Source organism: Lynx canadensis, chromosome A2, assembly GCF_007474595.2.
Source record: "Lynx canadensis isolate LIC74 chromosome A2, mLynCan4.pri.v2, whole genome shotgun sequence".
Lineage (NCBI taxonomy): Eukaryota > Metazoa > Chordata > Mammalia > Carnivora > Felidae > Lynx > Lynx canadensis.
In genome coordinates, this window is record NC_044304.2 from 121,954,243 (window position 1) to 122,098,054 (window position 143,812).

Sequence of the window (143,812 nt, forward strand, 5' to 3'; positions counted from 1 at the left end):
ACAGAGCTAGCCCTGGCACAGTGAGGACTGGAGCAAGCAGCCTGACCCCAGACCAGTGTCATTTTAAGTTGCTGTAATCCCCCCGTCCCCCCTCCCCCAACCTGTCTCTAGCCTTAGAGCTGCTCTCCAGGGGGTCACATTTGAGGACATCCAGGCTGGTCAAAGCTAGCTGAACTTACTAGGCCCAGGCTGTGGGGGGCAAAGAGTAACCAGAACAGAGTCTGGACTTGCCTGGTAAGGAAGGCTTCCCGGAGGAGGAGGAAGTACAGGCTCAGCCAGATGGACAGGGACTCCTGAGGACCTGGAAGGGAGAAGTTTGAAAAGGGCTTTCTCCCTCTAGGTATCTTGGGGAAGGTAGAAAGGAGGGCAGTGAGCCCCAGCGAAGCCCAACCCTGAGCTGTGGAAGGCCGGTGACAGAGGGGGAGGGGAGGTCATCGCCTCAGCATATTCGCTCGCTCCGGGGTCTCCAGCCGCAGCTCTTGCTAGTGTCTGTCGCGAGGCCCGGCAAACCCGGCGGGCGGGGTCCCGCTCTCCAGCGCAGCCCCGGCCTAACCCCTCCCCCGGTCGCCCATTGGTCTGCACGCCCCTCTCCAAGCCTGCGAAGCGCGCGGCGGAGGCGGTGGTCGGTCGCCTCCCTCCGGCCCCGGGCCTGGCTTCGCGGCGGAGGCGGCGCCTCTCCCGCAGGCACAGCCGGCTGGGCGGTGCGCGGCGCTAGCCGAGCGGGTGCAGACGGGGGGCGCCGCGCTCCGGTCCCGGGCGGTGACTGACGGCGGCGGCGGCGGCGGCGGCGGCTCCTCTAGGCGAGCGCGGTCCCCGCGTGCGCGTACGCACACGCCGCCGCGCAGGGACCACGGACACCCGCCGCCGGCCGACACACGGACGCAGAGACCTGGGCTCGGCGCGCGCTTCTCGGCGCACACGCTCCCCATCCCCAGGCGGCGCGGGGCGCGGACTCGCCGCTGTGCGTCTTCCCCGTGGAGTCTGCCCCGGGCCGGCCCGCCGCCCGCAGCCCCGCAGGGAGGCCAGGCTGTGAGCAGGTAAGGGCCGCCCAGGCGCCCCTGCCCCTCCACAGCGCGCCCGCCCTCCCCTGATCGGGAACCTTTGCCCCCCGGGGACCGCGGACTCCTTCTTCCAGCTCCGTGATTCCCCCCCAAGCCGCGTCCTCCACCGACGGAGAGCGGGCCAGGGCCAACGCCGGCCAGACTCCCGATTCCAAAACGAAGCCCCCTCCTACTGCTGCTCCTTTCGTGCGCGACAATCTGACAGCCTCTCCCCGCTCCCCCTCCCCCCAATATCTGGGATAGTACTTGGGGCGAGCGATCCCTGCATCCCCAGGGGGCCACCTCCCTCCCCTCCCCGTGCCAGAGGGAGGACCAGGGGCTGGGAAAGCACTGCGGCCGGAGGGACCCAGAGGGGACCTGTCTCCCTACTTCCAAGGCAGACGGACGCGCCTACGCGGATCGGGAAGGTGACGCTGGAGGGTCTCTGGGAGCTGGCTACCGCAGTCCTCACGGGGCTTTAGGGGTGGGCTGGCGATGTGCTGGATGCGTGGGGGAAGGGCCCGCCTAGAATGTCCCCCTATAGTGACACATTTGGGATTGCTCATAAGAGCATCCTCTCTCGGTTTCCCGCGGCGCAGAGGGGCTGGGGTCTTGATGCCTGGGCTTCATTGGTCTCGAAGAAAACGTCCTAAGGGGGCTGTTGGGAGAAAAGCACCGGCCTTCCTGGGCTGCCTTGGGCCAGTCCAAGACCCCTGCCGACTGTCTTAAAGGCACAGGCTCCCGCTGCAGCTGCAGGAGGCGGGGGGGGGGGGGCCACATCCTGGGCGGGACATTGGCGGTTTGAGGGGGCCAGAACGGGCGGGCGGTGGATGAAGCTAGCCACTCTGGAGGGAACCCGGGCCAGAAGCTGATTGCATTTCACACGGAACTGGGGAGTGGAGCCTCACTACTGGAAGGAGTTCAGGCCCCCTTCCGGAAACTGCAGGGGGAGGAGAGGGGTGGTGGACCCCTTGGAATTCTCCAGACCATTTCTATACTTTTAGCGCAGTTAGTCTCCCTGACTTTACCCAGGCCATACGGTGTCCCACAAAACACCTCCCTCCAAAAAAAAAAAAAAAAAAAAAAAAGACAGACACAGCATTTAGCTTTTCTAGTGAACAGCCCTGGGGGGGGGGTGGATGGTGGCTGGGGCATGGGATGGGGCTACACTAGTCTATGGAGGGCCACTTGCCTTGGGACTGCTGTTGGGTGGAAGCAGACAAGCATCAGGTCAGGCTAGAGGCTTTGGAATGGATGTGAGCTAATGGAGGGGATGAAAAATTGTGAGTTTGGGGGCTGGGCAACAGCAGCACCCAGATTTTTCTCAGGAGGTCCCAGTCTCAGTTTGGTGCTGGCTGCAGGTGGGGTTGGTGGAGCCCCCAGTTCCCAGCTGAATCTGGGGCTCCTGCTCCCCACTGGCTGACCTTGGGGAGGGCAATGAGAGGTGCCAATCTGGACACAAGCTGGAATTGGAACAAATGATTAGAGACAGAACACATGGGGGTGGGCCCTTGGTCAAACCTTCTAACCAAATCCATCAACAGGTGTGCGGGCTGACAGAGGATGCAGACCTGGCCCCTTCTTCTCCAGATGGTTCATTGGTGGGTCTGTATCTGGGCCAAGCTACCTCTAGTCTGTTTGTCCCTGTGTGCAATGAGGACAGGAATCTGTGGGGAGCCTCTCAAGGGACCCTTCTCTACATTCTGAGGACTAATCAGGCTAGAGCGTCCATTAAAGTTCTCTTTTGTGTAAAGTTCAGGCCGTCAGGGGATTGATTGGAGAAATACTTTGGGACACTTTTTTTTTTTTTTTTTTTTCATGTGACCACCCCTCCCTGCCAGGCTCCTACTTTGGGACGCTCCCTCAATTTTTGTAAAATAAACAAACACATAAAATAGGTATTTACAGATCAGTATATGCAACTAAGAGCCTAAGAAAGATAAGAGCTAAGGCCACAAGGTGGCTTTCTTCCTGGGGATGTGGCCTCAGATTTAATGTCCCAGGTCTCTAGCCTCGCAGGGACGAAGACTTCATTGACCAAGGGCTGGCTGGCCCCGATTAAGTGGAGAACACTTTGTGCTGGCTGCCAGAGGGCAGAACCAAGGTGTGCCAGGCACAGAGCAGGGGCTCAGCTCAGTGCCAGGAAGGCCTCGCTTCCCTGAGAGCCACCCAGCATGGAGCCAACACCTGGGGTGACAGTGGGTTTCCCGTCTGGGGAGGTATGTGAGCAGAGGTCTGATGCCCCAAACAGGGCTGCCTGGGGGGCTCTCCACACTGGTAGGGCTAGAGGCCCTGGAAACCTTGTCCACTCCTGAACAGAGCAATCTGAGTGCAGAGACCGAACGTGCCTGCCTAGTGGTCCAGCTGCCTGGCAACATACAGGCTTGGAAACTCCTCAGCTGCGACATTTGTACTGAGCCCTGGATGCCGTCAAGAGGCACATGGTGACAGCCACCCCCACAGTGACACACATAGAGGGAGTGACACACTGCCTGGGAGGCATGTAGGTTTCCAAAGACACCTGCCAGAGAGGTGGGGCAGAACATGCAACAGCAGAAAGACATATGGACATTGGGACACACCGTCTCACACAGATCTGGGCACACAGATACCTGGGGACTCAGACATTTGCTCGAGGGAGATCACAAAAACCTTCCTTAATGAAAGTCCAGGTGCACGTGGAATGGAGTGGAGAAAAGTGCATGTGTTGAATGAGACTACATTGAGGGTTGGCAAGCTTTTTATGTGAAGGGCTAGATAGTAAATATTTTAGGCTTCGCTGGCCATACACCCTGTTGTAGCTGCTTAATTCGTCTGTTGTAGCATAAAGGCAACTAGAGATGATGCGTAAACAAAACAAACGGGCATGGCTGTGTTCTGATAAACTCCGTTTACGAATGCTGAAATTTTTGAATTTCATACAATTTTTATGTGTCATGAAATATGAGTCTTGTAATTTTTTTCTGACCATTTAAAAAAATGGAAAAACCATTCTTGGCTCACTGGCTGTACAAAAATAGGTGACAGGCTGGCTCTGACCTCCTGGAAGTGTTTGCCAACCTCTTGGCTCTAAGGTTAGAGGAGAAAAGTGGTTTAAAAGATTGAAGAAGGAAAGGCTTAGTCCTGGGAGCCCGAGCTGCCCTAGGTGGCCTTGGATGCTTCCCTCCACCCTGGCTGGAGCTCCGAGTGCCCATCTGCTTAATGGGTGAGTGCCAGGAGAGGCTCCCTGCCTAACCTCAGCACCCCTGCTCCAGACAGGCCTCCGCTGTGTCCATGTGATAAATCTCCTATGCTGAGGACACCTGGAGACAACATTCATGAAAATGAAATGACATCATGTCACTTCAGCTCACCAGACAGGTCCTGGACCCCCTTACCCATTCACCCTGTGTGTCCAGGTCCATGCCACCTCCACCAGGAGGGAGATGTGAGAGTGCCTGGACATGCCTCATGTTTCCAACGGAACTTGAAACTCACAGGGAGCAGAATGAGACTTGAAACGGCCCAGGCGGGAGGGAGGGTCTCCTTATCTCGGGCCGGTGGTTCTCAGACAAGGGTGAGATCAGCCCAGGCAGATACAGCCAGGGTGGTGGTGGGAGGTGGGTTTGACCTTGAGGAGTAGCTGGGTACTCTCATTTCAGTGCTGTGGTGCCTTACCTGTCCTCAACATCCCCCCCCCCCCCCGACAAATGGGCACTGCCGAGGCTTGACCGAGAAAAAAAATAAATAAATCGCTCCTTTGTAGGCTCCTTCAGATTTCCCAGCTTCTGATTTAAGGCTATGTAGTGACCCAGGTCTTGCCTTTGGTTTCTTCTCCTCCCTCTTGTTCCCTTCTGACATTTCCTGCCTGCCATTTTCCCCTGAAGTGGGCCAGGGAGGCTTTCGTCTCCTGTTTTTCCCGTGTCTCTGGATCCTGCCCAGGCCCCCATCACCTCTACCCTGAATCCAGAAAATGGCCTCAGTGTGGGTTTTTCCCCTTCTGCTCAGCTTGCCAGCTTTCTGAGGAGTATTGCTTCACCAGGAAGCTTCTCACTGCACTCCCCTGCTTACGGTTCTTCTGTGCTCCCACCCTATCCCAGGGACCAAGGCGGCAGGGTCTCCAGCACCTGCAGACTGGCACCAACCTCCCACCCTCTTGTCCACCCCCACCTCCTGACACCTTGCTGAGCCCCTCGGCACCCCCAGGTCGCCTTCCCAAGCCCACTCACCAGGCACTCGTCAGAGTTCTCTGGGTCCCCACCCTGTATGGGGGCACATGCCGATCAGAGCCGGCCCTCCCTTCCAGGGGCTCATACCCACTCAGGAGGGACTGCTGGTTGACAAGCGTCAGACAGATGGTGAGACGCTCTCAGTCCCTCCGTGCCTGGGAGGGGCTCACTAGACTGTCAACAAACAGGGCTCTACTCCTGGCTTCCCTTCCCCTCCCTTTCCAGCCTCTCCCTCCATACCTCCCACCGCCTTCCAGGATGCCCTTCCTGATGTACACACTCTTTCCCCTTCTTCTGTCTTCTGCTTCCTCCTCCCCCTCTCCTCCTCTCGCTGTTGTTTGGTGGAGGGGGGCGGGGCTCTCCCTGGCAGAGAACTCCCAGGACCCCCCTCCAAGTCAGGAGATGTGCCTGGACCAGTCAGTGTGGAAAGGCTTTGCAACATGACCTTGGGAGAGTCTCCTGGTTTCTTAGGGCCTCAAACCCTCACAAGTGAAATGCGATAACATTACCAAGGTGCACATGTGTTCCAGCCTAGCCCTTCCCTGCCCTGAGCCCAGGTTTCTCACGTGTAAAATGAAGGGTGTGGGTGGCACCATGGGGGCCCTTCTAGGGACCTGCGTTCCGTCACCTACTGTGCACAGGACCCCAGTGGCCAGGTTCTGAAAGGGGAAGGTTTGAATACCCAGAGGAGCATCAGCATTAACGATTTATCCTGCGATTGCCAGGCTGCCCCTTACCCAGGCATTGGGTTCTGTTCTTCATCGGCTCTGCCCCTACCGAGGAGGAAGAGGTTCTAGAGTTTCCCTGTTCCTTCCCAGAAGCAAGTGTAGTTCCCTCCCTTTGAGGGGTGAGCTTGGCAGGGGTTGGGGGGGTAATGTTTATCTTTCAGTCTTCCCTCCCTGGTTTCCTGCACTGGGAGGGAGAGAAGGAACTAGGGGGGGCAGGTTCATTAATAAAGGGAGTATGTGGCGAGCAAGGCTCTCGTGGATCATCTGTCTTAGGTCAGGCTTGGCACTGCAGGGTGACAGGGAGGGATGCTGAGTGGCCAGAGGAGTTCAATCAGGGATAGCCCAGATGGCCCCAGTCCCATGAGGGCAGGAGGACCTAGATCTGTGTGGCCTAATGGAAGGTGAGGTGCTGCCCTCCCACTGTGGGAGCATCCGTAAGGCAAAGCTGGCCCAGAAGAACAGGGTGGAAAGACCTCAGAGCTTTCCCCTGAAGGCCCTGGACCAGTCGCTGGAGAGAGGTGAGCACCCCATCCCGGGGGCTGGGCCGTCCTCAGCCGGAGGGCAGCAGAAAGCATCCTGTAGGTATGGGGCAGGGAGGGATGGCTAGAGGGTCTCTGAGTCCCCTCCCACTCCATGCAGAAAGTTGGGAGCCTGGTGAGTCACCGCTGGCTCCGGTGTGCTGACTGATGACGCTGTCTTCCTGTGTGCTTGGCGCAGTGGCTCACCGGAGGACACGGCTGCTCTTGTCTGTTCCCGCTGCCATCAGTCACTGGGCTGATGGGGCCTGAGGAGGGCCTCCCCAGTATGGACGGGGGAGTGGACTCCCCGCTAGACCAGGTATCTGTCACACACCCATTCTTGTCAGACAGGACTCCAGTACTCTCTGCTGTGCGAACTTGGGAAGTATCTCCCCCTCTCTGGCCTCAGTCTCCCCACAGGTAACTCAGTAGTAATAATGGAAGGTGGCCTTTAAAGCCCATATCAGGTGTGAAATGCTGTGTCTATAATTCACTCTTCCTAAGGAAGGTGTTTCAGATACAGAAATATGGGCAAGGGGTAGCAGAAGTTCTGATAAGTCCCCAAAGGTGTCAGAGGGATCACTAGTAACATACAGATGAGTTCTGAGCTGATCTTTCTCTTGCCAAAGACAAAAAATAGCAGGAGTGTAGGGAAGGCGTGCCCAAGCTATGGGGCCAGGTTGCTTGGGTTCCCTTCCCAGCTCTACCACCTATTTGCTGTGTGACCTTGGAGAAGTTACTTAGCCTCTCTGTGCCTTAGTCATCTCAGCTATAGAATGAGGATAATGCTAGTGACTACCTCAGAGGTTTGAGCAGGTGAAAGGAGTTAATGCAAATGTATCACTTGGAAGAGTGCCTGGCACATACTGAGTGTTTAATAAATGTTAATCATTAGCAAATAAAGGTGCAGCAGTCTGGCCATTCCCGTTTGGAATGTCACACAGGGCTATGGGGATAGAGGTGATACCAAGAGGTGCAAAAACTTGGACACAGGTAGTAAGAAATTTAATAATGGTTAACGCAGGTATAGCCCTCACTGGAACCAGGCTATGCTATATACTCTGTGGTTTACTTACATGAATCTGGTGGTATCGCAGAGTAATAGCTCTGAGGTAGGTATTATGATTATTTCTATTTTACAGTCAAACTGAGGCACAGCAAAACTGGCTCGCTTGAAGTCCTAAGGCTAAAACCTCTAGCAAAATGGTCCCCAAGTCCACCACAATAAATGCCAGGGAGTAGAGTTGAATTGTTCTCAGATCAGTTGTAAAAGCCAGTGGCCCCAGCAGAGCCCGGACCCAGGAAAGCGAACCTGGGAATATCAGTGACCAGGTCATCCTGAGTCCACCGTGTGGCTGGGCCAAAAGAGCCCAGTGTCCGTGCTCAGGGAGGGGAGAGTCCAATCCCAGACCACAGTGGCCCGGCCTGACCTTGTCCTGTGTGAAGGTCACTGGCAGGTTGGAGGAGTGCAGAGGAGGGAGGCAGCCGGGACGAGGGGGAAGAGGAGCAGCTGACAGGGCTGCAGGTGGCAGACCCAAGGGACGCGTGTCAGAGGGCAGGGGAACCGTGCATGTGGCCCACAAGAGGGGCGGGTTTGGGGCAGGTGGCCAACAGCTGGAGACTCTGAGCGCCGTCCAGCGAGGGTGGTGCAGGTGGGTGTCAGGGTATGGATGGGGGGAGGGCAGGAGTGCCAGGAGGGGCTGAGGAGACCTTCGTCTTGCAAAGGCTGGAGGAGGTGATCCCTGAGGTCTCCAGCTGAGGTGAGGGAATGGGAAGATCAAGGCCTGGGAGCTCCCACCCTCTCTCTCACTGGTGAGTCCAGTTGGGCAGGGGGCGGACTGTAGTGGGTCGGAGGGGGAGGGAGAGTGAATAAGAGAGTGGATCTTAGGAATTCTTGTCACAAGAAAAATAAATGTTGTAACTGTGTGGTGACGATGATAACTAGACTTATTGTGGTGATCATTTCATAATACATGCAAATCTCGAATTGTTATGTTGTGCACCTGGAATCACTATAACGTTATATGCCAGTTATGTATCTCAATAAAAAAAAGAGGGCAACAGTGGGAATCGGGAAGACTGGTCGAGTCCCAGATGAGGCCTTGTGTTTGAGAAGACCCCAGCCCCTCCACCCTGCGTCACTGGGCTGCTTCACATCATCGCCTAAGCAGCCTGGTGACAAAGCAGAGCTGGGGGATGGTTGGGCTGGGGCCTCTGCTCCAGCTTGTTTTTAATTCAGCGCAGCTGTGGCCGAGGAAGGAGCTGGCCTGCGGAGAGCAGGCGTGAGCATCCTGCAAGTCTGGCGTCCCCGGGCGAGCGCGTGAGCGTGTGCATGTTTGTGCGTGTGTGCCCGTGCCTGAATCCAGACATTTCTGACTGCCTCTGTACGTCTGGATGCCTTTGCAGAATCAGTGTGTGTATTGGGGCACAGATCAAGAATCTGATAAACACGCGTGAATCTCTGCGATGCTGTGTGGTCGCATCTGTGCGTACCTTTGTTCTGCATTCTGAATGTGCCTCTGCATTTCTGTGAAGGAGTGTGTGAATGCGTGTGGAGTTGTCTGGCAGTCCCTGAAGGAGCTTCCACCTTTGTGTATTCCACACGTGGCGGTGTACTGATGCCTCCAGTGGGTACCCTGGGGATAAACATCTCTCTTTGTCTCTGTGGGGTTGACAGGTGTTTATGCTCTTCTCCGTGAACCTGTGTGTGTGTGTGTGTGTGTGTGTGTGTGTGTGTGTATGAGAGAGAGAGAGAGAGAGAGAGAGAGAGAGAGGAGATAATCAGAAATCAGCCTGCTCTCAAACATGAACTCATTCTCTGCTTGCCTGCTACCACCCACTTGCCCCTAGAGCAAGCAGAGCCGTGGAAGCTGTCTGCTCTTCCGGACCAGCTCTCTTCGTTCTAATAAAGGTCAAAACAGGGCCTTTAAAATCCTACTCTACGTGAGAGTTACCTGGACAGCTGTAAACAACATTGATGTCAGAGCTCCGGCCCTGGAGAGACTGACTCAGTTGGGTCGGGAGTATTTTTTTTTTTAAGTTTATTTATTTATTTTGAAGGAGACAGAGACAGCACGGGCAGGGGAGGGGCAGAGAGAGAGGGAGAGGGAGAGAATCCCAAGCAGGCTCCGCACTGCCAGCACAGAGCCTGACGCAGGGCTCGATCCCATGAACTGTGAGATCATGACCTGAGCCAAAACCAAAACTCAGATGCTCAACCGACTGAGCCACCTAGGCGCCCCAGGCCAGGGCTAGTTTTAAATGCTCCTCAGTGGTCCTGATGGGCATCCCGGTTGAGTGTGAGCATACCTGCGGACCAGGGTCGGGGATCGGGGAGCAGGAAGCAAGTGTCCGCCTGTGGGAGCCCCATCCTGAAGGAAGGAAGCTGGTGGTGCCTTTGCCGTCTCAGGGTGTCGCTGACAGCAGGGAGCTCTCTGCTTTCACTTCTGAGTGCTCTTGCCCGCTGTCTTCCTCCAGGAACGTCGCTCTGTGCCCCAGGGCAGAGGCCTCCCCCAAGAGGGCTGAAGCAGCAGCTAGCTCATGTTTGTGGTGGCGCCTTGCTGGGAGTATAGGAGAGGTGGCCCCTGAGGAAGGAGCACTACGTCCACTTGGCGACACGGGCTGTATATTCACTTCCCTTCTCTGGCTCTTGTCTGGGCCCTGCTGGCCATGAGGGAGCTGAGGTGAGGAGTCACCTTCCTCTTGGCTAAGAAAGCTGAGACCCGCAGAAGCACGTGGTCTAGATGATGGCTGGCTGCTGGAGGCTGAGGCTGCTGGCCCCCCACCAGAAGGGCTGATGCAGGTGCCGGGGCTACCTGGCATTGCCCGGGGTGGAGGCCCACCTGCCTTCACATCTCACCAGCCTTCCAGCCTGTCTGACACTGTCGTAGGTGCGGAAGAGGCAGCTCAGATCTCAGAGGCTTTCTGCCTTACGGTGGCTTCTCTGAGCCCTCCGCTGGCCGAGAGAGGGACAGCCTGCAGCATGTGCTGAGGGGCCTGGGGCCAGGCATCCCTCTGTTCCAGCCAGGCGGGCAGGAGTGTCGGCTCCTGTTTCAGCAGACAGGGCTGTAGGCTCCCACGGATGGTGCAGGTGCCTGAGCCCTCTGGGGACCACCAGTGCCAGGTCATTGCCAGAAGCAGCCCGTGATCACCAGAGGTGTGGAGGGCCCTGGGAGTGGGTGCAGAAATTAAAGCCTGCGAGTCCAGAACAGCTGGTGCCCCGGGACGCCTGGGGATGATGGGATCAGCGCTTCCCCAGCCTGCCCAGTCCTTCCTGGCCCGCGAGGGAGAGCCTGCACCAGCACCTTCAGGGCCCCCAGGGCCTCTCAGAGAATATCTTGGGGATACCCAAGGCCTCCCTCAACATCTCTGAGTGGGCCCTGAGTAGGTCGAGCAAGAGGCGGGCAAGACAGGGCCGCCTTTTGTTGCACATTCCTGTGGCTCATTTTCTTTCTCCTTTGTGGGTACTTGCTTGTCACCAGATTGCGCTTGGAGAGGCCAGCAGAGGAGGATGCGTGGGTGCGCAGAGGGCCAGGGGCACAAAGGAAGTGGGGTAACGGCAGCTCTGCCCACTGTGGGGGGGTGTATGCAGTGACTAAGGACGCAGCCCCCATGGGTCTCTGAACCAGGCACCTATGGGTTAGTGGTGGCCCTGACACAGGCCTATGGAATTGTTTTATTAATAATTTAATAGTAATAAAAATAACAATGTTTAAATTACTGTGTAGTATTCCATTGCATGGCTACTGGGACCTATTAACAGTGCCTGCTTGATGAATGCTTTGTTGCTTCGTTTTTTGCTGTTGATGCTATTTTAAGCCATGCTGCAGTGAATACTGTTGCATGTGCTTTTTTTTTTTTTTTTTTTTTTGGGCAAGTGTAAATATTTCTCAACAGATACCCAGATGCGGAATTGCAAGGGTGAAAGGAATATGCGTTTACGATTGATTTGAGAAGCAGACCAGGCTCTTCCCCTGGGAATGTGCCAGGGCTCCCATGCCCTCTGTACTCGACTCCCTGTACCCTGTCTGGTGCCCACCAGCAGCCCCAGTCCTCTAGAGCCCCCCCCCCCCCCCCCGTTGGAGCATGCTTTTCAGCACTCACTTGGTTTTGTATGTCGCGGTGGCAGAGGCTTTATCCTGGAGGTCAGGTGGGCTGAGGCAGGGTGAAAGGAGGTTCTGTTTGCTAGCGGGCCAGGCTTGGCAGCTGGAACACAGTGACCCTCTGTGGCGAGAAGTTCTTTCTCACGTAGCAGTCCGGCGCTAGGTAGGCCTTCCAGGCTTGTAGGGTCCAGCACCGGGAAAGGGTGAAGGCACAGAAGCGGAGAGCTCGTGCTGCATTATGGACAGGTGGTACAGAGGTGACACGTGGCCCTGCCAGCTGTATTCCATAGGTGGGAGCTTCACCGCATGCCTGCACCTGAGAGCAAGAGGGACCAAGAAATGTCCCTGCTGGGTGGGCACACATGTGCCAGCTAAAACTCTGTCTCAGTGGAGGGAGATAGGGGGAGACAGTCGTCCCCTGAAGAGGGGAAAGCCATCCAGACCATTCTGGTAGTCTGATGGGGGCCTGAGCCGGTATGTTCCCACTGCATCCCCAGAGCCTAGCACTGAGTAGGAGCCCAGCAGGTGTTTGTTTGATAGAAGAATAAAGAATGCATGGACAAAGGCGGGGGGTGGGTTACCCTTGGAGACTGAGAGCCTTGCTACAGGTAAGGGGGGGGGTGTCAAGAAGAAGGGCTGTCCCTGCCCCTCCTCTGCCACTGGACCCACGGGACTCATGCCTTCCTTTCTCTCTAGCCTGTAGACACCTTGGGGCTGCCCAGCGCTGCTCTGAGTGGGAGGCGAGCAGTGCTGGCCTGAGCCTCCTTCCAGATTGAGAAGCGTCATGGCCAGCATCTTGCAGGCCTCTCTGGCTGCCTTCCTCCTGCTGCCTGTGGTAAGAGCCCAGGACCCTCCCCTCTGTGATCATTTGGAGCCCCAGGCTCATCTGAACCCTCATCCCAGAGAAGAAGCTGCATCTTTTGTATGCCCTTAGCCAAGCTCAGTTCACCTGGCTGGTATCTCTGCCTGAACCCCCACTGGGCCATTCAGTGCCTTTGTGTGAATTACAAAGGGTGCCCCTTCCTCAAGACCCTGTACTCATTTGGCCAGAAATTGTGACATAATTTATAAATCTATTATGTTGGTGACATGTGTGGCACCCTTTAGAGTTGTGCAGTATACAACCTGCTTGACTGTATGCAGGGGCCCTAGTCACAGCGGCAGAAAGTATTTTGATCCCAGTCCCCAGCCCATGAGTCTCTGCTAGGTTAGAGCTCAGAAGCCTGCTCTTTGCTCATGCCTCTTCCTGAACACGGGAAGGGTCAGGGAGGAGGGTTCCTAGGCATTGGCTTCTGCCTCTCAACCTGGGAATTTAGACCAGCAGTGGATGCGCTGTTTTCGGAGCCCTGGATGCCAATCCTGCCTCTTTCCTGCCTTACTGCGTGACCACGGAGAAGCTTGCCCCTCTCCCCGGAAGCCAAAACATCTGTGAATAGTCAAGACTAGACTGGATCCTTCAACATGCCTCGTGCCTGCCTCCGTATTTGCAGACATCCCTTTGAAGAACCATCCCTGCCCCAGAGTTTTAAGTTAAAGTGATAGCATTAGAACACAGCTGTCATGATAGTAATGCATGGGCTTTGAAGTTACTTGGTCCTATGCTTAAATGTAGTACCTGCCGCTAGCTGGCTGTATGACCTTGGGCAGGAACTTTTTAATATTCTGAGTCTTGGTTTCTGCTTTTGTAAAATGTGGGCAGGACTAAATGAGAGCAGCTAGTAGGTCCCGCTGAATGCAACCACTGCTCCCTTGCCTGCCGCCCCTGGGAGTGCACCTCCTTTCTGAGTCCCCAGAGGAGAGAGAGGATGCGCTTTCTTAGCTCCTTCTCTCTCCCACCCCCTACTTGCTTCCCTAAGGCACACCAATAGCCTCAGTGGTCTCGGGAGCCAGACTGCTCTAGGTTCAGATCCTTGCTGTATGGTCTACTAAGTTGTGTGACTTCGAGAAAGTTACTTAATGTCTCTGTGCTTAGATTCACATCTGTCAAATGGAGAATGATGAAAATAGTACCTACTCTGTAGTGTTCTTGAGGTGTACATGCATATGACAGAATAACGCATGTGCATAATGTAATGTTATGTGTTTGTTAATATTATTATAACACATGGAAACTGAGACCCAGGGTGGGGTGGAGTCCACTGAAGGCCACACATTGAATTGGTGAAGAAGAGCCTCAGGGAATCTGTGGTAAAGTGGAGTCCAGGGCCCCTGCTGGCCTGGAAATCTCTTTGGCACTATTCCTGCTTCTGCTCCCCATCCCTCACACACTGCCCCTGGGGCTTAGGTAAAAGGGCTTGTACATGAACCTCCCGGCTCGCTCCTACCGTCCATCCCATGTGTCCCTTGCAGGTCACTGCCATGCACTCTGACTGCATCTTCAAGAAGGAGCAAGCCATGTGCCTAGAGAAGATCCAGAGGGTGAACGACCTGATGGGCTTGAATGACTCCTTCCCAGGTGAGTAGGGTGGTGAGGAAGGCTTGGCGTCCCCAGCGTATCCAGCCCAACCTTTGGAAACTGGAGTCCCAGCCTCTGGCCATTTTGTAGAGAATTGTGGAAGGTTCAGGCACCTGGGTCCTTCTGAAAACCCTTCGGGGCGAGGAGTCCTGGATCTGCTCTGGGCAGGACCCTCAGGTTTCCCTCCTCGGGGACAGCCTGCCCTGGATGTCTCATTCTGGAGGAGGCTGTTCTGGGTGGCTGGCTGTGGCCACTTCTTTCCCATGGGGGCTGGTGTCTGAGCTGGGAAGCTGCCGTTAGAGAGCTCATTAGCAAGCAGCCCAGGCCTGGTGGCAGCAGGGACACAGCTGTTGCCAGTGGCTGAGCCAGAGAGCACCTGGGCAGCCCAGGGCAGGCAATGTGGGGTCATTTCCCTCTTCCTCTGCTCACTCCATCAGAAGCCAGAGAACAAGGCTGCAGGAGGAGCCCCACTGCTGGCTGCAGTCCTTCTCCTGGGGCTGCCGTTAGCATTGTGGCGGGGTGGGGGTGGGGGTGGGGGTGGGGGGGGCGGGTACTGCTTTCTGGTGCTGGATGGGGCTGTGCGCTGCGGGACGCTTAGCAGCCAGAGCTCTCTCCGTTAGATGCCAGTGACAACCCAAAATCCCTTGCACCTTTTCCAAGTGTCCTGAGGGCGTGGCATGACCCCCGGCTGAGAACCAGGGGTCTGTGTAACCCTCCCTTCCCAGCTCCCCATTGCAGATGGGACACTGAGGCCCATGGGGCCGAGGCACCCTCAGCTTCCTGAGTCCCAGTGGGGCCAGGAAGAGGGTCTGTGTGGGAGCTTGGGGATTTGGGGGTGGGGGCATCCCTGGAGGTCTTGCCGGCCTCACTTGCACCTCAGTTGCTGGAGGCTGGGCTCTCTGCCCAGACTAGAGGGCTCCACTTTTCCCTCTGGATCCTCCCCATTTATGAGGAGCTCTTCTGAGCACCATCTGTTTAAATACTTGATTAATCGGCAGCCCAGTTAAATGTAACGGTCCCTCTGGGCTGAGCTCCCTGTACAGTCAGTGAACATTAACTGGTAATGAAGCTGCTCCTGGCCATGCTGGCCTTTCCCTCCGGGCCGGGCTCTGGCTTAGCCCTAACCAAGGCTGAAAGTGTATTCTAGGCCCCGCCATCCAGGGAGGCTGAAGCAGGGGGCCCAGATGGGCACAACAGTGGCAGGAAACCAAATGAATATCTGGTCCAAGCCTTTAGTCCAGGAGATGGGAGGCGGGGAGCCCTGGGGACAGGGACTCTTTAGACCACACAGGGGTGGGAGTGGGTATCAGGCTGAGGTGCCCTGCTTCCCAGCCCAGGGCAGGTCTCAGATACACTTGGGGTTGAACAATGAGAAGCATCCAGGAGGGAAGAGTAGAGGTGGAGGTGGGGTGGGGTGCAGGTTAATTGTACAGCAATTTGGGGAGCCCTGGGTTAGGAAAGGACATGAAGGCCTACCCACAGGGGTGTTCTTGAAGAAGAAGCATGAGTGAGACAGATGTAGCGATGGACTCCCTCCCCAGGGGAGTGGGGGGAGGGGGTCTCACTGTCCCCCACACAGTGATGCTCAGAAGAGGGGGAAAGGAGTTCTCTGTGGGGAAGGTAGGGAAGGATTTATGGAAAAGGGGGTATTTAAACCAGATTCTTGGTTCTCAAACCTTGCTGCACATCAGAATCACCAGGAGCTTTTAGAAAAATGTACCCAAGCCACAATCCAAACCAATTAAATCAGAACCACAGCTCATTATAGTCATGATTTTTAAAGGCTCCTCAGGTGATTCCTGAGGTTGAAACCTGTAAGCTAGGCTTAGGGAGGAGCAGACACGTGATGGCAGGTGAAAGCCCAGGGATGGATGAGTGGCAAGAACATTCTAGGCTGAGGGGACCCCAGCAGCAAGAGGAGGGGGAGGGGAATTGGTAACTTCCTGTATCTGGAACCCTGAATTGGAGGGGTGGGCTACAGAGAGGGGGTGGCTGGGGGTGGGCTACAGAGAGGGTCTGGCTGAGAGTCCTAGGGGCCCTGTGAGTCAGGACCCACCACAGGTCACCCTCAAAACTGGACTTGGGTGAGGGACCCCAGGTCTGTGGAAGAAATTCACTCATCCACCCACACACTCATTCGTTGACTCATTCATTCATTCCTTCACTTGCTCATTCGTTTATTCATTCATTCATTCATTCATTCACTCATTCATTCACTCACCCATTCTCTTATTCAGGCAGTTACTCATTTGCTCACTTACTTGCTTACTCACTCATTCATTCACTCACTCATTCATTCACTCACTCATTCATTCACTCACTCATTCATTCACTCACTAATTCACTCACTCGTTCACTCTCAGTCACTCTCGTTTATTTCGTTCACCCACTCATTCACTCACTCATTCTTTCAACTCACATGATAAGCTGAAACCTTATTAAGCAAAGTCAAAAGGCAGCCAACAGGTGGAAAAGAAAAGGAGGCTGAGGGCCCAGCTGGACCACCATCTCTGTGGCCCTTTCTTTCTCTGTGGCTTAGAACATTCTCTATTAAAACGTGGGGGTGGGATGGATCATGTTAATAGTCAATACTTATATAGACTTACCCTGTGTTGGTCACTGTGCTAGTGCTTTTCTTCTCCCTCTGCAGCAGCCGAGGAGGTAGGGCCTATTATTACCCCTATTTTATAGATGAGAAAACTGAGGCACAAGGAGGTTTTATACCTTGCTTAGAGACAGTTCAATAAGATGCAGAAGTGAAACTTATATCCAGGCATTCTGTGCCCTCAACCACTGGGATACACTGCCTCGGAAGAAGGATAGGATACCCTGAGGCCTTAGCCCCCATCACCAGCCAAGTGACCTTGTGAAGGGCACTTAACACCTTCATTTTTCGGTCTGCAAAATGGAGGAGAAAATAATACCTATCAAATAAGATTATTGCATTTAGTGCCAATCGTGGAAAGTGCTAAGGGTGACATGTGACATTTGCTGAGTACTCGGCAGAGATGTATGTTATAGTTACTTAGAGTTGTCATCTTACAGTGTGGACTGCCTCTAGGGTGTCCCTCCCATCTTCTGCTAGATCTGAGTTCTGGGGAAGTGTGGAAGTCTCTGCAGCAAACAGGGCAGTGCATTTTGGAACAATCTGGAAAGGTTTTCTGGAAGACCAGAGGAGGGGCTGGGAACCAGATCCAGGCTGCAGAAGGCCGATGGAGAAGCATGGGAAGGGGAGAGAGACCTCCAGGTGGGGGATGACCCGATAAAGGTAGGAAGGGAACAGTGAGTAGGGTGGGTGGGGACCGTAACAGCTGGCACTTAAATACCAGGGGCAGCTTCTGAATCTTCCCTCGCACATCGTTGCATGGTGTAGCTCACGTAACCTCAGCCACCCATGGGCTGGGCAGAGTTTTCCCTCCCATTTTACAGCTGAGGCTCCACAGACTCACAGAAGTGAGCTTGTTAGCCCATTACCTGGTAAGTCCCGCAGCCAGGGAAGGAGGGGCCAGCGTGTGCCTTTGGTAGTTCTGGAGTCCTTGCTCTTAACCTCTACATTGTTCTGTGGCTCAGAAGAGGTGCGGAACCACACCCTGCCTTGTGCAGTGAAATATCACTTGGCAAGAGGAAGTTGCAATGAGGCTGGAGAGAGAGGTAGGTGAGGAGGGCCTTCAACGTGCCCCCAGAGGCCTGTACTTCACTTGGCTACAAAAAGGCTAAAGGGCATTTGTGTTTCTAGGGGCCAGGATAGCATGAGGCCTCAGCTTCCAGTGACCCGCTTGGCCGGGTTGCCCAGGCCCCAGCGCCAGTGCCGTGGAAGGAGAGACCCAGGAGTGTCCAGCCCGGTTCACTGCAGGCCCGTGGTCAGCAGGGGTTTTCCCCTACAAGCTGAGGTTGGGAGAACCCCTCCTCAGGGGGCTTCAGAGCATGTGGCCTCTGGGCATCTTTCTAGTGTCGAAGTTCTGGGAGAGCACCGGTCTTGCTGTCAGCAGACAGGGGAGAGTTTGCTAGCCCCTTCATTTCCCCAGCGTGTTCCATTTGAGCCTCGGGTCCTTGCGGCATCCTTGTTGTTGTGCAGCCGAGCCAGGCTGCTGGACCTTCCGATTCAGCCTGCTTGTGAAATACAGGCAGCAGTTTGTCTCTGTGCTGTGTGCAGTGCGTTAGAAACCCCGGGGGGCACTTAAAGATGCTGATATCCAGGCCCTTCCCGGGCCCATGTGATCAGCATTTGGGGACAGGGCAGGGGAGGGAGGTTATCAAAAGTATGTGTTAAAAGCCTTCAGATGATTCTACAGGATATCCAAGTTTGAGAACCATTGGTGTGGGCAGAGGATAGCATCCACGGGGTGCCCATGTCTTCTTGGATGAGGGAACAGGTCCCAGAGCACAAGCAAGCCAGGCTGGGAGCTCATTCTTAGCCAAGAGTCAGATGTAACAGAGAATTGGCAGTTGGCATGGGGTTGCCAGTCCGTGCTTGGGTGAACTGAGAGAGGCCAGCCCTCTCGCTGCACTCCTTCTTTGCCCCTCCCCTGCCCCTTCTGTCCCTAAGCGCACGATGCACTTGCAAATGGAAAAAGGAGATCTGTCGGCTTGTTCCAGTAACTGTGAGTTGTGAACTCACAGTAATGCACTGACCTGTTTTAGAAATATATTTATATGTATTTCGTATGTTTCCCCATCATCTTGTAAATCCAGTGAAGTGAGTGCATTGGAAGGAAGACACTGGTCTGCTGGAGGTGAGGTTGTTCCATGCTACCGTGCGTGTGTGGTTGGGGCTGTGGGCAGCTCCCACGAAGGCAGCTGTTTCTGGTCAAATCCTTGTCTGTCCCTGGGACACCCCAAAGAGGACATGGTAATGCACAGAGTGGCCTTCGGAGTAGAAGCCAAGGGACAGAGAGATGTAGGGGTGGGATTAGGGTAGCGGGGAAAGGTACCAGAGCTCAGCAGACAGCTGAAGAGGGTAGAAAATACAGGTCAGGCCACGGACCACTACGTGGTTTTGTTCACAGTGTCCTTGGTGTGTTTTAAAGATGTTTATTGAGACTGTTATTGAGGAGCTATATTTAATGGTTTTGTACCTCATCCTAAGCCCTGAAAGCTCAATGGGGCTTGAGACAGCACTGAGTCCAGCTCTGTCACGTGACCCAGGGAGAGGTCGAGGCTGGAGGTGGCAGTCACTGGCTGAGTCACACAGAAGGCTGGAGCCAGCTCTGGGACAGGACCCAGGTCTGCCCTTCTAGCCGGGGGGTGCCCTTTGTGCCGCAGTGCTCTTGTGCCCAGAGAGAAGGAGAAAGGACTCCTGTGCGTGGGAACGGTGTCTCCACTCTTGACAGTCCCCGGGACCCACACAGGTCACAGGCGCAGCCTGCTGGGTTGGTGGCTTTGTTCTCCTTGCTCAGCCCAAGTGTCCTGCCTGTGCAGGGTGAGTCCAGCCAGCACCTCCCCTTTGCAGGGCTGTGGGCTTCCACAGCCTGGAGGCCCTCTCTGCATTTCCGTGGGCTTTTTGGGTGTGGTCCTCCTTGGGGGTCCCCCCTACTCTGGAAAAGACGGAAGAGGCCTACGGTGGCCATGGCTGGGGCAGGAGGGAGGAGGCTTGGAGGGAAGATGAGAAAGCCTGCTTGTTGCTATTCTGATCCAGTCCCTGAGGCCTGTCCTGGGTGCAAAGTGTTGCGTCCCAGCCCCCACCTCCACTCTCACCAGAAGAGGAGAGGCCCGGAGGAAGGGGGGCCACTTCAGGGCTGGGCCCAGGCTCCTCACCCCAGGAGCACGATCAGCTTCTTGACTGCACCTCCCTGCTGCTCTGAGACTGAACGGGCCCCCAGCATGAGAAGTGGGGTCTACAGGGACCCTCACCCGGAGGAAATTACTGCCCCTGTCTGACAAAGGGTTCCGTTTCTGTCCAAACTGGTTTTTCTTTAGTCTTGTAGTTCTCACACTTGAGCCTGCATCAGAACTTCCTGGAAGGCTGTTAAAACACAGAATTACTGGACCCAGCCCCAGAATTTCTGACTCAGTGGGGCCGGGTGGGGCCTGAACATCTGTATTTCTGGCAAGTTCTCTATGGTGTTCCTGGTCTGGGGTCCCTACTTCGAGAACCACTGACTTCCAGAGGGGAGGGCTGCATCTTCAGTCTCCAACCCCCGATGCCCCTTGCACTGAGATCACAGCTGGTCCCCATTTTACGGATCAGAAATATTGGCTGTAAAGTAAATTGCAGTAAATTGAATCATTTTTTACCCTTGAATTGTGTGCTAAAATGAGGGGCTTGTTCTAACAATACCCAAGCATCCTCAAAGGGAGGACGGCGTCTTTGTCTGAGTCCCTTTGGTGCCCCTGGTCTCATGGGTTTTGAGCACTGTGGGGAACTGGACGAAATCATCACCATGACAACCTGCGATTAGCTCCTTATTTTGTTCCAGTTGAGGCTAATGGCCCTGTGTTCTCTCTCTGTTCAGTGTGCCCAAGTGGTCTTTTCCCCTCCTGCTGTTGCAAGGCACTTCCTCTCGTTGGCTGCTTTGTGTAGTGTCTTAGTGGGAGCAGCTCCCCAAGAGTGCACAGGGCTATCCCCTGGAGCAGGAAACTTGAGGTGTCTGAATTCCTCTGACGTGGTGCCATAGAGACTTTGAGTTGGGGCGGGGGGTGGGGGCGGGCAGACTGAGCCAGGAGGGCACAGGTGGACTTTGTAGAATTGGGGAACCAGAGGAAAGGTGAAGCGGGAGGCTTGGGGGCGTCAAAGCAAAGAACTCTCGCAGGGGATAGGAGCCATTCTGATTTTTGACTTCTTCTGCACGGGGGAGGAGGGGAGGGAAGCAGTGTATGATGTACTTGACCGTGTCCTCCTTGGAGCCTGCTTTCCTGGTTGCTATGTCACTAACGTCTGGTTTTCCCTATGTTTCTGGCCACCCCTCCTCCATCTTCTTTGCCAGCCCCTCCTCTGAATGCTGGCATGCCTTCTTCTGTTGAGGCCAGGCCCTATTGTCTTCCCTTTTCTTCTCTAATGCACACCGCCTCACGGGACCTGTCATCCAGGTCCGTGGCCCTACCACGCACCCCTGTGCCAACCGCTCCCTGTTCCCTGCTTCCAGTTCCGACTTCCCCTCTGCACTCTGGACTTTTATCTAACCGCCTATTTGAAATCTACCTCCACTTGGCTCTTGGCACCACCTCAAACTGAACGCGCTCCAAACGGGACTCCTGAGCCGCAGCCCAATACCCTCCACCGTTTGCTTCTCACTCGGTTCTCTCCCCTGTGGGGAATGGCGAACCTTTCTAGCCACGCAGACCCTCAAGCCAGAAATCCACGTAGCATCCTTGGTACCTCCTTCTCTTTCACTGCATTAGTCAAGGTAGCCTAGACTTCTTGCTGCAGTAACAAAAACCAAAAACCAACCAACTGAAAAAAAAAAAACCTGAAAGTTGCAGAGACTCAGCACACCAGTCTCGATTGCTTGCACACGTCATAGGCCGGTGTGATTGGCAGAGGTGGGAGGTGGGGCTTGACTCTGCACAGTCGTTCAGAGATCTGGGTTCCTTCCATCTCAGGACACTGCCACCCTCAACGTGTGGCCTCCAAGGATGCTACAGAGAAGGGAGAGGGAGAGAAAGGGCGTGGACTATGTGAGGGGAGCCTTTGAGAGCAGTTCGTCACCTCCACATACTGTTGGTGAGAACTCAGCCGCATAATGTGGATGAGTGCACTTGCCAGCCGTGTCTGGCCTGTCTGTCACCAAGCCCATCCGTTCTGCCTCCCAGCTCACCTACACAGAATGCCTTTCCATCTCCGCTGTCCTGGCTCCACATCAAGTCCCTCCGCCATCCCCTGGACTTCTGCCATATCCTAACAGACATGTCTCCATGTTTGATTTGCTGCTCTTGAAATGTATTACCTTCCCACGCAGCTGAATCAGACCATGTGACTCCTTGTCTTAAAACGCATCTGTGGGAGGCAAAACAATGCCCCCACCAACGATGTCCACGTCGTGATCCCCAAAGCCTGTGAATGTATTACCTTACATGGCAAAAGGAACTTGGCAGGTGTAATTAAGTTAGGGATCTTAAGATGGGGAGAGTTACCTGGATTATTCAGGTGGATCCAATATAATCACAAGGTCCTTATAAGGGAAGGAAGGAGGCGGGAGGGTCAGAGAAGGAGAGATTTGAGGATGCTTTGCTACTGGCTTTGAAGATGGTGAAAGGGGCCACAGGGCAAAGAATGTCTTGAATGTGGAATGACAAGGAGATGGACTCACCCTAGAGCCTCCAGAAGAAACGCAGCCCTGCAGACATCTCCATTGCAGTCCAGTGACGCCTATATTGGACTTTCTGACCTCCGGAACTGTAAGAAGTTGGGGCAGTTAGGTCACCGAGTCTGCTTTGTTGCAGTAGCATAGGAAGGTAATTCATCATCTGAACCTTCTTCTTAGCATTTAGCATAAAATGCAAAATGTTTGTCATGACCCCCAGACTATAAGCTCTGTGCAGGCAGAGACTAGGGCTGTTTTATTCACTCCTGTATTGCTCTGCAGCGTCTGACTCTTAACAGACACAGAGTTTCTTGAATAAACGAGAGAATAAAAGGGAGGGTAAGGGGAGAATGCCAAGAAAAAAAAAGGGTAAAAGGAGGAGGGAGAAGAGAAGGAGAAAAGGTGTTTCGGTATCCCGAACAGATGGGGGTAGAGAAGCTGGATATATTCTGTGGGGGTGGGAGGAAAACGAGTTGCTGTCCTTACTTAGAGAAACTCAAGGCTCTTTCCAGAGCCCAGATCCTATCATCCTCATCTCCCCAGAAAGGGTTTCTGGGGGGGATTCAGAGCAGGCCCCATCAGAGCCCACACCACCTCCCTCAGGGACGGGCTGAGAGGGGGAGCTGTAGAAGTGTGCATGGGCATTCTGGGAAGCCTTGATGTGGCCACTGGAGTTTCCTCCTGCCCCCAGTGGGCAGAGGTCTGTGAGCTCCCGATGGGGTCAGAGACATTCTCCCCTAAAGGAGAACTGTGTCTCTATTCAGAGCATTTCTGACATTGAATATGTGAGTTTTCCTTCTCCAGTTTTCTGTGGGCCCCAGGTAGTCTCCCTACAATTTAATTCACTTCTGATATTAACTACCTGGAGTTAGCACGGACCCTACTGGTTAAGGGTCTTAGTCTCAAGACTGCCCCCCCACCCCACCCCTGCCACTTCACACACCAATTTTGCAAATCATGAGTCCCCATGTTACACACTCTTCTGTATGACTTGACTACAAATTGGGGGTTCCCATGACCCCCTTGTCAGGTTCAATAATTTGTGGTAATGGCTCACAGAACTCAGGGAAACATGTTTACCAGTTTACTGTAAGGGATATAAATGAACAGCCAGACTAAGGGGTTCACAGAGCAAAGTCCAGAAGGATCCCAGGTGCAGGAGCTTCTGTCCCTGTGCAGTTTGGGGTGCACCACCTTCCTAGTATGTGGATGTGTTCACCAACCCAGAAACTCTTGGAACCCCATTGTTTAGGGTTTTTATGGAAGTTCTGTAATGTAGGTATGATTGACTACACCCTTGGCCATTGGTGATTAGCCCCTCCTCCTCTGAGGTTGGTGGGCGCGGCTGAAATCACGTGGTTGGTTCCCCTGGCAACCAGCCACAGCAGCCAAGAGTCACCTCATTAGCATAAACTCAGGAGTTGTTGAAAGGGGCTTATGAATAACAAAAGACAGTCTCATCCTCTTGAGGAAATTCCAAGGACTTAGGAGCTCTGCCTGGGACCTGGGACGAAGACCAAACATATAGTTCTTATTATATCATGATATTACAGTCTTCTAAGTCCAGGTACTGGGATTGGGCCCAGTTTGTGGAGCGTGTCTGGCTCTGTCACTAAAATCGAGTTACGGATTTTAGTTCTAGTCTTTCCATCTGCCCTGACGCTGTAGGAATTGCTCCTAGGACCCTTAGTCCCTGGAGGGGAACCATGCTGGGAGCCTAAGGAGGCACGAGGAGGGCTTTGATAGTGTGGCAGGCCACAGGGAAGGGTTGCACACCTTGGCAGATACCCCTTGGTAGATGTTTGTCGGGGCAATGGGGCCAGGGAGGGCAGTCCCGGACTGAGAATGCATTTCCCACCATGCCTGTGCACCTCTGGCCTCCAACCTGGGGGTCCCCTTCTCCCCTCCTGGCACCTCTGCCTGAGCCCTGTATCCTTCCCTGCCCTTCAGCCCTCAGGACTATGCTCCCTCTATTGAAAGTGGCTTGAGGGGCGCATGGGTGGCTCCGTCAGTTAGGCATTCAACTCTCGATTTTGGCTGAGGTCATGATCTCTCGGGTTCGTGAGTTTGAGCCCTTCATTGGGCTCCTCGCCCTGACAGTGCAGAGCCTGCTTGGAATTCTCTCTCTCTCTCTGCCCCTCCTGCACATGCTTGCTCTCTATCAAAATAAATAAATAAACACACACACACAAAACAAAAAGAGAAATTAGAGTGGTCTGAGACCTTGGGAATGTCAGCTGGCAGTAGCAGCTGGCACTACCAGGGCCTAATGTTCCACATTAAGGGAACATCTGTTGGCTGGGGCTTCTAGGGCATGGGCCAGACACAGCCACACTCCACAGCCATTCCACCATCAGCATGGACCGTGGCAGCCAAAGATGTGCTGTTGGGTCTCTTTCAAGGACATGATGTCATAAGCAGCCACATGCCGGCTGGATGTCCTGCTGTGAAGGGTGGACAGGAATCGGCGATCACTGGATATTATCGGTGGTCCCAGTGAGGCCTGGGACCCTGCTCCCCTCTGGCCCCAGTGTCCTTGTCTTCTTGGTTTATTACCTTTCAGAGTTTTCTATGGTGCTTCCAGCTCCCAAGCTTGGTCATTCCAGGAGCAGGAGACTATATGCCAACGTGACTGGGTGTGAATTCCAAAATAGTCAGATCTGAATTCTGAGAGACTGGGTTTTCTGCACTTGGAAGCTTTGGGTGCCTTCTTGTCCAAACGCCTCCCATAAGTCTGTCATGGGCCCCAACAGAGAGGCTGGGAGCACATGAGGCCAGTCCTAGAACCCTTGTCCCGGATAGTGCCTGCCCAGGCATCCTCTGTGACCTGTTGGTGGCACCCCACTGGCATTTCTCCTCACCTTGCAGGGCTCTGCTGCTTCTCCCTGCCTGGGCCTGTCTCAGGGGACTGATTCTCAGGGACACCTAATTGAAATAATGATATTAATGACAGTAACAACGGTGAACATGCATTGAGTGAGCCTGGAGTTCTAAGAGCTTTACATGTATGAACTCATGAGTCGTCACAACAGCTCTGTGGGGTGGGACACTGTGGGTCATCCACTGGCTGTCTCTTATCTGGTAGAGAAGCCCTCTCCAAAGCCCTTATTTATAGACCCCTCAGCAGGATGTGGGTCTCTTCCTGAAACTGTATTCTGTCAGACCCCCCCCCCCCCCCCGCCATGCAGCCACCTCTCTCCTCCACCTTTGTCCCCTCTTAGTAATTACATCACCACATGTACCTCTACTGCCCACCTGGTAAATGTGGGATTCCCTGGGGCTCCCTCCTCCATGCCCTTCTCACTTCATGCCTCTTCCCTGGGTGAACTGCCAGGGGAAAAGCGAGGGGAAAGGGAGGGCCGGGCCTTGGGGGCCCTATTAAGGACTTGAGGTGGGGTGGGCTGTATGACCAGGCTGGATCTTCCTTTTGGAAAGATCACTGTCACAGCTGTGTGGGGTGGAGGAGACTATGGTCCCAATGAAAGGTAGGTTGCCCCTTAACTAGGAGGGGGTAGGGGGATGGAGAATAGGGCATGGATTCCACAAATATTTGGAAGTCAAACCAACAGGATACGGTGTTCAGTTAGACCTGGAACAAGAAGGAGAAGGAGACACAGCAAGGGTGGTCTGTTACCGAAACCCAACTTCAGCTACCCTCTGCTCAAAAAGCCAATGGTCGAGAGATGAATTTTGATTGGAAAGGAATATAGGCTTTGTTCAGGAAGCTGGCCACTGGGGAGAAGGCAGCCTTGTCCAAAGGCCACTGGGGTGAAGGCAGCCTTGTCCAAAGGCCAACTCTGAGGTTTCTGCCTGGCCCAGAGATTTTTTTTTATTTTTTAAATTAATTAATTTTAATGGTTATTCATTTTTGAGAGAGAGAAAATGAGTGGGGAGGGGCTGAGAGAGGGACGGAGGATCTGAGGTGGGCTCTGCACTGACAGCAGAGAGCCCGATGTGGGGCTCGAACTCGCGGAACTGTGAGATCATGACCCGAGCCGAGGTCACACACTCAACCAGCTGAGCCTCCGAGGCAACCCCCCCCCACCCCCACCACCAACAGGGATTTGTTTAAATGGGTATAGGGCAGTTAATCAGTTAAGGGAGTGCACTGGTCTGTTACATTTCTTGATTACATGCCCACTGGATGGTGCCAGCTATAAAGACAACATTATGGTGCTCGGAGGTTGGCCAGGTTGGTGACATGCAGAAGGGCTCTGTTCTTTTCTAAGAAAGAATGCGTGATCTACAGATTTACAAAGAGAGATTTAGCTAATTATGCGGGCTAAGGGTGCTTGCTAAAGTTTGAAGACGACTAGGTTAGCCAGAGGGTCAACCGAGGCGACATCAAGTCTAGGTGTCTAGCTGGGGCTGAGACAGGAGATCAGGCTTTAGTAGGAGATGCTGAGTTGAGTCTTGGACATGCTGGGTTTGGATTGCCCCGGACCCTTTATGCTGGGGATATCCAGCCACGGGAGGCTGCTTTCAGGGAGTGCAGGACTCGGGATGGGGAGGTTGTCTGTGTGTAGCTCTGTCCTTAAGTCCATGAACCAGTGGTCTTGTCCAGGGTGAGAGGGGAGAGGCCAGGGCCAGGGTGGCCGCCAGCACCTGCATTCACACAGGGTCAGCAGGGCAAGCCCTGCCAGGGTGACGAGGTGGGCTGTGGGCGGCTGGTGGCCCAGGCCAGAGACATTTCAGTGGAGAGGGAGGTAGAGTCAGGAAAGGGTGGGGCATGAAGGGAGGTGAGAAAGCGGCCACAGGGAGTGCGGGAGCTGGAAGGAGAGAGAGGATGCGTGGTGGGCAGAGGGGCAGGAGGGTCTGCTGAGCCCCCAAATAATATCTGGTCGTCAAGTTCGTCATCTTTCTCTTGCTCCCAGCAGTGCATGTCTAGTGAGACCCAAATCTGGATGATTCCCAGACACCCCTCAGCCTGTCCTTGCTCCCTCCTCCCTTTCCAGCTCTCAGTATTTGCCTGAACTGGGCCTGTGTCCCCCCTGCCCCCACACTGCGTCCCTTCACAGTCCCGGGCCGTGGCCACGCAGGCCTCTGCCTGGATGCCTCTGCCCTCCTCCTTCAGGTGTCAGAGCCTTGCCATCTGGAAGGCAGGTGCGGCCCTGGAGCAGCACCCTCAGGCCAGCCAGTTCCCAGCCCTCCCCTTAGGGGCAGGGAAGGCCCACCAAGGAGGCTGAGCTGAAGCTGGCCCCCAGAGTGATAGTGGAGGCCTGGAGGACTGGGGGGAGCTGGTGCGGGATGATGGGAGGTTGCTGTAAAGACCCCCGGCCTCTCATGCTTACTGATCCCGCCCTGTCCTGTTGCTGCTCTGTTTCTCTCTTCCCTGCAGTCCTGCCAGCACCGTGGGGCTGTGGGAGATGCAAAGTCAGATGAGAGCTCCCTCCCCACCCCAGGAACTCCTAAATGTCCCAGCTCCTCTTTGAGGGGTGTTCAGGGATGAGGCTGAGCCCTGCCTCACACAGTAAGCCTCACCTTCCCTCCAGGAAACTCTTCCCTCCCACTGCAAGGGCCTGGCTCACGAGGGTGTATGTGTGCACATGTGAACCCCTGCACGTGTGCGTGTGTGTGGTGCATGTGCATGTGTGGGGCTGGGCCCCCCTCACCACGGCTCTCTTCCGCACAGGCTGCCCCGGGATGTGGGACAACCTCACGTGTTGGAAGCCTGCCCGTGTAGGGGAGATGGTCCTCGTCAGCTGCCCTGAACTCTTCCGAATCTTCAACCCAGACCAAGGTGAGTTTTCCCCTGGGACCTCTTTAGGCCTCGATTGGTCTAGTCTGCTCCCCACACTTGGGCCCCTGACCTACCTGGGACACCCTGAAGGCCGATATTCCCCACTCCAGAGCTCCCATACTGGTGGGAGGGTGAAACCACAGACCCTGGTCCACACGGGGCCACGGAGGCACCTGCAGACCGGGCCCCCAGGTCGACGTGGAGATGTGCCGTATGCGTGAGGCAATGTGCTCTCAGATGTGGGCTCCATCACTTACCCAAGTGGCGCCTGGAGCAAGGCAATTCACCCCTCTGTCCCTAGGCTGTCAAATGGGAATGTGGCATAGTGACTGGTGAATCAGTGGAGGAACGCATGTGGTAGTCACTCAGTCCAGGCCTTGACACATTTTTTTTTTTTATATATGAAATTTATTGACAAATTGGTTTCCATACAACACCCAGTGCTCATCCCAAAAGGTGCCCTCCTCAATACCCATCACCCACCCTCCCCTCCCTCCCACCCCCCATCAACCCTCAGTTTGTTCTCAGTTTTTAACAGTCTCTTATGCTTTGGCTCTCTCCCACTCTAACCTCTTTTTTTTTTTTTTTCCTTCCCCTCCCCCATGGGTTCCTGTTAAGTTTCTCAGGATCCACATAAGAGTGAAACCATATGGTATCTGTCTTTCTCTGTATGGCTTATTTCACTTAGCATTACACTCTCCAGTTTAATGGTCAATAATGTTAGTTGGTGTTACTATCAATATACTTCATGCACAGATGCTCAGAGGCTCAGAGAGACACCCAGATATGGACACACAACAAGACACCCTTAGGCAGCTGGATGTAAGACTCTCGCCCATGTCCACACTCACATACCCACTTAGATACTGGGTATGTTGTCACAAAGAGCTCAGTTTGGGACATGTCTGTGTTTCAGGTCTTGGGGGGCCATTGATATGCTATGGAGATACTCAGGGGCCCCAGACCAATTTGAGAGTCCTAGGGGTGGGCAGTGGCTGAGTTGTATGACTCAAGACATAGGGATAGGAGGGGTGCCTGGGTGGCTCAGTCGGTTAAGCATCCAACTCTTGATTTTGGCTCAGGTCATGATCTCACAGTTTGTGAATTTGAGCCCCACGTCGGGCTCTGCGCTGATAATGTGGAGGCTGCTTGGGGTTTCTCTCTCTCTCTCTCTCTCTCTCTCTCTCTCTCTCTCCTCCCTCCCTGCCCCTCCTCTGCTCACGCTGTCTCTGTCTCTCTCAAAATAAATAAACTTAAAAAAAAAAAGATGTAAGGACAGGAGGCAGAGGGGAGGGGGCAGTGCTCTGCCTAAAGGCACAAGGCCTTAATGACTACATCTCCAAGGGCAGGGGTCTGAGGAAAAGGGGATCGTGCAGATCTCTTCTTTGGGGGTGAGTCTGCTGGGCTTTCCAGGCCAGTTCCCACCTTTCAGCTGGGACCTTGTAGCTCCTAAGAAAGGCTGCTGTCCAGCCAGTCCACACTGAGTCTGGGAGGGGCCTATAGCCGGACCTTGGTCCTCACCCTACTCCTTGTGGCCATCAAGGGAAGCAGGGCACCAAGGTAGTAGGGGCAGGGAGAAGAAGCAGGGCTGGACTCTAGGCAGGTGATATCCTGAGAACTGGCCCACTGACTGCTGAGCCCTGGGTTGGAACCTTGTTTAGAGGAGGATGGAGGGATTAGAGGGATCTGAGTCACTTGTGTGGTCATGCACAGGACCTTGCCACCTGGCCCTCAGCTTCCTGTTTCACCTGCCTAAGGCTTAGGCCAACGTCCTTCTAGAACTGGAGAGTTCCAAGTTCCAGTCCACTAGGGAGTCTTGCCTACCTCCGTCCCCCACCCTGTCTGTGAGAGGCAGAGGCATATTTTCTTTTACTCTTGGGACTTTTACTCTACAACACCCCTGACCCTGCCCAGAGGGGAAGGGGCTTGCAGAAGGTGGCAGTATGTTGGGGTGCAAGGCCCCATGCAAAGACCACGGAAGCAGGGTTTAGCTACAATGCCCCACCTCCCCCCTGCCCCACTTCCCCTTGTGGAGCTTTCAGCCACACCTCCCACCTCCAGACCTGCCAGCCCAGGGGGAGGGTGGCAGTTGGGCTGTCTCATCCTGAAAACTGGGGGACTGGGCGTGACCCAGAGCAGGACAGGAAATGAATTTGAAAGAGGAGACAAACTCAGGAAGCGCTGGGGTGAGGGGTACCATGTGCATGGCGGGGCATCAGGTGTGGTGACCGCAGGTGACTCAGCCGCATCTCTGATGCATTCCTATGGAAACCACCTTCATCACTTCCTCCGTGCACGTATTCCTCTCATTCATCATTTACTTGAAGTTTCTAACACATCCACTTTGAGTCAGGTACCATGGCAAGACTGCTGCTTTTCAACAACAAAAAAGGCAACATGAATCAGCAGTAAATTAAGATTTTAAGATTTAAGACCTTCGCACTATATCCCTCCCTCTGGCAATTGCACGATGAATGTGTTATTTACACCTGATTCTTAATGGCTCATTAAGGCAGGGCCTTTTAGCATCTCTGTTCACAAAGCTGGATCAGTGAGATTTGCCTTAAATACTTAGAAAGTTGAGAATGGCATTTCTCCTTTTGTTTTGCGGTTTCCAAGGCTGAATCTGTTCGCTGTAGTAGTTGTTGCTTTGCAGGTTATTGAAGATACAAGAGCACTGATCTCTCTCCTCCTCTCATTTTTCCTTAACTGGGTCCCGTGTCTGGCCCACCCCCAGCCTGTAGTCCTTGGGCCTTGGGTCCCCAGCAGAGTCTGGGAGTAGGGAGCGGGAGAGGGAGGAAATCGACAGGACCCAGTGAGAGCAGACTCACCATTAGCCCCCTTGTTCACCTCTGTGTTGTCTCTCTTTCTCTGTTTCAGTGTGGGAGATGGAAACCATTGGTAAGAGGAACCTTGGAGAAGACAGGCTGCTGATCATCTATCTGTCCATCTGTCCATCCAGCAAGAGCCCAGTTCTGACTGCTGGGAATGGGTGGGGGCGGAAGCAGAGGCTTATCAGAGACCAGGTTCTCCCCACACCAGCCACCTTTGGCCATCCGGGAGGTGGGGGACACAGGCAGATGGAAGGCACAGGTGCCTTGGTGTTGGGTGCTCATGGGCTGATTTGGGAGTATGAGACACACTCATGGAGGGGTTGGAAAATGAGCCTACCCGTGTGCCCAAGCATACATACAGGCCTGAATGTGTGTGTGAGCCCACGTAGATACTGACATCCTCGGTGGCTGTGAAGTTGAAATGTAGGGCAGGCTTGAGAGCATGGGAGACCTCGCTATGCAGCATGCAGGTGGGATAATGAGTAGGTCCGGAGAGGCTTCCTGGAGAGGGTGGCATGTCAGCTACGTGTTAAAAGCAGGACTTTGAGAAGTGGAAAGGAAACGAGGGTTCATTGCCAGCAGGGGATTCTTGATAAGAAAGGATGGAGGTGAGAATAAAGAGTCAGGAGAAAGAAAAAAAATGTCTGAGGATGAAGTCCTGGGCTCATCTAGGATGAGATAGGTTTGGGGCTGAGATGGAGGCTTGCAGACCAAAGAAGAGACCCAAGGCCGGGACCCATGTTGCTGCTCCTTGCCTTTTTCTGGAAAAGGGCCGGTCATCCTTTTCCATTCCCCTCCCAGTCCAGAGGCCCTCCCACCTTCCTGACAATATCCCGTTTCCACTTCCTGTTGCCCAGTGGGGAGAACTGAGTCATGGGCCATCATTAGCATCACGGAAATACAAAGCAAATGAGATTGATGCTAGAAGGCATGGTGTGTCAGAGCGGTGTGTGGCTGCCATGTGCGCTGAGGCCTTTTGGCCAAGACCCCACCTCTGTCGTCTGGACCAGGGATGGCCTTGGGCTACCAGGGTGGAGAGTGTACCATGCATGGCTCCACACGTGGATGGCTGTGTGTGCTGACTCATGCCCACTTTTGTGCTTTGCAGGAGAGTTCGATTTCCCTGACAGTAACTCCTTGGATCTCTCAGGTGAGGTTATGGGTAAGCTGGGGCCAACCAGGGGCTGGCTGGAGGGAGGGCACCTGCTGACACGTGAGCTTGGGGGCCCCTATTCCAGGGCAGTCAGTGCCTTTCTGTGGCTGTGTGATCTTTGACAGGTCGCTCTCCTTCTCTGAAAAAGCTGTGGATTTTCTCCAGGGAAACTTGCACTCGTGTGCTCAGATAGAACATTGTGCATATAATTTCCGAGAGTGCAGATCTCTCGAAGCCTCATTGTGGACTCCCAAGTACAGATCCCCTAGATCAGATGGCCCCTGATAGTTTGGAACTTCCAAAGGTGCGGTGGTGGTTCTCGAACTTTCACTGTGATCTGTCACCTAGTGAGCTTATTAAAACTCAGATTCCTGGACGCCACCCCCAGAGTCTCTGATTTAGTAGGCCTGGGGTGAGGCCTGAGAATGTTCATTTCTAGCCAGTCTCCCAGTTGCTGTTTGATGGGCTGGTCTGGGAAGGGTGCCCACTTTGAGAACTACTGCCCTAAAATTCTGTGCTCCTATGAAATTGCTGGGGCAAAATAGCCTAGTGAAGTAGGCACAGCCACTACAAGTTTTTGACATTCTGGAGAGTACTCCATCTTCTGGAGATTTCCATCAGAACAATAGAGTGGCAAATTCGTGGAATAGTTCTGAACAAAATGGTTTATACGCTTCTGTGCCCACACTGTCTTATAAAAAGAAACAGAGAAAGAAGGAAAATAAAAGAAAGGAAATGGCTTCTACCTCTAGGACACTTTTACAAAATTGCTTTTCAAAGCAGCTTCCCTTTCCTCTTCCCACCACCCTGATGTGGGCAAAGCAGAGAGGAGATGAGGTCCAGAAATGAGAAGGGACTTGGCCAAGGCCCTGATTCCCCCAGGACATGCAGACTTTCAGTGGGACTTGGAAGGAGGTCGCCAGCCAGTAACAGCCTGACATGGATTTGCTGGAAGAAAGAATTTGGCATCAAAATGTGGGACAGAAGTGACTCCTTCTTTCCCTGGGCCTGGCAGACGTCCTCCTCATCCTGTGTCACAGGACTCCAATAACTCCACAATTACTCCAGTAATCCCCCACTCGGGGCAGAGCTGTCTTCTATGGAAGGGGTCACCCACCCTCTGCTGCTTCCCAGAGTCTCAGGAAGTATGTTTCTGACTCTCTTGGTAAAAAAGAATTGGCCCCAGCTCTTCCAACTCAACTGGCAAGGACATGAGGTTGGAAAAGTGCGGAGGGGTTTCTGGTCTTGGTCTCTGCCCTTTCCTCCTTCCTGAGCTCTCCAGAGGTGGCCTTGGCCACAGCAGGGGGATCCTTCCAGAAACATGGGTTCTGGAGGCCCCTTTTCCATGGATGTTACCTGTTGTACACAATTTTCTGGCCCCTGAATCCTGTAAAAGAAAAAAAACATTCCCATGTGTCCTAATACACCAGGTAAGCTCCCAGAAAGCCAGTCTGGGGACAGGGGACAGCCTGGGGCCACACTCAAGTGCAGGGATGGAGGTGGAGGGGGCTGCTTGCCTTCTCCCCTCCATGGGGTGTCTGTGGTTCACCCTTACAGACAGTCAGGAGAGGGGAGGATGAAATGAGCAATCATTAAAGGCTAAAAGGCCCCAGGCAGGGCAAAAACCAATCTAGATTCCACTCTGTAGACAGGAAATGACTCCCTCTGCTTTGGTGTCCTACAAAATGGCCTTTAAAGTCTATCAAAAGAAAATTAAAGCGCATTAGTGACAGAAAACAGACCTCTAAACCTGGGAAGACAAAAGTTTGTTTTTTTTTTTTTTAAACTTAAATACATATCTTAATAAGATCTGGCGCTAGGTTAATGGAGGTCTGGTCCTTGTTAATTAAGCAAGCCGTGTGTCCCCTTTGTGCGGATATTGCTGCTGGAAGGCTCGCAGCTCCCCATGTATGACAGGAGCTCCTACATCACAGACACCTGAGGTGGTTACTGGACCAGAATCTGGGGGTTGGAACGCAGCGGGGTTTGCAATGATGACCTCACATCATTCTTTTCTGCCCATTGCAATTTGACAAGTGCTGATGCAGGGCCTAGGCAAGGGGCTCAGGCCTTTCCCGGGTGAGCATTTGCCAGTTCCAGAAGAGGAGGAGGCTGGACTCATCCTGGCTCAGTCCCCTCACCGCTTGTTAAGAGATCTGCAGTGCCTGGTCCTCCCCAGTGTCCTTTGTGTAAAGGCTTAAGGGCACCAGCAATCCCTATTTTCCCTCAGACAGTGGAAGATTTTGTGAACCTTCAGTCACCATGCTTCCCGGATGGGCATATGGGTTTCCAGAAATTCCCACTGAAGAAGTAATTTTCAAGTGAGAATTTCAGGGTCCTTTTAAATCATTTCCATGCCTCACTGAGTTTTTGTTCTACTGCAGACATGAGGGTGGTGAGCCGGAACTGCACTGAGGATGGATGGTCGGAGCCGTTCCCTCATTATGTGGATGCTTGTGGGTTCGATGAATATGAATCAGAGACCGGGGACCAGGTGAGTATCTGTCCCCACCTGGAGGTGGTGGGGGTGGAGCCGAGGAGGCCTGTGGCAGGGTGTTCCCAGCAAAGGCCTTGGCTCCTATTGGGACTCCAGGAAGCTCAGGTCCCCAGGCAGCCCACGAGCACCTGCTGTGTACCCAAGGCAGATACACAGAGGGCAAGACTTTTATTCATTTATTCTGGGCCAAGAAGCATCTGGTTTGCTGTCTGAGTTCCTCCAGCCCCCACCACATGTCCCCTACCTCTCTGGCTACTCTTCTAGGGTGCTCATCCTTCCTGTGGCCCGACAACTGAAAGGTTGATGCTGGGCTCAGCAGGGGGCCTCCTGGACACTTCTCCAGGCTAAGGCTATTCTGATTGGTTGGTGTCCCTCTATTTAGCCAGCGTTTACTGAATGTCAGCAGAATACAGACACTGCAGAGGGGAGTAAAAAACTCATGGGGGATGGGGTGAGGGGCAGAGTAGTAGAGGGAGAGGAGGAGGCAAGAAAGAAAGGAGGAGCTGGGTAGTGGTCCCCGAGGTGGGAAAGCCCTGACCTGAGGGGGCTGGGGGATTGGGGCAAGCCCCGTGTGGAACGCTGAGTGTTTTATGCTTTGCTCCAGGACTATTACTACCTGTCGGTCAAGGCCCTGTACACAGTTGGCTACAGCACATCCCTTGTCACCCTCACCACTGCCATGGTCATCCTGTGTCGTTTCCGGTAAGACCCTCCCCCAGCAGTGTTTGAGCTAGTGCAGCCCACCCTAGCTCAGAGCCCTTTCTCTGTCCCACCCACCCCCCACCCCTGCCCCTGGATATCAGCCCTGGAGGTCCCTTAGAGGGCAAGGACATTTCCTCCACCCCTAGGCTAACAGATGGGAAACTTGACCCCAGCGACAGCCACTGACGTGTTCAAGGCCACCAGCAAGGTAGACCTATGTTCCTCACTTTTATCCTAGATAGACAGAGCTCACAGGAGGGGAAAGTCTGGCCTCTCGGAATAGTGGAGCCAGGCAACAAAGTCTGGCAGCGATGAGGATTTAGAGAGGTGGGAAGGAGGTGGCAAGGTGGGGACCCCCCTGAGACAAAACCGTGGAGTTGGCCCAAAGCAGACCACAGAGTGGAGGTGTGGAATGGGTTCCTTGCTTCAAGGCCTCTTCCTCCCCTGGCTTGCTGGCGTAGGAAGCTGCACTGCACCCGCAATTTCATCCACATGAACCTGTTCGTGTCATTCATGCTGAGGGCCATCTCCGTTTTCATCAAAGACTGGATCCTCTATGCGGAGCAGGACAGCAACCACTGCTTCATCTCCACCGTGAGTGAGCTGGGCCCTGGCAGGAAGGCTTCCTGCCCTCCCAGGACTCCCTTCCCTGCGGCACCCGGTCATCCAGGTGTTTTTCTGCAGGTTAAGGCATTGTCCCCAGTGAATGCGGAAATCCGGGAATGACCGTGAGGTTGCTAGTAGCCAGTGAGATCCCCGTATGATGTCGTTTCCTGTCCCTCTCTCTGTACATGTACTTGGCAGAACAGATGTGGAAGGGAGAGTGGAAATGCCAAGTCCCACTTGCCCAAGAAGGAAACTAGGTTCAGAGAGAGGGCTGGCCTGGCCCCTGGGCATTTAACTAACCCATGACAGAGCCAAGGGGCTGCTTGGCTTGGATTTTCTCCAGACTACCTCCCCAATTGTCATACCTTTTGGAGGTAAGCAGAAAATACAGGCTTTGATGGAATAAGATGGAAAGAACATCCCAGAGCACAGGGTCTTGAGCACAGGAGGGCATACTTGGAGCCGGGGGTGGGGGGGGGCAGTGTCTCTCTGAGATTTCTGGGGGCCAAGAACATTCCCCCTTGATGTCCAAAACCTTTATTTTACCAAGGAGCCTCCTGCAGGGTCCTCTATATCCACCTTACCTGGAGGGGCTGGAGAAGGAGCAGGAAAGACCTGGGCGAATGAGCCTGGGGAGGGGAGAGGGTCCTGTGCTCGCCCCCAGCCCAACTCTTTTCTGGCATGTGTAGAGTTGCCTCCATGGGCAGCTTCGACTCAGAATCATAGGATGCTACATTTTTAACTCTTCGAATCCAGGAATGTTGAGTCTTTCAGCCCCATGGGGTGTTTGAATCCCAGCATGTCAGAACTGTAGGGCCTTCAGGATTCTACCCGGTCCTGTTGGGCTGGATTTCCAGGGCTGGGTGGGGGCCAGCAGTGGGAGCTTCATGCCTCCCTCACCCTCCCTGCCCTCTTTGCAGGTGGAATGCAAGGCCATAATGGTTTTCTTCCACTACTGTGTCGTGTCCAACTACTTCTGGCTATTCATCGAGGGCCTATACCTCTTCACCCTGCTGGTGGAGACCTTCTTCCCTGAGAGGAGATACTTCTACTGGTACACCATTATAGGCTGGGGTAGGTCACTGGCTGTGGCCTGGACAAGCTCAGGCCTCATGGCCAGGTACGTCCTTGGTCCCGCGGTCAGGGTGTATTAGGTCAGAGGAGGGAGGCCCTTCCCTGCCCTGCAGCTGATGGTGTGCTTCTGGTTCTTGGACCCTTTCTTGCTCTTCCTGCCCATAGAAACCCACCATCAGAAAGAGGTGATAGGCTCAGGAGTCCTTCTGAGAAGTGAGATAGCCCAGGGTCTTACGGGTACATGAACCCCCAGGAGGCACTTAGGGTCCCCAAGACTCCAGATCTAAAAGGGAGACCTGCCCCATGGGTCAGAACCCCCTGTCTGAGTGGGGACAGCAGCTTCTGGGAGCCCCAAATCTGAGGGGAACCCAGGGCCCGTGGGTTTTCCTGTTATCACCGAGCTTCTTTTCTTGCTCTCCCAGGGACCCCAACCGTGTGTGTGTCTGTGTGGGCTGTGCTGAGGCTCTACCTCGACAACACAGGGTGAGTACATACCCGAGGGCCAGGGCGAGAGCCCCGACGGGCCTCAGTGGCTGCTCCGACCTAACATTGACTGCCCACCCCCACACCCTGACCCTACCACAGATGGACCACATGGTCACATCTCAGCCAGAACCTAGTGAGAATGTGCAGGGCTTCGGAGTCCCTTTCTACTTTTGGGCCCAGCTCTGAGTGTCTTTTTTCCTTTCAGGGAGAGGAGGAAGAGTGTTGGGGGTGAGATCACCCCTCCACAAGCCCTGGGCCTGAAGGGGGAACAGGGCCCTTGCCCAGGAGCCCATTGGTGACTCCAACTCTTGTGCTCCACTTCCTGCCTTGACAGGGAGCAGAGGGAAGGCCCGGGGTACTAGAAGAACCAGAACTGGGCTCGGGTCTGCAAGCATGCCTGAGCACTTTCTTTCCAGCCAGCCCCTCCTCAGAGAGCTGTAGGGGAAAAGTGCCACAGTGGGGCCAGGGGCATTGTCCTGTGGGCATCCCAGCCCTGAGCTTAATCTCTCTTCTTTCTCTCTTTCAGCTGCTGGGATATGAATGACAACACAGCTCTGTGGTGGGTGATCAAAGGCCCTGTGGTTGGTTCCATAATGGTGAGTATCCTTGAGACAAGGAGGGGGGAAGAGACAGGGCCTGGGCAGAAAACAGGAGAAGAGGAGAAATACAGAGGTTGCTTTACAAACCATCCTCTTTCCTTTTCATGGCTACATTATATTCTGGAACATGGATACACAAGTTATTTAGCTATCCCACTAGTGTTGGACATTTGGATTATCTCATTTTTCCTCATAACAAAATATGCTACTTGGAGCAGTTGTGTGCATAATTTTGAGCATGAGTATTTCTTTAGAATAAATCTATAGAAATGGAATTGCTGGGTCGGAACGAGTACCTCTTATCATTGTCTGCACTTAAAATATCAAACATTTACATTTTTGCATACTCTTCTGGGGAATAATGGTAGCTCATCGTTTTAACGTGAATCTCTCCACATTGCTGGTGCAGTGAAGTATTTTTTTTCCAAGCACTTATTGAAAATTTGTTTTTATTCTGGTCATTACCTGTTTATTTCTTTTGCTCGTTTTTCTTTTGCTTGCTTTGATCACTTGTCTAACTGTTTGAAAGATAGTAATGCTTTGTCGGTTAAACACGTTGTAAGTGTGTTTACAAGACTGCATAATTTTATTACAGTCAAACTATCAGGTTTTGTCTTCATGAATTCTGAAACTTATTTCTTGTTTGTGGAAGTCTTTTCCCATCCTAGGATATAAAAGTATTTTTAACTGTTTTATAACAATTTTATGGGTTGGATTATTATATATATGTCCTTAATTTAGCTAATTTTTTAAAGTTTATTTATTTTGAGAGAGAGAGAGAGAGAGAGAGAGAGAGCGAGCACAAGTGGGGGAGGGGCAGAGAGAGAGAGAGAGAGAGAGAGAGAGAGAGAGAGAGAGAATCCAAGCAGGCTTCATGCTGTCAGCACAGAGCTCGACATTAGCCCATGAAACTGTGAGGTCATGATCTCAGCCATGATCAGGAGTCGGACACTCAACGGACTGAGCCACTGAGGCACCCCAGTCAAGCTAAATTTTTATTTCTTTGTCTAATCTGAAATGATATCTAATCTTCCTTAGTTTTTTTCCCCCAGTTGGATAGACATTCCACCCTTTTAATTTTTTATTAAATAGACCATTATTTCTCTATTATGTTAAAATGTTACTTTATCATGAACATTCAATACATTCTTCTTGTATTTAGTTCCAGACTTTCTATGTTATATTACTAATCTATTAGGCTATTTCCATGGTGAATGCCCTCTTGTGTTTGTTATTATTAACCTGGTAGCAGGTTTTGAGATCTGGTATGTTAATATCCCTTTCTTTATTGTTTTTTCCTTCAAAATTTTCTTGCACACTTACTTTTCAAGTGAACTTTCAAATATCCTTGTCAAATTGCAAAAAAAAAAAAAAAGAGTCTGGTCAAGAGTTTTAGAGAAATTGCATTGAATTTATAAATTAATTTGGAGAAGTGATTTTCTTAAAAATTTGTAATCTTCCTCTCCAAGAACATGGCATGATTCTCCATTTATTCAGCCTTTCTCATAGAGTCATTTGTATAGCTTTTTAGTTGTCTTGTCCAATTTACCTGCAAGGTATTTTCCATTCTGTGCTTGTATTGAATCTGGGACTCATTCTGTCATTGTATGTTCTAGTGGGCTACTAATAGGGAAACTATTAGTTATTGTGTATTTTTGGTTACCTTTTCTCGGTTACCTTTTTAAACTCTCTTATTAGTTCCTGTCCCTTTTCAGTTGGTTTTCATGGGTTTTCTAGGTAGAATATTACATAATCTGTAAATGAAAATAATTTTACTCTTTCTAGTATTTATATCATTTATTCCTAGGTTTTGATGAGGATGGTGTTTGCTGTATAGTTTTGGGAAGTTATTCTTCATTGAGCTAGGAAAGTTCCTATTCCTGGCTTGTTTTAGTGTGTATTTTTTAAAAATCAGGAAATCCAATATGTTTTGGAAACATTTTCTGGAGTGATCCCTTCTCTTCATGATGGACGTTTATAATATTCCAATTTGTCTTCCTAATGAACAATGCTACAATGGATATATTTGTGTGTGTCTTTGAATATGTGTGAATATATCTTTTAGAATTAATCTCTAGGAGTGGAATTTCTGGGACAAAGGGTACGTACATTTAACATTTTCATAGATATCAAATGAACAGAATACAAGAGTGCTCATTTCTCATGTCTTTGTTGATGTTTTGATTACTGAACTATTCACCAATCTTATGGGGGAGAAGGGTAGTTTATTGTTTTAATCTGTTAATGTGACAAATATTAGTAGATTTGTTTTTTTCCCCCTGAACTTCCGGTGTAGAACCTTTATGGACACGATCTGTTTGTTCTTTTAATACACTGCTAAATTCTATTTGTTAACATTTTTTTTTTTTAATTTTTTTTTTCAACGTTTATTTATTTTTGGGACAGAGAGAGACAGAGCATGAACGGGGGAGGGGCAGAGAGAGAGGGAGACACAGAATCGGAAACAGGCTCCAGGCTCTGAGCCATCAGCCCAGAGCCTGACGCGGGGCTCGAACTCCCGGACCGCGAGATCGTGACCTGGCTGAAGTCGGACACTTAACCGACTGCGCCACCCAGGCGCCCCTGTTAACATTTTGTTTGTAGTTTTTGCATTGTTCTTTGTATGTTCTCTAGTGTTAGGTGTGTGGTGTGTGTGTGTGTGTATGTGTGTGTATTTATATGCTTTCTTCATTGTCCGGGATTTGGAGTAGAGTTTTGTTAGCCTAATAAGTAATTTGTGAGGTTTTCTTTTTATTTGCTTTTAAACAAAAGCAAATGAGGTAGTTTGTAAGTTACATCTTCCCTGAAGGTATTAAGAGACTGGTCTGTAAAGTTATCTGCATTTTAATGCCTTTTAGTGCATGCATCTTTGATTAGTTTATTTCAATTTCTCCTAAGGACATTGCTCTACTCAGATTTTCCACATCTTCTTTTAACTTTTTTAAAGTTTATTTATTGAGAGAGAGAGAGCAGAGGAGGGGCAGAGAGAGAGGGAGAAAGAGAATCCCATGCAGGCTCCATGCCACCAGCACAGGGCCCCACACAAGGCTCAAATTCATGAACCACGAGATCATGACCTGAGCAGAAACTTGAATCAGACCCTCAATTGACTGAGCCACTCGAGCACCCTCTATATCTTTTTTTTTTTTAATTTTTTTTTTTAAATTTATTTATTTTTTGAGACAGAGAGAGACAGCATGAATGGGGGAGGAACAGAGAGAGAGGGAGACACAGAATCCGAAACAGGCTCCAGGCTCTGAGCTGTCAGCACAGAGCCTGACACGGGGCTCGAACTCACGGACCGTGAGCTCATGACCTGAGCCGAAGTCGGCCGCTTAACCAACTGAGCCACCCAGGCGCCCCCCTCCATATCTTCTTGATTCGATTTTGTTAATTTCTATTTTCCCATTTTGTTTGATTTTCCCTTGTGATTTAAAATATTCTATACATCTGTTGTCTTGTCCTCCTTCTGATCCCTAAATTTGTTTAGTTGTATTTTCTCCTTTTGGATCGACTAACATTTGCAGTGAGCAGTGTTCTGTGCTGAATTCCAGGTACTGTGTAGACGCTGGGCTTGTAGTGGAGATCATTGAGAGAACCCTGACTTCATAGAGCATGCTTTATCTTTCTAATTGATCTGTGGAAACAAACAAACAAAAAAACAAAGCCCCCAAATAAAGTTTTTATTGATCGTCTACCTTTTTCCTATTTCTTTATAATGCATTTTTATCTTTATTAATTTCCTTCTTGTGTAAGTTAAAACTGTGGCACTTCCCCCTAGCTTTTGATTTGAATGCTTCATTATATTATCGTCGATATTTACTATGTTTTAGTAAGTTAGTGTCAAGTTCTGCATTTTTCTTTTCTCCAGGCACTGCTTTGGCTCCATCCAGATGATGTCACTGTATGGTCCTTTCATTGCACCTTGTTTCTATTAGTTTGCTCCCTGTCCTCCCCTTTCTGTTTAGAGAGATTTTGTCCCTGATCTTCATCTGAAGGTAAATGCTGTCATTGTCATTTCCAGGCAGCTTTTTAATTAATAATACTTATGGTTGTCCTTTCTGGTTCCCCATGTTCAGTTACTCTGAGCTTGGAGTTTCTCCAGAGGACAGCTCTCACCTCGGCAGGAGCCTCTTCTCTGTCTGTTTGGCATTGTTTTCCATCACCCCGATCCGATTTGCTTTCTCTTCTAGAAATTGCCTACTTTTCTGGCTCAGTCATGAGCCAGAAATACTCAGTTTTTCTCAGTGCTCTTATGAAACTCTTTTTCTTCTATCTCCTCTGTCATTTCAGCAATAGTAAATGGGAGGCAAACAAGTGTTCTCACGTTGCCATCTTGGATTCTAAGTCTAGATGGGATTTTGACTGATCAGAGAGGGTCCTCCTGGGGCAGCAACAGTCCATGCAGAGGCGAGAGCTGTGGCAAGTCTTTGCCCAGAATCATTTCTGTCTTTTCTTTGCTCTTCAGGTTAACTTTGTGCTCTTCATTGGCATCATCGTCATCCTCGTGCAGAAACTTCAGTCTCCAGACATGGGAGGCAACGAGTCCAGCATCTACTTGTAAGTACCATTGTGTGAATGCCATAGTCACTTCCAACAGCTATGTGGGCCCTGCACTGAGGTCACAGGAGAAGGCCTAGGTTTTGCTGACAGGGTAAACCAGCAGCGGCATTTGCAAGACTTCTTTCTGATTAAAATGCCTTTAAAATGTAGTTGCCTTGCCTGTCCTTTAGCCAGCCCAGGAGCTAATCCACATGGTGATTACATGGAAGGGAAGAGAGAGAGAGAGGAAGAGATGGTCAGACCCTGTGTCACATGAGGAAAAGCAATATGGAAGACACCAGATTCCTTAGGGTAGTTAGGGTCTTAGTTGTTTCACAGTTGGATTTCCTTTGGGGATCTTGGTTCTGTGGGAAGTTCATGAATGCCACTGGATGCACTGTTGCCTGATGTCCCCACCCCAGCCCAGTGGGGCTGAGCAAGTTGCTCAGCCCCGACTAGCGAACCAGGTGGACATTCTTGCTGGCTATTGGAAGAGGGGATTTTTTCTCTTCTCCACCTTCTTTCAGGGAAGCTCTATCTTCGGGCCTGGTCTTCCTCCTATAACTCCCTCCTCCCTGACCAGAGGGACAGCTGATATGTTTGACATAGCTGGGGTTCCTCAGGCAACACTTACCATTGAGTGTAGGGTTTTCTCCACCTCCATGGCTGTTTGGCTTTGCTTCCTACAAATCTTTTCGCAGTCACGTCCCTAACAGCTTGCCCCACTTGCTCTGCCACCCCTCTCCCAGCCTTCCACTTATTCTGAATCAGACCAGGAAGCTTCCATTTCACCCTTCTTGCCTCATGATCAGGAGAATGACCAGCTGGGTGTGTGGGGTGTGGGGACACTGCTGCTGCCGGGGGGGAAGGTCGAACCCCTGTGGTTGGCTGGTGGAGTCAGATGGGCACAGAAAGTCTGAGGGCATTCTCTGGGGTCTGTCCATGGGCAAGATGGAAGCCATATGTGTTGCCTCTTTAGTTTTTAAAGAAAAGAGCAGATTAGAAGGAGCTGAGGTATTCTCATGGTGTCAGTGGGGGCTTGGTCCTGTTTTCATTGGAGACTCCAACCCAGTGGGGCTCAGAACCTTGATGGCTGCCAGTGGACAAGTAGAGCAGCAGAGAGACCCCACCAGAGGGTTCTCCTCACCGGCCATTCTCCTGGATAGACGGTGTGGCAGGAACTACCCAGAGACCCATCCCAGATCCTTAGGGCTTCCCCAGAGATGCAGAACTTGCCCTGGGTCTGTGTGGTCAGCTTGGGCGCCTGCCTTGTAGAAGTCCTTCCCGTGGGGCTGGGGGATCTGCATAGGGCCTGGCTTGGTCAGCCTTGTTTTCCCTGCATTTAAGGATGATTACATTTCATTGGGAAAGACCCCCTACCTTTTTTTTTTTTTTTTTTTTTTTTGCTGTCCATTTACTGTCTCTTTTTTTTTCATGTTTTTGCAAGTGTTTTTTGTTTTTGTTTTTTTACCAACCCCTGCTTATCTGTATGTGTTTATGTAGTCAAAAATTTGTCATGCATATAAGTCATAAAGTCTCTAAGGCCTTGCACTGGGGGACCAGTGGGACTGGCTCCCTATGACTGACTAACTTCCCTAGAGGGATCATTCCTACCTTAGTCTCTAGCACCCACAAAACAGAGCCCTGCCGCTCCCTTCACCTCCCTGTCTGGCGTCAGCTCTCACGTCCTATGTCTAGCCACACGGTGGACTGCTCTAGGGCCGAATGCCTCCCATGCAGTTGTTTCTGACATCTGAAGCTACTGGCAGCTAAATTGCCCTTTTCTTTCCTTTGAGCTCCAGCCTTGGTCCCCCTACTCTCTGCTTGCTGCTGGGAAGGGTTTCTTCTTCTGGGGTTTCTGGGATCTCTTCTCTGGGAGGCTCCCCCTTCCTTCCCTCCCACAGGGACACACACAGGGATCCAACTGCAACCTAATAAGGACACTCTACTGACCCCAACGCACACTTCACCAGCTTAGACATCTTGTGGTAGGCAGCCGGAAGCTCCCCAGGTCTGGTGGGAGGGAAGTGTGGGGTCAGGGTTTCCGAAATATTCCCAGACTGGGAGCTGTAGGATCCTGTCCGGCCTTCCTAATGCATAGACAACCATTTGTAAGAGTGATTTATACATTTAAGTACATTTAAGAACCAGCTGGTTGGTTTGCTTCTGCTGTGGACAAAAAAATCCCCTTGCAATCTCAGAAAATCCTCTTTGGTGCTAGTCTCAAGCCCCAAAGACAAAAAACTCAGGTGCGGTTGGCAAGCCAGGTGGGAGGGCTAACACAGGATGAGGGGCCCTTGATCCCCTGACATTTAGCAACCTACATGAGTGTTTCCAGGGTCAAGGAGACCCTGTTGGTGGAAAGTGAGGGATAATCAAGGAGACGGTGCTGCTGAGGACTGCAGGCTTTTTGCCAACACTTGCAACTCCGTCCACGCACATTTAGTGCCCACGAACACCCAGTGATCTGGTGGGCTGAGTAAGCATCCCTTTTTACAGCTGAGGGAGCTAGTTGTCAGTGTAGTGCAATGAATCCAGTAGGAGCAAGTGAAGCCATAGCTGTGGTGCCGCCAGCCCTTGGCTCTAAGCTTGACTACACCATCTTTCCTGTCCTCGAGGAAATGACAGATGAGAGATGGTGTTCAATAAGTGTATAAGCAAGGCTTCCTGGAAGAAACGGCCCCAATGGGATCCAGCCTTGTAGAGAACTGCCCCCCTCCCAGAGTGCTTTGGGCTGGGAGGTGTCTGCTGTGGGGGGAGGGGAGACTATCGGGGGGATGGGAAGGGGCAGGACCTGGTGGGAGAGGAGATTTCAGGGCTGTGCCTGAGTCCCCTTGGGCCACCAGAGTTATGTGTGGGGCAGAGAGGCCCCTTCAGATCTGCCCACAACAGCTTTCCGATTTTTTCCTCTGTTTCCAGAACAAATTTAAGCCTGGGAGTCCCCAAGAAAGCCCGAGAGGACCCCCTGCCTGTGCCCTCAGACCAGCATTCACTCCCTTTCCTGTAGGTTGGTTCCAGCTGCTTAGATGATAAGGGTTTGAGATGGCGCTTCTGTTGGAGGCTTGGACCCCCGCAGGGGGTGGTAGCACTGAGCCACCCACACTCTTTCACCTGGTGCTCCTGATGAAATGAGTCGCTGGCACCAGGACTTGGGCAGGGGCCAGGCGTGGAGTGTGGGCCTGGGTCAGGGCTTGGCATGTGCTCTGGCTCATTGTCGTCTGGGGTGGGGGTTAGGGCTCAGCCTGAGGCTGGGATCAGGGTTAGTCTGCTCTTTCCTGCCCTTAGCTCTGCGAGAAGCCGGCTGGCTCAGAAAAGGGAGGGTGAGTTCCCACAGACATGGACTGTGCTGAGACCGTCTCCAGGAGCTGGCTTTACTCCCAGCTGTCTCTCCATTACAGGATGGGCATTGGAAGCTGGGTCTGGGCTCGGGGAGAGAACCCCCATCTGTATTTCCCTCAGGGACCTTGCAGAGCAGGTCTGCACAGCCCCTTGGGTGAAGGAAGGAGATGAGAGCAGATACCATGATGTAGATAGCAGGGCTGTGACATACCCAGCGTCTGAAGGGTGACCTCGACTCCACAGACAGGCTCTGTGGTGGCAGAAATGCAGCCAGGAAGCCATCAGTCCAGGAGCTCAGCCCACAGCCTAAGGCTTCCAGTTCACATGGGGCTCCATTTCCCACTTCCAAAGCACCCCTCCTCTGTCTAGGAGGGCCCCGTCCTCACAACTCCTGTTAGGGATCAGCAGCGGGGGAATGGTTACTCCTGTTTTGCAGATGAAGAAACTGAGGCCCAGAGAAGGAAAGTGACACCACCTGAGACCACCCAGCAAGTCAGTGTCTAGACAAAGCCTTGAGCTCAGGTGCCCTGACCCCCCAGGCTGGGGAGGGGGCACAGAGGGTGAGCTTGTCCTCAGTGGTGGGGGAGGAGGGAGAGGTGGGCAGAGAAGCTCCAAGATCTGCTGAGCTGAGCTGAGCTTCCGGCCAGAGTACCAGCACGGTGTGCAGCGCTTGCCTGGGGGCTGGGCCAGGGTTCTGGGGCTTTACAGCACCTTGCCATCATGAGGGACCCTATGGAGAATGTTCGGTTCAGACTGAGACCTTCTGTAGGCCTGCCAACTATCCCAGTGCTTCAGTGATCACTAGGAACAAGGTGAAATAGACAGGGGTGCTGCCTCAAAGCCGCCCCCACCACCACAGGATGGGGGTCTAACATTCGGTCCGGCATTTCCTGGGGCTACAGCAGCTTTGCACACAAAAGTCACCAAAGCTCCAAAGCTTCCATGGAGTTTAGCCTGTGACCAAAACAGGGGTCGAAGAAACCGTGTGCTGCCTCCCTGGGTTACACACCGAAGTGCTGAGACCTGGAAGTGGCTTTGACCTTCCTGCAGATACACAGCAAAGCCTTGGCAGAACCAGACCCGGGAGCCAGGGCTTCCTGGTTTCCAAATGCAGCCGTGGGCCCTGCACCTGCCATGGGGATCTCCAGCCTTCTGATTCAGTTCCCGCCCAGCACCCTTGTCTGAATGTCTTATCCTCCCTTGGGTCCAAATCAGAACTGAGTTCACCAGCCAGTCTGGGTTTATGTCTTCCTTTTGATTAAATTCCTTTCACTAATTGTAGTGACTTTTTAGAGGTCATGACATCTCTTCCTTTCTCACATCTATATCTGGCTTTTCTGCCCCTCTCTTGTGTCATTTCAGTGGGTCTCTTTGCACAGAGCCATTGAAGGTTTGGGAGAAGTGGAGTATTTGGGAAGAAGGCCACTTACCTCTTTGCCCAGATCCTTCTCCCGAGAGGCCTCCCAGGCATCAGGTCCCCCCACTTTGTTTACCCTTCCCTGTCCGAGACCCACATCTTTTTGAGGGGCCTGATCTCCCAGCTAACTAAGTGCCCTCTAAGGAAATCAGAGGAGTTTGTATTTACTGTGTCCAGGGCCCAGGAATGTCAGGGACAACTTGGGAGCTCAGAGACGGAACAGTCTCAGAAGAGAGCAGCTGAAGCTTTAGAATTCAGGGTGAGGGCTTAAGCCTGGTGGGGACGGGGCGGCATCTGAAGTTTGGGTTCCTGGGCCCTCAGCTAGGCCATGGTTGAGGGATCAGGCCACTGGCTGTAGGAGAAAGTAGCCAGCCATTCAATCTGGACCAGGTAGAGAATAAATTTAGAGGCTACAATGGTTCCCATTCCTGAATACCCAATTAAGTTGTTTTAATTTGTGAGAAAAAGCATACTTATGTGTCCATCTGTCTCTTCGTATGTGTATGAAACAGACCTTTGACATTCACTGAGGACACATGAAAAAACTTCTCAAATATGGGACTTCCTCATGACAGTGTGTTTCGAGCTTCGAGTTGTATGTGGATCACCTAGGGACCTTGTTAAAATGCAGATCCGGAGCCAGCAGGGCTGGGGGTGGCACCTAAGATTCTGCATCTCTAAGAAGCTCTCAGGTGGTACTGATGCCGCTGATCTGGATAGCAGAGCCTCACGCAGGACCTCACATCCCATGTCTGTAAAGTGGGCCAGTAGTGCCCTCACAGAGGGGTGTGAGCTGAGAGGTGCCATTTTTTAAGTGGGAACACCACGCTTGACTGTGGCAAGGGTCCTGGGTGGACCTCTGCTTGCCTCCTCTTTGAAGTGTGTGATTCACATTCGTGCCTCAGCAAAATGACATGTCTCCACATGTCAAGGACCTTCAGACTTCCTCTCAAAGATCGGGAATCACAGATTACAAATCAGTGAATGCCCAAGGTCTGGTCTCTTCATGTGTATTTGTTCTCATGTGTATCAGATCCCTGCAGATAGATCCGTTCACCAGCAGGTGCCAGGAGCTCGGTACCTCATGGTGCCTGAGGAGGGTTCGTGAGGGAGGCTGCTCTTTTGAGGTCTGATGAGAGAACACAGCTCTTCATCCATGTCTTACACGCTTATCAGAGAAGGAGAAGAAGTGTCTGTGGCTTGTCCCCACCCACGCAGAAGCAGGACCGTGATGAGCTAGAACAGATGGAAATTCCGCCTGACCTCTCTGAGGGGGTGGAATTTCTCAGTGCCTCACCCAGGCTAGTAGGGCTAACCCGGGGCTCACCTGTGGATGCCTCGGTGTTTCTGCAGGCAGTGGGGCGGTACCCAAAAGGGGCCCTTCTCAGCCTTCAGCCCCTGCCCTTTGAACTTCAGAAAGTCTAGCCCAGCGCTGTGCTGTAGACCTCTCAGCAGGGACAACAATGCCCTAGCCTGTGCTCTCCAGTATGAGAGCCACTAGCTGCACGTGGCCGTTGAGTCCTGGCAAGGTGGCTAGGGGAATGGAGGAAAGCGGATTTCTAATTTGATTTAATTTTCATTCCAATAGCTGCCGATGGGTAGTGGCTGTCCTATTGGACAGTGCAGATCGAGACCAATTAACAATCTCTTCCAGCCATCCCGCCTCTCCCCCCCCCCCCCCCCCCCCCCCCCCCCCGCCCCGTATGCCCACACTGAACTGCCTGGGGGCTCAGAGAGGACGAGGTGCAGGCAGAAGAGTGAGAGGTGTAGAGGAGAAAGACCAGTGGACACCCAAGCCCAGGACTGGCCTGATTCAGGCTGGGTGGGCCCGGGCTAGGCAGCACGAGGTCCACGGGTTGTGTTTCCAGCTGCCCACCTGGCTGAGTGACCTCCGACAAGGCCGTGCTCTGAGCCTGGACCTGACTCAGCCAATTTCTGGGGCCCCTGCTTGAGACCCAGCCCCGCCCCCACCTTCAGAACACACGTTCCCGCCAGCTCCCCTTACCTGTCTGTGGACCCAGCGAGAGCGCTCGTTGCGTGCACGTGTGTTCGTGCACACACCTGTACACGTATGGGCATGCATTTCTATGTCCAGAGCTGACCATGTCTTGGCCCCTGGCTTCCTCATCCTCTTCCATGTCACTGCCCCAGCCCTGTCTCCATCCCTGGGCTCCTCTGCCCTCCCCTGAGCCTTGGCGCTCCAGGTCCACCTCAGTTTCTTCATTGCCCGATGCCCCCAGCTGACAGAAGTGCTGATCTTGTCACACCCAGCAGCTGCGTGCAGAAATGCTACTGCAAGCCACAGCGGGCTCAGCAGCACCCTTGCAAGATGTCAGAACTGTCCACCATAACTCTGTAAGTGTGCGTGGCGTGGCTGTGGCCGGGAGGCCCGGAGGGGAGGGGGCCGCATGCTGCTGCCGCTGCCCGGAGCTTGCATCCCGCCGGCTGGACGAGAGCGGAGAGCGAGCCTGTGCCTCCAGCCCGGCCCTTTCTGCACTGTTGCATGTTGTTGTCTGTGTGTCTTGTGAGTTCTCTGCAGCCTCGAGGCCCTCGGGGCGGGGTGGGGTGGGGTGGGGTGGGGGGAGGTCGTGGGGATGGAGTGGCAGGGCTGAGGCCTGGAAGCCTCTCCTGCAGCCGCCCCGACGTGTGGTCTTCCCAGAATCCCCCACTTCCCTGGGCTCGTCTTTGCAGCTGCCAAATCAAGTTCTAAGACCCTTAGAGCTTGAATTCTCAGAGACTGTCCCCCTGCACGGGACAGGACCCTCACCCTGAGGAACCTCACTCACGCTTCATGTGCCAAGTGGCTTAATCCCCACACTGACCCTATGAGATGGGTTCTTGTAGAAACACCATTTTACAGATAAGAAAACGGAACGCAGAGAGGTTAAGTACTCACTCAGGGTCACATAGTTGGTGTCTCTAAGTGAAGCTCAGTCTTAACTTGGAAATTGCTTGAAGTGGAGGAACCCACTCTAATTTGGGCAGCTCTGACCAAATTGGAAGGTCTTCTTGGTATTTTTTAGGCTCTCTGCCCATTCATGCCTCTTTCGGGCAGGACAGAGGCTGAGGCCTGTGTCACTGTCTCTGTGGCTTAACCAGATCATAGGGTGATTCTGTGACTGACCTCCAAGGGGTCCCAAGGCTCACACCATATGTCCCTATTCCATGGCCTCTGGTCAGCTCTGAAGTAGAGAGGTCCCAGAAATATGGGCCCTAGTGGCCTCCTCATCTGCCCTCTCTGCCCTGTCTACCAAAGGGGTCACCGAGATGCCCTGGGTCCCTGACAGAAGTCCCCGTCCATTCCAGGGGACGGCTACAGGGCCACCAGGGAGGAAAAGTGTTGCCCTTGCTGCCATTTGCCACATGGCCAGGAAGTTGGAAGGACCTGAGCTCGTGTCTGAAAGGGCCCTGCTTCTCACACGATGGGCCCATCCATCCACTGCCACCATGAAAGCTGGAGAGGCTTGGCCTTTTGGTTTCCAAGACACTTTGGAACTGTAGGGTCAAGTCCCTGCAAACAGGCCCACATATGTAGGGGAGGCAGGGAAGGAGGAGGGCAGGGACAACAGGCACGCCCCAGGGCTGCCTTCCCTCCTGAGTCCCTTCAATTAAGCTTCACTTGTAAAGTAACCCCTTTAGGCAGGGTTGCAGAGTGGTTCCCCAGGCGCCCACATACCTCAGTTCCAGGCCACTTGCCTCTCCTTTTTGGACCTTCATTTTTCAGCCATCACTCCCTGTTGCCTCTGGTGCTAGCCACTGGATGCGCAGAGATGAGTAGGACCCGAGCCCCGGGTCGTGGTCAGGTTTCAGAGCTCTGAGGCTTTCGTATGGTCTGGACGTTCGTTTACCCTTTCACGGGCAGGCAGGTGCCTTCTGAGCGGGAAGCCCCCAGCCTGGCGTGTGCTGGGTGCTGGCCAGGGAAGGTAACTGATAAGCACCATGCCTACCTCCAAGGAGCCACAGTCTGAGAGAGGATAGACCACTCAAGAACCACACCTGGGCTCAGAGTGGGACCTCCTCACATCCTGTTGGCTCCAGCCCTGGTTCTGGGGCACCTGGGTCCTACAGAACGGGCTGCCTGTGAGCAGGGACGGAAGGCATGGGCACTGGCTCTCTGGGGGGCTTCTTCCTTCCAGGGCTGAGTGGTGGTCCACCTGAAGGTCTTCTTAGGCTACCCCTCCTCTTTCCTTTGTGTCGCCTTCTCTGCTTTTCTTTTTTCCCTTCCCCCTCCCTCCTTCCTTCCCTCTCATTTGAAACTGGGAAGCCAAGGGCCTCACTCAGACTCCATGGATTCACCTTCTCCTAAAATCTGGAGCCCCCACATGCAACAGAACATTCTCTCCCACAAAGGCTGGGATGGGGAAGAGGACAGGGTACATATGTAACTGTCCCAACTCAAAGGGCCATCCCACACCCGGCTGTCCATCCCTGTGGACAATAACTGAGAGGGAGGGGAGCCGAACCTCCCACTTATCCCCAACTCCGATGGCCCAGGGGGCAGACTGCACCTGCAGGGCAGGGCTGGCTCTTCCAGAAGATCCAGAGGGAGCCAGTACACTGGGGTGGGTGAAGATGGGGTGCTACTCTTGGAGACTCCCTGGGAGTACCCCTTCTGATAGAAGAGGACCCACAAGGATATGCAATATTTACCTTCCAGATGTCATACCATGGCTCTGTGCCCCCGCCCATCAGAGCAGAGCCCCACCCACTGGGCTTAGCAGCCAATGGCCAGCAGCCTCAGGGGGCACGGAAGTCCCTTTGGTCCTGTCTGTCTTTAACCCACAAGCTCCGAGCAGATAGCCTCCTCTCTCTTGACTGTTTCCCTGGTGGCAGGTTCCTCTGGCTTAGTTGGTGCTTGTTTATTCCCAGTGTCAGTAAGTCCTTCCTAAGATCCCTCCTAGGTCTCACCCACTGTGCACCGCACCTCTCCCCCCGACCCCCCCGCCCCACCCTGGTCTGCACTTCCCCATCACTCTCCATGAGTGTCCTGGCAACCCCAGACTCAGAAAAGCCCACTGCCTCTGTGGCCCCTCAGGGGGTTGTCTTTTTAGGCACATGGAACTTCCTTCCAGAGCAGGAGAGGGTTTGCTTTGCTTGAGGGTCCATGATGTCATTCAAGCCTTCTGAATCCAATCCCTCTATTTGCACTGACTTCACTTTTCCCAGGGGGTTTGCACCTCCCACAAGGGGTGTCTGTCAATCACACACTCCCGTGTGCATTTTTAGTGACTACAGGATACGGACATGGCCTAGAGGGATGGGATGTCCCCCGAGAACCTCCCAGGGAGTTCTGGAAGGCCTGCTCTGTTGGCCACCATTCGTCCCAGGCCCCATTCTTTCTAGGAAAGAATCCCAAGAGGGTCTGTGGACAGCAGCCCCAGCCCTGGGGGAGAGCAGGGAGCTGGGACCGGCGTCTCTGCCCTCCCTGGTTCCAGCATCAAGACTTGGCAGTTCCCCAGAACAATATCTTGTTCTCTCCCGACAGACGGCTAGCCCGGTCCACCCTGCTGCTCATCCCGCTATTTGGAATCCACTACACGGTATTCGCCTTCTCCCCGGAGAACGTCAGCAAGAGGGAGAGGCTTGTGTTTGAGCTGGGGCTGGGCTCCTTCCAGGTAGGTGTGGCAGAAATGGCAGGTGGAACTCGTGGAGAGCCAGGGAGGGCCCTGGCCCCTGACCTGCCAGCGGTTCTGACTTCTTTAACCCAGTCTCAGCCTCGTGTTTCTGTCTCCGAAATGAGTACTAGAAGAGAAGGGAGCTGGGCGAGCCCCTTCTGCCGTATACCCTGTGGGCTCCCGAGAGAACACACACTGATGTCTTGTTGCCGCATCTGGGCGTTCTGAGCAAGGCCTCCCTTGGGTGCCCATCCCTCACCTTCAGCCTGGGACGTGAGCACAGTGCTCTCCAGAGACCTCTGTGTCCACAGCCTGACTGCAGTCTACAGACCATGTCTCTTCTGAGCGCTGGAGCTCGGTCTTACCCCGGTTGGGGTCCCCAGCACAGGACCTGGCCACAGAGAGCAGAATGAGCTGAACAGGTAGATGAGCAAAGAGATGCATAAATGATCCAGGGACTAGCAAGTGGGGAGCCATGAATCCATGCATGGAGGCATAGGTAGGTGGGGTTTTCAGTATGTGAGGGAAGGAGTGAGCGAGTTGGTATGAGGATGCACAGTGACTGCATTAACAGATGGCAGCCCAGGTGGCCAGTGAAAGTAGCAGTGGCAACCTTGGGTCCCCAGGACTGAGCACCTCTCCCTAAGCCAGCTGTTTAACCCAGCTTCTTGATGGTCTAACACAGAAGGTTACTCTGTGTATCTGACTTAATCTCTTCCCCCACCCCGCCCCCATTTTAACCCAAGGCCACTTCACCTGTTAGAGTTCTTAGCCTGGTGAGGCTGGGAGTTGTACAGACACAGCCCCAGCTTGGGAGTCAGAACCCAGGGCTTCTGTCTAAGCACAGAAAATTCTAAATGCAAAGAATAAGCGTAAAGGTAGGAAGAATAGACAGCTGCCTGCTCTGTGCCGGGCATTTACTCGTGTGTGTTGTGTGTGCTGTGTGCAAGAGGATCTGGCCAAGGTGGGGTGGGATGGGGAGGTATCAGGGATAGAGACATAGGTCTGTTCTATCCTGGAGTAGTGCCGTCCTCAGGGTCCTACAAACTGGTTAGGGGGCCCAGAGAACATCCAACAGACATCTAGGACAAGCTTCTTGTAGAAAGTAGGATAGAGCTGGCCCTTGGGAATGGGAAGGATCTGACCTAGGAAATGTGAGATCCAAAGTCGGGGTGTAGCCATTTGGCCTCATGGGGACGGCCATCTTGGTTCAGCAGAACTTTACCCATCTTACTGCAGGTTCCTGGGCAGGTGGCCTCCTATCCAGTTCATTATATTTTTCTGCCTTCTAGGGTCATTCCCCTTTTCCTCCACCTCCTATACTCCCAGTGCACAAGGTCCCTTGCTAGCATTCTCAGGTTATTTTTGCTCTTTCTCCCTAGGGTTTTGTGGTGGCTGTTCTCTACTGTTTTCTGAATGGGGAGGTAAGACTCTGGCCCTCTGACTTCCTAACAATGGAGGTGGGGATTGCCAGGGAGCAGGCAGGTAGGGACATCGCCTGCTGCCTACCAGAGCTGATTCCCTAGACCAGGGCAATGCCAGGCTCCCAGAACCTGGACGAGGGGGAAGGCAGTGGTGCTAGGGTCTCCTGACAGCCTCCACCCCGTGCCAGAATCTCTCCCACTTTGCCTACTGTGCAAGGCATCAGCTGTGCCTGGAAAGGCATTGCCTGCTGAGCACAGCCCTTCCTGGCAGGGCTTGCATAGTAAGACTACCTTAGTAAAGAAAAATGGAAAGTGAGGAAGGGTGAGGTACAGACAATGGGACCTATAGTTTATGAGGCTGTGATGAGCAGGGCTGCTGAGGAGGGACTCTGGGGACTTGGAAGAGACCCCGGGAGAGGCCTAGAACCTTCTTGTATTGTTCCATTCCCAGGATGATGCTTTTGAATAGAGCCCATAACAGAGGTGCTGGGATAGGGATGGGGACTGAATGGGTGGGATGGGTTTAGAGAGTGGGCAGGAATCATCGCATCTGTGCTGGCATCTTGCCTGCATGACCTCAGCAGGCTCCCCCTCTTTTTGCATGGGAGAAACCAGAAGTTAGGGTTCAATGATTGCCAAGACAATCTATGGGAAGGTCAGATGAGGATAGATAAGGAGACAGAGCCCTGCAGGGGGTGGCTGGGGAGACAGGAAGTGGGAGTGTGTGGAGCTTATCAGGAGCCTGTGGGGGAGGTGGGGGCTGGAATTGGAGGGCTGGATGCTGGTACCACTCACTTCTAGTCATGCAGTTCATGCACTAAGCAAATGTGCTGGACTGAGGGGGCATATGGAGGCTGAAACTGGCCATGCCCTGTACTTAACTATGCTAACAGCAACATGGGGGGTGTGTTCAGCCAGAGAGTGCATTATTTAGTGGTCCTCAACCCTGACTGCATATTGGAATCCACTGGGAAGCTTTACAACCTATGGATGCCTTACCGCAGAGATTCTGATGTAATCGTTCTGGGATATGATACGGGCATCTGGACTTTTAAAGCTCTCCAGGTAATTCTAATCTGCGGCCCACTGTTAATGGTGTGAGAGAGTGGGGCTCCTTGCCCTGATCTCCCTGACCCAAGGGCCTGTGAGCTGGTCTCTGACTATGGAGCACCAAGGCCCAGGAACAGAGGCCCACAGAGAACAAGAAGCTACTGGAGGGTCTTGCTCAGTGACTTGGGAAAGGGGCTGAGGTCAGCTCCTCAGAGGCCTTCTTTCCCATTGGTGGCCTTGAGGGCTACAAGTGCCATTTGGGAGTTGCTGGGTACTGCAGGAGGTGGCAGGGCCAGCCTGGGAGGGGTCCCGGGCAGAGCATTCAGGTGGATGAGGCTAGAGAAGGTGTCTGTCTGGAAGTGACTGTCCAAGTTGCTCCCTGCAGGTACAGGCGGAGATCAAGCGTAAGTGGCGGAGCTGGAAGGTGAACCGCTACTTTGCCGTGGACTTCAAACACCGGCACCCATCCCTGGCCAGCAGCGGGGTGAACGGGGGCACCCAGCTCTCCATCCTGAGCAAGAGCAGCTCCCAGATCCGCATGTCCGGCCTCCCAGCTGACAACCTGGCCACCTGAGCCCGCGCTCCCCTCCTCCTCTCCTCCACACGCAGGCTGGGGTTTGTGGGCAGGCGCCGGCCCACGCATGTTGTGCTTCTTCTCTCACTTCGGGCAGGCCTGAGGCTGGAGGCTGGGCTCCCTGAGGTGGGAGAAGGATGCAGGGCGCAGATGGGTTATTTCCTCTCCCTGTTTGGCGCTGGCCCCACCCACCGTGGGCCGCTGGGCCCTGATCCAGACATGTAAATACGCCACAAATTTTGAAAAGTTGTCTCATTCCCTACCCCTTTGCCCACTGTCCCTGCTCACCTCAAGCAAGTCCCCAGCTTTACCCTGCCCTGTTTCCACCAGCCTCAGTGATCTCCTTGACCTGGTCAGTGAGGCCCTGTCAACTGAGGCTGACGACCTTGCTTTGGGGGCTTGGGGTGGGCATGTCCAACAGCCACCCCCCCACCAAGTGTCTGACTTTCAGCGTGGACTCCTTGAATCTCCTTGCCACCTGAGGCCCTTCTCAGACCTGGCCCAGTGTCTGAGGCCTGCCAGAGGTCCAACTTGGGCTCCCAGAGCATCCTTTAGTGCAGGCGAGACCTGAGTCAAGACTCCTTCATACCCTCCCCCAGCATCTTGGTGTCTAGGTGCCCAGCTCCTGGGTACAAGGGCAGTGGGATAGCTCCAGAGTTTTTCCATTCAGAGACTTGATTTTGGGTGTGGGGCTAAGGGTCCCAGAATGTTCTGGTGCTCTTCATTTGGTAGAAGAAAAATTGCCAAGAGCCAGAAATGTGGATGTGATTGGAAAGGAGATGGAAAGAGTTTGGGGCTCCCATGGAAGAAGACCTTCACTGGCTGCATTATTTTACCCCCAACTCAAGGTGAGAGGGGGTTCATCTGGTAGCCTCCCTTCTGCCCCTCCCATCCCCAGGCATCAGCTGCGGACTGTGAGAGATGGATGCCTCAGAGACACTGCTCCCTACCCATGCCTAAGCCTTCCCCCTCCTCATTTCTTCTTAAGTTAAAGCCATGATTAGGATGAACCAGCCGCCTTCCTGTGATGTCAGTGAATCCTGAAACACCTTATGCCTCCATGTGCCCGAGTCCAGGGCCTAGATTTCCCCCTCACCCCACCCCCATGGACAATGAGGATCCCAGCCACCAGCTCTTTGGGCTTGGGCTCAGCTACTGAAATATCTCTGAGACCTTTGCAAAGACTTCCCTCTGTGTATTCTTGACATTGAATCACCACGGACGCTAGAGTGTCCTAGGGTGTTGGGAGGGGAAGCCACACGTGCCATGCCTGTTAGCAGAAGCTGCAAATGGGAGCGATGGCAGATCCCCAATGCCTGTTATGGTTCTCCAGATGCAAATTGCTTGGCCACAGTCTAGGAATTCAAGATGGGGCGCAACTGGGTTGGGGGAAGATGGACAGAAGTGCTAGAGTGCCACGGCCCATGTGGGGGGCCCATTTCATTCTATGTCAACTTTTGGTGGTGGTCCTGTCCAAGTGTGTTTGTGGACTTCTTTCATGATCATGTTCTGGAATGCTTGGGGAATTTGCGTGGAGAGGAAATACTGCTTAGCTTGGTTTTATAAAGAGGAAGGGGCTTGGGGGTCTGTTTTTGGAGAGGTCTTCAAAGTGACTGGAGAAGGACTTAGTTGCTTTGTTTGGAGACAAGCCCTGTGTCCGTGGCCAGTGAAGCACTGTGGGTCCCTGGGTCTTTGGCAAACCTAGAATCTGCCCTAGTTGGGCTCAGACTACTGATATTGTGGACATGCAGCTCCCTATTCTGGGCCTTGGTTTCTCCATTTGTGGGATGCAGGGACTTCTAAAGCTTCTCTAGGCTCTGTACTTCAGGAATTCTCCAGTTCAAAAGTAAGCAGATAAAAGGGCATGCATCATTGTTATGTGTATCATCTAAGGTTTTGAAGTGTACATGTTTGTGTATATGTGGAGGGAAGGGAGGATGCTGTTTATTTTCTCTTTCTTAGAAAGGAAACATCTGTTTCTTCCACTGGGACACCACAGTGGAAGCTGGTGGGCCAGAGGGAAAGGTCATGACAGGGACAATTGGACAGGTGCCTTGGGCGTGATGTGCTGACCCAGCCGTGTGCCTAGCCAGGGCAGGGTGCCACGGCTGCTTGGATAGTAGCCACCTCCAGATCCTAGGAGCAGTCCCTTAACTGGACCCCATTTCTTCACCCCTGTCCCCACCAGCAGATCTGCTTCACTGTGGAAAAAGAGACTTTGATTTTATATACACATACACACACACACACACACACACACACACACGTCATCAGCAAAAACATCATCAGGCCTGAATTCCATGTGCTGTGCTGTCACCTGAGCCCTGGGTTGCATCCTTGTAGAGGTTCCAGGTTCCCGTTGGTTTGTGGTTTGTTTTTCTGTCTGAATGAGTTTTTGCCCGTCTTGTGCACTAGATGTACCCAATGTATTTAGAATGTTCCAGGAGGTTAGGCAGCTGGCTTAAAGGCCACTGGCAGTGGGTGAGAAGCATAAGGTTTGGGTAAAAACCTTCCCTCTCTAGTCTTGGTTTTCAAATCTGTAAAATGGGAAGTAAGATGAGATGATTTGTGTAGCCCAGTGCATGTTTGGAATTCTCTGTCTAAATACCAGCCATCTAGTTGCTGGGAATGGGCCCCAGGCAGGGATTGTGGTATTTGCCTGACTGGAAAGGATAAGAAATCCTGTGCAGCCAGGAGGGGTTTGAAGGTCTTGGGAATGGTTAGGTTGGAGAAGAGCAGAGGTATCCAACTCCTTGACTCTAGAAGATCATTACCAGGAAGGTTTTTTTTTTTTTTTTTTTTTCTTGTTTTATGCAATCCTAAAGGGCAAGCGTCACCCAGGGGAGGCTGAATTCTCCTTGGAATGAAGCGATTTTTCAACCTCTTCCATGAATGTCCTGCCATGGGAAAGGCCGTGTTAGGAGAGAGTCTCCAGCCCTAGGGGAAATGGGATTTCAAGTCAGGGATGCTGAGGCTGTCAGGGAATCTGAGAGGGAAGTGTGTGTGATTTGGGCAGGGGGGAGGGGTTCAGTGGCTTTTTGGTGGTACCCAGCACTGTGGGCTTCTTAACCCCCTACTAGAGGCTGGGCTACTTTTCCTGTCTCAGTGGGTAGCTGTGTGGCCCTCCTTGACATATCCAGTGGCCTGCAGTGATTCCTTCTCTGACCCTTACCCCTCCCCAAACCAGCTTCTCCACGGATCAGGGCCAGGCAGCTGGAGCTGGGCCCAAGGCTCGAAGTACACATCATCACTCACCAAGTGTGCTCACTCACCTCCTTCATCTGACCCTTTCCCTTCCTGGAAGGAAAGCTAGAAGAGGCTTTCTTTGTGATTCTGTGAGTACCCTTGACCCCTTCAAGGTCACTCCAAAGTGAAAGCAGTGAGTGCTTTGTCATCGTAAATTCCTGCCTGAGCCCAGTGACCATGGAAGCCAGCCAGAAGAGCTCTGAGCAGGGAGCGGGGAACCCAGGCTTCTCCCAGCTTTGCCACTGACCTGGCCTTGACCCCATCCCCATATATCTTCAGGGAGACTCACGAAGCACTAGATCTGGGAAAGAAAATGGAGATCTGCAGGTCAAACCTCCCCGTTGGGCTGACGAGAAATCACTTACCAGCAGGCCTAGCACAGTGCCTGTATTGTGTTGGGATCCAATATGCTTTACAAACCTGAGTGAGAAAGTGGGCCCACCATCCTGTGCCCAGCCTTGCACGTGAGCCAGAATAAAGTGTCCGTACAGAAAACATTCAGCCTTGTGCAAGAGAGGGGCTCTGGCTACAGAAGTTGTTAGGACTCCATATTGCAGGAGGAACAATGGCGTCAGTGTGGCATGGGGAGACCTGTGTTGTAGTTCAAGCCTTGCCACCTGCTCTGTCCTCCAAGGCTTGGCCTCTTTGAGCCTCTGCTTCCTAATATGAGACATGGGAGGACATGATTTGCAGTCTGCTCCTCAGGCCAGGGATAAGGTTGAAATGAGACATTCTTGTGTGTAAAAGGGCTTTGGAAACTACGCAGGTAGGGGCTGGTTTCTGGGGTGAAGATCCCTGAAAGGGATCCCATGCTGTTTGTCAACTACTTTGAGCCCTCCTGGGTTAACCTTTGCCCCACTTGTAAAACCACCAGCACCGGGGGTAAGGGGAAGGCCAGTGGGCTCTGACAGACACAGAATTCCAGGCTTATCTCTGCCAACAACTGAATAGTTTGTTCCTGGGGTTAGGATGGGAGAATTTCATGTGGGTGGTGATTTCCATGTCACCTGCATGGGAATTCTTCAAGGATCTGGGATATCCCTGAAGTGGGCTATGTGCCCCTTTCTTCTTTCCCTAAATGTGAAGTCCTGGGATGCGTCTGTGCTTGGCCATTTGTGTCTTGTCTTATGTCCGTGTTTTATAGTTTGCCCTGTGAGGGCTGAAGTGGGGCAGTCCCCAGCATCCCAGATGTGGCTCCAGGCTTGCTTGTGGAACCAGGCTCACCTGTGTTTCATCTCCCACAATAAAGATAAACCCCGCAGACCTCACTGCTACTGCTGCCGCCATTAATGCTGTGCTCACAACCTTGTCCTGGATTTTAAGGATGTCAACCTGCTGTAGATAACTCAATAAATGTCTTATCATTTTTCCTGGTGGCTGTAACTTGGCAGAAGTGGAGGGCAGGGAGGAGAGGAGGTAAGGAGGGGAGGAAATCTGATCATCCAGAGTAATCTGGTTTACACAGTCCTGTGGCCTTCTGGATTCCAAGGGAGAGGTGTGAGAACAAGCATAAATGAGCTTAGGTTGGGCTTGGAAGAGTCAGGTCCTAGGATCATGCAAACTGAATGGAATGAAGATGTCTTGGATGTTTTGGGTTCCTAGAAATGGAAGTAACTCACCCTACGGTCTCTGATGCCTCGTGGCCTTCATATTGTTTTATCAGCACGGCTACCAGATCCCTCAAAGCTTGCCTACAGTGAGCATTTCATTCCAGGTAAGCACAGGTGCATCATTGGCTGCCAGAGTCCCTCCCCCTAATCTGGATATTCAGAACCATCATTCCAGGCCAGACCAGTTAATGAATTCCAGGTAACCTCCATTTCCTTGAATTTCTACCAATTGTCACAACTTCCAGTGCCCATTTTTATATGAGTCAGAATTTACAGTTGCCGGCAACAGAAGATAATTTTGACTCATTATTCAGAAAAGGGGTTTAGGAGAAAGATGTTGGGCACCTCCTAGAACTCTCTTGAGGCTGGAGAAAAACAGCAAAGGTGTTTCAAGCTGGAGCATGCCATGGAACTGGTGACAAAGCTGTTGACTGCTGCTGCTGCTGCCAGCCCAGAAGCCTCTTCTGTACCGGCGACCCCCCTCATCATAGTTACCAGTTCTGAGCAGGGAGCTTTGCTGCCATCCTCACCAGCAAATCAGATTCCACGTGCAGCCTCTTAAGTCTCTCACTTCTGAATTGAAGCCTCACATGAGTCTGTTAGATTGGCTGTGTTTCAGCTGCAAAGGAGGCTGGAAATTTGACTTTTCTGGATTCTACCTTGGGTAAGTCAGGCTCCCCAGTCTAGGAATTTTCTTAAATCCCTGAAATAGCGAATGCCCATTACAGCAGGCCTGAGGTCTACAGCTACGGCAGAAAGCCCTAGCACCCTGTAGTGATTGGGTGGGCCACTCTGAAGAAGTCAATGACAAGATAAATCCCAACCAGATAACATGTGAGCCCTACAAGCAGAGAGGCCTCTTGCCAAATGCACCAGGTATCTAGTGGGGGTGTTCCCCAGCTATTTCTGCTTCCTAGGATTGCCCCTCTTTTTTCCTCTCCAGGTCTTCCTCTTCTTGAACCCTAAAAAATATTACCAGGCTTATGTCTTATAACCTACTTAGCAGATATCTTGAGCTGCTTTCAAAATGGAACCTACCCTTAATGGGTGAAAATCAATCTCTGCATGTCAGACTCTGTTGACCACTCAGAAAGAAGACTTCTCTAGTGCCTAGAAGTCTAGTGTCTAGTGTCACTGGTGTGACCCTGATAAAATGAGGTTCCGTATGTTTCGTTCCTGGAGGTCACATTCCAGAAGCAAAGATAAGGAGCCAGAAGTAACTGGAACCTTGAATTCTGTGTTAGACTTGAATTTCTTGGCAACCGTGAAGATCATCAAACTACTAAATCCTGTCCTATCCATTTCACCAAATCTATCAACTATTCCAGACCTCTTTTCTGCCAAGCCCCTTAAAAGAATGCCTTCAACTCCAGTTATTCCTGATGATGTTCTTTGCTACTGGTAGTGTGAGAAATTCCTCTTGGGTACCCAGTGGTTCTCAAGCATTAGCATGCATCAGAATCACCTGAAGTATTGTGAAAATGCATATTGCTGGACCTAAATTTCTCATCCAGCAGGTATGAAGTAGGACCTACCTCATATTCTGCATTTCTAAAAAGTTTCCAGGTGCAGGTGCTGCTTTGGTCTGGAGACTATACTTTAGGAAGCACTGTTCTAGACACTCTACCAAGGACACCAGCTGGACATCACAGTCCCTTTTTGTGAACCTTGGGCCTGGACAATGATTAATTTCCCAAGGTGGGGAGGACAAATGCAGATGTCAGCAGCATAAGCTTTAGTCAACTTTTCTTCCCAGGCCACTGTCTTAGGGAAAGGAGGCAGAAAGTTCCAAGAGGAAATCAGCCCATAGATGTACTTTTAGTCTCAAAGTGTAAGATCATCTCTGAACCAACTAGGATGGATTTCAGTGGGCTATAAAATAAAAACATAAAAATAAAATATGTGGTTTAACAAAGAAGTTAATTTTTACCATGTTAAAGAAGTCCAGTGGTAAACACTCCAAAGTTGGTGTGGTGGTGTGATGGTCTCTCTGAGGACTCAAACTTCTCTCTTTCTGCTCCTGCATTCTTAGCGTGTGACTTCCAGTCTCAAGGTCACATGATTCAAGATGGCTCCTGGAGGTCTGGACATCACCAGATTCAGGGGCAGTCAGAGTAGGCAAGATGCCCCTCCTCCTAATTTGTTCATTTTGTTTTAAGAAGCCTCACATCTGCTTATATCTTTTTGGCCAAAAATTAATCACATGGCCATAGTTTACTGCAAGGCAGGCAGTATTATGCACCCCTAAGAAAATTGGAAGCAGAGAGTAGATACCGTCTGGCAAACAGTAATTTGTGTGCTAGTCTCAAACTCCCATAGGTGGTGGTCACTGAATTCATCCACACCTGTGAAAAACCAGAGGCTGAATGATCCCACTGATGTCCCACTCTCCAACAGTGGGAACAAAGTGAGGGATGCAGTCTCCAACCTTGTCCATAGAAGGACTCTGGAGGGCCCCACTCATAATTGAGGGAGCTTTTTATGCCCACGCATAGGAAGTTCTGGTGTGAGGCATGAGGGCATGTCTGCATTGTTTCTGGTTTTCTCCACCCTGCTTGCTCTCTCATGACTACATTTCCTGAGTGGATCTGCTCTGCCATGGATTCTACATTATATATCTTTTTAATTGGGGGGATTATCAGAGTAGTGATGTAGTTATATACTTCACTTTTTTTTTTTGTCTTTGAATTTTTGTCAGTTGCTCGCAAGTGAACTCAGGTGAGGTACTTCTGAGCTTCCCAACTTTGTTGGACTGCACCCTGGTGACGCCCGTTGCTGCTGTTCTGGTCTGGGTGTGCAGATGGCTTATTCCCCCTGTTCTAGGTGCAAGATTATAATTTTGATGTGTGAAACTCAGTCACAAAGAGCTCTTCTAATTTTTAGAATACTATCTTGTAAATGCTCATGTAAAGATAGTTTTCCTTGGCCTCTGAAATAATTGTTTCCTAAATTTCTATATGGGAGAGGCTTATGGGTATCAATGTTTTTAGAAGATGGATGATGGCAGTAGGATATGTGCCTTTCATTTGTTTAGTTAACAAATACTTGTTGAGTATCTAACTCCTCATTTAGCAAATATCACCTCAATGCTTACTGTGTGCTGGGAACTATTCTGTCACTGGTAATCATCACAGATGAGGGCCCTGCTCTCCAAGATCTTACATTCTAAATAAGGAAAGAGAGAGATGAGGTGATTTCAGATAGAGAGAAAGTGTTATAAAGAAAACAGCTATTGATAAGTAGAGACTACTGGGATCGGCCAGCCAGGGGAGACCTATTTAGGATGCAGACATTAAGTACCTGAACATTCTTCTCCTCTCAGACTCGTTAACCCATCCCCTGTGGATCTCTGCAACACCAAAGGGAAAAGCATTCAATGTAGAGGAACCAGCAAGGGAAAATGCACCAAAGTGTGAAATGCATATTCAAAGAAGGGCATCTACTTACCTAGGGCTGTTGTAACAAATTACCATAAACCAAGTCACTTAAAACAACAGAAATTAATTCTTTCACAGTTCTGGAGGCCAGCAGGCTGAAATTAAGGTGTCAGCAGGGTACCCAAATGCTCTAAAGGCCCTGAAGGCTCTACAGGAGGATCTGTTCTGTACCTTTCTCTTAGCTTCCTGTCTTGCTAGCAATTCTTGTATTCCTTGGCCTGGAGAGGCATCACTCCAGCTTTTTCTCAGTTATCACATGGCTTTCTCCCTGTATGTCTGTCTGTGTATCTGTGTCTTCCACTCTTACAGGGATACCAGTCATATTGGGTTTAGAACCCACCCTAATCTAATCTAACCCCATATTAACTAATTACATCTGCAAAGACCCTATTTTCACATAAGGGCACATTGACAGGTATCTGGAATTAGGATTTCAATGTGTCTTTTGAGGGGACATGTTTCAATGCACAGCAAAGGTCAAGAAAGTTTGAACCTTCACTGGTTAAGCTAATTCACTGCTTTGACTTTGATAATTTGGCAGAGGTAGGGATTGATGATGGAAATGTGGGGCAAAGGTGGGTGTCACAGCCTCCTCTCATCCACAGTCATCCCTCAGCACCACTAATGCATTCGAGTAAAAAAACAAAACAAAAACATGCATCAGCCCTGGCCCACCCAGTCCTGGTCTGGTCTTTTGCTGAGAATTTCTCATGTTTCCCATGGAAATTGACTGACTCCTCAGATTCCATTGCCAGATCACAACCCCCACAGCAGCATCAAAACGCTTAGGGGGCCCAGTCTCAACAGGTGAAGCTGGATGAAATTCATTCAGGAAGGCTAGACACTGACCTTGTGTCACTGTCCAAATAACCCCAGCTTTCAAAGAAGTTGAGTGCCCATTCCAAAGCAGAAGCAAAAGCAAACTAAAAAAATGACAGCTACACATACTCATGGATGCCAGACTTGTTTAAAACCATCATTTACATATATTCCAACTCATACAGACTTTCACATGGAGATTTAGGAGTGAAGTCCCACCACATCAATGGGAATGATCTTTGTTTTGGCCCTCAGGGCTTACTCTCAGGCTACCCCTCTCAGTCATTGTCTCTCGTTTCCTTTCAAGACAGTCCGTGCCCCCAGTCTATTACAATCTCTTTACTTACTTTCTCGCACCCCGGGTCCCTCCTCTCTGCCTTTAATCTAGATTCAGGTATGGGCTGGTGGTCAACATTTTCCTTGAGATAATACCCTTTTTGTGTCCCTGTGTTTTGGGTTTCCTGATATTTGAGAGTCATCTGTGATTTTTTCCACAACCCTTTTCGTCTTAGACACTCTCTCCATGGGCGAAAACTTTCACTTTTATTAATTAACCATGACCTCAGTTGGTCATGAAGAGTTGAACCCCAACTCTTCATCTCCAGGCACAATCTATTGGCAAAGGCAGGGGTTTGTGCCATAAGTACTATGGAGAGAGTTGAGTGAACTTCAGGTCCAGCACCACAGACAGTTCCAACATACTATAAGTACTTGAGAGTCAAATCTTTTTGTGGCTAATTTATCCAACTTGATCAAGGGCAAATCTGGGATTTATAGAGCCTGAAACACATATAATTGGGGGGAGGCTTTTTAATAAAAAACGCAAAATTTAAATTCAAATTTAGTTATAACAATGAGATGTTCTTTTTTAGAATGAGAAAATTTGACAACTGTCACAAATATTTTAAAATCCCCCCAAAATGTATAATATTTATATTTATTACTCTATGACACTTTCGTCTACTTTTTGGGCTATACACTCTTTGGTTATATCTTATTTTGGATAATAATTTTTAAATCATTCTCTATACAGATAATTGAAATCTAATTTAGTCACACGATTAATAAAATATGTAGTTTACTATTGATAATTTGGTCTCAGTACCAGTAAGAACAGAATCCTCCACTTAAAATGTTACATATCTGGTGATTGGACGATTATTTTCACAGACCAGTGCCTGGCCCCATATATGCCAAACTTTGTTTCTCCGCAAACAATGGAGTCACAATGCCAGACACTGTAGGACACTTTCACATTTTGATATGATCTCTAGCCCTCTGTTTTTATATGTAATGCTGAATGAAATATAATAGTATTCCTAGAAGGCTTAGTAATAATCTAACTATATAATGAAGCAACAGTACATTTCTTAATTGTAACCCAAACTGGATGTATCTCTAACACTACTCAACATGTGACATGATGCTGCATTTTTAGTCTCTTGAAACATATAGTATTTTGACTGTTAGAGACACCTGCTAATAGCTGGGGAAGGAGTTTGGTAAGTCAACTTTTCCAGGAGAATTTTTTTTAAGTCTGAGTATTAATGAACAAATGGATAAGAAGAGAGGAAAGAAATACCATTAAAAGCAGCAAAAGTAGTATGAGCAAAGACTTACTGACTTTCTTCTGAAAAGCTTTCCATGATCCCAAATCTGGCTAAATCCTCTCTGATATTTTCTCCTAGAATTCTGTACTGAAGTCCTACTGAATGCGAGCATTCATGCAAAAAATATTAATGGCATGTCTATTAAGTTCTATATGTTTTAGATGCCTGGGATAAAACCATGAGTTAAGGATAAGATTTTTTTTTTCTTGTAGGGAATACATTCTAATCAGAAAAGCAGAAAAAATATAGGTAAATAATAACATAGTTTCAGGTTGTGCTATATGTAGTGCTACGAAATAGGGTAATGGGATAGAGCAGATTTTAATAGGGTGCTCTGGACAAGCCTCTCAAGAAGGTGACATTTGAGTTGAGTGCTAAAAGACAAGGGTATGGCCATTCAAAGATCAAAAGGGCAATGATCTGAAGAGTGCAAAGATCCTGAGGTAGGTACAGACTTCGTGGTGTTCCTAGAAACAGAAAAATGACCAGTGTGGCTAGAATGTCTGATTAACAAGGCTGGTAAGCAAACTTTAGTTTCAAATGCATAGAAATTATGGGCGAAGAGTGATATGTATACATATGTACATGTTTAGAAATATAGCAGAACTAATGCAAGAAAGGGAAATCTCCAGGGGATGGAAATAAGAAGAGTGGACATAAGCAATGAGTGCAGCAAGTCCTGGGGAAGGTCGTAATGTTTGAGAAGCAGGCAGTGACCAGGTCATGTAGTGCCTTGTAGGCCATGATAAGAAATCTGGAATATTTCTCAAGAGCGGTAGAAAGTCTTGGGAGCGTTTTAAGCTAGAAAGTGAGGTCATGCACTTTATATGTTCAAATCACTCTGGCAGCCTTGTAGAGAATGGACTGTAGGCTCATCCAGAGGCAGCTACCATTGTCCAGATGAGAAAGATGATTTCTCAGCTTGGAGTCGAGCTGTAGCAGTGGACATGGTGAGAAACTACTGGATCAGGGGCATTTGGAACTCAGGTCAGTGGGAGTTGCTCTTGGGTTGGGCATGGTAAGGGAAAGATGATCAAGTTCTTGAACAATGGCTGGGGTGGGGGTGCCATTAGTGTAGATGAAGAGGAGGAGGGTAGACTGTGGGGGAGACTCGAAGAGTTCTGTTACAGAAGGGTCAACTTCTAATGTCACTGACTTTATCAGTCAGGAGTCAGGAAAAAAGAAGCCATTCTGGGTATTCCAAGTATGAGGAGTTTTAATAGGGGGAATTAGAGGCTCAGAGAACAGTTGGAGAGGCTGAAGGAGTGAGACTCAGCCTGCACTGAACCCCCCCCCCCCCCCAGCAGCACCAGGACCTGAGGCTGGGCCTTGGCCCATAAAGCAGGCACCATGAAAACACAGAGAGTGCAGAAGACAGGCGTCCTGGTCTCTGCAAGTGGCCTAGTGAGTGGACCTGCCTCCTCATTCATCTGCATCACGAGCAGGGAAATACTTAAAACAGGTCACGACCCAACCTGTCATTTAAGCTGAACGAGCAAGTGAGGCAAGAGCAAATATAAAAAGCCCAGGAACCGAGAACCCATTTGTCCCCCAGTCAATACATCTAGAGGCACGTTTCCTGATCTTGAGTTCTTTGGGAGGAAAATTAGTGCGTGGGTCTGCACTGCCCCCTTCTGGTCACTCAGTTATCAACAAGGCAGCGCCACGCTCCTTTCTGGAAATCGCAGGAGCCCTTCCCAGCAGGGATTTCTCTGCCAACCCGACTTGTTTCCACACAATGACTCATAAATGAGATAATGAAGGGCAAGAGCAAGTTAAAATATTTACTATAATTAACAGCGGGATGAAAAACTTACATCTTAAATTGCCTGCGGAGAGACTGTGGCCTAGAGAGGATTTTGCATTGGGTTTAACCCTCTGCATTTTTGGTTGGCAAGAATACACTTACGTTTTTTTTTCTCATCATACAGAAAGTTGATTTCTGAAGACCACCAAAATATAACAAACATATGTTCAGTGTCATTTAGGAGGTAAATACGTGCCTAAGAGTTTTCACACTCAGTTGTAAACATGAATATACGCGTTTATTCATTCATTTGTTCCTCAGATTTCCACTGAGGTGTTTGCTGTGTCCTGCCTCCCATGCTGTGGGAGACACGGAGGTGAAAGAGGTAAGGACTCTGATCTTGAGGAGCTTGCTGTTTGTAAGGAAGTAAATAACTAAGAAGGCAAACCGGGAGATGTGCCTTAACAGACACTATTGGTACCCACCCAGGCCCAGATGCTGCAGGTGTGGGCTGCTGATGGTGTCCCTGCCCCCTTTTCCAGATGGTCGCTGAGGGATGCCCAAGGGGTGATACCACCCTCCCTCCATACTTCCCATCGGGTGAAGCCTGTGTCCAGGGACTGACGGATGGAGGGATAGGACAGTCCAGTCCCTTGCCTCTGTGTGGCACTGTGCAGGGGCAGGAGGGGGCTGATTCTGCTGAAATGACATCTCTGCCCATCCCTTTCCTCCGTCCCTCCCTGTTTTCCTCATTCCACGACAGTTTCTCCCAAGGGCACCCCCCTCCGTAAGTTACTTGCTCGAGATTCTCCATTTCAGGCTCTGCTTCTACAGAATCCAGATAAAAAACATGTGCCATTGAAAAGGCTCAGGACAGACCATATCTAGTTTTAGGATCAGGAAAATGTGCCTGGAAGGTTAGGTTAGATTTGAGCACTTTAGACATGATCATTCATTCCACAAACACATATTGACGGAGTGCCTTCTATGAACTGGGCAGGCTTCCAGGCCTTGGGGACCCAGCAGCAAATATGGTAAAGTCTTGTTATCACTGGCATTTACAGTCTAGTGGGAAGGGAAAGAAACAAGAAAACAAGTGATGGACAATTAGATAAATTGAAGTAAGTTCTGTAGTGAAAATAAAATATGTCAACTAGTTAATGTCACCAAGTTTCTTTCCTACAATTTTCCAAAAACTTGCCCATGGGGACAAATGTGCTAATTCTTTTCATCCAGTGGTTGAGGTCTCAGTCAGTGTCAACTCCCAGAATTCCTGCTATGGATGGTTAGTTTAAACCATGGCATTGACCACTGAGCGTTTTCCACACTGTTTCAAACAAGCACTGTATTTGGTTTCTCGGAACATTCTCTAGGCTTTCCACATTTAAGGCATTGAAGTCTTTCATTTAGTCTCTGGATTCAGAGCCAAGAGTCCCTCTAAAGGACCAGGGATGGTGTAAACCAGTAGGAGACAAGTCTCTGCCATTTCTGGTAGTGAATGCCTCTGGTCACCTGATGAATGGCCCTGGTGACAAAGGCAGGTGGCCTTTGTGACCTAGTGGACCTTGGGTCCTTCTGGGAGCCCAGGCTGTCCTCGTTCTGCATGGCTATCAGTTCCATTCTCCATGCCAGTGTCCTGAGAATATGCTGTCCTTTGATCTAATAAGCCTTCCGAAGACCTGTGGCCTTAAGACCTAAAACTTCTCACTGGTCTGTAAGCTCTCGCAGTAGGGGTGTGTTTTATTCATCTTTCTATGCCCCATGGGGCACAAAACAATTTTACTGCGCAGGAGTTAACGAGTGATGTTTGTGGAAGTGAGTGACTTCCAGGACGCTTTTTAATCCCCATTTGCTTGCCTTACTCATGCTCCCCAGAGGCCAGGCCACAGTCCTCTCTCCATTGGACAAGCCTCATGCCCTTTCCAGCCTTTGCTGCCTTTTCTCAGCCTGTTCTCCTGCTCAGTGGCTGTGTGGGGAATTTAAAGAAACCCCTGGGCTTTTGAGATAGCTAGCCTGCAGTGGAATCCCAAAGTCTGTGACTTAGAGCAAATGGCTTCTAAGCATACAGTCTCCCACTCCTGCCTGTACAGAGTAACTGCTCAAAGGATTTCGTTCCCCAGCTCCCATCTTCCACCCCCTTCACTTCTGAAATATTCTTTGTTCCCAATAACAAAACGACTCACCTTTCCAATCTCACCTCTTCCACAAAGGCTGTCATGATCACTGGGATGGAAGAGTGACCTTAGAGCCAATGTTTTTTTTCTTTTTTCTTTTCTATAATTTGTGTAGGATAGGATCTTCCTAATGCAGCAGTTATCAATCCTATGAAACATTTCTTTCTCATAACACTTTGAGTGGCTGTTAGGGCTTTTCTAAATATTTTGAACCTTCTCTTCATGGGCACACAATTGGCTGGCATACACCCTAGTCGGATATGGCCACGTGACATGGACTAGCCAATGAACCGTGAACAGAAGTGAGCTGGGCCACTTTGCTATCGAAGCATTCAAGAGCCATGTGAGATCTGTCATGTTCTTGTTCCCTCTGCTGGAGCAAAGATCAAGGCGGAAATGCCATTTGTGCCAGAAATAAGCTTTGGCTGTTTTAAATCGCAGAGATTAACACAGAGTTGTTAATTTCTGCAGCATAATTAGCTCATTATGATTGATGCATCCATTATACTTTCCTAAAATGAAATTCACATAGTATATATGTGTGTGTATGTGTCTATATGTGTAGGCATATGTACTTATTAAAATTTTTAAAAAGCAATATAATGGTCTAACTGCAATATAAAAAAGAATGGGGGCATTAAACTGTAATGATATTTATTCAATAAGTACATGTCAGCCCTCAGCTGACAACACTATAGCAGACATAAAGAAGTAGATGCTTTTGTCCATCTACGATACATATCTACGATATTTATCGTATCACCATAAATACAGCCGCTGCAAAGACAGGCTCTTAGAGATGTGCCAGTGACCCAAACGCCACCAGCAGAACTATTGTCATTGATACAATTATCTAAAATTAGGAACACATCCCAGTAGAGTTTTGGACAAGAGTTTAATCCTCCCCTGATTAACAAAGCAGTTGCTCTGCTGGGAAATGTAAAATATTCTAAAACCACGCCCCTAATACTTTGCCTTCAAATATAAACAGGAATTGAGTTCTTGGTCCAGGTTTGAATGTAAACCTATACTGGCCCAGGTTTTAAGTTAAAAACCTGTATGTTTTTGCCTACACAAAGGTCCTTTAGGATATTGGAAGGCTGTCCAGGATGTGGGACAATTCTTCAGAGTGCGGACCTGCCCTGGGTATTGCGGGATGTCCACTGTTCTTGCCCCTGCCCAGTAGATGCCAGTTGTGCTCCAGCTCTCATTGTTGTCATTATCCAAAAATGCCCCCCACCCAAATTTCCAAAGTAAACTTAGAGACGGGGCTTTTCCTTCCTTGAAAGCTCTTGAGTCTTCCTGAAGAAGGATGCTGCCCTATACTTCTTCAGGTTACCTAACACCACCCAGCACTGACATGTGTAAGAGTAGCTTCCTGACTCTGTTGGACTGATTTTCTAAAGCTGATTCTATTCAGCTGAGTTTTTCTTATTAGCACACGCTGAAGGATTGCTCCTATGGCCAGGTCCTCTAGGACTCTGTCTCTGGTGGCAGCACGAGGACTGGCATATAGGGCAGCACAGTGGTGCGCAGAGGGCTGGGTAGGCCATGCCCTGCTGGCCAGCGCCGTAAATGCCGGGTATGTTTCTGGAACATCCTGAACTTTTCCTCACTGTGTTGTTAGAGCTCATGATGCAAGTCATTTCCCCACCTCCAAGGAGGATCTCTGGGGTTTCCACCGCATCCCAGTGCCTTCCCGCTATTCCCAGTGTTAGATGGCCCAGACCTGGTTCAGGACATAGTGGTGCTTGCGCTGGGCTGGCTCAGATGAAAATAGTCCATGGGGAATGGGAGCACACTGCGGGCAGCACATGTTTCTTAGCTGCTTCTGAAAAGGATGGTGTTCCCAGATTCTTGTGGTTCTCTGTGCCCTCCTCTCCCAACCCACCATTCGCCATACGCAGCTGACCTCAGCTTCACCCTGGAGGGACTTCCCTCGTGCCTTGATTTCCATGGCGATGCTGGAGAGCAAGATCCAGGAGGATTCTGCTCCGCCAAGTGCCGTTATGCTTCAGCAGCTAAGTGTGGGCATTGTTTTGGGAACCAGGAGATGGTCTTGGGGATTAGTAATCTCTGACCCCCCATTTACCAGTTTGGGGGATTTTCTAAAATGCTGATTGACAATCTGATTCTTGGAAACGCTGTACTCTGCTGTCCAATGTCATAAACCATGTTGTATGGTGGCCTTGGAGTCGGCATCCTGCCTTTACAGTTCGTGCCTCCTAGCACAGGCTCTCACTCTATCTTCCATCCCAGTCTGGTGGCTACTTTCTTGACCTCTGCCTCCGAAGGTTAAGCAATACATTTGTGTTTTGTGGGGGAGGGTAGAACCCATCCGTTCCTGCCTTCAGACCCCATTTCCAGCTGGCATTCCTTGATGGCAACAGGCATTATCTCAGGCAGATAGCAGGGGGCAGGAGGGGGCTGAGGATCTTATGTCTCCCATTTCTTTGGTTCTCTAGCCTGAATCTCACGTCCAGCCGCATTCCCACTTTCTGCCTCTGTTCAGACAGGCTTTAGTATACGTGTGGCAGACTTTTAGCTTTTGCAGTTCTGCAAGACGTTTGATTCTCTGACTTTTTACTTCCTAGACCTTTTTTTTAGTTCATTTGAGAGCGAGAGCGAGAGAGAGAGAGAGAGGGGAGAGTGCGTGTGTGATCGGGGGAGGGCGAGAGGAGAGACAGAATCCCAAGCAGGCTCTGAGCTCTCAGTGAGGAGCCCAACGTGGGGCATGACCTGAGCTGAAATCAAGAGTCCCACACTTAACTGATTGAGCCACCCAGGTGCCTCATTGACTTCCTAGACCTTCTTAACAAGGCTGAATCCTGTTTCCATTCTCATTTTGCATAGGCCAGCTTGAACCAAACCATATAGCTTTCAAGAAGAAACTTACTAGATAGAAAGAAACAGGAGGGGCTAAACTATAGTGTTTATGGATATACACTGGTATAATAAAACTTTAAAGAAGTCAAGGAAATGATTACTATAAAAGTCAAGATAGTCATTAATTTGGGGAGCAGGGACAGGACTGTGATTGGAATGCCACACGGAGGAGCTTCTGAAGGAGCTAATGAAAGTTCTGGGTGCTGGCTATGAGGGTTTTACCTAATAACTTATTAAAACTATACATTTTTGTATAACTTCTTTATCTGTATTTATCTTACAATGAAAAGTTAGATTAAACAATTCCATCAAAAGGTAGAGATTATCAGATTGCATTAAAAAACACGATCCAGCTGCATTCTGCCTACAGGAGATGCACTTTAGATTCTAAGGTGGGAAATAAAAGGATGAGCAAAGGTATATCAGGTGAACAGCAACCACAGGAAAGCTGGAGGGGCTGTGCTGATATCAGACACATAGACATAAATATTGTGTAATGATAAAGGGGTCCATCAGTCAGGAAGATGTAATGATTACATATGTATATGCATCGAATAATAGAGCACTAAAGTACATGAAGTAAAACTGACAGAAATGCAGGGGGAAATAGTTCAATAGCCATAGTCTTGAAAATATTCATAGCCTTGAATAACACTGTAAACCAAAGACCTAACATGTGTGGAACCCTCTTCCCCACAAGAAAATACACATTCTTCCCAGGTACACATGGAACATTCTCCAGGACAGACCATGTGCTAAGCCATAAAGTAAACCTCAATAAATTTAAAAGGATAGAAATAATACGGAGCATGCTCTCCAGTCACAACGGAATGAAATAAGAAATCAACAGCAGGAAAATAATTGGGAAATTCACAAACTTGTGGAAATTCAACAACATACTCCTGAATAACCTACAGGTTGAAGAAGAAATCAAAAGAAGTGAGAAACTACTTTGAAATGAGTGAAAACAAAGATATAACAGACCAAAAACTTACATTATGCAGGTAAAGCAGAGCTTAGAGGAGAATTTATAGCTATACATTTCTATAGTGAGAACGAATAAAGAGTAAAGAAACCCTTATACAAGAATGTTTCTGCAGCATTATTCATAATACCCAAAAGGTAGAAACCACCCAAATGTCTATCAACTGATCAATAGATAAACAAATGTGGTACAGCCATACAACAGAATATTATTTGGCTTTACAACGGCATGAAGTACTGACACAGGCTACAACAGGGATGGGTCTTGAAAATATTATGCCAAGTGAAAGAAGCCAGTCACAAAAGGCCATAGATTACATGGCTTTTCATATGAAATGTCCAGAACAGAGAAATCTATGGAGACAGGAGGTAGGTTTGTGCTTAGGGCTAGGGCAGGACTGTGAATACAGAGGGATGATAGTGAAAAGGTTTTGTGTGTGTGTGTGTGTGTGTGTGTGTGTGTGTGTTTTGAAATGATGAAAATGTTTTAAAATTGTGGAGATGGTGGCAAATATTGGAATTATTGAATTGTACACTTTAAATAGGCGAATTGTACAATAAAAATTATTGAATTGTACACTTTAAATAGGTGAATTGCTTGGTATGTGCATTGTATCGCAATAAAACTGTTAAAAAGTTAAAAAATGAAACACTACTAGAGAAGAGAAATGCTGCTGTAAGTAGCTTTGAATAATTTGATCAGACACGCGTGGGAGGATCTGTAAATTGAGCCTTACCTAATAATAATAATAATAATAATAATAATAAATGTAAATAGTACAAGTTGAGTTTTTCTTCTCTTTAGCCAACTTAAATTGTGCTTGTTTTATGTAAATGAATACTATCATGGATTCTCTCTTTTATACTTCATCTGCCTTCAGTATTTTTTTATGTTTCACTTAAGCTTTTGTGATTAGCTATTTTAAAAGGCTGTGCACAATTTTAAGGTGTAAATGGGCTGCAGGTTAGGCCATAATTTCTCCCTACTGTCTGCAAGAAATTGTCTGTTTTTCAAAGGGGCTGTGCCATTTTGCATCTCCACCAGCAACATATGAGAGTTCCAGTTTCTCCGAAACCTCACCAGCACCTGATATTGGTAGTTTTTTAAAAAGCCTTTCTTTTTTTTTTTTTTTCAACGTTTATTTATTTTTGGGACAGAGAGAGACAGAGCATGAACGGGCGAGGGGCAGAGAGAGAGGGAGACACAGAATCAGAAACAGGCTCCAGGCTCTGAGCCATCAGCCCAGAGCCCGACGCGGGGCTCGAACTCACAGACCGTGAGATCGTGACCTGGCTGAAGTCGGACGCTTAACCGACTGCGCCACCCAGGCGCCCCTAAAAAGCCTTTCTACTAGGTGTGTAATGACATCCCTTGCAGTTTTAATCTGCATTTTCCTAGTGAATTATACTACTGAATATTTTTTCATCTGTTTATTTGCTACTCACATCATCCCCTTGGTTAAATATCTGCTCATATAACCCACTTTTCAAAACAACTGGGATATCTGTTTCCTTGTTATTGAGTTGTGAGCGTTTCTCAAAAAAAAAAAAATCTTCATACGAGTTTTTCATCAGAGATGAGTTTTACAAATATTTTCTCCTAGTCTGTGGCTTGTCCTCATTTTCTTAACAGCATCTTTGGAAGAACAGACTTCTGAAATTTTTATGAAGTCTCATGTATCAATTTAAAAAAAATTAAAAGAGACCTGTTTATGCAACAGGAAATAGATTTTAAAACATTTTGAGGAGGGGAGCAACATATAGAAAAAGACATTAAAAAACACTTGGTCCGATAGTAGACAACAATATAAATTGGAATAGAAATAAATTTAGTATAAGAAAAATCAGCTGCTACAATAAATTCCATGTGAAATGAGGATTTCGGCAAACGTGGTAACGACAGGAACAGCAGCTTATTAAAATTTCATGTCTGCTTAACTAGAATGTACCAATGAGGAACAGAGTTAGTTTCAGCTGGGGTTAGATAGCCCAGAAGGAAATCATGAGTCCTCTGACTGGCAACACGAGAAGGGCCAACATCCTTATTTCCATCTGGCTTATCCCTCAAATGTGCTCCTCTCCCCTTTTTTTGTATCCTGATTTCCTATGCAGTCAGGAAATACACATTTTCTATATGCAATTTAGCCATAATGCTTGTATCACAAACCACCTCCAAGCCTCCATTTTGTTTAGCTCGTGATGATTCTGAAGACCAGCAATCTGGGCTGGGAGCAGCTGGGTAGTGCTTGCAGTTTCTGCTGGGTCCTTTCATGCATCTGTGGATGGCTTTGCTGGCCTTGGTTGGGCTCTCCCCCATGTCTTAGCGCCTTGCTACAATGGCGTGTCTCTGCCCCGTATGTTCTTGCATGTTCCACGAGGCCGGTTTGGGGTTGTTCACTTGGCATCTGTCAGGGTTCCAAGAGATTGGGCTGAAGTGTGTAAGGGATCAGAATTGGTAAGTGTTTTCCACTGCATTTTATTAGACAAAACAAATCAAATTCATCCCAGGTTCAAGGACTAAATACAGGGAAGGGAGTAATTGTGGCCATTTTATTACAAACAATCTATTTCAGGGTCTATCTTATGACCTGATCTAAGGTCATTTTTGTGAAATTTTTTGGAAAGAGAGGCATTTTTAGAAGCCCTTCTTCTGAGAGTTGATGGTGGAGGGATTATTTCTAAGACAAACTTTCATGAGGCTCATTATTGCAAAATCTGGGGCCCTTACAAGTGAGCCAGAATTACCATCTAAAGTGGAAATCCCAATTCTGATTATTTGCCTCCCATAAGGATAAGAAACAGCCTCATTATTAAGTGCTGTGCTTTGCTACAAATATTAACTAACAACAATTGACCCTCTCTGGGATTTTCCATTTAGTTATTTACTGGAAGCTGTTCCTGTAATTTTCAACAGTGCTGGTATCTGTGAGATTGTCTTTCTTTTAACTGTGCTGGGTTTTCAGATGCATTAATACAGCTTAATATCTCTTCCTGTTGCTTCTCTAATTAAAAGCGTGTTGGATTTCCAAATAAGAAATACTATATCCAGGCACTAGTACTAAAGACTGCTAATAATTAGGAGAAAAACGTCAGCAAGGGACGGCATCAACCAGACGTGAGGGATCTTCTGGTCAAGCAAAGAAAAGGGACCAGGGATCTGGAGACAATCGTAGGGCGATGATGTGGCTCTGAGAAGCCAGCCTCCCAAGAGAGGGGCTGCTGACGATGGAGGACAGTCAACGGGCAGCCTGAATGCAGTTCAGGTGCCCTGTTCCAAGCTGGATGTGTGAATCCTGGGTCCCAGAAGAACAGCTTATATGTGACTTTTCAATCATTACCTCTCGCCTTCCCTACTTTCCTAACTCCCTTACTCTTCCCCCACCCCACCGGCTGCCTTTTCGGGCTTTGGTCCTCACCGCCGAACACAGTTCCACTCCTTATAAGAATCAGCCACTAGATGGCGCCCGCTATTCAGATTACAACGCTTTCCTTCGGGAGCTCCACGGGTCCTTGCTGAGAAGGCAGGGTCTGAAGTTGGCTTCTCCGCTCTGCCACCCTCTATCTCAGTCTCTCACTTCTCTCCCCGTCTTCTCGCCCTATCCTTACCCCATTTAAAATTTTGCCTTCTTCCAGCAGCACGTTCGCATGCGTGATTTTGAAGCAGAGGAATCAAGTGCGTATGCGCGTGCGTGCGTGCGTGCGTGTTTGGTATGGAAAGGCGGTGAGCCGGGAGGGAGAGGGAGTTTGCAGGTACCACCAGAACTTTGGCTGGTCTCTCTAAAGGCACAGATTTAACTCCAGGCAAGAAAGAAGGTACAACAGGGGCGCCTGGGTGGCTGGATGGGTTGGGCCTCCGACTTCGGCTCGGCTCAGGTCGATTTCATGGTTGGTGGGTTCTAGCCCGGAGTCCAGCTCTGTGCTGACCGACAGCTCGGAGCCTGGAACCTACTTCGGATTCTGTCTCCCTCTCTGCCCCTCCCCTGCTAATGCTCTGTTTCTCTCTCTCAAAAATAAACAAACATTAATTTTTTAAAAAAAAATTATATATATATATATATATATATATATATATATATATATGAAGAAAGTACAACTGTTTCCTGTTCTCTCACCAGCGTCCCCAGGGCTGTCCCACAGGCACCTCAGCCTACCGTTTCAGAGTCTGAACCCATTGCTTCCTTCTTTCCATCCTGCCGCACTCCAATCCATTCTTTTTTGTAGCTCCCTCCTCGTTCCTTACAACCTTATAACCCAATCATTTCACCGACAAGCCGTCCAATTTCCTATATAACTCTCACCCTCCCACCCACCCTGCCACCACTTAATGTGGCCTCCCTTCACCTCTGCCTGTTCAGTCCTATTCTTGTCCCGGTGCACTGAATGCTGCTGCTGTTTGATTCATTATCTATGTGTTTCAATATAGCAGCGGTGCTAACGCTGGGGATACAACAGAAGCATTTAACCTGAAACCTTAAGGATGAGTTGGAGGTGGCCAGGTAAATGGGGGTAAAGGCCTTCTCCATAAAGCAGTGGTTCCTAACCAGGCACCCCTAGATTTTGCAATGTCTGTAGACATTTTTTTGGTTGTTACAAGCAGGAGTAGGTGCTACTGGCATCCGGTGGGCAGAGGCCAGGGATACCCATAAACATCCAGCAACACACAGGACAGCCCCCACCACAAAGAATTATTCAGCTCCAAAATGTCAACAGTGCAGGAGTTGAGGGGCGCCTGGGTGGCTCAGTCATGATCTCACAGGTTCGTGAGTTCCAGCCCCGTGTCAGGCTCTGTGCTGATGGCTTGGAGCCCGGAGCCTGCTTTGGATTCTGTGTGTGTGTATTTCTCTCTCTCTGCCCCTCTCCCACTCATGCTCTGTCCCTGTCTGTCTCTCAAAATAATAAATAAATATTTAAAAAAAACAGTGCTGGGGTTGAGAAACCTTGTGACAGAGGAAGCAGCATGGGGTGAGGGAACATGGCTTTTTGAGGAACTAGGTGAGTTTTGTTATGGTGGGAAGGCGTGGGGGGGGATGTGGCTGGAGACTGGAGTGTGCGGAGTTGCACTCAGGAGTTTAGACTCTGTCCTCAGGCCAACAGAGAGTATTTGCAGCCCCTGGAGCCATTGGACACTTTGTTCTAAGGGTCGTCGAGAGCCACTGGGGCCTTGGAAATAGTGAATGAAAAGGCACAATTTCAGTCCCGGGTGTCAACCAGGCATCCTTGTCCAGACCTCTGTAGAATAAATATTGCTGTGCCATGATCCTTCTGAAATACATTGGAAGTAATCATATTCATTTCTTTTTCACTAAACAAATGAACAGATTAATTGAAATTCTGTATTAAAGCAATTTTCTAAGCTGTTCATAAAGATTTTTACTTTTATCCCCCCAACACCCTCATACAATAGGATCTTTGAAATTTTGTTTTTGTTTTTATTTTTCCTTTTTAAAGTTTATTTTAGAGAGAGAGCGAGTGTGAGCCGGAGAGAGGGGCGAAGGGAGAGGGAGAGAGGATTTTAAGCAGGCTCCATGCTCAGTGCTGAGCTGAGCCGGGGCTCCTGGGATCATGACCCGAGCCAAAATCAAGAGTTGGACGCTTAACAGACTGAGCCACCCAGGTACCCCTAATTTTGTTTTTAAATCTTGCATTTTTTTTCAGATAAGGACACAGAAGTTGTGAGAGGATAAGTCATCTCCCAAATATCATATTGCAGGTAAGTAGTAAGGTCAAGATTTTAACCCTGAGCTGTAAGACACAGCTCAAGTTCTTAACCATAAGCTAGACTGTCACCATACTATTTTGCCATATTTCCAAAGAGTAGTGGGAAATCAGTAATCATCCACCTTTTGTATATTTCCATTAGCCTTGAAAACAGAACATGGATTTCATGTCCTTTCTTGGAAAACTTTGCCATATGTGTATTTATTCTTAAATAGTACAATGCAATAATATTTTGAAAGAGTTTGAAAAAAAATCCACACACCCCAAACACTTATGGTCATAAAAAATAAATGATGAAAACAAATGAATTAAGCATTGTTTCAAAAACTAGGAAGCAATAAAATACACCCAAGAAAAGCAGAAAAAAAGAATTAAAAGCAGAAATCAATAAATTGGACGACAAATTTTTTGGAAATTCTAAATAAACCCATGCGTTCCTTATTTGAAAAATTAGAGAAGTAGATAAACTATTGCACAATCTAATTTTTAAAAAGGGAAAACACAAACTCACATATTCAAAAAGGTAAGGTAGAACTAATTACAAAACCAGAGGAAATTCAAAGAATCAGAAAAATACCATCTTTGCTCAATATTATGGAGATGCATTTGAGCAGTTACATGAAATTGGTTGGTATTCTAGGAAAATGTGAAGTAACACAATCAATCCTAGAAGAGTTAGAAAATATATAGGCAAGTATAATAGAAGAAATAGAGAAATTTGCCAAAAAGCTACTGTCAGTTCCCACAAAAGGCTCCAGACCCAGATGGTTTCATGGAAATATCTTATGGTACCTTTGATGGTCTTGCAAGTCCAATGTTGTTTAAATGTCTTGAGCAGAGAATAAGACAAAAAATCTCCTACATTTAAATTTTTTTTTTTTTCAACGTTTATTTATTTATTTTTGGGACAGAGAGAGACAGAGCATGAACGGGGGAGGGGCAGAGAGAGAGGGAGACACAGAATCGGAAACAGGCTCCAGGCTCTGAGCCATCAGCCCAGAGCCCGACGCGGGGCTCGAACTCACGGGCCGCGAGATCGTGACCTGGCTGAAGTCGGACGCTTAACCGACTGCGCCACCCAGGCGCCCCAAAAAATCTCCTACATTTATTTTATGGTGTGAAAAGCTTTAATATCAACCCTGTCAAAGATGAAAGTGAAGTAGAATATTACATACCAATCTTTATTTTGAATATTGATGTGCAAAATAGTAAACGGAATTCAGTAGCAGATTAATGCAAATAATATTCCACAACTATTGCATGTTTATTCTGCAAATGTTAGAGTGTTTCACAATTAGGAAGTGTGATGATTAATTTTATGTGTCACTTTGGCTGGAGTACAGTGTGCAGCTGGTCATAAGGTATATATATATGTTAAGTTTTAGGACATACTGCCAAATGCTTTTCCAAAGATGCTGTGTGTACAACTTACGTTTCCCCCAACGGTGTAAGAAACTGAATAGTGCGTTATTTCCTCACCAATGCTTGCTACTATCAATATTTTAAAGTTGAAGTTATTCTTGTAGGTATATAACTATATTTCATTATGGTTTCAATATTTATTCCTCTGTTAAATAATGACATTGAGCATCTTATATGCTTACTTGGACATTTGGATGTTCTCTTTTGTCAAGTGCCTGCTCAAAGCTCTTGTCTGTTTTTCTATTGAGTTGACGGTCTTTTCTGTATTGATTTGGAAGTGTCTTAAAAATATTTTCTGGATACAAATCTCTTGAGAGTTATTATATTTTGTAATATCTTCTTCCATTACATGACTGCCAATTTCATTCTTGTGATATAGTCTTTTCATGAATAGGAGTCCTTAATGTTAATGTAGCCCAACTTACCAGACTTTTCTCTTATGGTTAGTGCTGTTGACGTTCTAGTTAAAAAATCTTAGTCCACCTCAAGTTCATGAATATGTTTCCCTATGTTATCTTTTTGATGTTCCTTTAAAAATCATTTATGTGTAAGTTTCATGACTTTTGATTTATCTCAAGATTATACTTGTGTATAATGTGAAGTCAAGGCCTATATTCGTTTTTCTCCATATGGCTATTCAATTGACCTGGCACCATTTATTGACAAGACCACCCTTATCCCCGCATTCCATGGCACCCCTGTATTAGTTTCCTATGGCTACTGTAACAAATTCCCACAAAGTTGGTGAGTTAAGGCACCAAGAGAGAAATTTATTCTCTCACAGCTCTGGAGGCCAGAAGTTCAAAATCAGTGTCACTGGGCTGAAATCAAGGTGCTGGCAGGGACACACTCGCTCCACAGGCTCTAGGGGAGAATCCGTTCCTTGCCTTTTCTAGCTTCTGGCGGCTGCCAGCATTCCTGTTTGTGGGGACATCACTGCAGTCATTGCCTCCATCTTCATGTGACCTTCTATGTGTGTGTAATTTCCCTTTGCCTGTCTCTTCTAAGGACACTTGTGATGGCTTTTGGGGCTGTATGATTCAGGATAATCTCCTGAATCATACAATCAGAGATTCATTCAATCTCTGATTCATCTGTATGATTCAGGATAATCTCCTCATTTCATTGTTAATAATCACATCTGTAAGAACTTTACCATGTAATGTTCACAGGTTCTGGGGACTAAGACTTGGTATCTTTGGGGGAGCATTTTTTAGCCTACTACAGTCACTAACCATCATATATCAAGAGTCCATATATATGTGTCCAGACTTTCTATTTCATTCCATTGATCTGTTTGTTTCTCTTTGTGCTGTTATCATATTTCTGTGATTTTATTTTATAGTGATTTTATTATATATCTTGATATCTAGTGATGTAAGTCTTTCGGTAATTCTTTTTATTTTTTCAGGATTGTCTTGACTTCTTTCCCCCTTTTGCTTTTCTTTATAAATTATAGAATCAGTTGTCAAAGCTGATTGAATGAAATTCCTTTGTATCTATAAATCCATGTGTGGGGTAACTGGCATTTTCAACAATATCATCTTCTAGTCAATGAACATGGTGATATTAATCCATTTTTTAAGTTTATTTATTTTGAGAGAGAGAGACAGAAAGAGAGAGAGAGAGTGCACACATGCAGGCATGAGTAGGGGAGGGGCAGAGAGAGAGGGAGAGAAAATCCCAAACAGACTCTGCACCATCAGTGCAGAGCCCCATGTGGGCCTTGAACTCACGAACTGTGAGATCTTGACCTGAGCCGAAAGCAAGAGTCGGACACTTAACAGACCTAGCCGTCCAGGCACCCCTCACCCATTTGTTTTTTAAGAAATATTTTTCGGGGCGCCTGGGTGGCGCAGTCGGTTAAGCGTCCGACTTCAGCCAGGTCACGATCTCGCGGTCCGTGAGTTCGAGCCCCGCGTCAGGCTCTGGGCTGATGGCTCGGAGCCTGGAGCCTGTTTCCGATTCTGTGTCTCCCTCTCTCTCTGCCCCTCCCCCGTTCATGCTCTGTCTCTCTCTGTCCCAAAAATAAATAAACGTTGAAAAAACATTAAAAAAAAAAAAAGAAATATTTTTCAGTAATGTTTTATAGTTTTCTGTGAAGAGATAACATTTTTTAAAATGTTATTTCTGGTATTTAACTTTTGGATAGTTTTTGAGAATATTTAAAAATTTTATTTTCCAGTTTTTGTTGCTTGTTTAAAGAAATAGAGTTAATTTTTGCATAAAACAACCTTGTTAAATGTATTTATTAAGCATTATAAATTATCTGTAGTTTAAAAAAATTTTCTGCACATAATTATGTTGTCTGCAAATTCTGACTTACTAAAATGCAACATACATTCGTACTTTTATCACTCTTCTGTTAATGCAAAAACCATAGAATTATATATTTTGATTTTACATACCTATTAATCTCGATCAGGTTATTATTTTTATGTAATCAGTACTTATTTAGATTCACTCTCATATGGCCCTTTCTTTTGCTCTTTATCTTTTTCCTACATTACCGTGATAAATCTGGGATGCTTTTCCATAGGTCTTTGGCATTCCATTTATTGTAGGTTTACTGAATTTTCTGTTTTTCATTTTTGTTTTTAAGTATTTTTTCTGGGAAAGAATTCAAGTTTAACGGTTATTTTCTTTCAGTGCTTGAAGACGTTCCATTGTCTTCTGTATTCCATTATTTAAATGGAGAAGTAAGCTGTAATTCTTATTTTGCTTCTTTGAAGGAAATGTCTTCTTTTTCCTCTGTTACTTTCAACACATTTTATTGTCTATTCATATTTTTTCAGCAGTTTTACTGTGATAAATTGACTGTGTTTTATCTCTATATTTTCCTGCTTGGGGTTTCATATTTCTCAAAACTGTGGCTTGATGTCTTTCATCAGTTTTAGAGACTTTCTGTCTGGCATTACTTCAAATATTGCTTCAGTCCCATTTGTTTTCTACGTTTTCTCCTAGACTACAATCCTACATATTAGACTTTTTTTTCCCCATGTCTTTCATGTCTCTTAATCCATTTCTTCCTTCTTTTTCAAGCTTCACTTTTGATATTTCCTTCTTGTTTATTGCCAGTTAACTAATTTTCTCTCCTTTCCCCATCTGTATCTCCATCTATCTATTATTAGATACAGATTTATATATACACACATATATATATATATTATATATATGTGTGTGTGTGTGTGTGTGTGTATTGCTGTTAGACACATCAGTTAAGTTTTTAATTTTAGTTTTGCATTTTAAATTCTATTTTTCTTTTCTTTTTCGGGGGGGGGCAGAGGGAAGGGGAAAGAGAAAATCTTAAGAAAGCTCCACACCCGGGGCAGGGCTTGATGCGGGGCTCCATCTCACAACTGTGAGATCATGACCTGAGCCAAAATCAAGAATCAGAAGCTTAACCACCTGGGCCACCCAGGTACCCCTTAAATTTGATTTTTCTATTGTACAGCTTATATTCTCTAATGAAATCCACCATCTTGTCATCTAATCTCTTGAACAACAGTAATCACTTATTTTAAAGACCATATCTTAGGGTGATGAGGGGCTCCATGATGAGTGTGGAGCCTGCTTAAGATTCTCTCTCTCTGGGGCACCTGGGTGGCTCAGTCGGTTAAGCGGCCGACTTCTGCTTGGGTCATGATCTCGCGGTCCATGAGTTCGAGCCCCGCGTCGGGCTCTGTGCTGACAGCTCAGAGCCTGGAGCCTGTTTCGGATTCTGTGTCTCCCTCTCTCTGACCCTCCCCTGTTCATGCTCTCTCTCTGTCTCAAAAATAAATAAACGTTAAAAAAAAAAATTAAAAAAAAAAGATTCTCTCTCTCTCCCTCTGCCCCTCTCCCCTATGCACAAACTTTCTCTCTCAAATTAAAAAAGAAAAAAAGGCCATATCTGATAGAGTCAATATTGAATCACCTGTGGCTCTGGGTGTGTTATCGTCCCCCTCCCCACCCAAGATTTAAACCATCTATTGTTTTTTTTTAATGTTTATTTATTTTTGAGAGAGAGAGACACACACACACAGAATGTGAGGGTAGGAGGGTTAGAGAGAGAGAGGGAGGCACAGAATCCGAAGCAGGCTCCAGGCTCTGAGCTGTCATCACAGACCCCAGTGCGGGGCTTGAACCCACAAACCATGAGATCGTGACCAGAGCTGAAGTTGGCTACTTAACCGACTGCACACCCAGGCACCCCTAAACCATCTGGTTTTATTTCCTGCTGTAACAGTCATTTTTTATTTTAATCCCTTCATTGAGCATGAAAACACTTTGGAGATGCTCTGGTTGGTGGTATCTATGCCTAGGGTTTGTTTTGCCTCTGGTAGAAAGTTAGGGTGGAATACAATCATTTTAATCCAATCAGATGTTGAGTTAATTTGAAGTTGGGCTTCAGTCTTTGTAAGGAATGTTTTATTTCTTTAAAAAAAATTTTTTTTTTCTTAACGTTTATTTATTATTGAGAGACAGAGACAGAGCACAAGCAGGGGAGAGGCAGAGAGAGGAGGAGACACAGAATCCAAAGCAAGTTCTAGGCTCCGAGCTGTCAGCACAGAGCCTGATGCAGAGCTTGAACTCACAAACCGTGAGATCATGACCTGAGCCGAAGTCAGACGCTCAACCGACTGAGCCACCCAGGCTCCCCAGGGATGTTTTATTTCTGATTCATCCCTATTTCTGTAGTATAGGTTGTTGAGGGCTCTTAAAAGAAATCCTGGAGTGTTTACTAGGGTTCCTCCTCCAATTATTTCCCCTAAGACTTGTAAGAATGCAGGAAATCTTTGCTCAGCCTGTCTCTTAGCCACCATTTGTGAAATCATCAAATTCCTTGATCAGAAAAGCAGTTTGAAATAAATGCCTATATCACCTCTTTGTAATTCTTTCTCGCCAGAATCTTGTTTTTTCAAGCCTTCACTGCCTTTGTAGTTCCTCAACATCTTCAAATACATATTTAGGAAACATATTCCCAAGCATCTCTAGTGGATTTTCGTGGGACAGTTGGTCTGAAACCAGCTATTCTGTCATTACCAGAAGCATAAGTCTCTGATTACTTATCTTAACTGAATGTTCAGTTGTCCCAGAGGAACTTTTTATAAGAGAGAGAGGAATAGTAAGGGCTCTGTGTGAAGCTAGGTGAAAATTTTCTTATGATGCAGGGCTTGGTATATAAGTTCACTTTTATTTCCTTTCTATGAATTGGATAAATATATATGGGATTTTTATTTTTCCTCACTGCTACAGAGAAATTATTTATGGTTTTTGTGTTTATGTTTCTCATTCTTCTCTTTACATTACAAAGACTTCCAGGGAAATGAAAGAAAAAATTCTAACTTTATAATGCTATCTTCAAATTGGAAGTCTAATCTCATTTTCATTTTAAATGTATCACTATGGTTATTGTCTGGAACATTATTTCAAAGAGCAAAAGATTGGCATGAACCTAAATGTAAATGAATACAAGATGGTTAAGTAAATTATGATAAATTCCATATATTAAGATATAACCATTAAAAATAATTAGGTAGCTTTCTATGTAATGACATGGAACTATTCCAAGAGGAATTGAGTGAGAAAATCAAGGTGTGGGAAAATGTGTGTGCTCTTACTGTTACTATTTGTGTCAAAAAAAAAATGTGTATGTATTTTTTATAATGAATAAGTTGTCTTGGGAATACTGTATAAGAACTATTAAAAATTACTACTTTCTAGAAAAATTACTTCTAGCAAATGGAACAAGGTCACTGGGAGACAGGTCTCAGATGGACATTAACTTTTTAATGCATAACCTTCTGTATCTTTTGAATGTTGTACTGTGGGCATGTGTGACCTATTGAATAATAGAAATAAAATATTTTTTAGAAGAAAACATTACTATACTACCTGTTACCTTCTATTATTTTTCTATTAATATACATATTCCATGTAGCTATAATAAGATTACTTTATGTTACTTTTATATAACTTTTTCATATTTTTATAGTGTTCAAAAGTATTATTTTAAAATTTGGCATAATATTTTGTTTAGTGCATGTACCATAATTTACTTATCCTTTCCCTAGTGTTGGTCGTTTGTATATTTACATGTTTCCTTATTATGTGTAACATGGTGATGAGTATCTTTGTGAATGTGTATTCATTTGGTTTCCATAATTAGCTCTAAAACTTTATGGTTATTTGGTAAGGCTGAATGAAAAGAAAATAAGCCCTCTCTGGAATAGAAAAAGGTTAGAAATGATTATGGATGGTACTTTGAGTTACCCATGATAAGCATGGCAATTTTCGTTTATTCTAGCATTGTCTATATGGACAAAACAAACAGAATTGTTGCTCTTTAAATATACATACAGTGCGAATTGAACTCTTAGGAAATAATGCACTTAAAGAATCATTAATTATTACCTAATTACTTGCACCACTGTGGCATGGACAGAAAAGTGCTCTGCAATGATGAAGTTGTCAATTATAGTTGATAATTAAGGGGCCAGGTGCATGTTTAACTTAACAAGATAAATATATGCCCAGATGTTGTTTGTCTGCTGCTTCATTACCAGGTAGGTTAGAAGATTTTCATAAACTAGAAAGACTATTAAATGCATAACCTTGCTACATCAAGAAATCTTTAACAAATCTGTTACTCTAACCAATATTCATTTAAGAAGACTGTTCATCAGACTTCCTGGAGAGCTGAAGAAGTATGTGTATATAATACCATATTTGCAGATTCTCAGTGAAATGGCTATTTGAATATAAAATAGGGCAAAAATACAACAGAATCGGAAATTGGAGAAGATGCCTCTTCATGCCAGAAACACGTAGGAGTTGTATACAAGATTTAAATACCAGATTGAAAGAAGACAACAAAGACTCAGTTCCTGTGGGGAACATTCCAAGGAACCCAAGAGCCTTGGATATCAGAGGTGAAGATTCTGGCAGATGTATAGTAAAATATCCTAAGTTGAAGGAGAGAGACTGGGAAGAAAGGACTAGCTGCAGAAAATATGGAAGTCAGACCAGATCACTCCTTGTATTCGTCTGCTAGGACTGCCATAACAAAATACCGGACGGGATGACTCAAACAGGAAGACCTATTTTTCTTAGAGATCTGGAGGCTGGAAGTTCAAGATTAGGGTACTGGCAGGATTGGTTTCTCCTGAGACCTCGCTCATAGGCTTGCAGATGGCTGCCTCTTGCTGTGCCCTTACATGGCCTTTTTCTCTGTCTGGGTGCCTCTCTGGTGTCTCTTCTTCATTTTTTTTTTTTTTTTTAATTTTTTTTTTTTCAACGTTTATTTATTTTTGGGACAGAGAGAGACAGAGCATGAACGGGGGAGGGGCAGAGAGAGAGGGAGACACAGAATCGGAAACAGGCTCCAGGCTCCGAGCCATCAGCCCAGAGCCTGACGCGGGGCTCGAACTCACGGACCGCGAGATCGTGACCTGGCTGAAGTCGGACGCTTAACCGACTGCGCCACCGAGGCGCCCCTGGTGTCTCTTCTTCTAAGGATGCAGTCACATTAGATTAGAGTAACCTGGGTGAAGGATATACGGTAACTATTTGTACTATCATTTTTTGCAACTGTTCTGTAACTGTAAAAATTATTGCAAAATAAAAACTTAAAATTTCTGTGTCCTGTATTCTTTTTTTTTTTTTTTTTTTTTTAAGTAAGCTCTACATGGGTCTTGAACGCACAACCCTTAGATCAAGAGTTGCATGCTCTACTGACTGAACCTGCCAGGGGCCCTGTGTTCAATTCTTGAAGTCAGTTTGACCAGATATAAAAAATCTTTGACTCTTATTTTCTTAAGTGTGTAAACCTGTTACTCTTTCGTTTTCTGGCATATCACATTACTGTCAAAAATAAAATGATTTGATTTCCTTTCTCCTATCAGGGACTTAGTTTCTTTGTTTGAATATCCAAAAGATGCTTTATTTTATTTTTGTTAAAAGTTTGATAAAACCGCTAGTGTATGTCTTGCCTTGGCCATTCTGGGAAAATTTTTAGTATGTCCTTTTAATATGAATTTTAGATTTTTAAATTTAATTAAATTAATTTTAATTTAATGTTTCAGTAAAATTTTCCCCAAATTCTTATTTTAAAAAATTAAAAAAAATTTTATGTTTATCTACTTTTAAGAGAGAGAGAGAGAGAGAGAGAGAGAGAGAGAGACTGACCCAAGCAGGGGAGAGTCACAGAGAGGAAGACACAGAATCTGAAGCAGGCTCCAGGCTCTGAGCTGTCAACACAGAGCCTGACACAGGCCTTGAACTCATGGAGCACGAGATGATGACCTGAGCTGAAGTCAGACACTCAACCAACTGAGCCACCCAGGAGCCCCTAAAAATTTTTTTAACTGTCCAGAACAATTGAAAGCATATCAATGTGGACATCTATATATACTTTATCTATATTTACCAATTGTCAACATTTAACTACATTTGCCCTATATCTGTCTATAAGTGTGTTTTATTTATTTATTTATTTATTTATTTATGCTCAAACTTTTGAGAGTATAAAATGCATTGAAACTGTTTGGGAGCTACTACTTACCTAATTATTTGCACTTGTGAAAAAAAGAAAAATGGGGGCACCTGGGTGGCTCAGTTGGTAAAGCGTCCAACTTTGGCTCAGGTCATGATCTTGCTGTTTGTGGGTTTGAGCCCCACATCGGGCTCTGTGCTGACAGGTCAGAGCCTGGAGCCTGCTTTGGATTCTGTGTCTCCCTCTCTCTCTGCCCCTCCCCTGCTCACCATACTCTGTCTTTCTCAAAAATACTAAACATTAAAAAAAATTTAGAAAGGATAAAAAAAATAAGAGGTCTGTCTAAAGAGGTCTAACCGGGGCGCCTGGGTGGCTCAGTCGGTTGAGTGTCCGACTTCAGCTCAGGTCACGATCTCACGGTCCGGGAGTTTGAGCCCCGCGTCGGGCTCTGGGCTGATGGCCCAGAGCCTGGAGCCTGCTTCCAATTCTGTGTCTCCCTCTCTCTCTGTTCCTCCCCCGTTCATGCTCTGTCTCTCTCTGTCTCAAAAATAAATAAACGTTAAAAAAAAATTAAAAAATAAATAAAGAGGTCTAACCAAGTTAGACTGGCAGTTCTTAATAGTCAGTGGTTATTATTCTGGGGCCATGAAATATATTTAATATATCGTTCATAATATCATCATCCTCTTAATCCACATAAACTTAAGTAAATATTGGACAAATTTTCAATTTCTTTGGCTTATCAAGTAATAATCCAGAAAGCCAGTCATTTATAGCTACCATTTATTAAACATTAAATATTGAAGTGACATTAGATTACGAGATTTCACAGACTGAGAGATCATTTATTTATTACAAGATGTTTGCAAGGCAGGTAGTATTCTCCTTGTTTTTACAGTGGAACACACAGAAGCAGATAGTTAAGTAAACTACAGGTGACCACATATTAATAAGTGATAGAAAGAGGCTAGTGAGTCAAGTCTGTCTGAACCCAAGCCCTGCTCTTTCCACTACAGAACACAGAATATTGGGAACTCTCAAATGCACAGCCTGGACAAAACGTCTAAAGGTCTGAATGACTCACATGGGCCATCTGTACTGGTTGAGATCAAGGGCTGCTTTCAGAAGCTCATTACTCTTTTTTTTTTTTTTTTTAATTTTTTTTTTTTCAACGTTTATTTATTTTTGGGACAGAGAGAGACAGAGCATGAACGGGGGAGGGGCAGAGAGAGAGGGAGACACAGAATCGGAAACAGGCTCCAGGCTCTGAGCCATCAGCCCAGAGCCTGACGCGGGGCTCGAACTCACGGACCGCGAGATCGTGACCTGGCTGAAGTCGGACGCTTAACCGACTGCGCCACCCAGGCGCCCCAGAAGCTCATTACTCTTTACGTGGCACCGGCATCCCCTAATGCCCACCCAGTTCTATGGGTATCGGAAAAGAGAACGCTCCTTACCCAAGGAGGGTCCTGTGTGAAAAGTCTCCATGCAGCTTGACTTTCCAGCGGACTCCTGTTTTGCCCCTTCTGATGGAGGCCTGGCGTTTTCCTTCTCAGTATCTGACGTTGGCACGCTCTGTGTGGCAGGCACCCCTGCCGGCTGCCAGGTTCCAGCATACATAGGGCTCTACTTGAAGTAGTGGTCCTGATTGGACCTGATTTGGGTGGGAACTTGATTCAGTAGTGTGACCTCCAGGAGAAAGAATATGGCATTGGGTAATTCTGTCCTCGTTTTGGGGATCAGCATATCACCTACATACTTCCTTATTTATTTTTTCAGAAAAAGCAATTTTATTGAGGATTAATTTGCCTAGTTGTATTCTGGCATCTCCCTTTTTTTGTTCTTTTCTGATTATTATCATAATATATATTTAGTATAAAAGTGCCAATAACACAGAAATATATGACAGAATGTGAAAGTTTCTTTCATTAAAAAAAAAAAAATCACTATTTGTTGGGTACTTATCATGTCCCATACACTTTATATATACATACCCTCACTCATGTCTTGCAACAACTCTATGAACAGGCATTAATATTCCTATTTTGCAGAGAATGAAAATGGGACACACAGATGAAATCAGCTTTCCAGAAAGTCTACCAGGTAACAAAAACCATTCTCTTAATCATTGCACTGAACTGCATTTAATTCTTGCTTGGCTAGCTTGTAAGCTTTCACATTTTGGCTCCATTGTGGTCTTTTCTTCACATGATCTTTATTAGAATCTTTTCTCCTCTGTCTTTGACTTCAATTGTATCTTTTTTTCTGATGACACGTACTATGGGGAACTCACTAGCTAATAAGCTAATAAGCTTTTCAAGAGCGTTTACTTACATAGCTGTGGTGCCTATAGCACGGGCATGCCTAACAGCACACAGAGTTGCTAGGCCGTAAGTCTCCATAGAATCAATACATGAATGGACAGAGTTTTAACCAACAGGCTCTTTTTTTTTTTTTTTTTAACATTTATTTATTTTTTTGAGACAGAGAGAGAGCATGAACGGGGGAGGGGCAGAGAGAGAGGGAGACACAGAATCGGAAGCAGGCTCCAGGCTCTGAGCCATCAGCCCAGAGCCCGACGCGGGGCTCGAACTCACGGACCGCGAGATCGTGACCTAAGCTGAAGTCGGACACTCAACCGACTGAGCCACCCAGGCGCCCCACCAACAGACTCTTTTATGCATTATCTCACTTGGTCCTATTAGACTAAAATAAACTCTGTTTTAACGGGGCAATGTATACCATTCCACTGCTGAATTTGAGTCCTGAATTTCATACTGTTAATTGCTTACATAAAAATTTAATAAGAATAATAACATTAAGAGGTTAGGATGTTTTATGTGCTGCCTAAAGAAGCCTAATGTTACACACACACACACAGTGATGTTGATTTGTCTTCCGTTGTCCTCTGTTTTTATCATTGCATTGTGGGCACTTTTCTCTCTTGCCCAATTTAAAGCTCTCTGGCTCCATTCAGAAGTATCTTGGGGCACCTGGGTGGCTAGTAGGTTAAACGTCTCACTCTTGATTTCAGCGCAAGTCACGATTTCACGGTTTGTGGGTTCGAGCCCCAAGTTGAGCTCTGTGCTGATGGAGCCTGTTTGGGATTCTCTCTCTCTCTCTCTCTCCCTCTCTCTGCTCTGCCACTCCCCCATTCACACATGCACGCTCTCTCGCTCTCAATAAGTAAACTTTAAAAAAAGGAAGTATCTTTCCCAAAACTTCTCCTTGGTTTGCATTGGATGCCCTCTGCCTCATTCCAATAGTCATCTTGACATTGTAAAATGTACCTTAAGAATCTAGTCCAGTTGGCCACTTCCCCCAGCCTCTTCTGTCTTCCAGAGCCAAAACTCTCTAGGGAAGAAGAGATGAAACACCGCCTGAACTCTCCTTTCTTTTCTACTCGGGTACCCTTGCTTTGTACCCCGTGTGTCTCCTGGCTTTGTATTTATTTTCTGTGAAATTGTGTAAGTGGGCACAAGCCAGGGGTTCAAAGAACTTTGGTAGCTTTTCCTTCAGAGGTGGCTCTGTACATGCTGTCAGAGGACATTTTCATCTCTTTAGGGTCTTCCCACAGGCCCCTTCTTCTGCCTTCTGCCCCCCTTAGACCTTCACCCACCCTGTGGAGGGTTGCACTCACCACACCCTGTGCTCCTTTCGGACTCAACTATGATCACTGGGGTGTCCTGACTTCAGATCTGTCACTAGTTTGCAGTTTGACCTTTCAGAAGTCGGTAGACCTTCCTCGACCTCCTGGGAATTGGAACTCACTTCAGAAAGAGAATAGTGAATTGAGAGTTGTAGAATACAGGTCTCAAAAAAAAAAAAAAAAAAAAAAAAAAAAACCAGCAGCTAAAAGAGCTAATTATGCCAGTGTTTCTCCACCCATTCTGTTGATGAAAGAGCCTCCAAAACCATTACCTGTCAATCCGATCCTGCAGATAAAAGACTTCCTTTGAAAACAGTCATCCCATGAAAATCTGAGAGCCAGTATCAATATTTATTAGGGGACACACACCCCTCCTGTCCTGTCGTATCATGGATTTACAGTACAACCAGTTATCCTGGGCTCCCTAAGCTCTTTCAAAAATTGTGCTAAAATTAAACCTGTCGGCTGTTCCTTGGGAGAATCACAAAGTTGCAGACAGTTGTATAGCTGACTTGCCTGCAAAAGTATGGAAGCAGTTTTTCTTTTGTGTATTTTTGAATTTCCCCTTGGCAAAATATTTCTTCTTGTATTCCCCCTGCCCCTGTGGTTGCTGGTTGTTAGTATCTGGAAGCCAAGTTCCTCTGGGAATGGCTGACACGTTGTTCTGCAACTACACAGGTCAAAAAGGAGGGAGAGGTGCGTGTTGGCCACTGAGTGGAAAAACAAAACAAAACAAACAAACAAAGATTAACAGTCACTGGAAGCCATGCCTGAAGGAATAAGAAACTTACAACTGCAAGAGGAAGAAAGCTTTTTAAAAATTAATTTTGGAGAAAGAGGAGGTCAGTTGGGAACGTTAAAAAAGCTTGATGTCCAAAGTAAGGAGCAGCAAATGGTCCGTGTGGGCTGAAATTAATGCCACAACAGGTTTAGGAAGCTGGGCCCAAAGAGGGAAATATAACAATCACTCCGTCAACAGTCAAGCGTTTTGAGCTGTGTATTAGAAACCATACCTATTTTTAAATCCCCAAGAATTTTCTAGGAAGAAGAATCAAAGGCATTGTTTGTTGAATGAGTGAATGAGTGAATAAGTAAATGAATGAATGAATGAGGGAATGAGGGAATGGAACAAGGATGACGACGTTCCCTCTCTGACCTGGTCAGACTGCACCTGGAATATTGTGCTCAAACTGAAGGACCATTGAGATGGTGACCACATGGGAGCCATGTTATATGAGGAATTTGAAAGAAACAGGAAAGTTAGCTTTCAAGAGGGGACCTCTTGAGAGTCTTAATGAATTAAATTAAGAACTGAGCAGCAACTTGGGGCCAGGGACTGTGCATGGAATCTGGGATGTAGAAGATAAATACAAATATGTCCTGCTTTCTGGACACTTCTCTTGAGGGAAGGAAAAGGAGACTGACTCTGCATGCTTCTAAAGAGCAAGGTAGGAATAATAGTGGCGGCTTTAAGACAAAATTTCAGTTTCATAAAAGGAAATGGATCTTTATAAACTGAACTGTCCCAAGTTAGAAGGGGTTATGTTTGAGAGACAGCAAGCCTTCCTGCTGTGGTGATTCAAAGTAGTTTAGATGACAGGGAATTGCAGATGTCTTCTAGACTCCTGTAGGGACAGGATGACCACCTGTTGGGCTATTCTTGGACTGGATTCTCTATTCCCTTCCACCTCTCATAAGTTCTCTCTTTTTTTTGAGTTTATTGATTTATTTGAGAAAGAGAGAGAGGGGGGGAGGGAGGGAGGGAGAGAGAGAGAGAGAGAGAGAGAGAGAGAGAATGAATGCCAAGCAGGCTCTGAGCGGACAGTGCAGAAACTGTGAGACCATGACCCGAGCCCAAACCAAGAGTCAGATGCTCAATCGACTGAGCCACTCAGACGCCCCATGTGTGTCTTTGTATCATAAGATTTGGGAGAGGGGAGATGATAGGGTAGCCAAGTGAAAAAGGGAGCATAGTTTGAGTTCATTGAAACCTAAGTAATAATAGCGAACTTCTACTGAGAGTTGGCCAAGTCCTTGGCAGTGTGGGGCAGCACCTAGCCTATGAGGCAGTACTATTTTACCCTCTTTTCCCAGCTGAGAAAACAGCTCAAGTACTGGGCCCAAAGTGCCACAGCAGTTCAACCAGCATGGAACGGAGTTGTACGCTCCGGCCTCCGAGCCGTACTGCCTTACTTACTCACACGTTGCCTTATTTCTCGACTCAAACCTGTGCTTGTATGCCTCCCTGGAATGATACCTGCAAGGATTCTGAAGAATGCATTTAATTTTGCTACAACTCGCTTAAGCTCCTGTGAATGCATGCCAAATGTATGAAACTGTGGGAATGTGAGGAATTGGAAAGTTATTTAGAGCAAGGATTCTCACCTGACGTGTGTGTGTGTGTGTATTTTCACATGTCACTCTATGAAGGAATCCGTGGCTTTAATTACATTCTTTTAAAAAAATATATTTTATTGGGGCGCCTGGGTGGCGCAGTCGGTTGAGCGTCCGACTTCAGCCAGGTCACGATCTCGCGGTCCGTGAGTTCGAGCCCCGCGTCAGGCTCTGGGCTGATGGCTCAGAGCCTGGAGCCTGTTTCCGATTCTGTGTCTCCCTCTCTCTCTGCCCCTCCCCAATTCATGCTCTGTCTCTCTCTGTCCCAAAAATAAATAAAAACATTGAAAAAAAAATTTAAAAAAAATATATATATATATTTTATTTATTTTGAGAGAGAGAGAGAGAGAGAGAGAGCGCAAGCATGCATGCAAACAGGAAAGGGGCAGAGAAAGAGGGAGAGAGACAGAATCCCAAGCAGACTCCTTGCTGTCAGCACAGAGCCTGATGTGGGGCTCAAACTCACAAATTGTGAGATCATGACCTGAGCCGAAATCAAGAATTGGTTGCTTAACCGACTGAGCCACCCAGGCGCCCTGAGCTTTAATTACATTCTTAAAGGGATGACCTATAATCTCACAGAAGTTTAAGAAATACTGATTTAAGGCCTTCTAAGGCTTCTGTGGAGAGAAGAGAGAGCCTGTCCAGATATGAACTTTTATTCACAAACAGGAATCAGCTAACTTAAGAAAAAACAAAACAAAACAAAATCGCAGCGATTGAAGTTATTAAACCAATTCGTTCTGTTGTAGGAACCATCTAGATTTATCCTTTTGGGATTCACTTTGCTAGGTATTTCAGACTCTGTGAGGAGGCATTTAATGGATGCATCTTTTTCCCTAAAGGAAGTTGGGAGCGCAGGAAGAACACAGGAACTTAACTCAGCTGGGGAAATGAGGATTGCTCCTTGGCTTTTCTTCAGCTACCTCCCCTAGGGTTTTGCAATATTCAGCAGGAGAGTCTCTGAATGATCATTTTGTTTCCACGAAACTTCATTTCTCCCACCTTCGATCCTCGCCTGATACCATCCAGCATCGCACAACAGTGAAAACAAAGGCAACAAAATGGAAACCAGAGAGATCCCAGGCAGTCAGATTTCCAAGTCGAAAATTCATCTCTGTTTCTGAGCATCCAAAGAGGCTCTCAGCACTCTTGCTGAATGCTTCTGACAGCAAGGTAAAACTCTCCTTGCATAATAACTACGCGCTCCTTCGTGCTATCTGTGAAGATTGTTCTTTGGCACAAAACTTTCGCAAAAGCTATTGGGAGAAGAGGGAGTTTGATTTTATTCACTAGTCTTATGTTAAGCATTTAATGATGATATTCCCCTATTTCTATTAACACTACATAAGGTATCAAAATACCATTTGTCTTCTTATTAACAGTCCATTCTCCTGCAGGAAATGACTCCCCCAAAAAGAAATAAAATCAAATACTTTCAGCTAATGAAGAAGATCACTTCTGTTGTGACTTAGCTTTTTTTTTTTTCCTTGCCTAATTCTCACATCTGCTATGGAAGGATGGTCCCTTTGCCTAAGTGTCCATCACCACTCTATATGAACTTGCTGAGGTCTCCCTTTATATGTACCCTGTTTTGGGGTTTCCAGTATAGATTAAGGTTATCAGCAATACTTTTGGATATGTCAGCCTTAAGGCTGTAGATCAGTATGTATTGGTTTTATTGATCACATCAAGGTGCCAATAAGGTAGAATGTTATAATTGATATGTGAACAGTTATCACAGTTTATAAACCACTTTCATATGCAGATCTCTTCTAATTTTAATGAAATGTGATGTCTTGGGGGAAAAATCTGATTTCGCCAGCAAAATATTGCATCAGATGATGGTCTGTGGAGAACCCGGATACCTTATGTCTGTGTCTGTCTCTATCATCTGTCTGTCTCTCTCTTTGAGACTGTGTCTCCCTTGCCACTAGTGGGACCTCTTTTCCACTGAGAAGAGAGTTGCCCCACATACTCACTCGAGATGGAGAGGATTCCAAGTCTTGATCCTGCTCTACTTGCTATGAGCCAGAGGGTCAACTTGTCTCCTCCTGACTCTTTTTTTCAGGTTGTGTCAGTTTTACAGAGGAGTGGCCATATTCATTAAATGTGGGCTTAACCAGTTTGACAGGGGGTAGGGAGGGAGTAGCCTGTGGTTTGCTCCGTAGGCCAACAATGCTAATAACAACGGAAAGCACGTAAGCTCTTATGGTATGGGCACTTGCTCTTACGATATGGGCAATTACTTTTCTTTACAAATCTGATTTCTTTTTAATAGCCTTTATTTTTTAGAACAGTTTTAGATTTATGAAAAAGTGGCCAGTGTAGTACAGAGTTCCCATCCACCCCATACCTTTCCCCTATTACTAACGTCTTGCAGCAGTATATTATATTTGTTATCATTAATGAACCAGGAATGGTACATAATTAAGTAAAACCCCTAGTTTATTCAGATTTCCTTCATTTTTACCTAATGCCCTTTTTCTATCCTGGGATCCCACTCAGGCTACCATATTCCAGTTAGTTATTGTGCCTCCTTAGACTCCTCTTTTCTGTGACAATTTCTCAGACTTTCCTCGTTTTCAGTGACTTGACAGTTTTGAAGAGTAGTTGTCAGGTGTTTCGTAGATGCCCACTATTGGAATTTATCTGATGTTTTTCTTATGATTAGACCGGTGTTATGGGGATTTGGGGAGGAAGGTCCCAGAGGTAAAGTTCTGCCTTCATCACATCATTTCAAAGACACGTACTATCAACATGATTTCTGACCACTGATGTTGACCTTGATCACCTGGATGATGTAGTGTCTGTTAGATTTCACTGCTCTAAAGTTACTTTTCCTCAAATGCACTATGTGCAGCCCACACCTAAGAAATAGGGAGTTGGGTTCCCCCTCCTTCTATATAAACTACTTGAATTCTTCTGTATAGGAAATTTGTCTCTTTCCCCTCAGAAATCCCTTTTCAAAAGTTATTAAACACAACAGTAGCAAAGTTTTAAAAGGAAGATGTACCGTCATTTCTCTACAGTGTTACTAAACTGTCCATCTGAGGTACGTATTTTGCATCCCTCACTCCGCACACCGAAAATTCAGGTATGGCTACAGATGTGCCAGGCATTGGGCAGAAAGCTGAAGGGAGCAGTCTGTGCAGCTCCCAGCACACAGAGAAAGGTTAGAAGAATCACTGCCGAATTCCTAAGTGGGATCTGAACCCCCCAGGCAGCCCCAGCCCAGGCCGGTGGAGGACTCCACGCACAGTCCTCACGCTGTGACAAAGACCGATAATGCACAAGCCCCACCGAGTGTGCTCTGCGGGGCCCAGGGTGAGCATGAATGCCTCCCCCTGGGGACATCTCAGGAGGTCCTAAGTGCTCAACGGTGGAAGGACACCTCAGGAAAGGGTGGTTGGCCAGAAATGCTTTTAGAAAGATGAAGTTGGTCCTGAAGAGGTGGTGAACGGGAGGGAGGTGGTAGGTGGGGCTGGTGAGGCCCAGAGAGAAAGAGTGTGCGACAACTGCCCACCCTCTCTGCCCTTTGTCTCAGCTTTGTTACTTCTCACTGCAGGGATGCGAGGTGGGGACCTCGGGTGAACAGAATGGACATACTCATGCTCCTCAGCTCAGGACCATGAATGTCACTGGTCCATGTGAGATGTCTCTTTCGCTTAGTTTGATTTTGTTTTTTCCACCCATTCATCCTTCCCCCCAGTCTCCTCCTCCTTGTCCTGTCCACACCCACGCTGTATGTTCAAGCTGTGCCCTTTCGATCTACTTTCCCAACACTTCTAATTTTTTAGCGGTTAGTGTTGTTTCGGATTTCTTATTTTGTTTCAATTTTTTTCATTGATTTTTTTTATTTGAGTATAGTTGAATCACAATGTTACGTCAGTTTCAGGTGTACCACATAGTGACTCAACCTCTCTACAGGTTATGCTGTGCTGGCCACAGGTACAGCTACCATCTGTCACCATACAACACTGTTACAATATCAGTGACTCAGCTGTACCTTTTATTCCTGTAGTTCATTCATTCCATAATTTGAAGTCTGTACCTCATACTCCCCTTCAACTATCTTGCCCATCCATTTAAAAATTTCTATAATGTCGTAGCATGCTATAAATATAACCATTTTTACTTTTGCAATAACTTTTCTTTTTCCTTTATTTTCACTCAATATTAATTTTTAAATCTATCCGTGAATTTTTCTTTACCCTGCTTTTTGTTCTGTTCAGGCCTCCAAATGGTTTGGATGGGACCTATCCACACTGGGATGGGCAATCTACTTCATTTAGATTCAAATATTAAGCTTATCCGGAAATACCCTCACAGACACACCCAGAATATATTTTTTAAATGTTTATTTATTTTTGAGAGAGAGAGTGTGCAAGCTAGGGAAGGGGCAGAGAGAGGGAGACACAGAATCCGAAGCAGGCTCTAGGCTCTGAGCTGTCAGCACAGAGCCCAATGTGCGGCTTGAGCCCACAAACTGCGAGATCATGACCCGAGCCGAAGTCGGACACCCAACCGATTGAGACACCCAGGCGCCCCCAGAACATTTTTTTAACCAGATATCTGGGCCCCCCATGGCCCAAATTGACACATAATATTAACTATTAGAGGGGCACTTGGGTGGCTCAGTCGGTTGAGTGCCTGACTTAAGCTCAGGTCATGATCTCATGGTTCGTGAGTTCGAGCCCCACATTGGGCTTGCTGCTGTTAGCGCAGAGCTCTCTTCAGATCTTCTGCCTGTCCCCTCCACTCCCCTGCTCATGATCTCTCTCTCTCAAAAATAAATAAACATTAAAAAACAACAAGAAATAAGCATAAAAAACCATAAACAATCGCTCTATCAGAAAGAGAGATTGGTGGTGGGGGGGGGGGCAATCCATTTAATTATTTTCTAGAAATGTGCTCTGTTGAATGTCCAGAAGTTAGGACATTGGGCCTGTAGGAAATGTAATTCAACATTGTATGCAGGGCAGCTGTAGATAATATTTAAATGTAAATAAAAGTTATTGATTTTCAACTTTCAGAGTGGGTTTATGGACAAAGAATGATGTTTGCAGTTGCAGAAATTAATGGAAATGGTAATGAAAGTAGCAGCGAGTCAAGTGCAAGTTATAGGTTAGAAGGTGGAAGGGGAAGAGTGTTAGAAAGAATGGGAAGTGTGCCGATACCCTCTTTGTGTTTAGAAGGGAATGAAGATACCGAGTCATGTCGATGGAATAAAAAATAGAGTCATGATGTTGCACAGCATCCTAGTTATTCTCTCTCCCTTTCTCGAGGCCTCAGTGAAATGGTCATATAGGAATAATCCCGTGTTACCAAAGAGAGAAAAAAAAGAGATTAGCAGCAAACAGTGCTTTCAGTAAATGTGTGGATAATGAAGATGTGGAAGCCCTTTGATGGTTAAATAGAGCAGGGAAGCGATAGCTGCAAATATCCAGAAGGGGGCCCTTAACACCAGAGGGCATCAGTCTGCAGGCCAGAGACCTAGAGGGCCTGTGGGAGCAGATGTTAAGGAACAAGAATAAGAGTTGATGTGAGTGAGGAGGAAAGTTGGGGATGGTGACGTGGAGAGGGAGCATTTAACCTGAAATCTGTCCAATACTTTCTCAATGGAGGCATTATTGGCATTTTGTGCTGCTCAAATTTTATTTTATTTCTTTTTAAATGTTTATTTAATTTTGAGAGAGTGTGAGAGAGTGTGAGAGAGGGCAGAGAGAGAGAGAGAGGAGAGAGAGAGAGAGAGAGAGAGAGAGAGAGAGAGAGAGAATCCCAAGTAGGCTCCACAACTGTCAGCACAAAGCCTGATGAGGGGCTTGAACTCACAAACCATGAGATCATGACCGGAGCTGAATCCAAGAGTCAGATGCTTAACAGACGGAGCCACCCAGGTGCCCTGCTGATCAAATTTTATTAAATGGGACACTCCTATGAATTTTGGCATCCCCGGCCCCTCCCATTTAATGCTAGTACCAATGATTCCCCGGTTATTATGGCAACGGAAAATGCCCCTACTTGTTTCTAAATGAAAAGGGGGTACTGCTTCCATTTAAGAATCACTGGAAAGAATGCTGTACTGATCCCACAGCCTTTTTTTTTGTCTGCTCAGAGGACAAGTGGTCTGAATTTTTGCCTTCCTCTGTCCCTGGGCTACATGTCAGATGTCTCTCTAAAGAAACTGGGTAAAAATCTCTGAGGAGAATTCGGGTTGCAATGTGGATGCCGGTGCCAGCTTGTTACCAGCTCGTGGTAATAGAATTCTGTCAGCAACAAGCCCCAGCCCTGTGCATAGAAATAGCCATATTTTTCTATTCTTGGAAGAGACCTAGTGATGGTGGGATGGATAGGGAGATGTATACATACAGCAGCAAAAAAATGCATCGCCCAGCTGTACTAGCAGCTCTCGCTGGGTATAAAGATAACCAGCAACATGAAAACAAATACCATGATAGATCCAATAGGACAATTCTCCTAGAAGAAAATGGTTAAACCAGGGAACATAAGAAAGTAAAAAAAAAAATCCTCTACTTAATATCCTCAGAAAGGTTCAAGAAGGTTCTGTATCCATAAAATAAATACAGTAGGCCATGGAAAAAGGAACAATCATAGAATAAGAAAGAACTCTTGGAAACAAAGCATTTATTTCCCAAAACTAAAATTTCAACAGAAGAATTAAAAGGTAAAGTTGGAGAAATTTCCCCTAACGTGAAAACAAAAAACAAAAAAAGAGAAAAGATAAACAAAGGTATTCATCCTGGGAAGTACAGTATCTGACGAATACAACTTCCATAAGATGCTTCTGTGAATAGATGTTCTATAATATTGATAGAAATAGATGAATAGAAATCAGTCTGTGTGTAAAGAAATTCTTCACGTGGTTATTTTGAGTTAGAAAGGATTCTCCTCTCACTGCCTAGAATATCGGTATTAGGATCTCAGATTTGGTCTTCTCCCTTTGGCGATTTGAGTGCTCCTGAAACCCATTTATCTTAAATACGATCACAGCCAAAGCAGTTCTGGGGGGTGTAGACAGGGAGTTCTCTCCGTTAGGAGGCCAACCCGGCACAGCACACCTGCTCGCGGTACCTGGATGGGTCGCTAATGGGAACTGGAGCCACCTTCGCCCTCCTGCTCTGGGGTGACGCCCTCAGACACCTCTTTTCCAGAAAATGATCCAGCAACCTCCCTTGGATATTCATCTGGATTCTCTCTCCTTTCAGACAGATCTCTGCTCAAGTTTAGTCTCCTAAAAGAAGCCTGCTCTGACCATCTGAGCAAGGACAGTCCTCTCCTACCCCATCATCTCTGCCCGCACAGCCAGCTTTACATCTCCACATATAACTAACTGCCTGTCATGCTGGTGTATGTTTTCGGTCTTCCCCCCAGGAATGCATCTTTCAGGAGGCCCAGACTTTGTCTTTTTGTCCTGGTATTCCTAGCACTTGGCACACTGGATATGGTTACTAGATGCTATTATTTGGCATTCTTTATGCGGGAACACCGCAAGGGAGCTTCCACTGTAGTTTTATATTACAGGGAGCCTCTCCTTCTATTTTCCACTTCTGTGGTTAGCTCCTTGCTTACTGGAGTCATCGTGGGAGCCAGAATGGCTGGTGAGGGCAGCAAAAGTGCTGACAGAAGGGCAGGGATGCCCCAGTTGTGACTGTGGGATTATTTTAGCCCCAAATGCTATCCTGATGGCAAGTTCTACCCTCAGCCCTCCAATACGTTCAAACCACGTGGCTGTATAAAGTGCCGGGGTTCAAGCTCTTGGGAGTGGAAGTCTTTGAAGCTAAGAGATAAATTTATAGAATTCAGATCGTACACCATTGTTCAGCTTCAGTTAAAAATGAGTTAGCAAAACAAAGTTTAAGGTTCCCAACTGAGCATTTAAAATAAAAATAGAATTTTTCAGGGAGCATAACACCTTTCATTCAAGAAGGGATAAGCAAACAATGAGCCTTTTCTGAGAAATGACATGACAGAGCAATCCAAGGTGGTTGTCCAAGGTGACTGGAAATTTCTATGAGAAACTAGAAAATCCTAGCTATTGATAACCTCCCTGCTCTTGCAATACTGAGAGACAGTCAGCAAGGCATGTGCTTGGCCACAAATACTTTCTAAGTCCTCATGCGTCTAATGGCTGAGTGGAAGGGGCTTTAGAAAAATGTCTTATTGTTTGTTTACTTATTTTTGAGAGAGAGAGAGAGAGAGAAAGTGAGCAAGCGAGTGCAAGCCGAGAAGGGGCAGCTCCATATCTTGAAAGCTTATTTCCATGTACTTTTGTAAGTTCAAGGGAGGTCTTATTTTTCTACCATGTTGCTCATTCCATCATTGACCCATAAATGAGCAGTTATAAGAGTTACCACTAGCGATAAATCTTGTGAGTAACCCAAGTCATACATTTGGGAGGGACAACAATCAGAGCTCTAAGTCACCTGATATGGAAAGTTGTGAAGCCAGAGCAAGAGGCTGAAGACTCTCCCTTCTGTTTTCAAACTTGGTGTGCCTTTGCACATGCTGTTCCTCCTCCCGGGAATGACATTCTCCCAGCCTGACGACCTGGTCTCATGTGGGGTCTTCCCAGACGTCACTTGCACTGTGTAGCCTTCCTGACCACTGTTTCCCCCCAGATGGAGTTTGTTGTTTTCTCCCCAAGTTCCCAGAGCACTTTTTTTCCTGATTCTATTGTAGACATGCCACATATTGTAAAGAAGTGTTTATCTGTTTGTCCCCTTCATTGGATCATCAAGTCATCAAGGGTAGGGAGCCAACTCCTCTTTATTCCTGTGTCTCCAGTGTTTTTAGCACAGTGGCTGGCCCAGAAAGTGAACAAACGTGTGCGGTCAGTCATCTATAACGTATATTGATCAGCCATCGCTCCAATTCTGGGACCAAACTCTCCCATGGCACAGTGTGCTAACCTTGGTCCGATGATGCCCCTCTGCACCTGGAGGAGGTCATTGCCGCAGGAGTCTTCTGCACCTGGAGGAGGTCACTGCCACAGGAAGCCTCTGCACCTGGAGGAGGTCACTGCCAAGGGAGTCCTCTGCACCTGGAGGAGGCCATTGCCGCAGGAGTCCTCCTCTGCAGATCTCTGGGATAGGATTGCACAGAGCAGCCAAGGTGGCAGAGGTCACCCTGGCTCCTACTGGTATGATTGATCATCACTACTGGGTCCACCGCTGTATGCTTCCTTCCCATTCTGGCGACTTCCCAGCAGACCCCAAAGGCTTCCTCTTCAATCTGCTCCAGATGCAGAATCATGGTTTGACAGGAAGCTTGGATCCACTTCTTGGTGCTTTCTGCCCGTCTTTGATGACACACGCATTCTGCTGAGATCAACCATCAGCAGCATGGAGATGCTCTTCCTGCTCCTTTAAATTAATTTGCCCTGCTGTTCTGAGTCTCTGCCTTCTCAAAAGAGTGACCAGATGTCTTTGAGTGCCTCTGGCAGGCTTGGCACCCGAAGACACTGCCATCCCTCCCAGCGTACCTCCATCGGGATGCCAGGCCAAGATGCCGGAACAGCTCTCCTGCCTGCCTGAGTACAGGGACTTTTCCAACCCTGTCTGAGTTCTTAGATGCCTGCCTAGGGCCTAGGAAATCTGCACTTGTTAATTTATCAACAAGCCTTTAAAGCAAATGAACAAAATTTGGCTGAGATCATCTTGTCATGGAGTGGAGATATAATTAGGTCAAGCTCCTTCTTTCAGAACCCCGTATCATGTGCTCACCAAAGCCATGTAGAATGCATCCAATGTTAAGTGGCATCGTGCCTGGGACCAAAGGCTAAGGCACCCTCCCTAGAGTAATGCCAAAGAATCACGTTCATTCCTGGTACAACCATAAAGTCCAGTCATTTACCAACCAAGTCAGCAGACCTTGACTGCTAAGCTGGCTTCTGATTTTTGGTTTCCAAATCTGAAAAATATGAGAAATTAGTAGCTCACTGGAGAAATGGATTGAGAACATTTTTTCTTGCTCTAGGGGAGCTGTGTTCTAGAAACCTGAAGGCCTGGTGGAATATAAATTGCAAGGCAGCAGGAGCCCTGACTTCCAGATCTGCCTCTGCCAACATCTAGCTGTGTGACTTCCAACCAGTCGCCTCTGTCTTCTGGGCTTGACACTCATTTTATAGGAGATGAGAATTCCTCCCATCTCTAGTAAAGCAAGCATGGGGAGATTACTGGAGCATCAGAGATTCAATTTTCTGCTGGCACAGGAAGGTTCTCCCTCTCCCTCGGGGCCTTTTTAATCTCTCCCTCAACAAACAAGCTCCAGGTGGTCTGGCTGTTTGGTCCAGATCTGTACAGAAGGCCCTGTGCTCCAGAGAGCTCCATTTTCACAGGCTAGAATCCAAGGGTGCCCCTGCAATTGCGAACTACAGAAGTCCAGCAAAGGCTGCTTTCCTTTTTCCTTGAAAAGAGGTGTCTATTTTCAATTTCCTAGCTGAAATTAAGTAGATCATGGTATATAAATCATGAGGCAAAGCATCATTTTGTGAAGTGTCATCTGAAAATACCCCACAGCAAAAAATGTGCACCTGAACCTAGCTACATCGAATATAACAGCATATGTGCTCTTCTCCCCACCTGTACCAATGGTTTAAAAGAATTCTCTCTAGATATCCTCCCAAGTTCAGTCAAAGAAATGACAGTTTCCTTTTTCTGGTCACTTAAATCCAGTCTGCTGTTTGACCCTTACGTGTTCTTTCTGTCTTCATTTCTGCTATCAGGCTCTCTATTTTCTCTCTCATTCCTTTGTTCAAGCCTCTCCAGCTCTCGTTTCGACAACTACAGTATCTTTTGACTTCCCCACCTGCAGTCTTCCTTCTAGGCCTTCTCCTGAGCTCCTGCCAGAGCGCAGATCGGACGGAGCTCAGCCCAGCCCCAGTGCTGCCCACACACTACCTGTCAGCCGCGGTGAAGCCTGAGGTCTGTGTAGTCAGACTCTGGTTTGGATCACGGCTCCTCAGCTCGCGGGGTGCATGCTTGCATAATGGTGGCATAAGCGTCACTTACTTCTTCTGGAAAACGGAATTAATTATTGATCTAACACTAAAGACTGTGAGGAGAAACTATAGGTTTGGCACACTGTAATTGTCAAAAAAACGTTAGCTGCTCTTTTTGCCGTTGGGATGCATGGCTCTTTATAATCAAAGCTCACCATTTCTGTCCAACTGTGTATGTCTCTACCTTGCTTTATATAACCTGCGTGAGTCTGCACTGCTCCCGTTTCTTGCAGAATTCCTGCGTACTCCCACCTCTGCACCTGAACATGCGTCTGTTCTTTCACCTGATGGTTAGATCAGTCATTCATAACAAATATTCTGGAAAATTTCATCTGCATGCACTAAAATAGAGAGAATCATGAAACGCACCCTCCTGTGCCCATCAGCCAGCTTCAACAATGAGCAACACATGGCCAATCTTGTTTCAACTTTACCCCTGAATGTTTTACTCTATTTTATTTATTTAAATTTTTTTAATGTTTATGTTTTGAGAGAGAGCGGGAAGCAGAACGTGAGTAGGGGAGAGGCAGAGAAAGGGGCAGGGGGTGGGGAGACCAGAATCCGAAGCAGGCTCCAGGCTCTGAGCTGTCAGCACAGAGCCCAATGCGGGGCTCGAACCCATGAACCGTGAAATCATGACCTGAGCCGAAGTTGAACGCTTAACCGACTGAGCCACCCAGGTGCCCCCTGAATGGGTTATTTTAAAGCAGATGCCACACATCATACCGTTTCTCCCATAGGTACTTCCTTCCGTGAGTATCTCTAAAAGATAAGGGCTCTTTTTAAGCACATAACCACAATACCATGATTACATCTAAAAAATGAACAGTCTTTCTTTAATATCAAGTATTTAGTTAATGTTTACGTTTCCCCAATTGTCTCAGAAATGTTTGTTAATTTTTTAAATAGTTGGTTATTCAAATCAGGATTCAAAGCCTGCCCATTGAATTTGGTCGATATCATGTAATTTATTTGTTAAAGAAACTGGAGTATTTGTCCTGTAGAATTTACCACATTCTGCTTTTTGCCAGTTGCATTCCTACGGCATGATTTAACTCATTCTTCTGTCTCCTGTATTGCCATTGGTAGCTGGATCTACAGGCTTGATCAGACTCAGGTTTGAAATTTGGGGCAAGAATACTTCGTGGAGAGTGTCAGGAACCATTTCTTAGCCACTGAGCCCTGGGCACGGTTCTGGGTGTCCAGAGAGATGAGGCACATTCTCCACATCAGGTTTCATGTTCTTCTCCATGGTCCACCTCACTGATGCTTTCTTGTAAATAATTTTTTGCCTGGTATTAGGGCTTTTTAGGTATGAAATTCCTTTTCCTTCCTCCGTAGTGGGCTTTCAAGGGAACCTCCTCGTGGAAATCAACTTCACGAACATCTATTTCTCCACCTAAACCCTGCATAGCCACACTAAACCATCAACTACTTTTCTTGAGTGTTTACCCTGTACCAGGCACTGTGCTACGCCCTTCACATGACTCATCTCACATGACTTCACAAGAACTTACGACAAAGGTATTTTAGTATTCCCATTCTTCTGGAGATGAGGAAAACTGAGGGAGAGAGTTTCGCATCTTCTCCTAAGGAACTTTTAAGTGATGCTCCAAATAACTGGGATGGTCTCCAATGTTGAGTCCTTGCCTCCGGCAGTGACTCAGCCCTGTAGATAACCTGCTTCTTTTCCTCCTTCGTGAGAAACCTTAGTCTTTTCCTTGTGAAGTCAGGGTGCTGGGTTACCTAAGTGTTAGCAGCATTTTGCTAATAATAGATGAAGTAGTTAGAAGTGTAAATTCAGGTTTGAAATGCCTTGAGAGCTGCAGCGTAGAAGGGGCTGCAGGATAGTAATTAGAGGAGGCTGTGGAGTGGAATCCTAAGACTGCAACCTGCCAGCTGTGTGACTTTGGCCAAGTCTCTAAACCTCTCTGTGCCTTAGTTGCCTCATAATAAAATGTGTATGCTAAATGGGAGTACTCAGAGCAGTGCCTAGCATATAGTCAGTACTCAGTGAATGTTACCTGCTACTGTTGCTATTGTTGTTGCTATGATTCGGTGTTTGAACAACTACCAGAAAAACAAATAAAAAGCTTACAAACGACTAATTTTGTATCCCGTGTTGTGAAAAGGCCCTCTCCCTTTTCCTTTAATCATTTCTTTTCTTTCCCGTAGAAGAATGAGAGGTACGGAGGTCTCCCCTCCCTCCTTCCGCCCCTCCCCCGCCCCCCAACACACATTTTAATTAAGGTATCTTTTGAGAAGGAATACTTTAATCCAAAGTGATCGCTTTGATACTCAAAGAGACACATTTGGAGGCTACTTGGCGAGGGGGAATTAAAGACGGAGAAGCTGAATAAATAGCAAGCAAAATGTTAATGTTTTGGCTTTGTGGTGTCTGCATCTGAGAGCACTCATCGCAGATTTTTTGGCCGGCTCCAGCTGGAAGCTCCGGCGGCTCCTTTTGTGTGCGCGGAATCCCTGGCTGCGGAGCGCCGCGCTGCCCCTAGGGGTCAGTGTGGTGCAGGGATTGTCCGGATCCGCGGCTCTGCGAAGGCTTCCAGGAACGCGCGGCGGGCAGGACGCCTGGGGGCGCAGAGCGCTGGACCGGGCCACCCCCGCTGCCCTCTCGCTGCCCTGCTTGCACCTGCCGCCTCCTCCCGCCCTCTAGTTCTCTCTCTCTGAACGCGATTGTTTGGCCAGGGTCAGAGAGGTCGAATTGTTCGTTAACTTCATAAACGACTGGGTTTAGCCTCACTTCCTGGTGAAAAGAAAATCAAAGAAAGAAAAAAAGAGATGGATATAGATGGCTTAGTAGTTTTCTGCTAACCTCTCGTTTTTGCTGGCGCTGCATTCAATCTATTGCATCCGGAGCCATAAAATGGTAGAGGTGTGAGAGGGCCGATACCTTTCCTAACAACTGTCATCTTACAAAGAAACAAGCCCAGAGAAGAAAAACAAGCGAAGAGCCCGGATATCACACTTGAAGTCTCAAGTGAGGGTTATTTCTACTATCCGTAACCGTATTCGTTATTTAAAAAAAAAAAAAAAAAAAAAAACCATGAATGATTATTAGTTTTAAAGGTCATGTACCGATATAAAAATTAGTTGTAAGTTGGTTAGCTGGCAACTTAGCGCAGTGGTTAAGCGGGTGGGCTTCAGAGGCAGATTATCCGCATACAAATGGCGGGTGGGATGGGGAAGCAATGGCTACCACTACGAGTTCCTCGGTCCTTAACCTTTCTTTGCCTCAGTTTTGCTCTGTGAAATAAACATAAATTAAGAAGTTTCATTTAAAAAAAATTCCTGCAGACTAATTTGGTAAACACTCAGTGAATGTTGGCTGCCATAAATTATTACAATAAGAAGCATAACACAGGAAGTTTTTGAAGTTGGGCTGGGGGAAACACTGTATTTCATTTTGGGGACCCCTAGTTTACTCCTTCCAGTTCGTCCCTCGCATTGACTCTCAGAGTGATTTTTAAACACGTTTTGTGAATCCCTTCCCTTATCCCAATACAAAAAGCAGATGGAGTGAATGTCCCTTGGGAATCTGGTGAAAGAGACAGGGGTGGGGTGTTGACTATTAGTGTGGCAGGTCTTAGGAAGAATCTGCTCCAGGAGACATTTTCAAGGATGAATTTCCGGGATTTAGTACTTTCCCCCACGTTCAAATTGCAAAAGAATGGGGCCTTCGTGGGGACTTTGGACATTTTATTTCTTGCTCTGTGGTTCAGTTGGTTGTGTGATGTTCAAGCTCATGTCTTCCAGTTGCATCCTCCTAGAGGCTTGGCTTCATGTCGTGGGATGCTTACTTCTCCCTATGGACTATCTTGGATACTATTCTTTCTCTGCAGACACGAATATAAGGTAAATGTCAGGAAAGGCAATTCAGCATTAGACTACTGCCTTTAGGCTTTTCTGGTTTCTTTCCATTGACTTTGCTGTATTTGTGATGTTTGAAGATCTTGCCATGATCGCTTTCCTCCCATTAGTACTTAGTCTGCTCTCTGAGAAGAGCTGGCATCTAATTCCCCTTTCACCTGGCAAGTCTGGAGATACTTGAGGACAGCTATCAAGGCTCCTTGAATTCTTCTCATTTTAGTTCTCCAGCCATTTCTCATGATTCATGGTGAGCATGACTTATCATTATCCTGGTTCATTGTTATCTTGGCCACCGTTGCTTTTAGGTCCTTGCCAGTTTGTAAATCTCTCTCATCACCTCTTAGATATCAGATACCAAGAAGTGAATCCAGAGCTATATATAGGATCGGATCTTTCCAGAGTGCTAGTTTATCATCTTCTTTATTCTGAACACTATCATGTCAGTAGCACATCCCCAAAATACATTAGTATCTCTGAGAGCAACATTTTGTTCTTGAATCTCAGAGCATGTGGCAAAATATACTCCAAAGTCTTTTGCACATCAGTAGCCATGGAACCACATCACTGCCCATCCTGTACTTATTAGGCTGATTGTGTGAGTCCCAAAACTGGATTCTGTATTTGTCTCATCAATACCAGCTTACTAATTTTGCAGACTGTTAGTCTCTTTGGCCAGACCATGAATTCCTTGAGGTCAGAGACTATGTCTCTCAACAACCAACATGTTTCTAGTCCCCAGCTCCGTGCCTCGCATTTCATAGGTGTTTAACAAATGTTTGTGGAGAAAAAGAATGAGCCTCTTGAGAGTCTTTGAATCTTGTTTCTCATGATTTGAGAGTCTTTGAATCTTGTTTCTCTAATTATTTACCATGTGATTTATAACATGCAAATATCATACATGTGACATATTAGTAGAAACATATTAAATGTTCTTCTGTGTTTTCATCCCAAGTCAGTAATATTTTGATTAAGATAGAGTTATAGAGGACCTAACTAGACAACATCCTTTATAAAATTTAGTAAGAATAATAATGATAATCATCAACTCTGCTTGACCAGGGTTGATCAAGGTATCATACATTTATTTCATTTTGGTAATACCTAGTTTAAATGTTTAGATCTCGAGCACAAGGAGTTCAGGAAGCTTTGTTGAAGGCCATGTTAAAATCAAGATGAGGGGCACCTGGGTGGCTGAATCGGTTAGGCGTCTGGCTTCCGCTCAGGTCATGATCTCGCTGTCCGTGAGTTGGAGCCCTACATCACGCTGTGTGCTGACAGCTCAGAGCCTGGAGCCTGCTTTGGATTCTATGTCTCCCTCCCTCTGCCCCTCCTCTCTCTCACACACTCTCTCTCTCTTTCTCTCATAAATAAACCAACATTTAAAAATTTTTTTTAAAAATCAAGATGAATTATACCCACGGCATTCCTGATAATCAAATGTAACAACCAAGCATAGGAAATAAGGTCAGGTTATCACAGCTTGAGTTTTAGGGATTTGCTGTTTTCTTAGGCAAACTCTTTATACATTCAGTGGTACTACTGCCTTAAGAAATATGGATAAAATAGTACTACATCATTAGGTTATTGTATGGATAGCACAATACTCCACACAAAGCATTTAGCAGAATTTCTGGCACATAGTATATGCTTTAAAATGCTAACTACTCTTTCATGTTATTACTTTTACTTGGCCAGCTATGAACCTACTCAATTGGATTAGTAGCCAATAAATTGTGCATTCATTCAATCAAGTCTGTTTTGATTTTTGAAATTAGTTTAGCCAGTTTGGTGTTCTATAGCCAAAAACCATGGTTGGCTCAATTTTTATCATATCAACCTTTTTTGTTTACTTGTTTGTTTTGCTTCTTTGCCTGGAAGAGACAAAGACCTGAGTGTGTTCCTTATGAGCAGATGCATGTGTTTGTTAAAGCTGGTGGCACAGGGTTGGGAAGAGAACGAGGTGGTATGGCCAACAGAGAACCTTGTAAATACAGGTCAGGCCAATGCAAAGAAAGTTTGTTGGCTAAATCATTTTTGTCTCAGTGATTTGTGAAAATGAAATGCAGGGAGTTTTCTCCATCTATCAGCAGGGTAGTTTAGCATATGGGAAAAGGTTAGCATGCTTAATGCAATTGTATAAATTAATAAAATCTAAAATCCAATACTGACTGAGTTGTGGTCATTTGCCACTGTGTGGTTTGATCTGTTAAGTTTTAGAAAGTAGGTTTTTTTGATGCTTCAGTTGAATGCGTGTCTTGAGATCCTCATCTGTCACAGGTGACAGTTCCAGGTAATTATTAAGCTCCATTGGTCCTGACCATGCCATTGTCTTAGGTTTTTCTAAATTGTTTCTATAGTCTTGATATTATTTAATCCTCAAAACAGTCTTATGAGTTAGATACAATTATCCCAACTTTCTAAACACGGTAAATAATTTGTCCAAGGTCAGGCAGCTAGTAAGGGACACAGCAAGATCTGTTCGACTCCAACAGTTATGCCTTTAACCATTGTGTTTTATCAGCCTCTCCATGACATGCTTCTGTCTTTTAGGAGATCTCAGTGACCTCTTCAGCTTATTTAGTGAGCTCTGAGGATGCTTTACGGAAGCAGGAGTAGTATACATATTATTTAAAAAAAATGAAAGGGCCACATAACTTCTTGTTTTAATCTTTGGGAGAAGTAGAACCAAAGGAGAAGTTGGTTATAAATTATTCATAAACAGCCATTAATTACCTTCTTTGACTTTTGAAGTTTGATTCTTGGTTACCCAATTCAGTTTTATTAATAATGTAATTAATTCAACAAATATTGATGAAGTACTTATTATTTGCCTGGCACTGTCCAAAGTGCTGAGGAACTATGCCGATCCAAAGGCTTTCTGCAGAGTTGGACGGTGGTCTAAACTAAATATTCACTTTTCAGAAAACTTAGATTCTAAGCATCATTGCTTAAGTCTCCAGTGGTTGTATTGTTCTTTATCCTTCTAGTAGAATTGATATATAGCTATGCCTACCCTTGAGCCCTGACCTCTCCTTACCTCTTATAACCACGTAGTCAAACCCTACACATCCTTTAATGGACCAGGACCCACCTTCCTCTTGAAAACTTCCCTGACCACAAGGTTGCAGGCTACAGGTTCTTTCTCCTCTAAACCTCACATGTATTTAGTGTCTGTAACACTCTTTTTTTCCCTTAAGAGCAGGACTGTTGGATTCTTACATTTCAAGGGTTCTTAACTGATGGGTAAGCCCACAGTCACCCAGGGAATTTTATCAAAGTTCATGTGGTTGGCCTTCATCTCACTGAATATTTTCTGATTCAATATTTCTGGTGCTGGAGCTTGATTATGTATCATTTGAAATAGGTTCTGACATCGGAAGCAGGTTAAGAAACCAGTCTTATATTGTTGTCAGGCACTGACTCCCTACATTTAAAAAAATGTTTATTTGTTGTTTATTTTGAGAGAGAGAGTATACACAAATGGGTGAGGGACAGAGAGAGAGGGAGAGAGAGAGAGAGAGAGAGAGAGAGAGAGAGAGAATATCCCAAACAGGTTCCACACTGTCAGCACAGGGGCTCAATCTCATCAACCATGAGACCGTGATCTGAGCCAAAATCAAGAGTCAGAGGCTTAACCAACTGAGCCAGGCACCCTATGACTCCCTACATTTTATATTCAATTTATATGCCAAGGTATAATTTATATTACACCTTCAGGTGGATTTAAGCACCTGGAAACATTGTGATTATAATTCTTTGTATTTTCATAATTCCTAGCATAATGCTGAACAAATTCTCAATAACTAATCACTGAATGAATCATCAATTAATGAGATTGGTTCCATTTCCTCTTTCCTTACAATGACATTTTCCTCAGAAAATTTCAAGAATGAATTATGCGAGCTGATACCCAAGTCATACCGTCGAGGCGAACTCCCCAGCCTTAATATGAGGATGGTTCACTTACATTCTGGTATCCTTCCTTCTAGACGTGGTGGAATCCGGCTTCCCCACACCCCCGAAGTTATTTGTGTAGCCACGTGACTCTGTTTCAAGACTTGTGAGTGGAAAGGAGGGTGTCTCTCCCAGGCTGGAGAACTTAACTAGTGGTACTGTTCCTCCTGGGTGCTGTTCCTCTACCTGGGCAGCCAGCAGTGCTGGAGAGATGGAGGTCCCAGCAGACTGGATCCCTGGGTGAAAAGACATGGAGCCGACCTTCCCGCTGACCCATATGAGATAAGAAGTATGAGCAAGAAATAACACTTTGTGGTGCTTAAACCACACGAATTTGGGGGATTTTTCTTACTGTATTTTAATCTTCCCTGGCTGACTCATCATGGGTCAAATCTATATTAAATTATTTGTCATATGCATTATATAAGAATTTCCAATTAAAATTAAAAGTGTGAAGAGTTGAACTATATCTGGCACAGACAGTGGAAACAAAGCCAACAACGAAAGCCTAGCATAGAAAGGTAACGAATTTGGGACTTTCGTGTATATGGCCACTAAGATAATGTTTTTCTTATACATGTGCTTATGAAAAATTGACAGTTTTCTCACTCGGCTGGTAACAGAATGAATTGTTTGGTAAGGGAAGTAGTTGCCGTCTCCAGACGTCCAATGTGGATGACTGAGAATTGGACAAAAGGCAATCATCCAATAAGAGTTAGTAGCTTGGTTTCATCCTTAATTAGTGATCTGGGATAAATTCTGCTCGATGAGATGGCTGGGTGACAGGTGTGTCACTTTTTAAGGTTTGGATACTTACTAAAAAGTACCAGGAAAGCAGTTCTGCTTTATATGGCAACCAGTGATTTATAAAAGACTGTATTTCTTAAAATTCTCCCTGGTGATGGGTATACTCTTTTTCTCAGTGTTTGGTGGTTTGATAAGTGAAAAACTGTATCCTGCCTGAATTTGCATTCTTTTGGTGGATAGGGAGGTCGTCCAACATTATAGGTGCTATCGAATATTTCTTCTTTTGTAGATTGCCTTTTTTTGTCTTTAATGGGAGAAATCTTTATGGAGGTGGTGTCTCTCCCTGAGTCAAAACACAGAGGACCCTCAGTACTTTGGGGCTTCAGTACTATCCCCAGGTGCCCTGCACAGCATCTCAGCACACAGGCTGGCAGGAGGGCAGGGGATACCAGCAGTGCAGCACCACCTGGAACCCCTGCCTCCCAGCCTTGATCCCTGAATATCCCGGTCATTTTACTCCCAGAGCCCTAGGGCGAGATCAGTTTTCTGGAATAGCAAGGAAGGTTAGAGAGGGTGTAAACAGGGCTAAGCTCAGAACACTGGGAGAACCCAGAAGCTTTTACTTTCAAAAATATGCCTCTCTTTCCCCTTCCTTCCCTCCCCCGCCCAACCTCTCCTTTCCCCTCCCTTTTCTACCCTGGTGCAGAGGTTGAGTGGGCAGTAGCAGGGCTGCGGTAGCAGCAGAGACCCTGACCCCTTGCCTCCCCTGGAGCTTGCAACAGCTTGTTCCATACCACATTCACCTCTGCAAGGGGGTGGGATCATTCACAAGCCCTCCTGACCTTATTTATAGAAGGCCACATCCCAAGGAAGCTGTGGAACTTCCTCCTCCCCACCTCCCCACCTCACCTCAGGCTACCTCCGTTCTGTCTTCTGCCACACTGATGTCTGTGTGATCTTTCATTGTACGCATCTTCCCTCCCTCACCACCAGGTCCCACCACCTACAAAGCAGACCAAGACCCCCTGTCTTGGCCTATCAGGTCTGTGATCACCTAACCCAACAGTTGATCAAGACTATTGGGCATTATTGGAAGGACAGACTGAGGCCAGATTCTGATAGACTTTGAATTCTAGGACAAAGAGGTCAGATGGAATCTTTAAGACAACAGGAAAACAGTGTGATCAGAGGTGTGGCTTATGGGGAGGCCAGGTGACCCACTTCCCCCTCTTTTGTTTATGACATCTAATGAGAAGCAGGTGGTCACCTTCTTGCATTGTGGTCTAATGTGCAGTTTAGTAGGTGGGGCACCCCATTCCTGGGAGATCTGCTGTGGAGAGGAAGCAGGGAGGACTTTGGCTAAGAAGGATATTAGAATTGAAAGAAAAGAGAAGATAGAGCCTTCCTCTCTAAGAAGAGTGTCTTGTTAGGTGGGGACATTGTCTTGCCGTGGGGGAGAGAAGGAAGAAGGTATAGCTTTGTCCTGCCACTCCAAGGTCAAGTCACCATGGAGGGCACTTTTGAGCACACAGTGGATGTTAGGTCTTAACTATCCACTTACCCAGTCCTGAGGAGACTTAATAAAATCTCTGCTGAAAGAGGGACATAGGTCAGAATGGTCTTTCTCACAAGTGCTGAAATGGTGGTGGTGGTGCCCTGCCATTGCCTTCGTCTTGGTAATAAGCACAAGGACAGTGGCCTAAGTGGTAGGAGGAGTGATTGGGCTTTCACAGTTCCAGAGGAGCAAGAAAAAGTCAGCTGGACTTTCCTGCCACTTCTGGAAAGAGGGCTTGGGGTGGCAGGTGTTCAGTGACTCCCCAAATCCCCAAATGGGATTGCCTTGAAATCCAGGATTGTTTTCTGTCTTCCCTGAGGGTTCTGGTGAGAAAACACATCCAAATCAGGTACTTTGAAGGAATTTATATGCCACTGACCATATGCAAAGATGCAGCAGGGTAAAGGAAAATTCAAGAGGTGCTTGCAGTGCTCAGGGGCTAGTTAGGACTCTATCATCCCTAGGCCACAAGGGGTAAGAGGAGGGAGCAATTACCAGAACCAGGAGCTGGAGAAGTGGTGTGGAGCAGGCTCATTTACAGGAGCTCGGACTCTGAGTTGAGGGACATAGCCCCTGGTGACCCCACAGTGGTGACCCCACAGGGGGATATGGAAGAATAGAAGGACCGTGACTTCATTCTTCTTTCTCTGTACTCTTTCTGATGGTCTCCATTGGCCAAACCCAAGTGGAGACCAGAAGACCAGGGAGGCTATTGAATAGTCCATACAGCGAATCTCCTGGGGCAGAGCAAAAGGCAGAATGGTAGAGACCTGAAGGGCCTAATGGAAGATAGTCGCACCTGCTGACCCCATTCTAGAGGAGGAAAGTCTTTTCTTCCACCCTGTTGTTAGCTTCAGAAGGTGGGCGCCTGTAGAATTAAACTGACAAAAGGCAGATTTGCAAGAGAAAAAACAGATTTAATCACATACTTAAGGCAGTTCACAGAAGACCATGGCAGTTAGAATCTGGGGCTTATATACCATTTTAATAGGGGAAGGAAAAGGGGAGAAGGGCATTTATGGGAAAACAAATGATTTTTGGAAAGATAAATGGGCCCTTGGGGAGAAAGATAGAAGACCTGACAGTTTTATGACAATGTCTTCCTCTCCAGTGATAAGAGTCAATCCTCCCTGGTTGCAAGAAATTCCTGAGTAGAGTATTTATGACAACTGAGTTCTTTTGAGCTCTTTCAAGGGGCTCTGTTTTAGGCAGATAAGGGATTTTAGGAACTCAACGCCTTCTACTCAAAATAATTTTTATGATGCAGTGACATGTTTTGGACCTCTCCACCACAAAAGGTAGTGTGGTCTGTGAAGGACCATAGGGAGACCAAAATTTCCTATTTTCCTTTTGCACAGAGAAATGACCAAGTGGCTTTGCCTCAAGGGTGTGCTGTCCTGACCAGTCTTAGGCTATTCTTCATTGTAACCAAAGGGCACTGCACACCATTTCTACATCGCCCATGGAATATGGCACATGACCTTTCACTTGCTAGGAAGTCAGTGCCCTATTCATCTAGGAACTTCAGGAGATTTTATAGCTTCTAGGCCAGGTTCTGGCTGAAGTAAAGTAATACAAATCTCATTTTCTCCACAGTTTGGGAAACATGCAAAGCCCTTCTGAGTACTCAAGGGAAAATTCTATGTATACTCATAAAAGTGTTTGGAATCCAAGAAGAAAGTGAACTTCCCAGGTGTGTGTGCATGTGCGTGTGTGCATGTGAGTGTTTTCCAGATGGGAGGAAGAGTAAAACAGATAAGGTGATAGAATTTCCATTGTTAGATGCCTCTTGTTCGTCCATGAAATACGCATGAAGGAGTTATACTGAGCCATGAATAGTGAAAACACTTGAGTGTTTTTCCACATGTGAGAACATTACCCTTTGAAAAATCCAAGGCCCTCCCTGGGACACACATGTCGAATCCAGAGCTCAGCTGTTAGGAGATCTTCACCTGCGCCAACAGCAAAAACAAAAGTGGTCCGGCACAGACATTGTTTAAAATGGGTGCGTTAAAAATACCATCTTGACTTCACAGATTTCTGGAACTGTGAGAAGGCATCCTCATTTATGTACTCTGATGAAGGTAAGTCTGGGAGAAATGTACAAGCCAGTTAAAAGTGGTTCTCTAATTGGATTATGCAAGAGCAGCTTTAGAATCTCAATGCTTTAAATTTCAAAGAATCAGAAACTTCTCTGAGCCCAAAACTGTGGCCAGGAGCAGGGCTTCAGGGCATCAAAAAGCAGAGGGGCTGGAAGCACAGTCAAGGTGTGACTTTGGTGGTGACTTTGTCTGTAAGATAGAATCACAGGGCTGCCGTGGGGAAGCAGAGAAATCCATTTATGGGGAGGCTTTCCTAGGTGCTGAGAAGAAAAGAAGCTACTAGCACGTTGAAGGGAGAGATGCAAAGACCCCAGAAGAAGATGTGAATCTGGGGGTCTATTCCCAGTTAAAGAAGTTGATGACAGTCATAGTTCAGGCTTATTTTAGAAACCATGTGAGCTCTGCTCTAAAGCTGAACATGGCTCTTGCATAGTGTGCTCCCAAAGAACCTAAGTCAGCTTCAGGGACTTGGTTTTCCTTTTCAGAACGCATTCATTTTGTCCCTCCAGGAAAAACATTTTTACCAAAGACCCTCTTAACTGCAACCTTCGCTGCCCACCAGCCCACCAGCCCACCAGCCCACCAGCCATCCTCCTACTTGTTTGGCTCAAGATAGGCTTGGCCAGATTCCATTCCAATGGCACAGGGCTAATAAGCTTGTCTAGGACTTACGGACCTTCTGAAATAGAAGACCGTGGCTATAAACACAGTGGTGTATCTGGCTTCAAACCAAACTCTCTGTTATTGCCATTCTTTATTTTTCTTACTACTTGCTACTTTAGTTTCCCAAATGGCCTTAAAGGACTAGTCAGACCTGTCAATGTTTTTGAAGTTCCTGCCTCCAAGAGTGGTGGGGGTTGGGACTGGGGCAAGAGGGAAGAGGAAACGTATAAGAAAGATGGCCAATGTGGTGGCCCCATAGGAAGATAACCTCTAGTATTTACTTCTGAAAAGTGGAACAGTTGGCAAACCACTCAGAAGTCAGGGAAAGGATTGTAAAAACAGAAGAAAGAGGAAAAATACTCAACATGTGTTGATTATGAATTTTAATTACTGAGTTATCTGTTCAGCCAAACAGACTGGGAAAGAAATGTGGGCAGGAAGAGCTCTATGAATGTTACAGATGATACAATTCTGTTTTTAGGAAATGCACAATTAGACTGTGTCTATACAACCCAAAGTAAAAGCAGATGTATCCGTCATCAGACTATTTTGATTAATGGGGAAATTTGGAGCTTAAATTATCTGGTTCCGCCAGCTATGTTGATCAAATGAACTGGATCATTGCCAGATCTCCATTTCCCTCCGTGGGGTGTAGACACAACGTTTTGGGTGAGGCAGTTTTAGAGACAGGATTCATCATGTGAAGCAGCAGAATCTAAATGGGAAGGAAAAAGCACCACGGAACAAGTGATAGGGATATTCTTACATTTGGATAACCCATATGAGAGGTCATGGACCTAGTGTACTTCCGAATCACACAGTCAGCTCAGTCGGCCTCATGGTCTCTGGTGTGGAACCATGTTCTTCATAATCCTCCTGAGAGATAGTTCTCCAATTAGGAAAAAGGTCCTCATGCTATTGGTCTGTGATGAGAGGACTAAGTGGACAGAAATAAAGGAGGAGATAGAAGGCCCTTTGACACCCAGGGTAGAACTCTTTCAGGATATCTCACTCCAGGTAGGGGCCTAGGGCCATAAAGATGGACCACTTCTGCCGTCTTACTGACTGGATAGATGTTCTCTCTTGATGTGACAGACCACATCATCTGCCTTCCAGAGTACCCCTGGAGCTACCTGGGGTTTCTTTTCCCCCTTCTCTGGAACATATTTGCTTGTTTGTTTATATATATTGGTCACCGCAAATTATGAAGTCAGTATATTCTCTTGCACATCTGCACTGTTTTTAGAGCACACATCTTAAATGGCACCACTCTTGGAGAAAAGAAGATGATTGGAGGTAGGGAGGATGCTGTTGAACCCAAAACTATCTTTTGAAATATGGCCGTACTGGAATATGGGTCCTTTAACATCAACTGATGCATAGTCTGAGATATATATTATTGCAAAAATAAGAGAGGCAAGTTAAACACAAAAAAGGATAATCACAGTGGAAATCATTAATAATAATGAGTGATAAGAAGTGGCTATGACAACCCAGATGTCCATAATGGATGAAAGGAATGACAAATTGCAGTATATGCATACAATGGAATATTACCTAGCCATGACAAAGAATTAGGTACTGATATCAGCTACAACATAGGTGCACCTCCAACACATACCAAGTGAAAGAAATGAGACACAAAGGGTTACGTAGTGTATGATTCCATTTATGTGAAATATCCACCATAGGTAAGTCCATAGAGACAGGTGCCAGGAATAGTGGGGGGAGCAAGGGGGATTGACTAGTTAATGAGCATGAGGTTTTCTTTTGGGATGATGAAAATGTTTTGGAAGTAGATAGAGGTGGTGGTTGCTTAACATTATGAATGTATTAAATCCTACTGAACGATACCCTTTAAAATGGCTAATTTTATGTTATGTAAATTTCACCCCCCAAAAAAGTGGCTAGGAAGCAAACATGTTTGAATCACGCTATTCCCACCCATTCTCCTTTCCTGAAGAGATACAGAGAGCTTAGGACTGTTTTGGAGATGGTTCTTATAGCTAGAGTAGGTTTCTTCCCACCCTTCATTTTTGCAGATTAGAAGTGATACAGTAGTTTCACTGGAAGTTAGGAAGAGGCCAGGTTGGTATCTAAGCTGCTTGATTCTTTTTTTTTTTAATTTTTAAATGTTTATTTATTTATTTACTTTTTGAGAGAGAGAGAGAGAGAGAGAGAGAGAGAGAGACAGTGTGAGCGGGGGAGGGGCAGAGAGAAGAGGGAGACCTAGAATCCAAAGCAGGTTCCAGGCTCTGAGCTGTCAGCACACAGCCTGACAGGGGCCTCAAACCCACGAACTATGAGATCATTACCTAAGTTGAAGTCAGATGCTTAACCGACTGAGCCACCAGGCTCCCCTAAGCTGCTTGATTCTCATATCAGTGTCTAATCCAGGAACTCACACTGTGTCCTCAGAGTAGGTGATGTCATATTCTGTGATACCCACTCAAAGTGGTGAGGAAAGTTTTAATAGTTTCTTTTCTGCCATGATTTGGACCAATGTATTAAGAGTAATAATAGCAATAATAATACAAAGCCAATAATAACAAAAGTTTATTGAGCTGGAATTAGATTCCAGATCCTGGGTGAAAGAAACACTTTCTATGCAATACCTCATTTAATTATCTGCCAAGCCCTATGAAATCAATGAGGAAACTGAGGTCCAGAAAGGGTAAATAAATTTCCTCCAGATACTGGTGGTGGAGTTGGGTTTGGAGCTATCTCTAGGGCCTACAGTGCTCATAACCAACACACCAGTGGTTTCTAACCTTTGTCTTTCACAAACTAATAAAATTCCCAGAAACTAACAGAAGGTATTTTATTTTGCCAAGTATAAACACTGAGCAACAAACAAATAATACAGGAAACAAACCCTAGTATTTCTTATCATCATTATGTAATCAAATAAAAATATTTTCATACTGAAAAGTAGAAAGGACCTAATCACAGAATAAAGAATGTCTTGTAAAGTGGATGTGTTTAGATTGATGATAAATTCTTCAGCACAGTATGAGGAGCGAGTTCTGTGGGAGTCTTAGCCACCTGTCACTGTTCCTCACTGTTCTTTTCAGACTTGCTTGGGCCTACTCCTATGCAAACCATTTCCATTTGACAATGGGATGCTGCTGTGTGCATCCAACTTTTCTGATTTGGTCAATCAAATAACACCCGGTTCATGACAAGTAAACACTTGATGTTTCATGGTCAGGTGTTTGGTCTCGACTAGGCTCAGTAGCAAGTCTATATCTGCCTTTCTAATGGAGACTTGTTGTTGTCAGAAGTTGGCATGGCTGTACTCCAAACCCCAGGGGAAGTGTTCTCATACTTCTCAGAAGTGTTCTGTGCTTCTCATAGTGGGGCTTTCCAGAGATTCCATTGAGCATCCCTATCTGTCACAGACACTTCCAGTCCAGTTGGATATGATTGGTCATAAAGTCCAAGTGGCTAAGTAGTTTGAATGGCAGCCTAGTTTTAATCAAAACTGACAGCCTCAGAGGGGATTCAAAACTAGGGTCCTAGTAACATATTTATGTTGTTTCTAGAACCCAAAGGGGCTCAGAAAACCTTATGCTTCTTTATGGACAGTGGGTCAGTTAAAATATGTCTCATATTTTAAAAGAGATACTCTGCCATGCTCCCAGACTATCGTACCCTTGGAATCTTCACCAGTGCAGTAGACTCCTGAAATATTGTGGAGATTTGCTCCCGTATTCTGGCATGCGTACGCCTTTCTAGGGCATCTGGGGTTTCAGCTACTTCCTGTTCTCCAAATCCAATTAGCATAATGTCAATGATGATTTGTACCAGTGTGATAGTCTGTGGAATATCAAGGCAATCAAGATCCCTCTGAACTATTTTATGACAGAGGGCAAAAGAGTAGAAAGAATCCTTATAAAGTATACAGTTGTCCCTTCCATTTGAAGGCAACCTGTTTCTCCTTATCTCTTCTGATCTCTTTCCTGGCTTATTGGGGGCAATTACATATGATGATTAAACACTGCCATCTGGTTTCTACCACCCTGAGATTCCATTATTTTCATTGAAATCAGGAAGTTCAATGCCAGCTTCTACCTTGGACTCCTGTATAACACTACCTCAGGGACTTGCAAAGATGCTGGTGCTTCTCTTGCCAATGCATTTCTAAATGCCTTGATAAGGCATCGCCCAGGTCTTCTGATGGAGTGGTTAGGGGATGATGATAATTTGAGTGTTCATGATGGCAGCACATGCCATAAATTACCAGTATCTCATTTTTCCTTGGCAAGGAGTTTACGCTTTCCTAAAATGCGTGGGCAACTCATTCCCAGAATCCCATTTTGAGAATTTTTTTTTTTTTCTAGAACTACTCTGTATTAGTCAAGATCCTGGCAAGAAACAGATGGCACACTTAAATGGGATAACATTGAAGAGTTTAATAAGGGAAGCAATCCTCACCTTTAGGCCTGAAGAGGCAAGAGGAGGAACTGTGAGAAGCTGGAAGGAGGTACATCTGTGCAAAAAGGGGGCCCAGCAGGAACTGTGGCCTTAAGCTGAGAAATGCCACCACTGCAAAAACTATATTCCAGTTGGCTGTCTCTTCCTCCACATTTCAGTCAAGGTCCTCACCAATCCTTTTGGGATTTCCCTTTAGTTAAACCCAACTGGAAGCCAGAGAGCGATAACTCCTGGTATTCCTCTGTGGAGGTGAGCCTGATGTACAGAGCATGGTGAAGACTGGATCTAGACAGGCAAATGTAGAAGACCCAGAACTTAGGCTAAGGATTCTGCATTCTGGAGTCACTGAGAATTCATGGCAACTTTTTTCCCCCTTCCTGATTTTTATTTAAATTTCAGTTACTTAACATACAGTGTAATAGTCATTTCCAGTGTAGAATTTAGTGATTCAACCTTACATGAAACAATACAACAACTAGTGCTCATCACATGTGCCCTCCTTAATCCCCGTCACCTATTTCACCCATCCCCCTGCCCACCTCCCCTCTGATAACCATCAGTTTGTTCTATGTAGTTAAGAGTCCATTTCTTGGTTTTCCTCACTCCCTCCACCCGGCCCCCCCAGCCATCCTGTTCATTTGTTTTGTTTCTTAAATTCTACATCTAAGTGGAATCATATGGTGTTTGTTGTTCTCTGACTGACTGATTTTGCTTAGCATGATACACTCTAGCTCCATCCATGTCATTGCAAATGGCAAGATTTCATTCTTTTTTATGGCTGAGTAATATTCCATTGTAAATATATATGACTTCTTCATTCATTCATCAATCAATGGACATTTGGGCTCTTTCCATAGTTTGGCTATTCTTGATAATGCTGCTATAAAAATTGGGATGCACGCATCCCTTTGGATCAGTATTTTTGTATCCTTTGGGTAAATACCTAGTAGTGCAATTGCTGGATCAGAGGGTAGTTCTATTTTTAACTTTTATTTTTGAGAGATTGAGAGAGAGAGAGAGAGCAAGGGAGGGGCGGAGAGAGAGGGAGAGACAATCTTAAGCAGGCTCCATGTTCAGCACAAAGCCCTATGCAAGGCCTGAACTCACAACCCTGAGATCATGACCTGAGCCAAAATCAAGAGTCAAGACACTTAACCAACTGAGCCACCCAGGCACCCCTATTTTTAACTTTTGAGGAACCTCCATACAGTGTTCCACAGTGGTTGTACCAGTTTGCATTCCCAACAGCATAAAAGGGTTCTCCTTTCTCCACATTGTCACCAATACCTGTTGTTTCCTGTGTTGTTAAGTTTAGCCATTCTGACAGGTGTGAGGTGATATCTTATTGTGGTTTTGATTTGTATTTCCCTGATGATGAGTCGTGTTGAGGATGTCAGCAGAAGAGGATGTCTTCTTTGGAAAAATGTCTATTCATGTCGTCTGCCCATTTTTTAACTGGATTATTTCTTTTGGGGTGTTGAGTTTTAGAAGTTTTTTATATATTTTGGATCCTAACCCTTTATCAGATATGTCATTTGCAAATATCTTCTCCCATTCATTTTGAAGTTTGCCTTTAAAAAATTTTTTTTACATTTATTTTTGAGAGACAGAGAGAGACAGAGCACAAGTGGGGGAGGAGCAGAGAATGGGACACAGAATCTGAAGCAGGCTCCAGTCTCTGAGCTGTCAGCACAGAGCCCGACAAGGAGCTTGAACCAACAAACCGCGAGATCATGATCTGAGTTGACGTCAGATGCTTAACTGACTGAGCGACCCAGGGGCCCCTCGAAGGTTGCCGTTTAGTTCTGTTGATTGTTTCCTTTGCTATGCAGAAGTTTTTATTTTGAAGAAGTCTGAATAGTTGGTTTTTGCTTTTGTTTCCCTTACCTCAGGAGGCATATCTAGTAAGAAGTCACTATGGCCAATGTCAAAGAGTTTAATGCATGGCAACTTTTTTAAGTTGAGACAATATTATTAGACTATGTTTTAGGATAATGGTAGCATGCAATTGAATTTTGAGTAGTTTAGAGAAGGGAGATCTACTAGGACTCCAACAGTTGGAATGTTCATGACATTCAGGTGTTGCAATGGGAATGGAGAAGATGGGGAAGATGCTTGGAAAGAAAATATTGAGTGTATACATGTCTTATATTCCAATCAGGTGATACAGAGTTGCTGTGTGCAGACTAGAGATTCCATCTGATGCTGTATTAGAGAACCCAGTCAGGAGGCTGTGAGGACGACACACTGTAGCAGATTGCCTCGGAGTTCGGCTTTTGAAGTTAGAAAACCAAATAGATGTGAAGAGCACTTGGTCTGTCCTCATTTCTATGCACATGGAGAGCTCATATTAATATCAAAGGAAGGCAGTTGTGTATGTGAAGGAGAAATAATTTACTTTGGGCTCCTTATTTGTCAAACTCCATCAGGATTTTCTTCTTCTTGCTCATGAAAATGACAGAATTCAATTTAAAAGCTTTGACAGTATGGGATGAAATTCGATGCCAGAGGTGGTAGCAGTAATAATAAAAGCTAATATTTATTTGGTATTACAATGACCTAGGCAATACACTTTGCCTTATTGCCTTATTGATTACTGACAAGAAACCTATAAGATGGTATTCTTTATCATCACCATGTCCCAGATGAGGAGACAGAGCCTTAGCTGAGGCAAATGTAAGGTCACACAGAGAGGAAGAGACAAAGTTGGTTCTCTAAAGCAGGACCGGCCAGCTCTAAAGGCTGTACTCTTAGTAACTTTTATTCTCTATCATATCTTGATAACATTTACCCTGATGACTATCTATTGCCTTTTAATTATGTATGCTTGTGCGCTGTGTGTACTCAGTGCATTTCAAACTTTTGCCTGAGTGGTTCAGTCGGTTAAGCATCCAGCTTTGGCTCAGGTCATGGTCTCATGGTTCGTGGGTTCAAGTCCCGCGTCGGGCTCTGTGCCGACAGCTCAGAGCCTGGAGTCTGCTTTGGATTCTGTGTCTCCCTCTCTCTCTGCCCCTCCCCTACTCATGCTCTGTCTCTGTCTCTCTGTCTCTGTCTCTCTCTCAAAAAACAAACAAACAAGCAAACAACTTTGGCTATTCAATGCTGCCATCAAACTCAGGTTTTAAAAAATTAGTAATTAGTATAATAATTTTCCATTGGATGAGAAATTGACCAGGGCTCAGTCTGAGATATTTGAGTCATAGATAAGAGTGAACAAAATTATTATTGTTGCTGTTAACCAAGACTAACTTTGGGCCAGACACTGTTGTAAGTGCTCTCCATATATTGTCTCATCTTATCCTCACAACACATTCTAGGAGAGACACTAATAGGGTCTTCTGTGACTTAGCAATTTAGCAACAAGGTAGGAAAATTGCCCTCAGATTGAAAGAGTGCATTAACACTTATTTTAATATTTTCACATAAAATGACACTTTAAAAGCAGTATTTTGTCTGGACCAGTCAATTACCCATCCATACTTTCAGGTTCATTCATTCATTCATTCAAAAAAATACTGCCAGCTAATATTTATGAAGTTCTGTTCTCTGTAATGGGTCTATTCTCAGTAATGGGACACACCCATGGATAATACAGCCTTGGCTTTTCAGATGCCTCCTTCTTAGCAGGGGGAGAGCTGAGGCCCCTCTACATGTGACCCACATTCACAGTCCTAGTGAAAAGTGAATGAAAGAATCTGAATGAATCCAATTTTGACTGACAAAGAGATATAATAACTACATTTTATTAACACTTAGGATTGAATTGTTCATTGAGTTTTGGTTAATATCATGGCACTCTGAGTATGCTGCATTGTCCTAATTAAGAATAGGATTTTGCCTCTCCCAAACTCTAGCTGTAATCAAATTCCTGCTTTCTTGACCCACTCAGAGGTTCAGAAAATGAATTGCATTCAAATGTTATCTTTAAATGGGACTTTTTTTTTTACTAGAAAGATGTTACCTTTCTTTGAGATGATAATAATATTATTTACAATGAATAGTGTACCATTTAATATGAGAACTAAACATTATTCTTTAAGCAATCATTGAGGAGCAGTAAACGCCACTTAGTCACCCCCATGAGCAAGGACCATTAGGTAACACTGTGAAAATACTTCTGTAGCTTCCCTCCTTTATTTAGAAAGAGAAAGAAATGATTTCTTAATGTATCAGTCACAATCTCTTCTATACGTTGGAGTAATACGTTTTAGTACTCAATCTGCAATCAGAGCCATGCGACCCATCGTACTGATCATAGAATATCAATCCCCAGGAAGAGTTGATAGATCTGTATCTATGTGTATCCTACAAACTGTTTGTGCAAACCATCACTTCGATACAGCATCAAACTTACCCAGAGAGAAGAAATCACATTTCGTCAGAGAACAGGTTTTCCATCTGATTTGTGCCCAGAACATGTAAAAAACACAGCAGATTGCATGCTGCATTGACTAGGGAACATACATATGCATTTAAATCACTTATGTTTTACTTTTTTTATGATGCATTGGTGAATTGTATCCCTTTTGCATTTGTAATTAGAAGGTGGAACAGATGTGATGGCTTTGTTTAAAGGGATATGTCCATTAAAATAACCTGTACTACCAAGTAATTGTTTCCTCTCACAAGGGAGTGTGTCCATTGTGATACCATTTTTGAGCCCTTTAAATAGATGATGAAGAAAAAACGTGTGTCTTAGAGGAAATGTTGATGGATTATGCAAGTCAGAAGTTTTTGTGATGAGGTTCAACTGTTTTTATAAATTTGTTTTTGTTTTTATTTTCTTCTTTTTATCTGGAAATGCAGCATCAACAAAGAAACATTTATTCCTTCCAACCTCACTTTTTGTTCTCAAACTGAGATGAATTATCAAACTTATCTGTATTTCAAAAGACACCAAGACTTTTTATTTTTAACAAGCTGTGATACGGTAAAAGTGAATATTCAACCAGCACATACTTGGTGATCAAATATAGTTGATATTAGCCTTGGCTTTTTGTTTGAACCTAAATAAAATGTGGATTTTTATTTTGATCAATAACAGCTTTCTGGAGATCTGCAGTTATGCTTGATTTAGACAGACTGTGACAGCCAACGCAGTAGCCGGCAGACAATTCTTTAATATATGAACTCGACTGACCCAATTACCCACCTCCCACCCCCAGTGCAAACAGCATCTCCAGCAAACCCTTTCACCATTTTATTTTTGCAACGTCAATGCACTTATGATAAAGATTTAACTAAAATTAGTCTTTGTAGAACAGATGCATATTAATTTTTTGTACCGCTCTAATTAAACACCTCTGTCTTTGAGTCACCAATGCTGGTAGACACATCCTCAAGTTCAAAGCTGCCATTTTTTAAAAAGGGAATTTTAAAATCAGAAACACGGCATGGTCTGTACATAGCTGAAAAAGGTAGTATGGTTTCACACAAATTCCATTTAGGATATATCATTGCCAAAAATAACAATTCTTTGGGGGTGCCTGGGTGGCTCAGTCAGTTAAGCGTCCGACTTCGGCTCAGGTCATGATCTCACGGTCCATGAGTTCGAGCCCCGCATCGGGCTCTGTGCTGACCACTCAGAGCCTGGAGCCTGTTTCAGATTCTGTGTCTCCCTCTCTCTCTGCCCCTCCCCCGTTCATGCTCTGTCTCTCTCTGTCTCAAAAATAAATAAACATTAAAAAAAAAGTAAAAAAAAAAACAATTCTTTGTTGATATGAAGCATTCAGAAAGGCTTCATCCAGGAAGAAGTGTTGGTGCAGATCATGTTTTGATGATTATGATGTTCAGTCTAGTAATTTGCACTTTCATCCAGAAGAAGGCTGCTGTGAGCCCCAGGAGCACCAGTCTTGTGCCCTGTGAGGCAGGTGGAAAGAAAATCCTTTCTAACTCCTGTAACCAGATCCTGGAGATGGTCAGTATGACTATATAATTGAATGCTAAGCAAACATATTTTGAGGCTTGCTTCTCTTGGCTTGACGGTTTTGCAGAGGAGAAAATGTTTTCCTCAACCCTCTTAGAGTCCCTGGTGGGGTCTGAAAAGGAAATCGACAAAGACGGATTAACAGGACAAAAGCACACAAATTTATTAAATAAAAGTTTTATGTGATACTGGAGGCTTCATAAGGAAATGAAGAGCCAGAAGAAACAGTTTGACCAGAGGATTCTTATGCTAGGTTTAATGAAGAGTGGGCAGCCACATAGACATATAAGTTAGTAGTATGAAATGAGTGTGGTAAAGCTGGGGGAACCTTAGCAAGGCCTGTTTGTTAAGATGGTGTTCCTTTGTTTTCAACAATAGGAGGCTTCTTTCCTCCGGGTGTAGGGAGGGCTCCCTTTACATGAGGATTTTATGACCTGTTTCAGTGGAGAAGGGTGAGGGAAAGGGCAAAGTGACCTTTCTGGTTCTGCTGTTTTCTCAAATTCCTTCAGCTTAAAATACTCAGTATGCAGGGTGCCCGATTTTGGAGTACTGCATCCTGCACCCCCTCGGTTTGGTTTTATTAAAATATAGAACGGCTAGCTTTTTGTTTTAGCTGTCAAGATTTGTCTCCATTCCATGTTTTCCTTGTTTTACTAGTCATGGCTCTGATTTTCTATTTCTGTAATAAACTTATTGAATTTACACTGTTGATTGTAGCTTTTGTATCTTATTTGGAAGAAGATATGTAGACGTACACAGGTCATTGATCGCGAATTGAACTGACCAAATGAAGCCTTTAATTTTTTACTAGCCATTGATTTTCCATTTGCAGAAGAGAAATAATGATACGTTTTCTTCAACTGCATTATAGAATCTGTGTTTCCTGTAAATCCATATTTTAGAACTGCTTTAAAGGTTTATTCAAAATGCCAATTAAGTAGTTGTTGGCAAATGATAGATACTAGTAGCAAAGATATTACAAGAAGAATAGTAAACTCAATTTATTAAATTGATATCCTATTTGTTAGCTAATTATTTCTGGATATCATATAAACAGACATTCAGGGAATATGTTATGGAGCATCTTTGGGGAGTAGCTTTTAGTCTGATAGAAATCTGAGTTTATTTAGATATAATCCTATCTGAAACTTTGACTTTTAAGGATTGTTTCTAAGGCTATTATTTGATTGTTTACTTAGACCAGTTTCATGTTAAAATTTAACATTCATTAGACAATAAAATAGGTGTAATTACTATGATATTCAAAATAAAAAGTTGAACTCTCCCAGATTAGTTAATTTTAAACTAATTGATATTAAGTGTAAATGGCTTTATTCTATAATAGCCAAAAAAATGCACAGAAGGCTCAGTACGCTATAAAGCTTACAAGTGCTCATAAATCCACTCATATAAAATATCATTATCTCTTTCAAGCCCAGGGGTTTGGGGAATGGTGAGGAAGAGTTTCAAGATAGTACTCTGATCAATGAGAAAGCTGTCTTTTGGGGGCCCTTCTCAGAGCACCTTTTCAGTGAGCATTGCCTTCTGTGGGGTCACCCTGTGAGCCCCTGGCAGCCATGTTGGTAGGGTGGGGTAGATTCTTCCCCTCTGCCCACAGAAGGTCAGATGGACACTGGGCCATCCTTGCATGTGGTTATAACTGGGGATATCTACACATAAGTGCCCTGGGCAACCTTATTCAGAAAGAATCAGAGAGAAGAGACCAGACAATGTACCAGAGAGAGGAGTTTTACAACCTTTGATATTTATAGCAATGTTCTATCATTGATAGAATGAACATAAGAAAAACCAGTGTTTGGCAATGTAACCTCCACTGAGTTCTTTGATTTAAATCCTGCTGCTTGGGGAGAAAGAGGTTAGATTGGATTGCTCCTAAGACAGTCTTCTATGAGGCTATATTTGAATGGTTTTTTCTTCAAATTTTATGAAAACACATTTATTTCCATTAAAGGAAATTGTGAGACAAGCAATAGTTGGTAGTCACTAAATTGTTTGATTTTTGATACTTCTATTTAGATTTACCATAGCTAAGAAGAAATTGAGATTTTTATTTTCTCTTCTGATAACACAAGTAAAAATGGATGTACTTTATTATCTACGACAGGAGAAATCCTTTTATCTGTCCCATTGAAAATTTTAATCATTTGAAAATGAGGATACTGGAAGAGGATTTTTTCAAGATTCTAGAACAACTACAGTAGCTAAGTAGAGGTTTTCTGACATGTAGAAGCCCTCCTTCTCTCTCTCCAGAGAATGCACCACTTTCTTCTCATTTGACTCTTCTTTCCTAAATGACCCATGTTCTTGGGCTCAAACTTCTCTTCTGTTTTTCTATTATTTCTTTTGGCAATTTAATCTCCTCTCATTGTTTCAATGATGACCCAAATCTGTAATTTCACCTTTTCTTCTAAGACATAAATATCTCAAGCATATATATGAGCAAACTTTTCCAAAAGGGAACGTATAATATATTTCCAAACACTGTGTGTATATGGTGCGCGTGTGTATATATGTCAATTGATTGTGTATTTCCAAAACCATTTGAAATTGCTGGCCTTCCATAGCTCTAGAACTGCATTGGTCAGCATCCTTTCCTAGACCTGTTTTTCCCCTCTCTTCCTTTTGCCAGAATTAATTCCATCATCCCATCCTTCCAGACCGCATAATCAGAACCTTTTAGTCATCTGTCTCTCAGCTCTTCAGTTCTTCTTCCTTCCCCTGTCTCCCATGGCAAAGCCATCTGCTGGGTCTCAATGAGTTCACCACTTCTGTGTATGTCTTTTCTTGGCCTTCTTTACCCACTCACTCTGCTCTATTGCATTGGGTTGCCAGCCCTTCCCTCTTCCAACTGATCATCATATCACTTCCAGATTACCCTTTTGCAAACACAACTGTGATTTTGTTACAGTGCCACCAAGATATTTCAATGGCTTTCCTTTGCATTCAGCCTAAAATGCAATCTTGTTATGTTGGCCCTGACCTACACTCAGTCTTTCTTCCCTCTGCCCAGCTGGTACCTCTGCTTTTCTGCAGTCGTGTGCTTAACATGTGAAAAACATCCACTCTTCCAGGTACATGTGCCCATCTTCTACTCCAAAGGCCATTATTCAAACCACCTAGACAGAGCTTTCTCCAAGACTCCCAGCTGGAAGGACACTTCCAGCGCTTTGATCGAGGTAACATGCTTTTTCTCTTTTACCCTATTGTATTAATTTACCAGAGCTGCCATAACAAAGTGCCAAAGACAAGGCAGCTCAAACAACAGAAAGTTATTTCCTCATGGTTCTGGAGGCTAGAAGACCAGAATGAAGTGTCCACAGGATTCGTTTCCTCTGAGGCCTCTCACCTGGGCCTGCAGGTGGCCGTCTCCTCCCTATCTTCACATGGTCTTCCCTCTGTGTGTCTATGTCCCTTCTTAATGTCCTATTCTTTTTATCTTTAAATGTTTTTTAATGTTTATTTATTTTGAGAGAAAGAGAGACAAAGCATGAGCAGGGGAGGAACAGAGAGAGAAACACACACAGAATCCAAAGCAGGCTCTAGGATCTGAGCCGTCAGCACAGAGCCGGACGCAGGACTTGAACTCATGAATTGTGAGATCATTACCTAAGCCGAAGTGGATGCTTAACTGACTGAGCACCCAGGCGCCCAATAATGTCTTCTTTTTAAAAGGACACCAGTCACATTGGATTAGGGCCCACCCTGATAACCTCATTTTAGCTAATTACCTCTGCAAAAAGCCTGGCATTTAAATCCAGTCACGTTTTCAGGGTACTGGGTGTTGGGGCTTCAACATATGAATTTTAGGGGGACATAGGTCAGCCCCTAACACCTCTCTTTGCAGAATGTCTGACTTTAGACATTGCATTCTAGCCTTTTTGTGTGTGCATATCATAAAATTCCTAATTTATTCTTTTTTCTTTATTTTTTTAACGTTTATTTATTTTGAGACAGGAGAGAGACAGAGCATGAACGGGGGAGGGTCAGAGAGAGGGAGACACAGAATCTGAAACAGGCTCCAGGCTCTGAGCTTTCAGCACAGAGCCCGACGCAGGGCTCGAACTCACGGACTGTGAGATCATGACCTGAGCCGAAGTCGGCCGCTTAACCGACTGAGCCACCCAGGCACCCCCCTAATTTATTCTTAATATGAGGTGGCAGGGTCCACATTTTCTCTATGACCTTTTGTTTTTTGAATGCAGAAGACAATTGGCAGAATTTTATTAAAGTTAATCCATTTCACTCAATAATTTGCCATATTGTTGCTATCACCATTAATATTATTGTCATTACTATTTTTTTAGGGAAGACCACACTTTTAAAAAAATCTGGCTTGGATTTCAATGATGTTTAACTCTATAATTAAAACTCTTTTTTCCTTACCAAAAGGCAACCGCTTAATCACAAGAGAAACAGAAACAACTGAGATTTAGTTGCAGAAATTGATCTCCACCGGAAACAATTCATAGTCTATAATTCTTTCAAGGTTGTACTCTTACTTGGGGCCTCTTTTGGGAGAGGGGTCTGTGTCTCATTAATGTTTGCTTAAAACAGATAATATGCCCTACTGCATCATAGAAGGAAGATAAGGTCTAGCCCCTAGAGAACAAGTTGATGATCCTCCAGGAAAGGAACCGTTATGGCTTCGTGGTGACAGAGTCATTCTGTTAAGGTCAGGATTCAGAGTCACTGGCCCTCCTGCCCTGGCCAGTCAGCAGTAAAAAGGTCTAATCAGGTGAATGGGAGAGGTGGTCACTAGCTTCTAGTTAGAATCTCTAGCTCAGGAATGTCTGTGTTGGGATAAGCTGGAGCTGGAGGGTGATGGTACAGAATCTGGAGAAAGTGGCTAAGAAAAAGCAGGTGTGGAAAAAGACACAGTTTTCCTACCAGGGGACCCATAGAAAGGTGGTTCTACCAGTCAAGGGCAGTCCTGGGCTTTGCTTTGAGAAGAGAATACACTGAGTGGGTTCTGTAGTTTTCATATAACAATTGGAACGATACTGAACAAGTGGAAAGTTAAATCAGAGTTTCCATCTTTTGTTCAGAAAACACTGCCAGAACACATGTGTGCAAGGCAATGGGACAGGTGCTGCAACAACGACAAAAATAAAGCTGTCTAAGATGTGATGCTGACCAGAAGGAGAAATCTAGCAGTGACCTTCAGACCCCTGTACCCCACAGAGTGCTGTGTCCAAGGGGCCCTGTGGCGGGAAGGATGGATTCTGGCTGCCAGAAGTGGGGAAGGCATTTCTCAGTCCTTTCCTCAGTTCTCAGCGTGTCCTTTGCACCTCCATGTTACCACTCAGCCTGGCCCATTCCAGACACTTGCTTATCTTCCTTATCTTTCTTGGTGGTGTGAGAAATGGAAGTTTGAGAGGCTACAGTCCTGCCTCGCAGTTGCCTAGTGTATGTGGAATTGATGTCTTATGGAAGCGTCACTCTGTCTTGGTTCAGAAAGGTGGAAAAAATTTGGGGAAAGGTGAGCTAAGACGGGTGGTAAGGGTAAGGTGTTTTAGTCAGAAGGTGGGAGCAAAGTTATAACAACAAGCAATTTTAGTGCACAGCTTAAAGCAGATGATAGAAAGAGCATCAACATTGCCAAGGACCTCAAGAACGTAGCTGGAAGCCCTCTACCAAAAAGGTTAGTCTGCAGAATTGGGAAGCTTAAATCCTTTCCTATTATCTAGTCAAGCTCAACCAGAGCATATGAAAGAATAATGAATAACTAGAGGGTCTTAAATTTCTGGAAAGTAGAAAGATCAAGTAAACTCAGCACTCTCCCCTGCCCCCAACCCATGGAGTTGAATGTCAAACGTGTAGAAAAACCTTTTCTTTAAACTTTGCTTTTGGTGTTTTGGTCTATAAGTGATGAAGATGGAGAGAGATGCTATCCCAAAGAGGAAAGTTTGTAGGAACAAGAGTAGTTGAGCCCAAGAATTTGTGATGCTTTTAGACTTGCACAAAACCATCACATTCAAGGACTGTCCCACGTGAATCAGCCAGGTGAGCCAATACCCATTGTACAAAAGGGTGTGATAATGGTGGTCCAGCAAGTACTGAGTGAAGGGGCCCAGGGGCCTTAGGCTGTGATAAGGGATACTCTGATGCCACTTGTAATACCCAAAGGAGTTTGTCCCACTGGAAATACGTCTTACCTCCTGCCACCACCCCCATTGTCATAGCACATTGCCGAAAAAGCTTTATGACATATTTCCGTGATAGTGTTTCATAAACACTCAATACAGTACCTTGCACATAGGAGATATGTAATACCTTTTATAAGATGATAAAAAAAATTAGAATTTTTTTCAAAGTACATCTGGCATGTGAATAATAAGGACTCCATTCAGACAAATAGATTTGAATAGGTGTCAATTGTTTGGATAATTCTTGGAAATAAGGCTACTAAGAAATATGAAGGATTTTAGTCAGGATTTTGCACATTGTTATCATTAGTTACACTAACTAGCTGCTGGGTATTCTGCTAATGGGACAGGAAGGAGTTTCCTAAAAGAAGCTATTCCATTAGTAAATTAAAAACTCAATAAGAAGATTCCATATTTCCTGAGCTCTGCTTACGTGTCAGACACTGTTGCAGGCACTTTTCAATGATTAACTCCTTTAATAATCCCAAGAACCCTGTGAGGTAGAAACTACTATTATCCCAATTTTGAACATGACAAAACTGAGGAATAAAGAGCTGAAGTAATGTGCCCAAGAGCACATCAGTGTCATTAAGTGGCAGAGCCAGGCTTTGAACCTGTGGAAATCTATACTCTGACTCCAGGTTTTGAGCTCCTGTACTATTTCTACTGCTTGTCAACTTAGTCTTCTAATGATAAATTGTTAAGTTTCCCTAAATCATTACAAAATACGGTTCAAACATCTCTGACGGAGAAACGTTAACTCCCAAGGGCACGGTGGAATTCTAGGTCCTTCTTAGGACTTTGGAAATATGGATACAACATTTTTTTGTTAAGTTAAATTCATTAGCATAGACAAGCACATCAAGCAACTCAGGCCTCGAGTAGATTCTTTGGTCTCAATTCTCTGGCTAGCATTTCACAATGATCATTGCCAAATGTCAGACTCAAAGTGTTACCGAACAGGCATAGACTATAAAAAGACTCAGTTTTGTCTCATGGCCAATCTTTCTAGTATGGAAACTCAACTCTGGCATATAATTAAAAATTGATATACTGCTATGGTGGATGGAAGATTCCTCATGACTATTGAAATATTTGATAAACACAGATCAGTGACTAAAATGACACAGATAATTAAAGATGGGCTAGTGGAATACCCTTTTAAGATGAACATATATAGATCTTATGAGATACTGATCCACTTTGCCCTCGTAAAATTTGAGTAAAATCTCTACAGAATTAAGAGATATAAATTGGTGCATAATACTTCATCCAACTTTTGCAGATGTCTATATTAGGACAATTATCCAAGTCAAAGTAGCAAAACACACACACACACACACACACACACACACACAGAGAGAGAGAGAGAGAGAGAGAGAGAGAGAAATTTTAGTCTCCTGTCACTGAGAGGTCCTAGACAAGCTGACTTGTCATCAACTTCCTGATTGTCTCTTCCTCTTTCTCTCTTTATCTGTCTCGCTCTTTCTCCTCTGCTTCCCTCTATGCTGGTTTTTATCAGGAAATATCTCGCACCTCATAGCAGCAAAGCTCACCCTCTCCATCAACTGTCACTATTCATCATTTTAGAAGGAGAAAGAACCTCTTTCCCCTGACATACTTATCCCCTCTCTCCAGGACTCTGCGCAGCCCCACCCAGGGAAGAGGGCAGGAGGGGGAGACGGAGCCTCTCCGGATGACAGCCATGTAGCAGGTGGGGAGGAAGTGCAGATCCAAAGAAAGAGAAGCGCAGGTGAAGTACAAGAGTAACAGATGCCTCCTGCAACTGCTCAACTATTTACAAACAAAATCTATTTAACCTCCTTCTTGGGAACAGTCACCATTTTTTAAAATTCAAAATACATCAAAGTGGAAAAGATGGTCCCTTTAAAAGATAGGAAGTCCATGATTAACACAATACAATGAAATAAACATGGGGAGTCTAGGTGGTATTTTGTGACTAAAGTAGATGTTGCAATATAATAAGGATATTAAGTGTTGGATCTCTTCTGGCCTTCCAAAGATGAGTTTTTGAAGAGTAGTAGTGGTAGCCAGGTACATCAGAACACTTGAAAGCTTTGGGGTAAAACATAACAATCTGGATATGTTTTCTGGCTCCAAATCTTGCTCCTGCTGCTCGCTTATTGGAAATGTTCATTTCCTTCCTTTTTATTGAGCAAGGGACTTAAATTCTTTGGGTTTCGCTTTGCTCACCTGTCAAATGAGGATAATTATACCTTTCTTGGGTGATTGATGCAACGATTAAGGAGATGATGCCCCTGAAACACAATCGTATAGTAGATCCTCAATAAATGTCAGTTTTCCAGCGCAACGTATATACTTAGCACAGTCAGGTTTGATTCCCTGTTGCCTTTATTAGCCATTTCCCCACCCCACCCCCCACTTGACAGTGTACAAGTACAAATGGAAACAAAGCTAGTTTGTTCAGGAATAGTATGGAATAGGAGCAGAATTCATGATAAATTATGCTCACTGTATTTCTGGTAATGAAAAAGACAAGTGTGTAAAAAAAAATTAATTACATCTTGTTATATGTCAGAAATCCAGTAGAAAGGAAAGGCAGAGCTGGACACCCACTGAGTCACAATCATGGTATGGCAAGCATTTTGATAAGAGAGAATATTGTACGTCACATTGTCACCACTCTTCTGTCAGTCATTGGTGACTGTGGCCATATGAGGCCCCGAATCATGCACAGCTGCTCAGCACAGCATCCAAACCAAAGAATGTAGCAAGATCTTGTGTTTGACCCATTATTTAAAAAATTCAAAATAATATTTTCCTTTTACAGTGGAGAAATGGGGTGAATTCTTTATTGTGCAGTTTTGGATTTTGTGTTCAAATTTTAAAGATGACACAACGTGTCATATCTTACTTATACTCTTATTTCTCAAAAATAGGTTGCTGGTAGGCTGAAAAATGTTTTTGGATATATCTGAAAAATCTTCCCTTCCACTTGCAAAATGGCCAGCCTCTCCTGTAAACCTATGGAAATAATATTTAAGGGAAAGTTCAATAGTGTTAGTTTTATGTAGCTGTCACTCCTTTAGGCCCACAATTGAGTTCCAATGACAGGTATGGGAGTTTCATCAGAAGAAATCTCTGGAAGTTTGATGAAAAACAGAAAAAAAAAAAACCCTGAATTAATTTACCCAGCCTAACATATGATCATAATTTGGGGGAGATGTGACTTATTGTTGGTAAAATTTTAAAAAATCCACACATTTTAACTAAGGTATACTCTCATGAAATGTACACGGTCGTGTGGTTAAATGCTTATGGGAACTTCTCAGCTTTTGCTGTTCGGTCTGCTTTCAAAATATTCAAATATATTTGGCTTTTGTAACTTCGCTAATTAAACCTTCTAAAACAGATGGAATTATAGAAATCACAGGGTTTAAAATATCATTTTAATTGGTTTACGATCTATGTGACACACAGTGCCATTCATACTGTATAAAATATATACGGATGGCTCAAAAGAGGTAGTATACCAATTAATTTTTCTTTAACTCTCAATTAAATCATGTTGTCTTCCTTATTTAATCCCCTTTCCATTAGCCTAGCTCCAAGCTGGTCTGATCAACCCGAAGTGAAGATACCGGTTCTAACCCAAAACTATTGGTGAGTTCTTTTAGGATGACTGATGGGGGGAGAATCTGAATTTACCTTCTTTCAGAAGAAAATAAATGACCTTAAGAGAGACCTTTAAACGTGCGTATCAAAGTCCCCTGAGTGACGCACAGATTAACCTCTCTTATTTTAATGTGATCGCCTCATGTATGCAGGCAACCATATTCCTCTGATTTTCTGGAAGTCTTGATTTCAAATATCCTATTTTACTGTCTCGCTAAGAATGCTTGCATTTATCAGACCACATGTTCAGATTTTCGACTTGAGATGAGAAGTAATAATCGTTGTAACATAGATTTTTGGAAGATTTCTATAGGCTGCTTTATGCGTGTCTATGTGCCTTAAGATCAAGAATCTGGTGGAATAAAGCTCATTCTGACCCACAAAGATTCTAATTTTGAGGCCCACAAGGAAGGTCTCAATTAAATAAAGCTGCTGTACCCAGCAAAATAACATGCAGTTTTGAAAAATACCATACTACAATTTTTTGGCTACTGTTGGCTAACAAAATTAAACTCAACTGTGTCTTTCAAATATCTCAATTTGCCATTTAGATGTGATTTTAAACACACTATTCCCCCTGGTTGCCATGGTTACAGGTTTGGGCCCTCATGGGTGACAGAAAAGTATCACAGTACTGGTTCCTGTTTGAACACACATGTTCATGGGGTCTCGCCTTGCAGCAGGAGGACAGAGGAGGCTGGAATCACGGCACTCCCACAGCAAGGTAAACCCATGTATCAAATAACACTCAGAGCTGGGGAAATCGCCCACAGCAGGGACACATTACCTCTTATGGTCACTATGGAGAACGATTCAAATTCTGGCTTTAATGATCCCAGATAGAGCCCTTCTCCTCCCCACCAATGTGACACTTTGCAGACATTTTATATATCAAGGAAATATTTAACTAAAACGTACTTCCGAGAATGCCTACAGAGCTGGCTCTAGGTGTCTTCCAACATTGCAGGGGTCAATTAAAAGATCCAATCAACTGTTTTTAAAACTTGAAAACATTAAAAAAAAAAAAAAAGGTGGGGGGAAAAGAAAGTGGACAAAAAGTAATGTTAAATAGCATGGAGCATGACTAATGGCGCTAGCATGTTAAAATTGGGAAAATGTCCTTGGAAGACAAATGAATTTTCAGCAGAATAATTAACTTAATTAACAAATTTGCATGCATATTCATCAGGCTATTGAAGTCTTTCCAGCCCAGCTTGATGAGCGTTGGTGTAATAATTGTCTCATTTACATTCTGCAATCTACTACAATTTAGGGCATGCAAAAAAAGCCGACCTCTTCCCTTTGACTTTCTTTAGGACCCACACACTCCTAATAACACGGCCATCACCCACTCAGTGGCCTTAAGTTCCGGCCTTTGGAGAGAACCCCCAGAGAGAGTTGATGGTGGTTTCCCCATCCCCCTCAGCCTTCCTCTTCTTTCTTCTTTTATTTTTTTTTTCCTTTTGGCCCAGGTTCTCTGTTTTTGCCTCTGCTTGCTCTCCTGGGTAAATCTTGGCACCAGTTCTGACTTCAAATCTCCTGGGTCGCCAGACTGCATCATGTAAAAATTGCCATTTCCCTCTATCTCTGCAGGGCAATCTTTAAAGGCAGTAAGGTGTGACGCTCCAGACTGGCAGCTTGGCAAGACGGAGCCCATGGATACCAGCACACGGGAATCTGGACCGTTCACTCTGACAGCAGTCAGCACTGGGAACAAAAGGAATGGAGGAAAAAAAGCGCAAATGTATTTTTACATATTGTAGGCATATGGCCACAAGACCAGCAGAAATACATTTAATTACCAATTGCGCGCATTGAGGAGAAAAACACTGGGAAGGAAAAAAAAAACTGTGTACACAGCAATATTATTCTACTTTAACTTTTCACCTCCTTTTTTTTTTTTAATTGACGATAAAAGGGATGTGGATTAGAATCGCAGAGGGTTATCTACTGGCATCCCATCAAAGGTGATGTGGGTTTTTCGTGTGCATTCCTCAATACCGTAACATTATATAAGGACGTACACGTTTTCTTTTAATGATTTTAATTATAAAATAATTTCACTAAGGTATTTTTTGGGGGGATGCCTAGGGGGACCTAATTTGAAATATAACAATTAGACGGTTTTACTGTTGTATTAAAAGTACACTTCCAATATGACACATTAGTCTAGGCCTTAACAAGAACAAACAATCCTTGAAAATTTATAACCCTGTTCTTTCCTATGAAATCAGAACAGTGCAACCCACACTTATTGCCTGCTTCCTGTCTGTCAGGCACTGTGCTAGCCAATGGAGGGAAGGGGATAAATAGTCCCTGTACTCAAGAAGCTCATAGTCTAAGATAGGAGACAAGTACACATATGTATAATTATAATATTAAATTATAAATATATGAAAATCATAAAATTAGAACTATAATTATAATACACATAATTAAATGTATGTAATATAATGAGATAGGTATATTGATCCAGGGGCCACAGAAGACTGACTCTTAGGTCAGCCAGGGAGGTGACTGCCTCTTGGAGGAGTTAATGACAAGAAGCTCGTGGTCCGAGCAAAGGTGTGGGTCCCACGGTATTCCCCTATCCTGTTGATTCTGTCCCATCAGTCGTAAACTTAAAAAACTGTATCTGAGTCATTGTGTTAGAGCATCCTGCTCCCCTAATCTCCAGCCTCTGCGGAGAGCAGGGTTGGGCAGACACCTGCCACACCGACCTTTGGTTCATCTGGTCACTGGCAGGCTGGTGGCCATGGCTGGAGCTCAGAGCCAGGTACAGTGAGAGTCTGTGTGCAGCAGGCCACAGGGCTGCTCTGAGAAGCGCTGGAGAGTGACAACTATAGCAGTAGCAGTGACAGCAGCCCCAGTATTGGGGTGGAGTTGGGGGGACTTGGCCGCATGACCCAGTCGGTGGCCATGGACTCTAGTTAGGAAGAGAAATCCCAAGGATAAGGGCGGACAAATATGCCCCAACAAACTCGTGGCCAGGCATTGGGTTTCCCAGCCCTGATAGATGATACCTTGCAGCTGTGCCCAGCAGGTTGCCACTTCTGAGAATTGTGTGGATCTCTTTTTTCTCTGGTCTCTGAAGGGCTTATTGGAAAGATGGATACAGAGATGGCTCCACCCCTGGGGATGGTGTGCTTGCAATAATCATCAGAAGCTAGTCCCACCTTCACTGGAGTAGTTTGTCAGCCTTGGAGAGGTGAACACTTAAGAAACAGGCCAAGGTCACCGCAGGGCTCAAATGGATCCAATTTCTTGCACACGAGTTATTAGTAAGCTCAAGTGACACTAAGTGGCAGAGTCTAGATTTTTCAAAAGCCAAACCCTATGTTATTTTTTTTAGAGAGAGAGAATGCATGTGCATGCACAAGTGGGGGAGGGGCAAAGAGTGGGACAAAGGATCCCAAGAGAGCTTGAACTCACCAACAGTGAGATCATGACCTGAGCCAAAGTCGGACACTTAACTGACTGAGCCACCCAGGTGCTCCCAAACTCTATGCTCTTAATCGCTTTGCTCCACTGTCTATATTGAAATTATTATTTAAGAGGCCAAATGTTGGTCGCAAACACGT

The 143,812-nt window shown here is 46.4% G+C and overlaps 1 protein-coding gene across 3 annotated transcripts; it reads left to right on the forward strand.

Moving 5' to 3' along the window:
* The first annotated feature begins 984 nt into the window (after positions 1-984).
* On the forward strand, positions 985-60,559 carry ADCYAP1R1 (ADCYAP receptor type I). Of its 3 annotated transcripts, none has more exons than XM_030308187.1 (17): positions 985-1,037; positions 12,293-12,431; positions 13,946-14,051; positions 27,924-28,031; positions 30,912-30,932; positions 31,974-32,015; positions 34,403-34,512; positions 35,120-35,217; positions 35,679-35,811; positions 36,744-36,897; positions 37,320-37,380; positions 37,910-37,979; positions 42,451-42,542; positions 49,552-49,635; positions 52,766-52,895; positions 54,278-54,319; positions 55,755-60,559. In XM_030308187.1, exons 2-17 carry the CDS (start codon positions 12,381-12,383, stop codon positions 55,941-55,943), a joined length of 1,491 nt encoding a protein of 496 aa, XP_030164047.1. In that variant the 5' UTR covers positions 985-1,037; positions 12,293-12,380; the 3' UTR covers positions 55,944-60,559. The 3 variants fall into 3 exon arrangements, with proteins under 3 accessions (XP_030164047.1, XP_030164049.1, XP_030164050.1); XM_030308189.1 differs by having other exon boundaries at positions 49,555-49,635; XM_030308190.1 differs by lacking the exon at positions 49,552-49,635.
* The last annotated feature ends 83,253 nt before the right edge of the window (positions 60,560-143,812 follow it).

Excerpts from the sequence above, each read along its gene's own strand:
- ADCYAP1R1 (XM_030308187.1), top strand. The coding sequence starts at position 12,381 with ATGGCCAGCATCTTGCAGGCCTCTCTGGCTGCCTTCCTCCTGCTGCCT. Across the intron at positions 30,933-31,973 it reads GTGGGAGATGGAAACCATTG|GAGAGTTCGATTTCCCTGAC; the intron begins GTAAGAGGAACC and ends TGTGCTTTGCAG. Across the intron at positions 49,636-52,765 it reads GAACTGTCCACCATAACTCT|ACGGCTAGCCCGGTCCACCC; the intron begins GTAAGTGTGCGT and ends CTCTCCCGACAG.